Source organism: Scomber japonicus, chromosome 19 (genome assembly GCF_027409825.1).
Source record: "Scomber japonicus isolate fScoJap1 chromosome 19, fScoJap1.pri, whole genome shotgun sequence".
Lineage (NCBI taxonomy): Eukaryota > Metazoa > Chordata > Actinopteri > Scombriformes > Scombridae > Scomber > Scomber japonicus.
Window position 1 is genome coordinate 13695621 of NC_070596.1, and position 144179 is coordinate 13839799.

Genomic DNA, 144179 nt, shown 5'->3' on the forward strand with positions numbered 1-144179 from the left:
TGCATACCGAAACACAAGAATCTCAATTGAATGTATGCTGTAAAATGCAGCGAGGAATGCACAAACTTGTATAGCAACTAAACAACCATTAAACAAACGCATGGCTCAACACAGGAGGGCTAACTCAGCAGTTTACCTAGACCTGAAAGATAAGGAACACCACATCAAGGAAAACAACACATATTTTGGATAGGGATGACAGATGGTTTGAAAGTGGAATGAAGGAGACTTTCAACATCAGAGTAGAAAAAACATTCCTCAACAGAGAAGGTCTACGACACCACTTACACTACTGTCCTTTCACCCCTTCCCAGGAGACTTAACAGACATTCACATCTGGCCCCACGTGACAACTCAAATGACCCTAACAAGTGTCGTTACAACAACCAGGGGCACTAACAAACCAAGTGGTATCAATGACCTTGATAACAACCCAAGAAAGGTAAAACACCTGGGACACCCCACCATTCAGGTAGAACTGAAGATCAACAAAGTACAGTTGCCGTTGATTCAAACCTCCTTTATAACCATGATGTGGTTGACTGAGAATCTGCATGGGCATTACAAAGACAATTCATTAGATACGACACATCAGAAAGAGAGGAATTTATGAATGAGGATCTCTTGTCTCGTATGTGAATGTTTGCTGTGATCAACTCTTATGGCAGAGTAAGTCACGACCTTGCTGAGCTAGCTTGTTCTTAAATTCATTGGGGTTCATCACTTTCCAAAAGGAGGGTGTTGACGTTTGCAACTTTTTAGTCTCAGATTTAACATTCCACAGCTAACACTCCATGGGCACAAATGCTTTGAGAAAAGGCTTTAGACCATAATGTTTGTAATGAGAAAGCCCCTAGGCTTCTTTCTAATTCAATGTTTTTAAAACATGGCTCTTAATTGTATAGCTTTAGCAGTCATTCATACTGATTCAAGTAACACTTTAAAAGCATTATGCTTCAGGAACACCTGTAGTTGGTCAAAATGTTATGTTAAAAATTAAAGGATGCTTCGATTCATTGCATTACAAACTTGCAACATTTTACCCATGAAATCCAATGCTGAGATCCGAGGAAAACAGCAGCAAAGAGTGTAGTAGGATAAGTAACATTAGTGGTCATACAATCAGACAGGTTATAAAGAAGGAAAACCCAAACTTGTAATTTCAAACACCTTTCATTCTTTGCAGAGCCACCTCCAGGATCTAGTCTGCCCATCTCTACTTACTGTGGTTATGAACATACAGTTTTTCAGTGCAGTGGGTGAATGTAATTGACACATCAGGTTTGTTCACTTCTTTTACTTCAGACTAATTTATTTGAGGGAACTGGGATAAACTGGGGGTTTGTTTACAACCTGTCTGGTGGTCTGACTGCTTGTTTTGCTTGTTTGCTCGTTTTGCTTTGCTTTGCTAATTGTGAAGAGCATCTAGTGATGACATCTTGTCTCAGTGATTAAGTTGGTGAGTAAAATGATGATAATTGTAGGATTGACAGCAGGTACAATAAAACCCATCTTGGAAAAAAGCATAAGAGTTTGCACTGTTCATGTTGTATGTGCATGAAAATTTAACACACAATAATGAAACTGCCTGTTATTGGCCTCAATGAAACTGAGGCACAGAAGGTGAAGGACACACATAAATGGACAACAGCTTCTCTTCTGCTGCTGTTTCTCCTCCTCCTCCTTGTTCTCCTTCCCCGCATCACCTCCCTTGTACTCTTTGCAATGAGCTTTGGTTTTTTACAATCAGCTGACCAGTGGCTGTTGTGTGCGTGCGCCTGCGCCTGGAACATGTGCACTGGTGATACTGGTGTCTGTGCTGTAAACCATTTGTGCATGACCGTGATGTGTGAGCATGTCAGGGTGTAGCTGTGAGGGGAGCAGAGAGCGGTGCCGAGGGGGAGGGGAAGAGAGGCGGGTGGAATAAGGGAGGAACGGGTGGTGACTGTTTAACATGATCATTGAGCAGCCATATTCCCTTCCCCCAGTCTCCATCTATCCACTCCACTTCTCCTTTCTCCTCTTTATCTCTACCACAGCAGATCTATCATGATTCCCTCCTCCCAATAGTGCATTTTAAAAGTAATTAAGCTTGATATGTGAGTACACTTCAAATGCCCAGATAAAAAAAAAGAAGTGGATATGCTGCCTCTGTAATTGCATTTAGTCTTGACTATTCTTCCCTCCTCCTCTTCTTCATCCCTCTCTCCCTGTTTTATATGCGTTCTTCTCTCTACACCTTTCCTCATCTTTTTTCTTTGAAATTTTCTCTTCCATCCTACTCATCTCCTTGTCCTTCAACTCCCTCTCTCTCCTCCTCTTCTCCCTGCTGCTGTATGACTGAGAGGATGGTAGAGCATCAGCAGCAGCAAGCAGACAAGAAACACACAGTCACTCATAGTCACGCTCTGAAGGGGACTTGAGTGTGTGTGTGTGTGCAAGCAGGAGTATGACTGATCTCCCAGGGGGCCAAGGTTGTTCGAAGGGTCATTGAGAAAGTCGCCATGGGAACACAAGCCCCGCCTCATTTTTCATTGTTGTAGGTCCTCTAAAAACACAGTATGTACTGTAGTTGTGTGTGCATTTCTTTTCTTACTAGACCATAACACGCTTTTAATCTCACTTGTCATACCCCGAACTTGCTTTGGGTCATAGTTTCACTGATGTGATATGATAGGCTATGACAGGATATGATAGGGAGTTCTTAAAACCAGTCACTGTGAGGCTAAAATTAAAGACAGCGTAGGCATGACTGAAAATAACACCCCTGACATCATAGCTGAATTCACTGTAGCTCAATGAACATGCTGAGGAATCGCAGGTACCAATCTGACTAAGTGAGGAACCGACCCTTCTTTTATCACCTGGCTGGAGCTTTAATATAAGAGTAATTTCCTAAATAACATGCCGAGTTAGACACAGATTAAAAGAAAAAAATCTTAGAAAAGTGTTTGGCCACCACAGGCAGCCTGAACAGCTTTCAGGCTCCTTGGCATCAATTCCACAAGTCTCTTTAACTCTACTGGGGGAGGGATTCTTGCAAAAGATTTGGTGTTTTGATGATGGTGGCATAGACTGCTGTCTAATAAGTTACTCTGAAATCTCCCATAGCTGCTCGGTTGGGTTGTGATCTGGTAACTGTAAAAGTCATAGTATAATTCTCATACGTTTTTGTCTTTAACTTGTCTTCTAATTGCCTTGAGGGGCTGCAGGGAAATTTGATTTCAAACTTTTAAATGCACGAGGAACAGGTGAGGCATTTAGATAAATAACATTACTCAACACAAGAGAGGACATAATGGATGTAATAACCCCAAATCACTTCTGCTGATACACAAGCACAGTAGTGCATAATGATTATTATTCATTCTGGTTAGATTAAGCACAGTCACAGTGGAGGGATGCTATATTGGTTTGTGGTGATATTTTTAAAGCAGATATTTTACAATCTGGGCATTGTACTTTTAGCAGAAAACACATTAGAAAGTTTTCCTCAAGACCAAAATTTGCTAGAGAGGGGGTGCTTGCTTAAAAACTATTCCAAATCTCTTTTACGACATTAAAACTATGGAGGTAATTTTAAGAGTTAGTTGATATATAAAAACACGGTTTTAAGTATTTCTCTATATTCAACATAGGTTGTTAAAAATGCATCCTTTTCTAATACAAACACTATGAAAGCTGTGGTTTGATTTTCCTGGCTACACTCGTGACCACATTTCAGCTGGCTAGTTATTAGTTCATCCAGCACAGTGTTTCCAAAACACCCAGTAGGTGGTGGGCTGCATTCTGCGTGTTTCCTTGCCTAAAATATTGTGTCATTCGAACTGTATCTAGTCAAATGCTTTAGTGCATGGCCTTAAAGCTGCTTGTGATGCATTTCCACCCCTAAATATATCTGGAGTGAACTGTTTGGATGTGACCATGGCTAACAGTTGGTGACACTAGCTGTGGCTCACAAGCCATGCTGTTTTGTCAGCATGTGGCAAGCCGGCCAGCCAGCAAGTCTGTCATACAAAACACTGAACCTCTCCCTCGCCTTCACCCTCTCTCATCTATCCTTCTGCCTGTTTGTATAGCTGCATCTGTTCATTCAAACCCCACTAACCCACTAACTGTATCCGGACCATAGGTTAATTTACCTTCTAGAAACACAAACTGATGTATGTGCATTGTGTTGAATGGTGGGTATATAGAATATAATCAATTATACATGTTTGGGTAAAATGGGGAGAAGAAAACAGATGTATCCCACCCTTCTGCTGAAAGACAACAGTGGTTCTGTCCATGGTGCTGAAATGAGAAACTCCAGTAGGCTACTCATCTATCTATCTATCTATCTATCTATCCTTTTGTTTGCCACAGCATGCATGATTTAACAGGCATATGTATTTGTTTGGCTAAAATTAAAACCAACACAAGTATCCACCCTGAGGATGAGTTAACTTAAGTCAAACCTCAAAGGATGAAGTATTTCCAGGTACACTAAATTTCAGATTTTCAGGTCCTTACCTTCAGAGATAAGAGGAATTCAGTAGGTCACATGTAGGGGTAATGGTGGCTCCTTGGAGCTCAGGTCCCGACCTTTGCTGGCTTTTAGTGTGTGTCGACCTCAGTCACTGATTAATGAAAAAAAGTCCCAAATGTAAAGTAATCAGCTGTCGAAGAAGAGATGAAGCTTGACTCGAGCCAAAAATAAACCCCAATGGGCTCGATCTTAATTAAAAAACGCAAAATCGCCAATGCATCCTTTGCAAAATTAAAAAAGAAATTGCCCACGATAATGTTTTTTGCTTGTAGACTACTTTTCGCGACACATTCTTGTCATCGGCATGCAAAACATTATTTGTCCAAATATAGACTTGCAACTGAAAAACACTCCAAAGGCGACAAAAGATGATGATGTGACTTGCTGCGAGGATAATATCTCTGGAAGGGCTGTTTGGAGGAGCCACACACTTCCATCCACCGCTTGTCTTGAGTTGTTTGAACAGTAGAGACTGCTTAACCGACGCTGTCCGCAAAATAAAACACTCCTACGCAAATATCATCATCATCATCATCAGCCTCGGCAGCATGTGTGTTGGAGGAGGAGACAGGAGGGTAGAAAATCTCGACATCTCCATTTCAACAGCCAGTTTCCCACCGTCCGAGGAGGTCGAGGTCAGGTATTTGCTCGGCGGCCAATCGACGCGAGGCTTTTCGTTTCTCTCTCTCTATCAATCTATTTATCTATTCCCTCCCTCTCCTGTATGTTTGTCTCGTTGCATCCCATGTTTGGCGAAAAGCAAGCCGGCCAGTCGCTGCGGGGCTAAGTGTCTGCAGCTGGTTAATCCAAGAGAAAATATGCAACTGTTTTTTGATGCACGGTTGTTGGATCCTCGTATAATCGCTGATTCCTGCAGAGCGACGTCTGAATGGTGCACGGAGACGGAGTGAAATGCGTTTAAATCCAGAGGTGGCTCAATATTGCCTGCGGACCCAGAGAGTGAACGCAGCCAGGAATGTGCAGCCTGGGAGATGGCGCTTTAGTCACAGGCTCAGATTGGCTATGGGTGCTACAGGACGGGTGACAGGAGGGAGACAAAGCGCTGGATGAGGTCCTTTCTGACTTCTAAGCAGATGTCAGTCAGTTTCTTAATTGGCTAGAAGATGTTCACTACATTAAAAAACACATTTTGAGAAGTTTACAGTCAACACTGCTTATAACATGAGTTTTGTCAAGAGACCATCTTCACAAGCCAGGAGAAATGAGAAAAAGTGCAGGAGCAGTGGTGAAAGCAGTTGAAGAGAGGGAGTTTGTGTGTCCTCAGACAAACTCAAAAGCTGCAAGTATACTCCATCATCAGCCACCACCACACACCAGCCTGAACCTGACAGTCAACCTTCACTATGTCCTCCGTTTAGACTGAAAACCAGAAGATGCTGCAGCTTTTAAAAGAGGGATCCATTAAGCTTCCTTTTTGTAGTTAATCATACAAGCTGTATGCATTATGTGACAGCAAACTCTATAAAGATAATTAAAAAAATTACACCTGTCCTCTGTCCAAGGTTCAGCCAAGGTGGAAAAACAAAGTGGCCCTCTGTCTGGAACAAAATGTTCATTAAATCCCATTAGGAGAGACACCAATGTCCCTGGTGGATCATTTTTCTCTTTCTGTACCTCCTTCTGTCTCATGTCCTTTCACTCTATCTCCTACCTCCTGACTACAGAACACACAGGGGATCCATCCATGGATGTGGCATCCCAGTTCCTACTTGTTACCCTCTGTCCTGTGATCCTCTCTTTGTACCAGAGTACTCCCCTACTGTCACCCACTGAACCTGAACTGTTTTGTCACTCTTTTTCTTTCTCCAGCTCTCTCTCTTCTCTCCTCTCTTACTCTTCTCTCATCATCTCATCCTAATTATCCTATCCAACCATGCAACTGCTCGCCTGTCCCATTCAGATCAGACGAGGGGCAGTTTGAGGCAACATTAAGAGTAGCTGTTACAGTTTTTATTGCATTCATTATTCAAACATGCAGAAGTGGAGATTAGTGCACTCTGAGAGTGTGCAGTATTGAAATATTTATAGGAGAGAATGAGAAGGTTGTATTGTTTGTATCAGCGAATTCTGCATTCATTCATATTTTGTGTGTATAGACACCCTCTGTGTGTGTGTGTGTGTGTGTGTGTGTGTGTGTGTGTATTTATGTATATGCACTTGCAAGCAGGGTGAGATGTGTCACAGTGGTTAGGAGTCAGCTTATCTCATATTCACAGCTTTTCCTCTTTTTTGAAAGAAAATAAATTGAATATCTTATAATGTGCAATCATGATGTTTATTCCTAAATAAAGTCAAATGACAATAAATTAACTGAAGACATGTCATGTTTAAGTATTTCCTACATTATCATTGGTTGGTGTCTTCATCTCTGGACATATAAGGAAGCCTGCTTACTTTATATATTACATAGACTGTATGAACATAGTGATGTGTTACGTCACCCATTGGTTACATAGGTGCTGGTTTGAAACTCAGAGTTGCTTCTATGCCATCTTTTTCGTTTGGATCCAGGAACGCTATCTCAGACCAATGTGAACACTAGTTTACAGTGAACACTTGAGCTAATGTAACTACTTTAGCAAAACTGTGCAGGTGCAGGTGTCATAATCAAATAACATAACACTGACCTTATTGAAATATTGCAACAATAATCTGACTCAGCACAAGTCCCAGAGCTGGGAAGAACAGTCTACTATAAGTCTTCAAATTGTATTAATAATTGCACCTTCACTTATAGAAAAGCCCAAATTTCTGGAGAGAAGTTGAGGCTTTTTGAATAGGAGTCAAATGGACCCCAGGACCTTTTGGAGCCAGCATCTACTGGCTGTCACTTGCATTACATTTTAAGGTACTTGCGTATTGGCTTCAGTACGGTGGCCGAGACCCGCCATAGCTGCAAATAAAAGTAACGCTGCAAACAAAAACAAACGCTGCTGCAAATAAAAAGAAACGCTGCAAATAAAAAGACACACCGCAGCAAACAAAAAAAACCCGCTGCAAATAAAAACAAACGCCGCTCCAAATAAAAGAAACACCGCAGCAAACAAAAAAAACGCTGCAAATAAAAACAAACGCCGCTCCAAATAAAAGAAACACCGCAGCATATAATAAAAAAAAACGATGCAAATAAAAAAAAGACACAACGGAAGTGGATTACCGGGGACTGTTTTTGCCGAAACACCGGAAGAAGAAACAACAACAACAGGACTACGAAATGGAAAACGAACTAGAATGTAAGTGAAAATGGTAGTGTTTGAGGGTGACTTGTCTGTTTCAGCCAACATGGGGATGAGGATCGGAACTGCAGACACTTAAAACACGCTGTTCCGCCTACGGGACAGGTCGTAGGTTGGGAGGTAGCCACAAGTCCTTCTGAATGTTTTAAACACCAACCCTTAAACATATTTATTCATGCCGTACATTGTTAGAAAGCATAGGTTGCCCTGATTCATTCAAGACCACTCACGAATTATATTGGTTGCTCACAGCCGTAATAGTATTCAGCCACTCAGCTAAAGTAAAAACAGCTATAATCTCTACATACCTTCAAAGTCTTCCCTTTATCCACAACGATCATTTTATGACTCAGGAATTTCTTAATCCACTTCCGTTGTGTTTTTTTTTGTTTGCTGCAGTATTTCTTTTATTTGGATCGGTGTTTGTTTTTTTTGTTTGCTGCGGTATTTCTTTTATTTGGAGCGGCGTTTGTTTTTATTTGCAGCGTTTTTTTTGTTTGCTGCGGTGTGTCTTTTTATTTGCAGCGTTTCTTTTATATGCAGCAGCGTTTGTTTTTGTTTGCAGCGTTACTTTTATTTGCAGCTATGGCGGGTCACGGCCACCGTACTTCAGTCTCAAGCCATAACAGTTTACACTTGGTGCATACACACTGCACAAGGGGTGGGAGGTGGGGGTTGTGGAGTCAATCAACCAAGTTAAACCAGCCATTCCAGGCGTGTTTGAGATTTTATCAGAGCATTTTTCGTATTTTTTGTCCAACTTCGATGTAAATAAGGGGACAACAGTAACTGGAAACCAAGACAATTAATCTGAAACATTAATACAAGATGGGAAAGTTTTGGGGGCAATATCTGGATTGTTCTAGGCAGGATAATGTCAGATAGACCCCCAGGCTCTTTGCATAAACACACCCACACACACAGACATAATTACACACATGCACAAAGGGCCGTCACTCTCTCCCTAAATCTGTTCTTCTCCACCCATCCCCCATTCTATCCCTCTCTCTTTCCCTCCGGTGCGCTGCCGACTTTACGGCGTCTCGTCTTGTTTGTGTCTGCTGACACATCACTAGTGGCAGCAAAAAGATAAGTGTGCATGTAAAAGAAATGAGATGGCAGGGAGAGAATGAGAGGGGGCGATCAGCAGCAGCAACAGAGAGCAGCATGACATGGGAAAGACAGACTGAGGAAAGAGGTAGAAGTGTGATGGTGTAAAAGATGAAAAGAAACAATTATTGTGCAGACACAGAAAAGGAGAGATGGTTATTGAGCCTTGTGTGTAGGCCAGAGACATCAGAAGGACACACAAATCTCTGTTTGCCTCAGGGACTAACCGTCTTTATTACATTAACCAACACAATACCAGTCCGGGCCTTTCCATCCTGCTCTCTGTTTTCTGTACAGATCCAAAGCTTTCTCTATATATGAGCCTCTTCCGGAAGAAAGATTCGAATGGTTTGACGTCATGTACAAAATTTAATCCAACACATGCAGAATTTGCATTCACCCTAGAGCACATTTAATGATGAGCTTTCTCTGGAATTCAAGGGAACTTGAAATGTATTTAATTAGCCCTATAAAACAGGCCATGAAGAGAGATGTGACTAATGCACAAAAAAGTTGTCTTCCCTGTAAACTGTCCATCTATTCATGTCTTACTTTTCTCCATCCCTATTACTTTAAACACAATAAACACCTTGTCAGGTTCAGGGTCACACAGCAGCAATGTGACAGAAACTGATAAGTTTGCACAATCAAATGTCAGCTTTAAGCATCTGTTGTCTTATTCCTCTTTCAAGTTGCTGAAACCATCCCAGTCTGGTTTCAGCTGTCTCTTCTGTCTTAGGCACGATTCCTGTTTTAGCATTGATAGCTCAACCGTCAGCAAAACTTCCTGAAAAACAACTCAAGCATACAGCACACTTGCACATTCTAATAGAAAAGGTTAGTTGCAGCATAAAAGGTAAATATGAGATAACTTATGTACAATTATTCCATCACACCTTTTGAGCTGTTAACTCATAATAGTCTTCCTGTGTGCAGCCTCAGACAGAAGCTGACAGCTTCCTTTAAATAGCTTCTTTAAACTCATTTATATTTGAGTTTTTATGCTTGATGTCTTGAATATATTTAGGTGGCCAACATGTGCAATGGAAGGCCCAATAGTCTGCAGGATTTTAGTCCACCAAGGACTCCATTGACTGATTAGCACTTCCTCAAGTAGAGCAGAGGACCTCATCAGTGAATTGACTCGCTAAGGTTGGAATGAAAAGTGTTGGCTCTCCACAGCACCTGCTTCTGTTATACGTGATACATTTTTTTAGCAGTTTTATTTCACTAAATTTTAATTTTATTCCAGTATTTTATGTTCTGTCTGTGTATTTTAGTATCTGCTGTATGTAAAGCACTCTGTGACATTGATTATTCAAATAAACTTCACTGAAGAGATACACAAAAAATGTAGTATTAAGTAGAATTCATTCTGTCAACAATGCAAATACAAAAATTGGTTTTGTGCAGTTAAAACTACATACTGTAACCAGTTTGGTACAGGTTGCCAAGAGGACTGCACCCTGTTTGATGATGCAATGCTGAATGGTTCATGGTTGTTCTCCAACTGGTGGAAGGCAGGTTTTGCCCTCTTTAGTGGTGCTGCTAATATCAGAAATAACCTGTGTAAAACCTTAATGTGTGTTTTATTGTCTGCCATTTCTTAATGTAACATACACATTTTCTATGTCATTTTGTACTCTTGTTTGTCCTCACATTTGTAATTCATCATTTTTGTTAAGCTCTTTATTGCTATAAGTAAATGTTGTCTATATTTTTATGTTTGCAGAAGGTGGGGACTGGCTGAGGAGCACTGTTTAATTTCTCTTAAAAAATCTTTCCTGAATCCATTTTTTTGCTCTAACTCACCTGCTTCTCACCAAATACAACCATACAGATGGTCACAAGGGCACACACATTTCCACAGGGGCTTCACTAACCTTTTGAAGACAACTTGAAAGTGTCCGTCTTGCTTTTGAAACCCATAATTGACAGTTTGATTAGGTCTTTTGCAGCCTTAGGCGGGGGCTTAAGGAAAGGGAGTAATGCATTAATGCCTTGTTTACGCTTCCACAAGTGCTTGTTTCCCCCTAAACCTGCTATCAACCTGCTATCAAATACCCAAGACGCCAGGTGAGTTGCACACTATATGGAATACTTTGTCAGGAAATGTATGACATATGCTTGTTGAAGAAAAAAAGACAGAGATGGAGAGAGCAATAAAGTTTAGTTAGTCCAAGTCAATTGTCATTGATAATGTCCATGGCTGAATTTGGATCAATTAGAGGCTGGCAGATGTGCAGAATCATGGTTGACCCCAGGGCTTAAAGAATACAATCCAATTTCCCTCAACAAATGTAATACCATTAGGGTGGATAAAAACAGACAACTCACAAGGGTGGAGTCTCTTAAAAACCAGGGAGGGGGTATGAAACAGAGAGGGAGACAGAACAGTATCTCAGATGAAAGAGACAATATCCACAAGTACTTGGAATCAGAGAAACCTTAAGACTGGAAAGTTGATGATACGCAGGAGACAGTAAAACTTTTTTAGAAAATGAAGGGCCTGAGAGGATAGAAAACGCAGGAGGAAAAGAATAGACAACCTCACCTGACTGCTGAAAGGGAGATAGACAGTGACCAGCAAAGAGAGCCGAGCTGACAAGGCAAACAAAACCAGTGAGTGTTTGGAGAATTACATCTTGTAAAGAACTACAGCATTGTTACAACACAGGAGAAAAACTATCCTCACAACTTTTTTTGGACTGAATTTAAAATCAACTCTGACTGAGGAGATTGCGATTGACTGAAGGAGAAACAGATAAAAAGTAATCACCAAAACTAACAAACTCTAACAAACAAAATCTTTTTGGACTATGAGGATCTTTAATAAAAACCTTCGCCTTCAGGACGTCACCATCATGTACTTCACTGCCCTGGCCACCCTAATGGTCATCCTGGTGTCTTCGTACCAGGCGCCTTCCACTGCTGTTGAAGTGTCCAGCTTTACTTCAAACCCCTCCAGCCCTCTCCCACCTCTCCCCATGCCCTTCCGTGTGCCACTTGACCCACGTGGGGAGCTCCAACTGGCCTGGAACATCAGCTACGCCAACCAGGAGGTGTACATGGAGCTGAGGATTGCAAAGCTTAGGCATGGCGTGGTCCTGGGGATGTCTGACCGTGGGGAGCTAACCAACGCTGACCTGGTGGTGCTGTGGGACTCTGGAACCACGAGCTACTTTGGGGTAAGCAATAGGGAATGTATGTTATCTGATTGAGACAAGGCATTGCTTACTTATAAAAAGGTGAGAATACTAAGCAAGTTTCTGAAAATCAAACTATGTTTCTCTTCCTTGCTTCCGATTTTTCTCTTGTAAAATTCATAAACACATGGGAATTACATGAGAGTCCTTAAGGAGTGGAATTTCCCTCCTTCATGGTGTTGCTCATTTGTCCGTGGTCCCTGGGGTGTCAGATTGGTGTTTTTGAATGAGGAGCTGGTGGACAGCCTGGCTCATAATCAGACACAGTAGTCAGTAGTGATGTAATCGGCCCCTCATAATTGAGAATCACTCAAACTGCACTAATAACCAAAGTTCATATTGGGGGATAATTAGCAGATATAACCATATCAAAATTGAATTTGAGCCGAGAATTTGAGATGTAAAATAAGATGTAAAATGCCTAATTATCAATTTTTTTTGCCAAGCACAAGATTTTTTTCTATGAATTTTCCTGATATTCTTTTTTCCAAAAAAAATATTAATTTTGCTAGAAAAACTCAATTCACCTTCTACTTCATTTGTATGTATGTCCATTGTGGACAGAGTCAGGCCAGAATCTTTCTCTGAAATGTTTTTCTTATTTTTTAATATTTTCTAATTTTCTTCTTCTTTGTCCGTGATTGTTACATTATTAACATAAGAACCAAGACTTTAAAGGTTGTACATAGACTACATTGGATGTCAGACATATTTTTCATCCATCCATCCCAATTTATTTTAAAGTTTCCCAATTTGTTCTTTCCAATTAGTTCCATTATGACAGTAACATTAATGAAGTAAATCTACAATCTAGATCTTATTTCACATTAACTGGAATATGAAAGATGTGAATAATCTTAATGAATTTAGAAAGGTGATGTAACATTGTTACACAAGGGATTATTGTCATAGTTCTACCAGTGCCTCTTTTTCATCTTTCTTTTTTTTTGGGGGGGGGGGGTCTTATTCAGTAAAGACAAAACACAGGAAATCTCTGCAGTACATTTCTACTATGATTTGATCAGAGACCAGAGGGAGCATGAAGGACTCCAGAGGCCACTCTCCAGGCACAAAGATAGAGGCTACTGAATGTTTCAGGAGAAATGAGGGAACACATAGTTGTGTCTCATTAGTGCCAACACACTTATGTTGGTAGGCATGTGATGGTATTATCAGTGTGCCAATCCGCCATGAGGCATGGCTCATTAAGTTAGATCAGTAAGAATTAAATTACCTTTGAGAGTAATCCTCATAGACTACATATATTGTGATAATCTAATGATATTTTTGGATTTGGGTGTATGGATTTCAGTTTAATCCATTTTGGTGGTTCATAATAAAACTAAATGTGACTAAATTTAATGTAATTAGATGACAAAGTGTATGAACAAGCCAAAAATATTTTCTTTAACTTTTTTTTTTTTTTTTTTACCTCATTTCTGAATTCAGCTTTGTTTTCTTGATCATTTCTTTCCCCAAATCCCCTGGAAACTATGTGCCAGCGCTGGAAAATCAATTGCTGATAATGTAGCAATGATTATTAGTATTTTCTTGTTTAATTGATCTCCGCCCCACTATCCTGCCCTCTTCCTCCTCTTGTTCCATCTGTCTCTCATCCCTCAGGAGAAGTAAGAAAGAAGAAAGGTCACTGCTGAGTCACACTTCTCTCTGTCACACACACACACACACACATACTGTACACACACACACGCACACCTGGACCATGGGGAACTGCATTTTAAGATTTTGTCTCATTGAATCATATCATAGATATGTCTCTTTCCTTTCTTCAGTCAGTTTAAGGACTTGAGTCACATTTATTGGTTGTACAGTATTGGTAATACCAATTAGACAGAAAGTCAAGAAAGAGACTTTCTAGGGAGTCATCTATTTGACCGTTTCTGGACAGCTTCGGGAATTCACTAATGGACAAGGGGGGTACTCATGCCTCCCTTTGGAAAACACAACTCCAGCTCCAGACCTAAATGAGAAAATAAGTTGAAGGTTTTAAAGGTTAGTTTGACATAAAAAAAATGGTACATATGGGTATACGACAAAAATGTGACCTAATCCTTTAACCCAACATATTTTTTCACAATTTAGATTTGGCTAGACATTAAATATCAGAGATTTATCACTACACCACAAGCTCGTGTCAATATAACCCTCCCTAACTTGAACCTTAACATGAATATAACCACAACATTAACTTTACACATGAAGTCAATCTCCATCTCCATTTTAAGGCTGTGAAATTAAAAATGTTGGAATTACATAGCTGCAATATCGCCTTCTGCAAACTTTGTGGCTATTCTGTATACAAGACATGTAACACACAGAACACATACTCTATTTCCTTCATATTTTTAGATGCATATATATATATATATATATACTGTATATATTTTCAAAACTGTTGGTTTCAGAATCTTTGCGGTTTGTACTGAACAGTTATATAAGAGTGACAGAGATGGAGACAGAAATAAAGAGAGAGATCTTACATGCTATTCTGGACAGACATGAATGTGAGAAACATAACAGCAGCGGATAGACACAGCTGCTGCAAAGCCTCCTGGCAGAAAGGTAGAGTCTTGGTAGGGGAAGGTTTCACAACGCCGACAGTCGCAGTCTCGATTATTTCTTTTTATTAACTGTATTATAATCTACTGTGAAACATGTCTATGAAAGCAAGGTGTGGTGATAAAGTATGATATGTAACTGCGTAAAATTACGTTTCTGTCTAAATGGTGACATTTATTTGTCCAGTGACATTTTGACATTTGAGTTTTCTTCTCTGATGCAAACATTTTTTTAAACAAAATTTAGCAATCATGTTTACTTTTTGCTATAATTTTAAATGTTTAGCATCACACTTCATATATTATCCAACCTGGTTTGAAGAATATACAACTGCAGTGAGGTTTATTCCATAAAGATTGAATAATAATGTAATTAACTTGGTGATCCAGTTTTTGTCTATTTGGTGGTTTATTTATGTGATATATTATTATGTATCATATATTATTTGATATTTGATATTCAATGCTTAGATTTTGCACAGTTATTCTCTCTCTCTCTGTGTGTGTGTGTGTGTGTGTGTGTGTGTAATCCCCTTCAGGATGCATGGAGTGACAGTGAGGGTAGAGTCTCATCGGACAGACAAGAAGACTACGAGTTCATCAGAGCCACAAATAAGTCTGATGGGTTCTACCTGCTTTTCAAGAGACCATTCAGTACCTGTGATCCCAGAGACTACGTCATAGAGGTGTGTAAAGCCTTATTTTGTGTGTGTGTGTGTGTGTGTGTGTGTGTCTAAATGTCAGGGAGCCGAAAGTGGCTCTATTAATTTTTATAATACAATTTGTGAATATGAATATAAATTGCTTGTTTGTTTTTTCACTTGTTAACAGCAATGCAAGTGTATGCTATTGATCACTTCTCTGGTTGTTTCATGTTTACAGTGTGTACTACCTAGATACATTTGGTGTGTCCTTTTGCTTGATGTGGTGATTTTGGCATAGTTGTAACACTTAGTATTATGGAATTACATGATGTACATTGGTTAAAAAAAACAGTGACAAATTATTGTATCAGTTAAAATAGTGTGAGCTTGCCCTCTTCTGTCAGGAGTTTTTCTCCACATACATTCATGTTCATCCAACTGCTCTACCAGGGCACAAGGGAAAACACAATTGCATGCTCTGTATGTCGCATGTGGCCACCAGCCAAAATAAATATCTGTCAGTCTTGAACTGACTGAACTTGACAATTAACAGGTGGTGAGAGGAGGAACGAGACAACGTGAGACAGAGGGAGGCAGGGACAATGGTGTTTGAGTGGATGCATGCACAGTATTTCCAATTTATGAGTTAGTTTTTGAGTATGTGTGTGTGTGGGAAGGATAAACAGAGAGAGAGAGAGACACACACACACAAACACACACACACACACACCCACAAACAATATATATATACAGTATATAGAAATGAAACTGATTATGATGGTTTCAGGTGGACATAAAATAGGTAGACATAAACCATAACCCTGAAATGATAAGCACAATATCTTGTGGAGCAGTCAATATGATATAATGATTATGGTTTCCATGGTACCACGTTAGGCCTCTAAGTTGCAAACACAAAACCAATGCTCATCACTATGACAACATAATGAAGAGTTTTCTGTGTTTGCCTTAGTGGGCATTTCAGCCAAATAATAATCATGAGACTATTAATTTAAAATACACATGCCTGTTGTTCACATTCTGTAGTGAAGCCATCAAACATCCTTTCTTCTCTGATTGGTTTTGATTGATCAGGAGGGAACTGTGCACATCATCTATGGATTCTTGGATCAACCGCTCGCCTCATTAGAGCAGCTCAACCTGTCTCGGATCCACACAGGAGTGCAGAGGGTGCTGATGCTGCGCCCCGACACTCCGTCGCCAAGCCTGCCTCCAGATGTGCAGATGCTGGATGTAGTGGCGCCAAATGTCATCATCCCAAACCAAGAGACCACCTACTGGTGCTTCATCCAGAAGCTGCCCGAAAACATGCCGAAGAATCACATTGTTATGGTATAAATACCTCTAAAAATGGAAACACTTACACAGAGTTTATTTGCAAACAGCAGAGTGGGTGTTTCAGATGGAGGTCGTGCACAGGCAGCTATTATTGCTCCTTGTTTACCAGTCAGGCTACACAAAACAACAGCTGCATTGTCATAGTTAGAAATAAGAAACATAAATTATTGTTGAAAGAAAATGATCTGGTGTATATATGCCGATGTTTTTGTTTCCATACTTGTCTGAGGTAGAACTATTGTCACAGCTGTAAGCAATACAGACACATACAACTTTCTTTTTCCTCCCTCTCTGTTTCTGTCAGTATGAGTCAGTGATAACTCCAGGTAACGAGGCCATTGTGCACCACATAGAAGTGTTTGAATGCTCTCCGGAAGTCCGAAATGTTCCCGGGTACAGCGGCTCCTGTGATGACAAGATGAAACCGGGCAAGCTTAACTCCTGTCGCCATGTACTAGCTGCGTGGGCTATGGGCGCTGAGGTATGATGGGAAACAGACCCCTGAACACACATTCTCTTTTTTATTAATTTCACCCCAGTAAGGACTCTCCTCTGACGCGTGATTATTGAAAAAACAAAAAAACTGCATTGAACATATTCTCAAACTCCTGATTCATTCACCCACACAGTCAATTAAAAATAATTGACATATACTGTATATGCTAAAGTTTTTAATAAACATAACAGGTGTCTAATTGAAAGAGAAAGTTTGAATAAAGCTTGGTTTTGGTCCAGTTTTTGTACCTATTATAAGAGATAAACAGAAACTCCTACCAGAGTAACATCCAAGCCTAGAAATTCGAGCAGAAAACCTTGTAAAGATGATCCCACACACAGCACGAGTCTATTAAGAGCCTGAAGACAGTCTGTACGTGGGAAGCACACGCACATGCAAAAAAATTCACACACTCATTTACATGGACACTCAAATACAGTCACAGTAACACCATTGAAAAACATGTGAATGTATATATGTTTATAGCTCCATCATGGCTAATTCAGTTACTGCTATAGACTCCAAGGTTATGCAACTGTATTTTCTTCTGGTAATTTTGTGTTTGAGTTTTATACAATCTGGAAATGCATTTAATGAGTATTTTACAGACAGTAGTAGTAATGTAGTATGTAGTATTAGACTCCATGTGTATTTCTTTCTTCTCTCTTTATATTTAAAATTGATCAAATTGACAAAACCCACAGATAATTATCATCCAACTGTGAAGTCAGATCTATGAAACTAACTAACTAACTAACCTTTTTTAAAGTAGCTCGTTCTTAAAGATTTTCTGGCCTAAAAAACACTTTCATCCACCTCAGCAGCTGTTTTCGGCAAAGAACATCTCTGATACACTACCTGCCCAGCAAACACAAAGTTAACAACTAGCTCGCTTGTGATCATAATGGAGCATTTATCAGTTAGAGATCAAGAACCAGAAACTTTGCTTCAGGAGTTACCAGAGCGAAAAGGCCTCATATGTACTAGTCACATAACTAGTCAAACATAGGTCAGGATAGATTCATGGCTTTTTCAAGTCTGTTTTAGACAATTGTCTGTGCCCATATGAACATTGAAAGAGGTTTTGCTTGCTGTAATAATCCTTCTTGCTAAAAGTGGCCATTGAAGAATCCCCTCCAAATGAGCTTACTATGATAAATGATGAGGGAATAAATCCACAGTCCTCATTTTTTGCAAAAATGTATTAAAAAAGTTTATCTGTAGCTGCTTCAGCAGACCAAGTTAGTCAAATAAAGTGGATATCTTCCAACGTTACTGTCCTATTAGTATAAAATTCCCTCTTTTAGTTTCCCTGGGAGTGTTTCTTTTTTGAACTTCATTTAGCATTAGAAAGACTGTAACTCAGTTTGACTAATATGGGCGGCTGAAGCTTCATATTAACTTCAGATGAACTTTTAAATACATTTTTGCACATACGGAGAACTGCGTGTTCTGTCTCCATCATGACAGGATCTTTTAATGGCCTGTAAGAACAGGAGAATGATAACAGCAAGAAAAACACTTTAAATATTAATTTAGCATCTAACTATTGTTTGAAGACAGACTTGAAACTTTGTGAACCTATCCTTTAAGTCAGTGGAGAAACATACTACAACTACCAACCGGCTGGCTGACGAAGCAAGCAAGCCGCCGGCAGGTCACATAAAGCAAAGAGGACAAGGAGCGGTGAGCCTGTCACCATATTTCTCTGCTCTGCTCTCCACTGTATCCCAGCCAGCATGGCCCCTCTCTGATTGGATTATCTGCCAGCCAAACAAAACCAAGCAGGATGCCTTCTGTGAGCTGTGAAGACAAGATTAGGTGGGAAATATTCAGGGCTCTTTCATCACCTCTTAATAGTGTTGTTTAATTCTCCTCGACACCACATCAGAAGGGAAATGCTGCCTTGCAAAAAAAACACAAAAGAGAAAGAAAGGGAAGAGAGTCGGGAAGTTTGGAAGAGGATAAAAACAATAATGTACGACGCTGTCAGAAAGCGAGGAGAGAGGGCAGCAGCAGAAAAAGAAATTGTGTGTATGTGTGAGTGTGAGTGTCTGTGTGTGTGTGTGTGTGTGTGCGAGAGAGAGAAAGCTAGTCTCTAAGGATTTTAGTGTTATGACGTGAGAGCAAGATCAAATAAAAAAATCTTTCTTGCATTATAAACTATGTATCAGCAGACTTTGGCTTTGCTATTATAAGCAGTACAGTTCAGAATCCATGCAGTGAAAGAGCAAGAAAAAGAAAAAGCATACCTCTCAAGTTCACCCAGCCTCCCAGAGGGGGCATTTATGAGAATACAACCTTTCTCGGGGTAGAAGTGATCAATACAAATTTTTTGAGCAAGAGCAGAGATCCACAAAAGGCCTGAAAAACATCCGAAGACTCAAAACAAGTGACATATAGTAGATGTTCTTTGCATCTACAATGGTCTGTCCTGTATTACTATCATTCATTATAGTGTCAGTTAAAATCAGCATTTTTAAAAAAAAACAGGCGTCCCTTTCCTTTTGCTGGTAGTCTATCACAAGAGGTTACCTATTATTTATGCAATATGCCCCTAAAAGGTGAGTCTGTCATAGTGGTTCCTCAGATATCCCATTTTGACAAGGGATCACTTACTTGTCAAAGGATGGAGGATGGATTTGACAATGATTGGAGAGAAGTCTGAAACTGAATTTTAACATCCTGCTGTGCATGAAAAAAAACCTCTCATTTGGAGGTTTAAGACTTCAAATATGCCAAATATATGTCTTTCAACATTTAAGTGGTACATGTTTGCACAGGAATATAGATCTAAGTGACTTCTTTCTGTCATCCTTAAACAATGTCTGATTTGAATGGAATGTCAGAGTGGGAAAAAAATCTTCTTCCTCAACATTTTTTAAATGTATCATCACATTACTTAGCTAACCTTAAAGTCACAGTTTGTGATTATAGTAAGGTTCCTTCCACTAAAACAATAAGCTATATCTAAATGTCTCAGAATATAACAGTAAAAATAAGTTGTGCATATTGTTTAGATATTAAGACTTTGAAATATTAAGTGTCAGTTACTTCAAACCAGCTGTGCTCAAATAAAAAATGATGTGTCTGTATGTGTGTGTGTGTGTGTGTGTGTTTTCGTGCAGGCTTTTTACTATCCTCCTCATGCAGGGATGCCGATGGGTGGACCAGGTTCCTCAAGGTTCCTTCGTCTGGAGGTGCATTATCACAACCCTCTCCTTATATCTGGTACACGCACACACACACACACACACACACACACGCACACACACACACACACACACACACACACACACACACACACACACACACACACACACACACACACACACACACACACACACACACACACACACACACACACACACACACTTGCACACTTGAAGCTGAGCATACTAAATACATTCTGTCGTTTCCTTTCTCTTCTACACACACAAGCAGCAGAATTCTCTGTATTTCTCCCGCCAAGCCCCGGGCTTATCTTCAACAGAGTAATTCATTTAAAAAAAAAATCCAGATAAACCTTTTGATCTCACTATAGACTTTGCTTTCCTTATCCTGATATGACCTTACAATACACACGCGTACCTATTTTTAATTCTCTACACAGCCTTCTTGTTTTAATGTCGTTTTCTGTTACGTTTGTGTATATCATCTTATCTCTTCCTCAAAACTTTGCTGCAGTTGAAAATAGAACGAATGCTTTGGATCAACTTAAAATCCCTGACACTGAAAGTCAAACCCTAATAATAGCAACACTGGTGTGCTCAAGTGTTTTGGGGCATTTATTAGAGTTGACAGAAGAGAGTGGACAGGAAATAAGATTAGAGAGAAATGAGGGATGATATATGCAACATAGATCCCTCAATGGACTCAAACTGGGGACAATTAAACCCAAAAAAACCCATATCAGAAATATCACCAAAATCACCTCTTAGTAACTTATTATAGACAGTGTAGACTAATGTTTTGCCATTTGAATTGTATTTCTGTTTAATACACATTACACACTCACCACACACTGAATTTTTAGTGACATAATCTCTCTCCTGTTTGTAATTATTCACTCATGAATCTTACATTTGTTGAGATGAACAGTACCTGAAAAAAATGTATTATTCATTTATTCATGCATACTTCATATGTTTCGAGTATCAAGCATTTTAATATGATGTACTAGCAATCTGACAGTACGTTGAATACATTAATAATCCATGATATTCTTCATGCAGGCCGGCATGACTCATCGGGGATACGGTTGCACTACACCCCCAGTCTGAGGCACTACGATGCCGGGATCATGGAGCTGGGCCTGGTCTACACCCCTATCATGGCTATCCCACCCAAACAACACACCTTCTACCTCAACGGCTACTGCTCCTCCAAGTGTACCCAGACTGTATGTATTCACTAACCCCCCTATTTATTAAAGTATGAATGATTTTAACATCCAAATGACAAGAATGAAAACTATTTGGCCTGCTTCATGTTGTTTCAAGTTTTGGCCCCAAGAGCACAAAAATCTTTGGAGTTTGGTTTAAATTAAATCTCTCTCTTTGTCCATCTGTTTTTTTTCTAGGCTTTGCCTCCAGGAGGGATGTATATCTTTGCGTCCCAGCTGCACACCCACCTGGCGGGGCGCGGGGTAAAGACAGTGCTGGTGAGGGGAGGCAAAGAGCTGGAGGTGGTACAGGAGGACCAGCACTTCAGCACTCACTACCAGGTAAGCAACAGCAGGGCTCAGTTTACCCAGAGGGACTTGTTACAAAGATCTTTTCGTGTGTATTCAACCTCATGTTGTATAAGACTGAATCAGTGAATTAGTCTTCAACATCGCTCTAAGCCATGTGCCACAAGGACAAAGATTATCTTCAATAAATGAGGGAGAAATGGAGACTGAAGCAGGCTGTTGGCTGCTTCTGCTGCACCTTTTAAATTAAAAACTTGACATTTTAGTACAGTAGAGTCTTTTTACAATTTGTGTCTAACTGTGCTGCACATGACCCATATATAAATAAAGATAAGTGTAGAAAAATTAGGACAAGGTGTTTCAAATGATTTCTGTTTAAGTGAGTATAATATCCTTGTGATTTTTTAAAATAATCAGGCAAAGAGAGGCCCCTGTACAGTTTTGGTCCTCTAATATCAAAGTGTTATTCTTTATTTCTCTCATTATCGTCAAATCCCATGAACAGTCCCAAACCAACACTTTGTTCACCTCAAGCCCATCGCTTCACAATGAAGACATGAATCTATAAACACGTCTCACAAATGTCTCGTTTCATTCTTTAAAAATATTCAATAATTTCCCTAAACAACTGGGTTCTGTACCTTTAAGACAACATTACAGACATGGGAACAATTAGTCTATTTTGGGGAGGACTATTTTCAGTGGTTGATTAATACGCATGATGCTCTGGTGGGTATTTACACTAGCATGATTGTGAATGTGGGATTAACTGTAATAAACTACAGCGCCCAGGTTTATCATAATGAAGGATGACGTCAGTCAGTGCAACGCTGCTCACTGATGTTTTTAATAGTGCCTGAACAACAGAGAGGAATCAAGCTTTGGATACACAACAGCACTTTTATCATTTAATGCTGTTTTTTGTGTGAAATGGAGAATATCACCAACCTCCTTTACAGGTTCTTGTAGTAATAATTTTCATAACACATGCTTAACATTTTCATATGACCTTTTTACAAGTGCTGATGATAAAAATGGACAGCATATCTTACTATTTTTGATTGAACACCTGCATAGCCATGACCTGCATAGCCTGAACTCTTGTACAATCTTCTGACCCACTGGTATTCTATAGAAAGTCTTTGGCCCTCAATGATAAAGCCGTCTGATGAACTGAGGCATCATCGGGTATAGCACACTAAAGTCTCCATTCACAGGGCAACATCCAAAAGACTCACTGCACTTCAGCTCAACTCTCATTAGTCTCATCATCACAACTGACAAACAACAGCATTAACATTGTTGAGAGACAGCAGCTCACATCTGTTGTGTTTTATTTATGCGCAATATCCTTAGGTAGGTACACACACACACACACACACACACACACACACACACACACACACACACACACACACACACAGAGCAGAGAAGGACATCTGCTAGACTGCCTGATAAAAATCTCCAGCTGCTGTCAATGGCGGACTAGTCTGAGTGTACCTGTGTGGTGTTTTTTAAACCCTGCAGCCTCATTAGGCATATGAAGACTTTATCAGACCATTCTCTGCAAAGCTAATAAGCCTTTCACACAAAGTTAATAACTATGAAATCTGCCTCTAAGGAAAGCATCAAGAGCAACCAGTGTTTTTATCTGGCTGTGTTTGAAATAAACCTAGTGTGAACAATGTGTCCCACTATGTACAGAATTAAGATGCTAGACTAGAAACTAGCTACTTCATCATTGTTTTTCCAGAGCTGGAGGAATTTTATTCTGACCTGTGAAAAACTTAAAGTGTCGATGAACTGTAAATTGAGAAATCCTCACTCTCATCATATCACAAGAGCCTTGATTTTTTTTTGCTTTAATGTATTTGTTTTTGTGCTCTATCTTATAGACTATCCGCGTTCTGAGGAAAATGGTGAATGTTTTACCTGTAAGTACAAAGTTGATGACCATGCCTGCATTTGAAATGAATGAAGTCAATGACTAATTTAGCTTTCCAAAGTGCAGATATTACATTTAGATGAGAATGTGAATTTTTTTTATGTGCTATCTCAGCCAACTTCTTCTAAACTACAGTGCCAGGTGTGTTAAAGTATTCAATTACAGCACCTTGCTGCCATATAAATATTGCAAGACGCTTAAATGGAGTGAAAATAAGGACAGGCTGTAAAATCAGTGCTGTGATCAGAAATTCCCGGTGGTCCCTCCTGGAGACAGACCAGACAAAACCGCAGCAGCTGTGCTCAACAAAGCAACATGCTGTCTAACTGGCCACTAGCCTCTCCTAAATAATTAATTTTCTCTCAGTAACCTTGAATTATCTGTAGTACTCTTTGTCCAACGTTAAATAACAGCAAATTGATGGTGTGTTTGTGCTTGATCCTGCAGGGGGACGTCCTTATAACAAAGTGTACTTATAACACAGAAGACAGGACCAAGCCCACTGTGGTGAGCGGCACACTATTACCATAAAGTGCTCTTTTCACATTGCCAAAGTTCACATTGAGCGATCACAACAGAAAAACCTTGAGTACTCCTCTAATCGCTCTCCTTCCTCCATCTCTCTTTCTTTTAATCTCACCATATTTCCTTAACTCTCATAATCCTTCCCATCTCTCCCCCACACTTAATACCTTCATCTGCTCCTTGTGCTACAACTTTGTCTTCTTTGGCATCTTCCTCCAAATCCCTTTCTCTCCTAAGGGAGGTTTTGGCATCATGGAAGAGATGTGTGTTAATTACATTCACTACTACCCTCGGACTCAGCTGGAGCTCTGTAAGAGCCATGTCGACCCCGGATACCTGCAGAAATATTTCAGCTCCATTAACAGGTATGCACAAAACATATTTTTCTCTCCCTCCCTTCTAAAAAACATGTGTTCCTCTTGTCCTTCATTCCCTTTTTTCCATTTTGCATCTTCCTCTCAATCTCCTGTGACTAAGCAATTTTTGTTTCAGTATTCATCCCTCCCCGCTTTGTCTTTCACTCCCAGGAACCAGATTACTTTTTTAATGTTGAAAACCAGGAGCTTTGTCCTTTAAAGTGAAACTACAGTATGCTCTTCCAACACTGATTTTCATTGCTTTTTTTTTGTTCAATCTCTCTTGCCATTCTTTTCTCCATCTCTCTCTGCCTCCCTCTCCTTCTTTATAATTTTTTTTCTAATCGATTTCCCTTCAACATCTCCCTCTAAACTCTCCAGGTTCCAAGGAAATGACCAGTGCGTGTGTGGTGAGGTTGATGTAACGGAGCAGTACTCCCAGCTACAGTGGGACCCATACACTACAAAGGTGCTGGACACCCTTTATAATACATCCCCCTACTCCATGCACTGCAACCAGTCGACTGCAAGCCTCTTTCCTGTGAGTCCCAAATCTCTCTCTCGCTCTCTCTCTCACACACACACACACACACACACACACAGTCGTGCAAGTGCAAAGAAGGACAGCTGCACAACTAGGTAGAGTAGGCTACTAGATAACAAAGTGAAACAATCAGCAGCAACAAAACATGTAGGAGGGAAATCCAGATCAGGAAAAGAAAATAACTCACAAAGCATACTGCTGAATCTCTACATACAGTACATAAATACTAAAAATCAACAAACATGGGGGTCCTTATTGAAGCTAGATCTGACGCCACTAATGGTGTCACCACTAGGCGTGGGTCGGTATGAGATTCTGGCGGTATGATAACCATAAGAAAAAATATCACGGTTTCACGGTATGGCGGTATTGCCATTACAGCTCTAAAATGTTCCTAAAAGGAAGAAAAATAAAGACAGACATGTTCATTTAACCTGAATCTATAATGACAGTGTGAGGGGTCGTGATACTCTATGCTGCTGCAGCTGCACCACCTGAGGGATTTCTGACCCTAACCACTTTCTGTCTTTGACCAGACAAATAACAGCTCATACCTTAGGAACGGTATGACAGAAAATTTGGCGGTTTCGGTTATCATGGCTTTTCAAATCGCGGTATACCTTGAACACGGTTATCATCCCATGCCTAGTCACCACTGACAGGCAGTTTGAAGACTGTGACTACAACTACTATCGAGATATTTTGGAGGAAGTTCAAAGTAATGCAATAGTAGGTTTATAGTCAGTGCTGTGTTTCAGTCAGACCGGATTTGACATCCATATTCATTTCTAGCCCATGTCTGATTGAACTTCAGTATGGATGGGACATAATGTTGCTCATCAATGCCAGTTATCAGTCAAGATTTTTTTCGGCATAGACACCTTTATTCATCATATATTTTACATAACTTTATGAATTACTTTACTGTGGATTTCTTATCTCCTGCTTTTGGCCACACCACACCACACCTGACACATTTGGGTCTGACTACAGCTTGAGATGCAGATAATCAGCACCAATATCATAAGCAGAAAAGCTGATCATGAATCACAATAGCAAATTATTTATGAAGCATAAATAAAACTTCACAATGTAAACAAGGTTGTTGTGCAATTTGAGTGATATGTTAATGGTCAACCTGGCATAACAGTGGACTGAAATGAATCTTTCAACACAGACCAAGGCTGAGAAACAGGGCCTGGTAAACAGGGAGGGGAGCAGCCTTTTTTTAGTTTTACAGCTGTGGCCTACAGAAAAATGTACTAAAGGCCAAAACAATAAAAAGAAGTGTTCTCAAGTGTATTTTTTAAGATGTTGACTATGTTTGATTCACTGTTCAGTCACAATGGTGCAACTACTTCAATAAAACCTGCTGTCTACATATCAAGGACAGCACCAATTTTGTCCTTATTTGAAAGTTTTTTTTACAACCACACAACACATCAAATGTCAATAACATCATATATCTGTTTCTCCAGGGAGAGTGGGACAAACAGCCTGTACCTGAGGTGACGACCGTCCTCGAAAAACCTCATTACCCCTGTGAGGGAAGAGCGGGTCCCACCAGCCGGCCTGTTGAGCCCACAGTCTGAGCTTGAAAAACTGCATGCATAGTGCAGCCCAGAGAGAAGGCACCTAACCTGGGGAACACTGAAGTAGCTCCTGTGATTTGGCAGAATTAGCTCTGTGTGTTTGGGGATTGATGCTGGGCTTTCTGCCACCTGCTATATGTATATTCTTATGCAAATGCCCATTGTCTGTGTTATTAGTACACACAAGCTAGTAAAAGTCCTATTCATATGTCATGAAAGTAAAAGTGAATTAATAGGGAAAAAAAATATGCGTCACACATTGTTATTTGGTGGATGTTTTTAGTGTTTAATAAACAGTTCCATTATGAATAACTCATTCATAGGCAAAACAAGTTTTATAGCTTAACACTTTTATTTCAGTATCTCCTTGGCTACTGTACGTGTTCCTGTGTGTGTTTGCTTCATTTTTTGTGCGTTCAATTGAAAAAAAATAAAATAAAAAAGTCACAATAATGTCGACAGTTAAAAGAAAATGTATTATTGCTTCGGACAGAATAAATGAGCTTGACGTCTCAGTTTACAATTTGACTGGTCATCATACCCTTTCACTGGCAGTATATAGTAATAAATGCATTGTCCAAAGAAGCATTGTGAATTTGTGAGCATTGTTAAATACTTTTCACACTTACTCTCATCAAGAATTTAAGAAAAATGACATAAACTCTATTAGGAAAAAAAACCCTGTGGACACATTGTGTTAGGTGACAGTTATAGTGTGATAGTGTGTTACAAGTCTGCTTCACATTTCCTGTATAAATCTAGTTATTTAAGCTAGGCCTTCTGAGAATAACCATTTCAATGATTAATGACTTTTTTTTTTTTTTGGCAGAATCAATGAATCAGTCCACATTAGTAAACATGTTGTGCTGTACATGCAGCAACACACATCTGAGAGGCAAGTGGTTAAACATACAAATGCCTGCCTCTATTTGAAATCTTTCTGGCTGCTTTTCACATAGAGAATATATGATGAACTTTGCTTTCTGTTTGGATGGAAAGTAGATTTTATCACTGAATTGTATAAGTGCAAAAAAAACTTAATTTGGTAGTTAGTTTGCAGAAACTCATGTAAATAAAGAATTATCTAAATATCTTAAATTATTGTACATAGCTGCATCTGCACTGCATAACATGATTAGATGTTAAGGTGCTTAACTATTGATTCATCCTTTTGCTGTTTAAGTCAAGTTTAACTACAACAACAGAAAGTAAAATAAGACATTTTCAATCAAACGAACATGAATTATGAACACAGAAACCTGTAGCTAGAAAACATGTTAGCCCTTTTAGTTTTTACGTATATATACACACAAAGCAAATACACGAGTTAGCACCATTAAGTCTCAATGTACATACTCTGTAAATTCTCAAATTAAGGTTTGTCCCTAAGAAGCTGTAGGGACTATAGTGGACGACTTGGCATAATTCACATTTTCAATTTTCCACAGCATTGATTAGATGAGTTGTACGACGCTCACTATAGCGTTACACTGAGCTCATCTTTAGAACTGAAAGTGTTAATTAATGAGGCAAAGACGGTTCTTAATGTGTTATTGCTCAGCGTTTCCCAGAGATGCTTCTCAGTAAATGTGAAGCCATTACTGCTGGGAGGGCTTTATTGTGAAACAAAAAATACAAAATAAAATAAAATAAAATAAATTTCAAGTTTGATTCATCATCAAAACAAGAAATTGGAGCTGCTGAGCCCTTTTAGAGAACAATGTATCTGTTAAAAAAACAAACCTAAAAGCATGGAGATGGCACACAGCTGAGGAGGAAAGTGGGGGGACGGATGAGAAAACTAATGGGTTCTCTATCTGTAATGGCTGCTGATAACTGTTGTCTGTTTCTGTTTGATTTATCACCAAAACAAGAAATGAGAGCTCTTTAAGCCCTTTTAGAGAACAGTGCATCTGTTAAAAAACAACCCTAAGAGCATTGAAGTTGGAGCACAGCAGAGGGGGTATGTGGGGGGGGGCGGATCAGAAAACAAATGAGTTCTATCTGTAACGGCTGCTGATAACTGTGGTCTGTTTCTGTCATTCTTCTTCTACAGTGTTTTGTCCCCGGCTGGTAAACTGCGCCTCAGGGTATTTTTTTCCTCCTTTTCTCCCTAACTCTGACAAACACTTGCTACCACACTACCGAGTAAAACTCTGTTTTTAGTCATTATTATCAGCACAAACATCAGTCATTGTAATCTGACTCAAACTGCCTCAAGGGATAGGTTGTAGTCTGAGAACTCTTCTATTCTCACAGGACAGTGCTCATGGTTGCTGTCCTCATATCCTCATAGGATACATTTGAAATAAAATATCACAGCAATGGAATAGTATAAAAGACACTGCACTGTTAAGACACAATTAGAATTAACAGTCTGACTCTAATAATGGCCCGTTTCAAATAAAGGACACATGCAAATTAAATAAGCGTAGACTGAGTGCTGATAATTGGGCTAAAAAAAGAGCAAAATCTGCATGTTTTTCACATACAAAATCACCATCAAACCTATAATAATGAATGTTAGCTTAAAGTTCTTCACAAAAGCTGAATATAAGATAAATAGTGGTAATGCACTGTTTTCAGTGGAGGCCTGCAAAGCATATCACTTGAACAAATTGACTGAATTAGATATTAATACCTCATTCTGAATGACCTTGTTTTGATTATTGATGGACATGAACACATATTTGTTTCTAAACTGAAAATTAATCATATGCTGTTATTTGAGCCCTTATGATCAATCCTGTAAAGCTATGGGCTTATTAAAGTTATGTATGTTAGCTGGGTCACAACTGAATAGTTTTGGTTTATCCAGGTGAACTGGTTAAAATGATTATTGAAGATAATACGATGTTGACGTTACCTAACCTCTTGACAGTAATACTCACATGAGAGCATTCACAGGGATATACAGTTTATTTATCTCTCAACATGTTGCCGAGGACATGAAACACCTTCAACAGTAAAACATTCATACCAAATTCATCATATCAGCACCTCTCTGATATTTTTGATACAGATTTTCCACCATCCATAAAATTTTTAAAAGTGTACAAGTTCCTGTCCCATCAAATCACAGATATAATCTGAATAAAATGATCAATGTTTGAGACAGACAGGTAAAGACTAAAAAGTAAAATCAGTTGTTCACCAACCAGAAGTGTGTTTGTTTCAGTGTTTACACGAGTGTGGTCCAACTCAAGCATAGATGCCCTTGACGCGCTTATTCTCAGGGTCAAAGGGAGACTTGAGGTGCGCCTTGGCTTTGTACGTCACTCCCATCCTCTCCAGGGTAAACTCACCACTCTTTATGAAATCAGCACTCACCTGATGAAAGACAAGAGAGAGATGGAAATTGGTGGTGGTGGTGGGGGGGGGGGGATAAGAAGCATTGAAAAAAAAAACAGAGGAAGATAAGCAGGAAAAGGAGAGAGGGCAGGAAATTTAAGTTCAGGAAGATGAGGAGACAGTGGAGATTAAAGCAGAGACAGAAATTAGATGACCTATTGATCTCCACTCTATGTAAAAAAAAAAAAAAAAAAAGTGTTGGCTCATGGCACTCATACAGTATCTGACAGAAGAGAACAGTGCAGGAGTTATACAACGCTGAAAGCAGTTCATTCACTCATGAGTCAATGTCAGCTCCCTCGTAACCCAGAGAGCAAATTTTTTCCTGACTGACCCCCCTTACCCTCCCTTCCAGCTCTCCCACTCATCTGTCACTCTGTCGCTCTTTCCCTTTTTCACACACAGACACACACACACACACAGCTCGGTCTTTCCCATCACCACATAGTTTTAATTACCTCCATGTTGAAGGTTTTAGAGGGGAACAGCGCTGTGGTCAAAGGCTATCTAACTAACAGCCACATTCAGGGATAAAGCTGAATTCATTCCAGCTTGAAACGTTTGCAGCCTTATGACATTACAGCAAAGGCACATCAGCAATGATGCTGATTTTTAATGGCATGCTGCCACTATTACTACTTTCTATTAAGATACAAAATGTTAACAGGTTTCTAAAGTGAAATGTAGACTCTCGATCCCAAGTGTTAGTCAGATGTTCCTATTAAACTGACAACAACAATGAAACATCAGAGTTCTTTTTTTCATTTTAATTAAGAGAAATCTGATACCATTCATGAACAGCATCTAGTGCAGGCAGAGGTAGCATGTCAGATGTGCTCTGCTGTAATGAGATGATGTGCACAATCTCACTTATGCAGTTCACACTTTAGACTGCCTTTTTCATTTCCTTTCTAAAACATATGAAATGTTTTCACACTTACTCATCAAACACCACTGATGCTTGTACAGGGAAGTCTGACAGCCAATTAGATCAAGAGATATCGTTTTTAATAGAGTACTCCACTGTACTAATATTTGACTGTAAAAAGTATAGATATATATAAAAAGGAGGAAAGGAAGAAAAAGAAATAACGAGATCAAGCATACAGACTGGGAATTCACATTGCTGGATTCAGCCTGGTGTCTCTGTGTGTGTGTATGAGTGTGTCACTGTGCACAAGTCTGCATTTGTGTGTGTGTGCATCTCCACACTGAAGTGCTTAACAAAGCCAAGGGTCAATCGGCTTTTTGTCGCTGGTCACAACTCGGGGATGGAAATTAAACAGATTGAACACACACACGCAAATGCAAGGGCAAACATGCGAACACACACACACACGCGCACACACACACACACACGCACGCACGCACGCACGCACGCACGCACGCACGCACGCACACACACACACACACACACACACACACACACACACACACACACACACACACACACACACACACACACACACACACACACACACACACACACACACACACACGACTGTGTCTAACTGTAACCTTTACCCTAAACTGAACCTATACCCAATTATAACCTTCACTCTAAAACTGAGTCTGGAGCCTCAAACAGCCTTTTGAATGTGTCAGACAGTGAGGAGTGGACAGGCCAAAATGTCCCCACTTTCCTAAAATGTCCTCACTTCTGAGGAATAAAACTGAAATTGGTTCTCACAATGATAGCCATACATGTATGCACACACACACTTTGCCTTTGAACACTCAACTTTTTCGATTCTTCTCTCTGATGTTCCATCTGTGTTTGTATGTGAGTGTCTGTATTTTCAAGTGTCTTTTGTTCACATACATATACAAACACAAAAGAACACAGACACAAAAAACTGTATGCAGGCCAAAAAAACCTGTTATTCAGTGTACAGTGAGCCCCTATCTAATATAATTTTCTATTATTGAGTCCCAAATTTATACAAAAAAAAAATATCAATAAGCAGTTGTGTGATCTTTTTACTTGCTTGCCAATTGTTTCAATATGTTTTTGTAATGCAAATGCAAGAATCTGCCTTTTCCGGTCTTGTTTTCAATATACTGACACACATTTCTACTCAGTGCCTGCAAACATGGGAGAAAAGTAGTGATTATCTCACCCTGCTAGTAAAAGATGCTGTGATTTAAAAAAAAAAAAAAAAAAAAAAGGCTGAATATGAGTTAAAATATCAAAATAACAAGTAACAGCTCAGAAAACAAAACTGAACTTATGAATCATAGTAAAGTAAGAATTAATATTACTATTACATTTTATGGTGTGTGTGTTTGTGTGGGGGGGGTATATGTAAGCATGTGTTTGTTTAAAGCTCTTACCACTCCTCCATCAGGGTTGCGGATATATCCATAACCAATAGTTTTGTCGATGAAGAAGCCATAGTCAGAGCGCCGTAGGTGACCAACAGGAACGCCATTACGGAAGACAGCCTCCAGACCAAACATTGGTTCTTTCCTAGAAGAGCAAAGAGAAAAATAAAGCTTAAATGTATTCACACACAAATACACACACACCACACACGCCCGGTTTCTTCAACAAAATCACAAACATCAACTATTCCAGTTCAAGTTAGACTTAAATTAGTGTCAAAAGGTTTATGCCAACAATCTCTTTCACATGAAGAGAGGAATGCTTTCAGGATGTCATGTTGCTTTTGTCAGGTCCACTTACATCTTCAAACTCTTCAGGAACCAAGAAAAAAAACATGGATTTTTAGTTAGACTATTATTTTTGAGCGTACAGAACTAGTTTGATAAATGTACGGTTTGTAGAATTTCCTCAACTCATTTGAGGATGTAAGGCTCCAGCTGTAGATTAAACATTAATAACCACCAAAGAGTTGTGAGATTTTCACTTCACAGCACTGAAACGTTGGAATCACATCTTAGAGTCTCAATAAAGTAAAATACTTTAAACCTTAAAAAAATCTAATAGAAAAAGACAGAAATGAGGAACGTATTCACTAATAAACTCTAGAATGTAATATTCCAACAGTGAAATTTGGAAATATTCATTAAACTCTTCACAGTTTATCTGGCTCTCAGACATACATACAAACATATATTGATCTTTTTTCATCAGTTTTACAATTTCTCACTGCACTTTTGCTAAATGCATAAATCTCATGCTCATGCAATGCTCATTTTCTGAACATTTTGTGCATTTCATTAATTTCCTTCTGACAAACACATAATGTCACAACAGAAGCTTTACTGACTCATCTATGGTGAAGCAGACGATTCGCCTCCTCAGACCCTCCTCCTTCTGTTTCTCCAGCCTATCCCGGCCCTGGAATGGGATTGAACTCTTCAGTTTGCAGGTGAAACCTAGTCCTGCCTCTAAGGGTGTGTCATCTGGGCGAAGGTCGGCATGCCAATGCCTGTACCCTGATGAAGAGGAGAGGAGACAGTGCTGACTATGAGAGGTGACACAAAAGGAATGCAAACATGAACAAAAAACATGTTTTCTGTTTATTAGTGGCACATTTTGGGCCGATTAGACGGATCCAAGACTAGACTGTTTCTCAAAGAATATTTTCACAGATTCTTGTCTTTGGTCTGGGGCAAGTTTTAATCTCTGCCTGAGAAACAGAACCCTTATGTATAGTATAATAAGCTGATTCAACCTTCAAGCATTGCAGTACAGAATTCTTTTCAAAGCTACAGCTTAGTGCAAAGTTAAATAAGAACTTGTTACATGTATTTGGATCAAACTTATCATACTTTATAAATGTGCATAAACATGTGATTAGGATAATCCAATAATTCACCTTGACTGGCTCTTATACAGATGTTACACTTAATTGTTTTATTTTCTTTCTAAACTTCAGTAAAACTGTCATGTGAGGAGATTGAAAGTTACCTTTCTCTATGCTGAGTGAGTCGATGGCCCTATAGCCTGAATTGATAATGCCGTGTTTTGCACCAGCGGCCATGACAGCATGGTAGACAGGAAGGCAAGAGTCTTTGGGAATGTGCAACTCCCAGCCGAGCTCTCCAACAAATGACAGACGCATAGCTCGCACCTGGAGGAGAAAAGGAGAGAGGGGAGGCTTAGAGAGATGGAGAGAGGCACGTAGAGGACCAAGCTGCCATTTCCTCTGTTTGTGCACAGTCACACACAAACACCAACACTTCATTTTCAAGGGCCGGATCTACTTGTCATGCATTTTAATACTAACAGCAATTTCCGTGTGCTTCTGTTGTGCAGAGAGAGAGAGAGAGTGGGGATGGCAGGAAGAGAGATAGAGCAAAAACCCAGAAAGCAGAATGAGAATAGAATAGATACAAAGATGAGATAAGGTGCACAAAGAGGGAAACAGGGAAAATGTAATCTCCTTTCAGAAATGAATGTTGTGTCCAAAAAGCTTTAAGTCTTCAAAGAGATTAAAAAACACTGCTGGGGTTTAAAAAGGTGGACATGATGGAAGGAGAGTAAGGAGGGAGTGAAGGGACAGAGAAAAGAGAAATAGGTAGAGGCAGGACCTGAGAGGACAGACTGAGATGAAATGTACAAGAGTGAAGAATAATAATATAATAGCAAAAAAAGGCTTACTGATATTATAAAAAAGACATAAGGAATCCAAGAAAAAACTGACAAGCAAATTATTACTCTTTATAATTTTTTGATGGTTGGTCCTGATAACATTTTACTCATGACCTCCATTGCCAGTGTGCAAAGGAGAGCAAGCCTTCTACAGCTTTCCATAAAACCTCAATTTAACAGATATTATCTCAAAAACTAGTTTTTCTGACCAAAACTAAAACACAGAATGTAGTCCCTGTAGGTGTTGTAGGACAATCGTAGGCAACCTATGGAAACTGCCTGCATGTACTGTGTAGCTTTATTACTGCAATTTGTAATTTTGCAGGCATGAACCATGTTCTTTATTCATTTAAAGCTGTAGGAGGCCCATGCTCTTTGCCCCAATTGATGTTTTTCTTATTCTTTCAAAGTGAATTTACCCAAATCTCTGCAGCAGAGGTGGTGAGTAAAATGTTATCATGTGACCAATAGTCATACTGGAATGTCTCTTAAAAATGTTTAAAATGCAAAAAAAGTACAAGTGAGTGAAGAGGGAACGCTGAAGAGAAAAGGAGAATGAACGCAAGTGAGAACATGTGGAAGGGAGTGAAAAATGAGGAGAGAAAGCTCTCTCCAACAGTTTTCCCAGTAGGTGCTGTGGCAGCCGGGCCATCTGGCCAGCCAAGGTTCTCCCTGCACCCATATGTACCATGAAACTCTGAGGAGAGCAAAGTGCATGTATGCCTGCACATATTCACAACACACACTCCACCAGACACACAAATAACCAACTTAAACACACGCAAACACCTGCATGCTTCATGCACACGGTCACTCATACATTTACCAGGCAAGCATCAAACACGTAACACAAGCGCACATGAGAACAGAAATGCATATAAACATGAATTCATACAACCTAACAGGCATGCCAGCACATTCGCTTCTTCTCGCATCTGGCAACTTAGAAAAATAGAGGGAGACGGAGAGAGAGAGAGAGAGACAATCTAATGAGCTATGAGGGGAGCAGAGGGCAGAGAGAGAGCTCTGTTCTCGCAGCAGTGCAGCCATTAAAATGTCACACAGACAAGGCCAGTTACCAGCTGGAACACAGCACAAGCAACACACACAAACACACACACGCATATGCACAAGCACTCCTGCCGAGCAGTGAGAAGATGCTGTCTGCAATCACTGGTGCGTTGCATAATTCATGCAAGAGCAACAAAGACGGAACAAGTGTGTGTGGACATATGTGTCGCTGCATGTGCCTGTTCAACATGCTCTTTTGATCTGAGGCCGGACTCAGCGTAGAGGTCATCTCCAGAGCCACAGGCAGCATACATTGCAGCATTATTGTTTGAAAAGGGAATGAAATATACAGCCAAGTATAAATATATGATTTTCCCAGTGCTTGTAAACAACACACTATAAACTTTCTTTTCAGTAGTGAGCTGCTAGACCTCAGGAGCAGAAGTAGAAAAAGATAGGAGGAAAAAAGAGGTGGAGAAAAACAAAAAATGTGGACAGACTTGACATCTAAGTAAGTCACTAGGATGCCTTGAGACATGCCATCTGTCTCTCTCTCTCTCTCTCACACACACACACACACACACACACACACACACACACACACACACACACAGAGTGAACAGTCTCTTTGAAATAATAAACCAGTTTTATTTGCATATAAGTATTGATGGCATTTTTTATTTAAATTGCACTGACGGGGTTATTTTTAAGCTGATAAATGTACCACATCCAATTACTGCAGAAATTAGAAAAGGTGCCAAACGTGTTTGTGTGTGTGTATTTTGTGTTCTCACCTGATGCCCTGCTGCATTGACAACTTTGTGGGAAGAGAAAGGGAAAGCTTCATTGCTTAGGTCTGTGTCGAGCACCTCTTGAAGTATCTCTCGACTGAAAAAACACATGATAATCATAACCTGTAGCAGTCAGTCAATACTGTATATTTTACATTTGCATCTGTGGAACATACTTAAATATGTACATTCATTTGTTTACTAACAAAATAGATAATATCAGAATTATCAGAAAATGTGCCATATTTCTTAGATACAAATATTTTTCATGTGGTAATTAGTTATTAAACTCAAGAGAAGAAGGCAACACACACCACTTGCTTAGCCTCTTTGTGATGCAGTGAATCAAATTCCAAATTCCAAATTCCAAAGACAAAAAAAAAATCAATTCCCACACACATTCATCACCAGTCAAGATTTAGGTCAAGGACCTTTCTTAAGAATTCTTTCTCTTTCTTAAGATCTTTCTGTATTGAGAAATTCCCTGTGACCAAAACATTGACTATTTTTCTAATGAATCAAATGCAGAGGTGAGTTTTTTCTTCTTTGGAATTAGTTACTAACTATAACACTCAATCCCTTGAAAACTACAGCAGCACAAGTGATGAGCTTTATAGAGATGTACTGTCTCTCCTTCTCCCACAAACTCGCACACACACAAAAAAAATCAATATTACATAAGGATGAGTCAACAGAAAAAAAGGACTATGTTTAGCTTACTTTGCTACTTGTACACTTGTATGTTTGTGAGTGGGCAGGTAGAGAATACAATGCATGAGGCCGATCCTGGAAGATATTTTTGCAACAGAGTGGCAAGAAGCCAGGGTTGGAGATATTTGAGGAGGGGTTTGCATTATGTGTGTGTGTATGTTTGTGCATCTGTGTAGGTTTCTTTTTTTTTCTCTTTCTAAAAATGCAATTGATGTGGATGTAGTTGGTTGTGTGTATTCTTGCATATGTGTGCAGGCATGCATGTGTGTACTAGTATGACACACAGACAGATATTTTCTCTAGGCTGTCTTCCAATTTCTATCCTCCCTTAAGCAATGCTTTGTTCACTGAACTCAAGAGCCCAAGAGCAAGGCCAATTAGCTATATATAATCAGTGAATGGCTCTATTTATGTGTGTGTGTGCTGTGTGGGGGGGTCTTGCAACCGCCAATTTGTTTCTCTGATTTGCCACTTAGCTGTGGCTCTCAGCTGTGGATCAGAGGGTGCTTACACAAACACACATGGCTGTCTTACAGGATATCACATAATTTTATATATTATAAAATTCATAATTACAAAGCAGACCGAGCTCTGTTTTCTCCCTTTGGAAGGCAATGCCAAGCTTTTTGACAGAGAACCTGTAAATTCAGTGACTCCTCTCTCTACAGAATTTGAATGTGACATCTTCGGGAGGGAAAACAGGCAAAAACACATTTTCATTTCCAGAAACGGTGTAATTTTCTCTCTCCTTGAGCTTTAAAGAGACCAGTTTGCTTCGTAATAAAACAAAACCCAAACACTTGAGGTGTGAATGATCGCAATTCTTCATATACGTTACAAACAATAAAGAGAATCATGAGTTTACTGTGATGAGAGGGAGGCAACGCAGACACCAACCTTGTTTATAGGTTTGATACACAAACACACACACACACACACAAACACACAGACGGAAATGTCCACAAATTCAAAAACAGACAGGCACTCACTGCTGAGCGCACTTTGGATGCTCGAGAAAACTTAATAAGCCTCATAATGCCACATTCTATTGTGTGTGTGTATCTATAATGAAACACATACACACTCACAGAGAGATACAGTATAATGGGCTACTGCTGCCAGTGACGCACTGAGTTTCTGCTTTGACGTAAGCAATAACAGCAAGGAATAGAAAATTTTGAAAAAGGGAAGGCGACACTGAGAATAGGCGATTGAGCATAAAAGGGAGAAGCGAGGAGAGGAGAGTCAAAACAAGCCAGATAAGATCTACAGAGACGAGAAGACAGAGAGAAAAGAAACTTGGGAGAATGTAAGCTGAGAAAAACCTCAAGGAGAAGAAATCGAAACAGCCCACACAGAGAACAGAGTGGCCTAACCCTGCTGCCGGTAGAACAAAGATGGAGGGGTAGCGAGGTGGGGATGAGAGGAGGTGAGAAGGGGAAGAAAAGACAGAAAAGGAGTTCAGAGAATGAGATCAGTCAGAGGTAAAGGTGGACCGACTTGCTCTTTCAGTGAAGAACAAAGGGAAACTGTGGGAAGCCAGAAGAACGTGATGGGCTTGAACTAACTCCTGTGTCCGAATGTGCAGGACCGTTTTCACCTGTGCAGTACACGATTTCTCATCCTTATGTGAAGAAATCAATGGGTGACCGTAGAAAAAAAAAAAAGAATACTGTGACATTTTCAGCTTAGTTAACTTGAGTGTTAACTTCAATTATAGCAATTTTCTGTAACATACAAAATATATTAACTTTCTCTTTCAGTTAAGAAAAAGGTCATAACCCTGGAAAAAAGGGAGGAAAGAAGTATTAAAAAAAGAAAGAAAAATAAGGACGACATTAATAGGAAATGGAAATGGAAATAGGATAATATCAGTCAATGTATTTTTAATTCAGTGAGAAGTTGTCCCGACATAATTTGGAGGAAGTTCAGGACATAATAAAAGCTGTAAGAGCAAGATCTTTTTGAGAGCTTGAAGCAAATCACGCATGAACCCTGTGTTTGACCAAGTCATTTTGGCAGAGAGCAGGCTTATCCCTGGTATAAACCACTGCATGGCATAAACTGTAATATTTCATGAGAGCCAGTATATATATTTTGCATTGTATTTCAGTTCTGAGATTCCAAAGAGAATAGTTCACTGTTGAAAGGCCTCGCATTTAACACCAGTTATACTGCTATAATATACCAGTATTAGGAAAGACCATAGTTGATAGACAGGCCAAGACGTTCATTCAGAATCAAGTCACACTCTGGTCATTCAGGCTTGGATCCAGTCTCCATGAGGCTTCATGTTTTTAAATGAACACACTATACAGGTGCTTCTACAGTTCAGGTCATGCTAAGTAAAGCTTTTTTAAATCCCTGGACCTCAAGGTGTAAATTGTTGTTGAGATAGAAACCAATGTGATTATCACTCACTCTTTGCAGGGTTTATAGCCTCATGAAACAAACAATGACTGTATTCAATTGTAGCATTAACCTTGAATGTACCTTTATTCTGCTGTTTTTAGTCCACCTTCATCCCTGTGTTCACCACTTTTGTCTTTGGCAAACTCTCGGGAATAGGCACTTAACCTACTATCCTCTTATCAATCAAACTGCTAATTTTTCCCCACCTATTGTGGCAGAATGTAAATCATAACCTGTGTGTCCTCAGATCATTGAGTTGACTTTTTTCTCCTCTGCTTATTGCCTTACTCCCATCTTTTGTCCTTTCTCACCTTCATATAAATCATGACAATGTCCCAAATAATCCATAACCACCCCCCCCACCCCCCGCCTTCCTCTTTATTTTATTTTCTCACCTCTTGGGTCCCTGGATGCTAATCATCCCCATATCCTCAGAGTGGTCTGTTAGGTGGCAGTGGAAACCTTGGTCCTGAAGAGTTGTTCTAATGTGGTTCCAGTTGTGTTCTGCTACACCGCCTCCAATGGCCAGGTAGTACGCGTCGCCTGGGACCAAGAAGAAGAAGACGGGAAAGAAAAAAAAGACAGTGAGGCCAGAGAGTAACAAACAGAAACAGATGAAACTGATCCAAACAGACAAAGTACAGACATTAGTACCAATATCAAATAATAAAATGACAGAGGTTAAGTTTAAATTTATCCTCTGTTTGTTTTAAAAGTATTTTTTGAAATGATGTTTCTACAAGCAAGTAGTCAGATAAAGGCCTGACTCTCTTTGCAATAGAGGTAAATAAAAGCACTTTAACATAGCAGCATTACATTACTGTTTTGACTCAAGACGGCATTTTTGTAATGAATGAATTTGTCTACTGATCCATCTGTACCCTGCTGTGTTATTAATCAGCCGCAAGATGATGTTACAGAGATGTCAACAAACTGACACTGCAGTTATGTACACCCTTGACACCCTTGTTCTTTTCTTCTTCTTTTTTTAAAGGCATTACTATTTAACAAAAATCTCATTGTGCAAATATTTTGTCAAAGTACCAGTAATCATTCTTACAATTAATGTCACATCATATCAATAGAGATATTTGGTATTTGTTTCTGTTCATGTTGCCCAGTCCTAATAGAAAGGGATGCAAAATGACTGAATGCACAGCAGTAACAGAAGCATACAGTAGAACAACAAGAGTGATTGAAGGATAGATTTCTAAAGATAGAATGACATATATTGAATTACAAAGCAGAGCACTGTAATGAATGACACAAAATGATAGGACCACACAACAGAATAACAACAGGTACAAGAATAAAAAGCTAAATATTACAGGCGTGCAGTATTGATAGAACGAGTGGGAGACAGAGAAATAAATAGAGTAGAGGAAGACAACAATACATCTTAAATAAGAAAGATACAACAGAATGACAAACATATCCAGCAACAGATAAAATATAACAGTTAATATGACAAAACACTACAGATGCAAAGATAAAGAGAGGAACAGAATTATAGATAACATAAAACAAGTGAGAGGGAGCAATAGATAAAATGAAACAGGAGACAGATATGACCGAATGATTAAAACAACACACACACACACACGCACACGCGCACACACACACACACACACACACACTTCATCACCATTAGACTCCGGTGCCAGGGGAAGGTTGGCAGCACCAGACTCCAGCCTGCTCACTGTCAGGTCAGCTTCCGCACCTCCGTTCTTATTCAGCATGCAGGTATACACTGTGGACCCTGAAAAAACACACATACACAATTAATTTTCACGGCATACTTTGCAGGCTTTTTAAAGTGTGCAGCCTTGTGGAACCAAGCCAACTTAAATCTCTATTAAAAAAACGTACCTAAATCTGAGGTCAGTCTAGTTCATAACTGAGTCTTTGTGAGTAATTCAGTTTGTAAGCATATGTGTGACTGTGTGTGTCTGTGTGTGTGTGTGTGTGTGTTTGTGTGCTTTTCTAGCTTCATACATTATGTGAATAAGAAAGCCTTTCTGATTTACTCAAGTGCACTTACACTTACTGTAAGTTTACAACTATGTTGTTTATGGGCAATCTCTGCCTCCAATGAATTCACTCACACTGACAACATGTGAACCTCTTCTTTTGTGAAGTAGTTACCAAGGAAACGACTGGAATATGAACCCTATTAAAACTATAATGATTGCTGAGAAGATCACTAAGAGAGATATTCAAAATGAGAACATCATCAAAATAAGTTCATATGTAATTACATGAGACATGAAATCATAACATGTCCGTCATTTATTAGCCAAAGGAGCTGAAGGTTGCAGTGGCATGTTATGTGACTGTCCCTCAGTCATCTCTCATTTGAAAGAATGATTGATGTTACAGTTTAACTGGCATTACAGAAAACAGTGTGTGAATGTGTTAGTCAGCCTGCTGGGACATTAATAATTCTCTGAGCCAAGTGTGACCTCTGTAATTAAATTGAGGACCGGGAGCAAGGGTGGTAGACAAGACACAGAGAGAGAGAGAGAGCATGATGATGCGTCATCTGCCAGGTTGCAAAGGAAAAGCTTTTGAGAGGCTACCTCCGTAGGTGGGGTTAGACCTCGTTGCCATAATGAGGGAGGATAGGAGAGTGTAAGCAGTGGTTGGTACAAAAGATCAGTTAACAGGCAATAGAACATTAAATATTGCATTTGCAGGTAGTACGGTATGTTTTTAACTCTAGCTATGCCAGCTCCAAGTATAAGGATTCTCCAGGGAATGAAACATAATCGATGTTATTAGTCTTTGGAGATGTTTCTGTACAAACTACCATACCCAAAAATTCTTTATGTGTTTTTAATAGTTTTTGGACAATAGTTTATGGCACAGAGCAAAGCATCCTGATATCTCTGTGTTGTAACTCAGTTACTTTTTGGGACATGTAATGAGTAACTATAATTAATTACTTTTTCAAAGTAACGTGCCCAACACTGTATATAACTGTTTTTGCAATCTGAGAGTTTATCTTTAATGTGGAGTTTTCCTTTAAATACCCCACTGTGTAAACTTTTCATGGGATTATATTTCAAATGATTCAGACAGCATGACTCTTTATTGGTCCAAAATGAGACAATGAGTCTCTTTACAGGATGCATATTGTTGCCAACACACACAGTGTATCTCCTTCAGCATCTTAAAACAGACTGGAAGAAGTAGAAATGTGATGAAAGTAAAGGAAGGAATATCAAGGGCATTTGGAGCTCTGCCCAATTTCACATCTGTACACACCTGTCACTGCAGAAAGAAGGCATAGCTGTCATAGATTTGCTGATTTAGAAATGTTATAAAAAAACTGGCAATGAAAACGCCCTTGTCACCATTTTCAACAGCACCTGTGAGAGACAATATTCTATCCTTTCAAATGGGTATTTTGGGCTTTTGTGGACTGTTTTTCTTCTGTGCTGGCATCTTGTTAAGTGCCTCTATCCATGTATCTGTCCTGTTCACTCTGTCAATGTTTTCCATCTGTCTGGATCTGTGCATTTGTGTGTGTGTGTGTGCATGCAGTCATACTGACCTGGCTTCTTGTTGACATCAGCAGTAAACAGCCAATCAGCCGCCTTCTTGGCATCTGGTCCAGTGAGATAGAACTTTCCAAAGTAGGACATGTCAAACACAGCTACACCGTGTCTACATGAGAGGCACTCACTCTTAATCTGCATATAGAAAAAGCACAACACACACATTTAATGAGCACAGACCCCAGCATTAAATAAAAATCTCTCTTCCGGTAACACCGAACAGTCAAAAATGACATTTCTAAGATGACTGCATATCTATGGAGCCGGATCCTCGAAAGCAGCATTCATCACGGTCGTTAAAGACCGTGTAAAGTGAATTCAGACATTTTCTTCTAAACACATTAAATAGGTCATAAATGTATTTCTAAAAAAGGTGTAAAAAGCATTTCAACCATTTGGATTTGAAGGAAGGATTTAGGGGGCGGGTCTGAAAATAAATAAACCCGCCTCTGCTGCTGTAGAGGTATAAATACATTCAGCCCACACTACTACTATTATAATCTACCGTTAGCCAGTTAGCTGAGTTAGCTGCCGAGTTAGCCGCTGGGCTAGCAGCTGAGTTAGCAGCAGAAAGATCCCAGAAGTAGCGTCCATGTTTCTGGTAGAGGTGGTGACTTTGATTGACAGGTGACACTTGGTAGGGGGCGGGGTTTCAGCGAACTCGGCGGGCACTCCCACAGCGTTTGGTGGCAGAGAAAGAGGCTGATTTTTACACAACTTTGAAGACTAATTTCATATATTTGGCAATTTTTTTAATCATTCAAATTTTTTCAGGGTGGTTAACAACACATTTCTCTATGGTATGTCAAACTCAGAACACATGTATTTTACATGGACTTTAAATGATCAGAAATCTAATAGAGATGTTTTGACATTAAGGTTGGTCATAGCCTGAGCAGCTGAGGTACTTTGCTCTTCCTAAAACCCATTTTTGCACCATAAAACTGACTATCATTACTGTCTGTTGTTGTTTCCCATGAGCACACATGTTCTCTTTCATCATAAAAGCCTTCAGAAAGTGTTCATACTCATCTGGTCACCCTCAGTTTCTTTGATCTGTAGTTTTCTGATAAAAGTTGCATCCAATGTAATAACATTGTTCAACTAAATAATGCTAATTGTCACACAAACTTTTACACTTTGGATCTTACCACGTCATGATGTGGAGGGAAGCCAAAAGTGTATTCTTTGCCCAGCAGCTCGTTGTATTTGTAGTGTACATTCTTCTTAATGTCGTAGGCCCCATAGTAGTCATAGTCTTTAACCTTTGAAGTAACACAGACAAACAAATTGTTAGAGGATAATTAATTATTGTTTCCCAAGTTCAGAAAATGAAACAGCACTGGGTCAGATACTGTGTGAGTGTTGTCCGTTAGTAGCAGTCAGTCCCATATCCAGCAAGCCTGGTGGAAAAATCCAATCTTAATGGTTTTTCCAAATGCCTTTTATCAATATATGGATATAAATAAATCATTGCCATGCACGTGCTTGTATGTAGAGAAAAGCTGCCATTATACTTTCCATATCTGCAAGTATGCGAGGGTCCACGTGACATAAATTTGGTCGGGGGGTGTACGCCTAGGCTCTTGTGGACATCTATACGTGCTTCCAATTTGTTGTGACTGTGCAGCCACTACGGTACTGTCAAAAGACACCAATCTAAAGTGTGTGTGTGGATCCTCCAAACAGACTCCAGAATATAGTATAAGCAGAACTACTAGACGTTTATACAATGCATAGTAGTGTCCGCAGCTGGGAGTATTAGTAAGTAGTCTGCTTGGGAGTATATTTGTAATTAAGTGTGTGTGTCTCACAGGAGCGGGTCCATCTTTGTTGAACCAGCCAGGTCTCTCCCAGCCATGCCTCTCCTGGAACACACAGCCCTGCTCCGTCAACACCTGAAACAAACAATCACACACACAAACAAACAATTGTTAATATAATAATGATTAATGAAGGTTTAAACTTTGACAATATGTCACAAAGAGAAATAAATTAACTTGCCTACATATTTTTAAAAACTATCTAACCTTGGAGGAATTCATGAGAAGTCAAGTTTAAATCCTATTTTAGAATGATATTGTTATAAATATAGTACACTTGTTAATTATGGAATCATGAAAAGTGTTGAAATAACATATTTCCCCCGCTCGTCTTCCTACTTGTTAAAATTGACAGTCGCCCAGTTGGTAGGTATGTTCTGCTATGCTCTCCTCCTAGCAGGCAGCTAGGAGGAGAGCGAGGTCTTGCCAAAACTTCCCACACTAGGCTATATTTACCATCTGTGCTACCGAGGTGGAGAAAACGTGTGAGCAGCAGTGTCAGAGATGGCCTGTTTGTGCTCTGAAATAATCTCGTACTGCTTCCTAAAAGTAGACGGTCTCATTATTTGCGCAGTGACTGCTTCTTTGGCTGACCAAACCCCTCAAGTACCACTCAACCACAATGCATGTCCTCGTGATTAGAAGCAAGAGCCAGTATCGTGAACAAACGCTCATTTAAAAACTAAATAATTAGACTCTTTCAACGCTTTTTCTTCTCCGCTCTGCCACCCTTACACTACGTCTACACTGCTCTCCAACAATAGCTAGTTGCTAGGTGATGGCCCTTGATGATGATTAGCAGGGTTGGATCAACCCAGTCTCGCAGGAATTGTGCTCTCCAGTCTACCTGAGAGTAGCTATTTGTGTATTTTCAGTGCTCTATACTGTCTGGCTTATAATCTGGTACCATAATTATACGAACATAACATGATTATGTTATCATGCACATTAAGGTCTTTTGTGCTGGCTGGAGAAAGTTGTGATGAAAGCAGGAATTTAGTATTTTAATTTCAATAATAACAATGGATTACATTTATTTTGCGCTATTTCTTGATACCCAAAAGGGGGGAAACTCACCTCAACCACCACCAATGTGTAGCACTCACCTGGGTGCATGGCAGCCATTTTGCACCACAACACTCACAACACATCAGTTTAAGATGGAGAAGGAGGGAATCATTACCTGCTTTTCACAATTCACAATGTATCTTTTTTTGCCCTTATTAAGACAAAGATTATACTCCTAATAAGCTGTTTATATGGCTAATAAAACTGAATATTCCACTAATATTACTGTTTAAATGCAGCCAAGCATTCTTCGATTATCATAAAAGTACACAAAACATTGAACAAAAAACTGTTTATGCATACAAACAGTTTAAGAGGCACTTCAGGAAACTGGTTAATTATTCATGGAAGGTGTCAAAGGAACTTAATAAAATAAGTCCCACAAAAGCAGTACATGAGTAATAAAACCCATTGACGACACTGCTGATGCAATTTGTGTGACAGTAGTCCGTTTAAGAAAAAGAATAAAATAAAATGCCTACATGCATGAACAGCGGTAGAAAATTGCAACAGTTAAAAAGTAAATGAAGTCTGGAACAGGAAAGCAAGGCTAAGTGGCTCATTAATGCATAAAATATGGCAGCAACACACATTAATATTTTGTGTCGGGGCTCAGGAGAAGCTGAAAGACATCGGAGACTAGACTACCGAAGCTAAGTGTATCATTTATAGTTATGTTGGCAGGGATTGCATTGATAAATGGAGCTGACGGAGATAAGCTCCACTGCTAACTGCCTTTCTTCCTAAGCCTGAATCAGCTATTTGGCTCTAGGTTTGACTGGAGAAGACAGGTAGAAACAAAACAGGAATGGCTGAAGAAGAGAAGAGCAAAAATCAGATAGGTAAAGGAGAAAAGGAGTGAGTCAGACAGTTCTGAATCTCTTGTCATACAACCTCAAAAATTAAGGAAAGTGATCACAAATGATCGGTTAGGTTATATGGAAGCAGATACTCCTATGACTTAGAGAGGTGAACTGCTTCCATCTGTGTTAGCAAACCTCGTCAATGCAGAATGATTCCCATTCAGCTACAGTATGAAAAAGACAAAAGGGTATACATCTATCTTAAGTCTGAATGACACACAATGCCCATGCTTTTTTTACAGAGAGTAAAAGCCCTGCTTACCTAACTGAAAGAGTTTTAGTATAGCCAAGGTTGTGCTTACAGTTCATCAGACACAGGTGAAATGTACAGTATATGAATATGGTCCCATAACAAGGTATTCTTTTATTTTACTGATCACTTTATAATATGATACAGACAGACTATATACTGGGTTTATGTGTATATTCAGGATGGACAACACCCCTTAATATGATCCAAGTAATCCGCAAGGGTTTTTGTTGTTAATTTGTCCATCCATGATCTTCCTGATGCAAAGAAACTGATTCATATGTTGCAGTTTTTCTCGTCTGTACTATTGCAATTCTCTTTTAAGCGGATTACCAAGAAGAAATTACTGAATAGACTTCAGCTTATACAAACCACAACTATAGTCTTAACAAAAACAAGTAAAAGGAAGCACATCTCAACATTATTTGCATGTTTATACTGGCCCCCTGTATCTTGTAGAAGTCATTTAAAAATTCAATTACTGATTTACAAGTCTGTGAATGTTTTAGCACCTTCATATTCTGTCCACTGTCTCTCCCTCTATATTCCTAGCTACTGCCTTAGGTCATCGGACACTACAGTACTAAATATGTAAATGGGCTGCATTTATATACTTGTCCTCTGATGGCAGAGGCTGCCATACAAGGTGTCAACCTGCACATCAGGAGGAGTTTCTAATTATTTGCACACACACACACACACACACACACACCGCTGGCACAGTCTTCAGAGGCAGTTTGGGTTCATTATCTTGCCCAAAGACATTTGACATGCAGACTGGAGGAGCTGGGGATCGAAACTACTGGTCTTAGTAGACAAACTACTCTACCTCCTTAAGCCACAGCCTGCCACAAATGTTTCATCAGTAAAGACAAAGACAGAGATGCAGCGTTTTCTTATTATAGGTCAAAACTGTGGAAGATCTGCCCTTAAATATATACCATCCAACAACTTTTAATTCTTGCTTTTAAGTAGTCTGTATTCTTGTTGCTTACTGAGCATTACTCAACGTTCAGTCATTTCTTTTAATCTTATCTGAGATTTCAAATTCCTATTATACTGTTTTACTATTCCTTCTTTTTCCTATAATGCTCTTTGTTTGCTTCCATCTAATTTATTTATTTGACTATTTAAATGTGTCTGTTTTAAAATTTGTTTTTTTTAACCAATTTCATGTCACACACTTTGAGCTACATTGTATTCATGTAAAAGAATGTATGAATTATAATACAATAGAATAGTTATTATTATGTGTGCTTTTACTGTTTTTCCAGTTGACCAATATTTCCTTACAAATATGAAACAATATTATAAGATGTTTTAAATTGCATTCTTGTTTTATAGAATTGTAAGTGAAATCCACAAATACAGAAGCAAAAAAAAAAAAAAAAAAAGATCTCTTTGTCAATTATACCTGTGCAGCCCCCACATAAATGAGTCAAACCACAGCTGAAAGCGATCTGTCTAACTCACAGCAGAAACACAGCTTGTTAGGCATGTTTCCTTGAACTCTTCATGAAACATCCAGTTTAACTGTCTGCACTGGAGATCAAACAGCTCATTTACCTGATGGAAAGGGTCCTTCCTCATGTTTCGGCTGGCCAGCGGCTCATCAAAGGGGAACACCACAGAGTAGTTTTTAGCGTACGACTCATGGCTCCTCTCTCTGATCCAGCGTTGGTTGTCTGTCAGTGAGTTATGGAAGCGCCTGAGACAGGAGGGAGAAGAATTCAAAAGATTATCACTCATTAAAAGTCACAATCACTTAGACTCCATTAAAAGTTTGTTATTCTGGTTCCAAATGCTCAAATCAGATTACTAAAAAAATGGTATTTTGCTTTGTGGAGTGGATTCAACCTAATAGTGATATAGCTGCAATTGCCTATTATATGGACAAGATCTATGTGAATAGATGTACCTGATGTCGTATCCGTACATATCCTTTTCAGGGCGTCCATGTATGATCCAGTGTGCCAGCTCTCTACCACAGCCACCTCCCAGCATCATACCTGGCAAAAACACAACACACACACACATAATCACACACACACATAAAAAAAGCAAAGATGACACAGTCACTCTCTCTAAAAACTAGGGACCAAGTCCGAAACCTTGACGTGTTGATAGACTCAGATTTGACCTTTAGCAGTCATATCAAATCAGTCACCAAAACAGCCTTCTATCAGCTTAAGAACATATCCAGAGTGAAGGGTTTTATGTCTCAAACAGACCAGGAGAAGTTGATTCATGCTTTCATCTCCAGTAGACTCGACTACTGTAACGGTCTTCTGACTGGACTCCTACAAAAAAGCATTAAACAGCTGCAGCTCATTCAGAACGCTGCAGCTCCAGTTTTAACCAGAACAAAGAGATCAGAGGACATTACTCCAGTTCTAAAGTCTTTACACTGGCTCCCAGTCAGCTATAGAATAGATTTTAAAGTTCTGCTACTGGTCAACAAATCACTGAATGGTTTAGGTCCAGAATACATGAATGACATGTTAGTAGAATATAAACCCAGTAGAGCTCTGAGATCTACTGACTCAGGTCAGATAGTTGAGCCCAGAGTTCAAACTAAACATGGTGAAGCAGCTTTTAGCTGTTATGCTGCACACAACTGGAACAAACTACCAGCAGAACTGAAATCAGCCCCAACTGTGAACATTATTAAATACAGGTTAAAAACACTTCTCTTCTCCTGTGCTTCTCTTAAACTTTAAATTTTAATCTTTCATTTGCACTCTATGTCACTTTAATGATTTTAAAGCAAATCATTATTTTATGCTGCAACCATATATTTGATGCTCTATTCCAATAATTTGTTTCTCTCTCTTTCTATTTTATTTTTTTATTATTAGTTTTTACTATTATTGGGTTTTATTTTTATTTCTCAAATTGCATGTTTTTATGTTTTTTGTTTCCAATTCTTACCGTTAAATGTTTTATGTAAAGCATATTGAGTTGCCATTGTGTATGAAATGTTCTATATAAATAAAACTGCCTTGCCTTCCGGAAAACACATCAATTACTGCTGAAACAATTAGTCAATAAATCAAATAAACAGCTGACACAAAATCAATAAGCAACTACTTTAATAATTGATGAATCCCTTCAGGCATTGACTAATCCGAAACGCCAAACATCTGCTAGATTCTTAAAGATGAGATTTGAGTTTGAAGTTGAACATCTTTGGATTTTGGGCTGCAACCAACAATTAACTTTATTATTAATAAGTCTGTTTTTGATTAATCATTTAAAATCAATAAAATGTTCTATAAAATATAGAAAATGTTCCTACAGGCAGCAGTAATTATGACTAGACGTACAACATAAGAAACAAATAATCTCTAACACGTTTCTCACTATTTTCTGACAAGTGATTATAAATATTTATCATAACTGCCAAATAAATCAATTTAGAGCACGGATTTGGTTTGTTGCAGAATACATTGTTTTGAACCCTTTTTCACTGAATACTACACAATCTGAACCAAAAATAGTACTCTCCCCTTCTCTTGTGACTGTGTGTAGCAGAACTAATTCATTTGGAGAAGACAAGAGCAGGTTCACAGTTCAACACAACAATTTTGTCCTCTGCTACAGTCACTATATGTCATATGACATATTTGACCCTAGCTCAGAGCTGCCCCTAAGCTACCTCATCAGATGAACCCAACCGCTGCAGTGTTCGGTTAATTTCGTCCCAATAAACTCACGAACACTGGCAGTTCAATATTTTGGCCATCCAGCCCCAAAACTGCTGGGTTAATGAGCTGCTCCCTTTTAGCAACCCCCTTCCTGTGTTGTGTTGCTGGTAATTTGCATACACCGTGTGTGAGTGTGTGTGTTGTGTGCACACACTCAGCATCAATATGCAGCAGCATGACCAGGGTGTCCTTGCATCCCTCCTTCATCCCTCTATCTCCATCTCTCATCACTTCACTCATCCACAGGCACTGTCACTTCGGGCCAAGCCTGGGTGGACGGTTGAATGGATGGATGGATGGACGGATGGATAGATGGGAGCAGGGGTGGAGAGATTGAGGGAGGACAGTGGGAGGGGAATGATAGAGTTCTCCCAAGACGCTGTGGGGACAACCAGCAGGGCGAGGTGGCACTGATAAATGTCACCCGAGATAACAACACTGATGTGTGAGTGCGTATTTGCGTGTGAACCCTCATGCTCGTGCTTCCACTCGTCTTGTCATTCCTCCTCTCTGCCTTTGCGCTTCCCCTCTCCTTCCGTGCTATCAGTGTCTTGCTCTATTATTGTTCGTTTATGCCGCTCAAACGTTTGGTCCTTCCTGTGTCATTATCTATACTCTTCTGCGTTGCTCTCAGATTCTCTTTAGATATTTATTCTCTCTCTTCAGACAGTCCTTGCGATGCCATTAGCGACTCAAAGATGCTTTTAAAGAGAGAAAATGTACATAGGTCCCCTGTATTAACCCTTCACACCATCTAGATGCCATAATAGCCCAGTTAGTGGGTTGATTTGCAAGTCAAAAGACATTTAGGTTATAACAGTGATAGATTTAAAATAAAACGTTTTTTTAAAGGAAAAGTTCAACAAAACACAAAATGTGCTTGCCAGTCTAATGTCTGTGTGTAATATATATATATATATATATATATATATATATACACACACACACACACACACACACACACACACACACACACACACACATTCTCGGGCCACCCTGCAGTATTTAAATAGGATGTATTTTACCATGACCACCTGTCCTACCTATCCCTGTTCACTCTATAAAACCCATCATCTCAATTTGACACAATACTGCCAACTATAAAGGGCCCAAACATATATAACTTGGTTATAGTTCTCATGAACAGAAATTCATTTTCAACTACATAACGGAAAGATATCAAAATGGCTCTATTTAAAAAAACGATCACAATCTTTTTCTTACAGACATCTGGCTGGGCACAGATGTACCTGCCACACTGACTGAGCCCTATTCATCCAGCTACTGTTCCTATTCACCCAGAGGGAGAGAGGGTGGAAGGACAGGGATATGGAATAGGCACATTTCATGCCTTTGAATATATTGCTACTTTTTAAACTCTCTGGCTCACTTCCTTGGGGTGACAGTACATAGATCTTTGAATTCTCAGTCCTATCAGTACTATCTGTCATTCACACAAGCTATGATACCTGCATTTTGATTGGTGAGTTTAACATACATGTTGATAATTTGGCAGATACCTGAGAAAAAGTTTTAGAGTTGTTGGAAGGTATAGCGGTTAAACAGCATGTGAACATACTGACTCACAAACATGGAAACACCTTTAAGTTAATTATATTATACATCCAAAACATTCAAGATATCATCAATATATCCTCTGTGACTGATCTGGCCCTGACCACCACTGTATGCTTTGATCATTCTCTGCCAAGTACCAGAGAAATGATTGTATTTTATGCTCAGAGCTGATGAAATAGTCTTCACGGGATCAGAAAGGAGCTGGAAATAGTCATATTCTCAAACCTAAAGTAAAAATGATTGATTTATGTTGTATTTCACAATTTTATTTATTAGTTATTTGTATTGATTGTAGTCATTTGTATTATCTTAATTACCCATCTTTTATTGTTGTCTTATTCAATTCACCTTTTTTATGCTTTTTATTGCTTTGGTATGCATTCGTCTCTAAATCTAAACTAACTGCATTTTATTACATTTTACATGACTCACCAACAAGCAGCTTATCTTTATGACAGGTCCATTCAAATGAAACAATGGTTTTATGATTTATGAGTCAATAACCATGTTTTTCCAATGCAGTCATAACATTGGAAAATCCAGTCCAGTTGGGTTTGTGCCACTGATATGAAAGGCAGCCAGAATCTACCTGTTGCCTATGGTTTGTTGTGTATTACTTTATTGCTCTGCGCTCTGCTGATATGTAGTATCATATTCAGACCAACTCATTGACCCAATCATATGGCAGACACTGGATGAGACAAAGTTTAGGAAATCAGCTGTGTGCTGCTCTTCATAAGAGGTGGGGAACTTAACAAAATGAACTTAACCAACTCATCCTTGAAGCTTCTTGTCTTAGAAAACCAAAACAAACAGATTGCGAAACACTTGTGAAAAGCCATGAATCTCATCTTTGTGTAGCTTACGGTTCACACAGATGTTAATCTTCTCATCTCTATGAAGTGCAGAGGGGCAGTGCACAGCTGCTTTCTTAAGCTTTTCTAAGCTTTTAAATGAGAGGCATCCTGGACTGAGGGAGACAATCAACCTAATGTAAGCATAATATATGATATATTACTCTCAAAGCAAATTATGCCATTCCAAAATATTATTAAGTATTATTTTTATGTTTAAAAAAAATCTTTACTTAGTTCTCAAACTTTTTCTAAAAGAGATCCTAATTTCTTGCCTTTAACCTACATTTCAAAGGCTTTCAAACTACACAGCTTCTCTTTAGAGTTACTGTCACCATCCTTTTGTGAGGTACTGACTGATGCATACCGGGAAGATCAATTGGAGACACTCTGATCCAGTAAGCTAGCCATTACAATTTGGCCCCCTGTCAAAGTTGCTCAGATCCTTACACTTGTTCATTTTTCCTGCTTCCCTACACATAAACGTCAAGAACTGATTGTTCACTTGCTGCCTAATATATCCCACCTCTTGACAGATACATCTTTAATGAGATGATCGATGCTTTTCACTTTGCCTGTCAGTGATTTTATTGTTTTTGCCTGATTGATGTAAAGGGCTCATTACAAGGTAACGAAAACACAACAGTTCTTATCTTCATGGGATTAAGCATTAATGAAAACATACTTATGAATATTACTGTCCATTACTGCAAGATGCCACTAAATTCTACACACTACACCTTTAAATATGGGCAATTTTATATGCTGTATAATGTGATCAAAAGACTCCATAAGCCATAATACCTAAGAGGTTTCTCATTATTGTGATTATGGCCAAAAGGTGTTGCAGCTAGTGAAATGGTGCAGTAGTAAGAAGCAATTAAAAAACCATAACCACAATAAATAAATGCACTTAAAAGTAAGAGTTCATTAGGATGTTTTGACATTAATAAAAAAGTAAGTTAAGGTCGCCTGGCAACAAATACAACTTGGGCAAACAGAGTTTCTGATTGCTTGGCAACCAAAATGAACTCCAGCAAGTAAAAACGAAAAAATCTTACAGAGCACTCAATGATAGATTTTTTAAATTAGAATCTGTCGACTTTGACCATGTGGCTCCTGAATTATCCCCTTTGCCTTGCCCTGCCTTGAGCCAGATAAGCTGTGTGAGTTCATGTGTGCTTTTGTTTTGTGTGATGGAGTGAAATGGGCAAAGACTTTTTCCCTTGCCAGTATGACATAGAGGCACGCGAAGAACGAATGAGAGATATGCTGTAGAGAAAAGGGAACAAAGAATGACATGAGGAAATATGGACATCCTCAAGCTCCTTCTTTAATAAAAGCTAGTGAGGATGTTTGCTTTGTGTGTGTCAGGCAGGTGGAAGATATTACGATCCACTCTCGCTCTGTATGGTCAGAGGCAAATCCTTTTTTAGAAATATCAGTGATGTCGTGCACATTTCAATCAGCTTTGTCCCAGTCTGGTACATAAAAACTTATATTAAATTACTTAGACTTGCAGAACATTAAAAATAAGGGTTGCAGCATTATTTTCTTCCTTGATTAATTTTTGATCATCATGGCCCATGGTGATATCTGACGAGCAACCCAAAACTCAAAGATATCTAGTTTCTGTTGATCCACTGCTAGTTTCTGCATAATTTAAAAACATTAAGAAATGCAGTTTTAATTAATAAGGAATTAATCAATATACATGAGTAATCAAAACCTCAGGTACAGGAACATATGAGCCCTCTGTTGAGCTGACAATGGATAACAGGATATAAATACAGTGGGGAGAACAAGTATTTGATACACTGCCGATTTTGCCAGTTTTCCCAATTACAAAGCATATAGAAGTCTGTAATGTTTATCATAGGTATTCTTCAACTGTGAGAGACAGAATCTAAAACAACAATCCAGAAAATCACATTGTATGATTTCTAAATAATTAATTTACATTAATATTTGATACACTGCAAAATCGTCAGTGTATCAAATACTTGTTCTCCCCACTGTATATCACTACCAGACTGATGGACAGAAAAGAGCAAGGGCAGAATTGTATACTGTACAGCAAGGACGAATCAGCAATTTGCAAAAACTAGGTTACATCATCTAACTACAACATCTCTTGGCATACACTTCCCAAGAAAAACAAAAAACAGATATACAAGGAACACATGTGTATAATGTCAGGGGGGTTGAAAACGTTTTAGACGTCCAACTCTCAGCATCTACCCAAGCTCCTGTCAGAACTCTAGAGCTTGACCCTGTAGTCCTCTGCTCTTTTGCCCAAAAAAATAAGCTTTCTCTCAACTGTCTGTTAACGCTGATGGCAATGACTTTACCCTTTACGCCCCGTCTCTCTCTGTTTTTCAGGCTGCTGAGATACTCACACACCCCCCCCCCCCATCTAATGTCAGAGGTATGATCATCTGTAGTGAGGTAATGGAGTGACTTGGGTTGATGTTTATGTGTTTGTATGAGCATGTGTGTGTATGTATGTATGTTCTCCATGGACTTAGTGAGGAATCAAAACACTCCATTATTCATTTGTGCCTTGAAAATGTCCACAGAGATGGCAAAGTCGAGGAAAAACACTCTAGCCATTTCTTCCAGCTTCTTTTCCTCTTTATTTTGCTGTGTGCATCCTTTTGAAGGTTCCTATGACCTTTCTAGCTCTATCAATTCATAGTTTCCTCAAGGGAAAATCTCTATACCGTGAAGTACTTGAAACCACACAACTGGGAATGATTTGTACCATTTGTTTTAGGTAATCCGACTGGAGATGTGTTTACGCTCTCTGTCATCCACGAGTGCTTTTGAGAGGATACATTTAAAAACATAAAACCTTATGTGAATATAGATAGATGGGGCCACAGCCAACATTAATCTCCCCTTTTATTCATTCTTCCATTTTTCCATCCTTGCAGCACTTACCGGCACTGTTGAAGCCGCAACCCAAGAAGAAACCTCTGACCTCTGGGGCTTCTCCCATCAGCGGCTTATGGTCTGCTGTGAATGATTCTGAGGACAGATAGCCAGACAGGCGGTGAGATTTTATGGAGAGCAATGGCAGCGAATGTAAGATACACAAACTTGCTTCATGCCTAGAGGTTTTTCCTATAATACTTTTATATGGGGTAAAAGACGTTTTATTTTATTTATAACCAATTGTGTTGGCCGTTTATATTTTATGCTGTCAGATTAGCTGTCTTCTTTTATAAGAGGTAATGTATTTCAGGCTTCCTGTTTAAATAAGTAGTCTTGTTTTCTATTTCCTTGTCATATAGAAACAGTTTGTTTAAAGACAACTATGATGGAGCTTTGCTGAATCACAAAGCTAATGTAATGAGCATTTAAGTAATTAGTAAAGTGGTGCAATTATTTTTTTTGTCTCTATCGAGCAATTGATTACATATTTCAAGTAACTTGACCAACCTTAAAGTAAGATGGATTTATTCATTGTATCTGTGAAAGTACACCATGCTGTAAAAAGCTATTTGGGAAAAGCTCCGTACAATTCTTTTTTCTGTGGTGATTCATAAAGTATTCATATTAATCTAATTTAGACCACCTGACACACTAATGAAAGCCCTGTGCAGCTAAATATGTTTGCATCTTCAGTGAACCAAGAGCTAAGACCTGAGCCTGAAAGAGACAGAGATCCAAAGTGAAGTGCTTCACTAACTGGGGCTAAAAATACACACGTGGCCTCTCTATCATACGCCTGTGAATCTTTGGACAAGTGAAGATGTTCATTAACCATATTCAATTGCCAGCTGAATAAGCCAAAGGAAAATTGTCTAACCTTTACCTTTGACTAATCCTACCTTAATATTAAACTAACCTTTTGAATTCAGGGACCTATCAATAGTCAATGCTCAGTGTGGTGTACTCACCAGTATCATATAAAAACATCTGTTGTTATCTGACTTTCTGTCTCTATAAATCTCTATTAATGTCTCTCACTCTGCTTTTATGTTTATACTCTGCTGTTTCTTTTGGTCACTCTCAGATTTCTTGGGTCATTCGTCTGTGTCTGTGTGTGTAAATATACAGTATGTTTTAGCTCTCACTTGTTTCAGTTCACAAAATCACTCTTACGTCTCCAAACAGCTGCTTTACACTAAAACAATGAAAATTTAAATTTTATACTGTAACTCTTCATGCTGCATAATCACAGCTCGCTTAGCTTCCGTAGCAACGTGCTATTGCCTGGACAGGAAGTCAGACTTGATATAATCAAACTCATCTATAAACATGACACACAGCCTGCTAGTTTAAGTATTCATGAGTGAGTGTGATATGGGAACGGTGAATAAGATATTTCACAGAAGGATACATTTCACTTTTAAATTAGAATGTGTCCAATTTAAGATGTGTCACGAGAGTTGCTTGTTCCCTGCTGTAATGCACAATGTGATGGGGAAATTTGCAAGAAGAGCTTGCAGGATTTTCACTAAAACTGGAGGCATCGCTGTGTGTGTGTGTGTGTGTGTGTGTGTGTGTGTGTGTGTGTGTGTATTTACCTGGTCCACAGACAGTGGACTTGATGCCAGTCTGCTCTAGAGCAGGAACTCTGTTGATTGCACCCTCAATATGTTGCATGAAAACATCCCAGTCCAGGTCAAACAAGCTGAAGGCAAACTTATCAGAGACCTGGAAAATATAACATACACAAAAACATCAGAGATACATCATTCCCGTTTTGTTGTATCTTAAAAGCAGCACTGTATGTGAGAACTAGTTGTTTTTCTACAACTATAAAAGCACAAGTGTATCACTGTTACATATGGCTGCTGTGGTGGGAAGTATAAAGATTATTGTTCTTAGTTTTAAAGAATAACTCCCAGACCTGTTTGAACCCTTTTTCACAGGAATTTTATGTTCCCGTTCATCTAAAAACTATGTTTCTTACAAGAACACGTCAATATTTGTGACCTGGTTCTTCTTCACAAAAAGCACATTTTTCTATTAAAGAATTAGTGGAACAAGTGGTTACATGTAGCATGTAGTCAATATCAATGTTTCATGCAAATTCTTGTATTTTCAATGTTTCTCTCCAGGTTTGTATTCAAAATAGCCTGAAAATAATAATCCCAAGTGTTTTGTTTATATTAACCGTAAAATTAATCTACACCACTGACGAGAACATTGTGACATAAGTCCAAGTTACTGCACGTGACTACTGAGCGTGTCTGTGCACACTGCAGCCACAACACAATCCTGTAACATCTGTCGAATTGACCCTTTGTCACCACAGAATCAACATCTGTCAAATCAGACCTTTCCTCTCAGTTCATTTGCTCCCATCTGGACATCTGCCACTCCCTCCTTGTCAAGTGGGCCAAAAATGCGGCCGTTAGCTCGTACAACTCATGCAGGTCAAACTGCCTCGCCTTAAAATTCTCCCCTCCTACACTAATCTGGCTGACTCAAGGCACTCAAACTGAAAATCTCAATGCCGTGGCCTAGTCCAGCAACACCAGCTTGTGTTCTGTGCAGCAATTTTATCCGTCACACATTTCTTCCCTATATCCTGGCACTGATGTGGTCGTCGCTCCAATTAAACTTGACTCATCTCCATCCTGGCTCCTCCATAGTAAAATGAAATTCACACTTCCCAGAAAAGCAGTCCCAAAAGTGATGAGGGCATACTTAAAAGAGTTCCTATGGCTTTACAATTGGCGTCAGTGACAACACTTTCAGTTGTGATTAAGAATTGAATTTTACAGGAACGTGTAAGTTGACAGTTGCTGCTTTCATGTCCCCAAAGTGTTTTGTATTATTGCAGAGCACGAGAACACTCATTTGGAGCATCGGAGAAGCTGTGCTTTTTGTCCTAGACACCACTTCTCTCAATCCCTCCCAAAGCCATCAATCCTGCCCATCTTCACTCAGTAGGCATCCTCTATTCTCTCCCTGCTAATTCTTCGTTCTGTATCTCTTCTTTCTTTTCTCCATCCGCTTCAAGACATCAAAGCAACGCTCAGCTGCAGAACAAGAACAAAAGAAGCTGCTTCTGCACAAAGAAAATCCTCTAAAATGTAAAACCACAAAGGAGTGTGTGTGGACAGGCAGGCAGCCAGATGGAAACAGAAAGTTAGGGACTCAGTTTGACAAATAGGTAATCAATGTCCTTCAAAAACATAATCTCTGAAACCTTTTAAAAGGAAGAGATTAAATGTTTCTTACTTACCTTTTTTTTTTTTTTTTTTTTTTACATTTTGGGCCTCAATAACTTTTACTTAAGACTTTTCTTTGGTTTCATTTCCACATTTTCTATTTGAATGTATTTCATAGCAGTTCAGTGGTTTTTGATATGGCTCATTATTAAACATGAACAGGCTGAATAGGTGGTAATCTTAGCTTGTGAATGATACGGGTCCAGGATTAAATTATATTGTTAGAGAGCAGATTTAAGGAATACATGAATAAATCACACAGGAATGCATGGGGAGAGAAGAGTGATAAGCGTAGGGTGCTGAGACAAGAAAAAAAGAGCAGAGAGGGAGGAAGAGGATTGTCACCTAACCTGCCAAACTGGCTCTGAGAGAATGTATACATCCATCAGGACCAAGACCACCTTTCAAATTAGAAGCTTTTAAATCAATATCAATCTCCAAAGCTGACCACCCATTTAAAGTCTCTGAATGAAAGAAGTGCCTGTATAATTCCTTTTTACAGTTTTAGTCTTTAATAGTACACCAATAAAAACACTATAATCAATAGTGGAGCAAAAAATATAAAAGGTGAGTGGGTGGTACTAAAAGAGCAGTTATGGGGTAATTAAAATAAAATAGGTTTATCATCAATGGAGCATGTATTATGGTATTCAATCTGTCTATTAGAAAGGAAATAGCTCGTGTGTAGCCAATAAGATGCTTGCATTTCAGCAAACAATACTTTATGAGGATGTTTCTCTATGAAAACATCATATCACAAAATAAACCAAACTTTTCAAATCTATCAGTGCTTATCATTATCTTTATGCTGTGAAGGAACTTTACATTCTAAAATTCAACACAGCAACCAGGAAAAATCTGATCGAAGAACAAGTATACAAGATTTAAAGGTATACTATGCAGTATTTGTCTGTGGGTGTTTGTAAACACACAGTTTTAAAAGTAGGCCCCTCCTCCCCAGCTTGACACCAAAGCGAGATAGAGAAAGAGAGCAGCAGAAGTTCAGCTAGAGAGTGAATGAAAAGAACAAGTTACGCTAGAAAGAACAAAGCCTGAATCATATAAATAAAATATTATTTTATGTTTGTTTCGCGGCGGTCATGTTATAAAGTAGAGCTTCCTGTCTGCAGTGCCTTCTCTGCTCTGCATGTGTATATCTTAGCCCCACCCTCAGTCAGACACAGAGACCTGCAGCTCTTTATACATCCATGACACAGACACAGAGAGCAGAGCAGAGGAGAGAGACAGAGACAGCGATGTAACATGGTCACTATGCTATGAGTCCTGACCTCACACCCTGTTCACTGTTACTGGCTGAAGGCTACAACACCCACTGGCCAAAGGTTGATACCCAGAAGTGTCCTGAACACAGCAAACAGGGTCTATGAAGTTCCTTTAATACACTGCAGTGATGATTGAAAGGAATTTCTTTTGAATTAGTCTTTACACTGTTTTTTAAAAAGGAAAATCCTGCATAGTATACCTTCCAGCATTTTATGGCAACTTTCAGTTTTTAAGTTCAGTATAAGTTTTTAATACTAAATACTGGTTTAATGCAGGTGGTCGGAACTAAAAAAGTGAATTGAGTGAATTTGATACCTGACCACACCTAAGAACTAAAAAGTGACGGATTCCATTAGACCCTGCTGTAAGTGGGGAAAAAACAACTCATTAATTTATTTTATATATCTCTACAGTATACTATGTGTTGCATGACTTCCAATGTTGCTTGGACAGTATGAAAGTCATGCAAAGAAAAGCAGAGAAAGATGCACTAAAATTAATTGAGTCAGCCCACCTAAAGTTATTTGAAAGTGTTGTAACACACACACACACACACACCTACACACAAGTCAAGTTATGAATATGACCTCCAAGCTAATACATCAGCAAGCAATGAAGACAAGTGAAAGAAAAACAAATTAAATAAGAGATGAGGTCAAAATGACAAAGAGAATGAGAAGTATATAAACAAGATAAAAGTTTATTAAGATACCTGATCGGAGTATTTGATTTTATGTGGAACAAGGCAGACATTACGTCATGCTGCTCAGTCAGGCACATGGATAGTTAATGCACAAGATTTCAAAGACTCACAGTTACATTATGAGAGAGATGGTGAATCTTTCAAGTAATATTCAAGTTTACCTCATCCCAGAAGACAGGGTTTTGCTCATAGCCACCCACAGACAGGGCGTCACCTTGGAGGCGCAGGTAAACTGATGCATCATGGTCCCTTACATTTGGCATGTTCTGCAAATAATGATCAAAACATGCATTAGTCAAGACACAGCAGGAACAAAAAGGTGGGCAGATTCAGCCTCACACAGGAGACAGAAGAAGATTAACTGAGTTTATGAAAAGTTTTCATTTTCTTTTTTCAATTAATTATATGGCCTTTTAACTTTCAAGACACTTTACACAGAGGCATATGTACAGAACAGGGCAATACAGGACTTAATAACCATACAAATCTCCACAGCACCAGTGGCACATACCATGACATACCTTAACAAACCATAGATGATTTCATGGTATGTCAGTAGCTTCCATACCTTACATGAAAAAACACTTTCAAACCACAGCAAAAGACAACAATCATCCTCTTGTGTCATGGTAAATACTCTAGCAGAAGTGTCTGATGAATAGTTACAATTCCGGTATGTTGTGTCATTTGTATTCATCCTGAGTGCTTTCATTCCAAAGTCAATTGGCTCACTGGATACAAAACCAAAATACCAGTGAACAAGCTGACATTTGGAAAACAGCTCATTACATATAATAAAAGCCAAACTGTTCTTTTCTTCTCTCTTCTGTGCAGTACAGTACAGTCAAGCAACTTATTCCATGTAATCAATACGGAGCATTACACTCTGCGTCCTTCTCATACTCACACAGATAAAAAACATATAGAAAACATCATCAGCAAGTCTGGTATGTTCTTAATTCAAAGCTACCATAGCCTGCTGGGACAAAAACACATATCTTTTCCCTCGTAGAAAAGTGGTCAGCATAACATGTTTGACCTGACAAGTTGCACACCCTAGTGGGAACAGATTTCCTGATGTGTGAGTGTGTCATTTTGTGTGTGGGCTGATGTGTGTGTACATGATGCAGCAGTAATGCTGGTTAAGCTGTTCTTAAACTACATAACACAGAGCAGGTCTGACAGCCTGGCTAAAACCACCGGCCTCTAGAGGATGAGCAGAGTTATACATGTGCACACAAACTAAATCTAACATACATATAATCAAAAATCACAGTGTACAAAAGACATGTCAGGCATGTGTTATGTATTCATCCAGGGGCCTCTCTGAACCCCCAAAGACACATATGATCAAGATGTGTGGATACAAAACAAAATAACCTGCATTTCTCTCATATACTAACAGCCACACGTCATGCTAATGCACAGTAAGCAAACTGAACCCTTACAAGGTGAAATATAAATGGTCACAGTGCCCCCTGTTGGTCATATAGACTTAATACAGACAGATGAAGGGATTTCTGCCTTCATGGGGAATACAATGAACCTTAAAAATTGTGTTTAAGTTATCTATAATTCTTCTAACATTTTTGCATGTTTTTGTTGTAAACATCATGCTGCTTTCTCTAATCATAAAAATAACACCCAATAACATTAATGCCAGGCCTAGGCAGCCATATTAAAATTATACTACAAGCTCTTGAATGATAGTGCAAGAATACAAATACAGAAATAATGAGATGAAAGTGTACTTTCAAAGTTATACAGACATTTAAGGTTACAGAAAATGTGAGAAAAACACTCATTGTGTTTTAACAATAAATTAAGAGTTATAACAACTGAATCAAACACAGCAATAAGGAACATAAATACCTTAAAATATGTTTGGGATAATATGATTCAAAAGACATAAATTAAGATACAGGTGTGTTTACAGAGGGAATTCTGTGTCCCTCACATAGTTTGACTTTATCTGCATAAGCAGACAATCAGAAATGGTTATTCCCAAAGAGAAGAATATCAATCAGTTCTGGCAGATCTTTATGATGACATCTTTATGTTGCATTCCTTGAATCCCGCATACTAATTTCTAGACAGCCTTTGAGTTCTTCTGTGTTACAGTGACTATCATTGTTCAGAAAACTATTTTCAAAGTACACCATGTCTTGGTAATCCCTGGAAAAATGAATAACAATAATGGCAGGATGCACCATCTCCCTACTAGCCTTTACCATGGTGGTAGCAAAACACCTTACAGCAGTCTGGACAATGACTGCCTCCCATCGACACCTATGGATGGCATGATCACTCTGACCTCAACCATCACATGTACTAAGTGACTCCTGGGAAAACTTAATTCCAACATAACATGGGCATAAATGAAGTTTGAGTCACTTAAGCAAGTTAAGCAAGTCTAGGATCATTTCCATTATCAAAGGCTCAAAGACCAGAGATTCCACATACCAAGAGCTTAAGGTAGTAGTACAATGTAAGCTTTAAAAATTCAGACCAGAGGCCACAATATCAGCTGCAGCTCCTACGGCAGGCAGAAAGTGGAACCCATCCAAGGCAGTGCAGAAGGCGAAATCCGCTCTCGGGCATAAAGATATTGTGGTCTGAGTGAAGCACGGAAGAGGCGATTTTAAAATAATGAAGTAGAATTATGTGTCTTACAGGCAAAACGGGGCCAATGGACAAGATGGAAAAACCTTGAACACCAGAACCTTGTTTAAGAAGGATTTTGGGGAACCAGTGGCTTAGGGAAGACCCATCATGTCCCCTCTGTTGACAAAGGACAGACCCCATAAACACAACCCACTTGATGTTCTGTTACTATGTGCGCCTATCAGTGAACGCCTGATAACCCCAGTGAAATATTTGCCCTCTACCCTGACTCCAGTACTGACTGATGAAAACTTAAGAAAAAAAAAGTCCCATGAGTTCAACTGAAACAATAAGCAGTCATATTTGATCTTCTGGTGCCTTATGTTTACATCGGTACAATAATTTACAGACACAGATTTGATGTAAATTTCCTTTGAGGAAATAATCCTTCAAAAATCAATAAGCAGGAAAAATTTGAGAATCATGTTTGCCATTAGCCAGCATACTATCGCGCCTACCGAATGGTGAATCTATTGTTGCTTAAGTCTTGCCTTTTTAATAAAAGGTCTTGAAGCACAATTTAGCTGTTAAAATATGACAGATAGTGATCCTACCTGTATGCCTTCAATTCTTTCTGTCACCACGTAGGCATGGTGCATTGCAATGAGAGGCACCTTTACTCCAGCCATTTCCCCGAGTTTAGTGGCCCACACACCTACAGGTAACACACAGAGACAAAAATGTCATAAACACGCCACATTTACTTCTGGATATTTGCCTTTTGGGCAGTGACACCTGGAAAATGTATCAAAGTATCTATGGTAAAAGTCAAATGCAGCTTTTTTATTTAAATGTGCTCATAGAAAAGGCACCAACTCAAGGCCTGCATGAATAATATGTAAATGATTGATTAAAATGAATAATCAATGTTACTTGAACATTGATTAACTTGAATTGGCAGGGAGATCTGTTGCATCTAACCAAACATTAAAATCTCCTTAATCGAGGTTGCACAGCACTGGTGAACTTGCATGTCTTTTTTTTTTTATGTATTTGGGATGATGAGTTAGCTGATCTTAACTGAGTCTGACCTGCACAGTTCACCACACAAGGTGTCTCGATGGTCCCATGGGGGGTCTCAACTGCCTTCACCCTCTTGACCCCGAGGTCATCTGTCCGCACTTGAATACCAGTCACAGGGCAGTTCTCAATCACCTGGTGTTAAGAGGACAGTATGAGTTTTGTAATTAACAGTTTAGAGAAATTTTACACTATATGTTCAGCTCCACCCTGCATGCAATCTGCAAATAGTGCACTTAAACTACACTAAGACTAGGTAAGAATTAAATAACTAAGGATACCTGCAAATTGATTTCCTGATCTAATAACTCAGCAGATAAACCAAAGAAGACCTGTTGCTAACTGTCATTTGAGGGCTACTAAGGAAAGATGACTGATTTGTATTTACTTTTTTTAGGTTAGTATATTTCTCTCATAGCCTGAGCTGAAATTGCTCTCCAGAAACTGTGCACTCTTAGTTGCCATGGTGATAAAACTGTCAGTAGCTATATAGAGGCCAAAAAGTCAGTAGCCTGAATCCAACTTTTGAATAAAACACACTATGACAGCACGGATCAAGTGTGGTGTTATCTATTTAATTTACTAACTGCAATTCAAGCACTCGTCCGTTTGAAACAGCAATTAATGAATAGCTGTAGACAAGGTTATGACACAGCTATCTAGACTGTATTTTCTTGTTCAGATAAGGTGCTATTTTTGCACTGTACTGTTGGAGTAACAGAGAGATAAGAAGGGGATCTTTGTCCGAATCTGCATAACAAGTAGGATTCTTTAAAAACACTAGAGGAAAATGGAAGAATTTTGGTACGTCATAATGAGTGATTTGCGGTGTGAGTGGTATTTATTATATCTGGATGATTCACATAATGTTCAGTCCACAGAAAAGTATGCAAAACTGAAATTTAAAATCACATGCACATGACTGTAAAGGCTTATAATTGCAGTTGTATTGTAGTTGAAGTAGATGGCTTACTTAACTCAACTACTGCTCTAAAAATCTGCTGTTCTAAAAATACAAAGAATAACTGATGTGTTAGATGTGTGATGTGTGTGCATGTGCTGTAATATATGATGCATATCCATGAATTGAAAACACAATGGTGTATACTGCAGATAAGTATACACATTACCGTGGCTCCCCTGGCAGAGGCAGCTCTACTCAGGGTGGTACAGGTGCCTGCTGGGTCCATGGTGCCGTCTTTTGGTACATACAGAGTTCCATACAGATCGTCAACATTCATCAGTGGATACAAGTCTTTAGTCTCCGCAGGTGACAGGACATGGGACTCGATACCATAAACTTTACCCAGCTAGAAATGAGGGGAGATGATATGTTTTAGTCGTTATGGTCTTTTATGATCTTGCCTGAGAAAGACGCATCAAAATCTGTCAGGATTTTGCATCAGATCCATATTGAAATACATGTATTTGTCTTTTCGGACAACAACATCATAATAAATCAATGTCACAAAGGAAATGTATTATTGTTCTGCTCAGCGAGAGCTTTGATTTCAAATTGTGAAACTTAACCATTCCTGCTACACTTGTTATATCAGAGGGCATTAATCACAACATCAAGACTTGTCGACGTTTATTTCTAATAAAAAATGAAAGAAAAAATATTTTTAATCCAGATAATTTTAAACAATCTAAAAAATGGAAGCCATAGTAATTGTCTCAAACAGGACATTTTCAGTGAACTTTGAACTCCAAACACATTTAGATAAACAAAGCTTTTCATGCCACCTCTTCATGTTGTGCAGTGAATGACTCATTTGCAGTTTAATGTACTGAGAAGCCATTGCAATAGTTTAAAATCAGTTTGTTTTCTACGACAGAGTATTAGGGCCAGTCAAAAAAAAAAAAAGTCCAGCACAAGAAAAAAAAACAGGCAAAGAATAAAAAAAGAAAAAGTCCAGCAAAAGAAAGAAAAAAAGCCAGGCAAAAAAAAAAGAAAAGAAGAGAATGAAATTGATATGATACATTTATCAGTTATGAATACATTTGCACCACTTCAGAAAATCACCTTCACACTCTAGCTGCTATGAGTCAGTCACTCTACTAACTAGGTTTGATCCTGTGGTACTGTTTTCTTGTGCCAAACTTTTTTCTTTTTTTTTTCTTTTTTTTTGCCTGGCCCTAATATTCAGACAAAGTTAGGTGCATTTTTTTTTTAACTCCTGAGATGTGAAAGTCTCTTGTTCTGATAACAGGTGATAACAGTATTATTCATGAGCCATTACTCGTTGGTAGCTCCCAACTGACAATAACATTAAAATGTACAAAAGTTACATGTAGAAATCAGGTTAGGTAGCAGTGCAGTTGTTGTACATGTACATGCACTGTATCATCCTGATAGCTGCATTTACACATGCATTTTTGTGACGCAATTACAACATAATTAATACTTCCTTTCTCTCTCTTTTTGATATTTTGATGTTAGCATTCACCACCTGCTTTGTGGTGGACCTGTTGCTATGGATACAATTTTAAAGTTATAATGACTAATGACTGAATCGTATGCCAGTTAATTACAAATTACAATAGTTCCAAATAAATGTAGGAGTTGTATGTAGCAGTCATTTATATCAGCGTTTGACATTAGCAAATGTTGTCCAATTTAATATATTTACCAAACGAATGCATATGTCTTTTCCAAAACCTGACAATCTTGTTTCTTACCGACATAAGGCGCTTGTATTCGTCCAGTCTTTGCTTGTTGGAGGCAATGAAGAGTCCTCCATTCTGGATCCAACCTGTGTGGAGCCCTGTCTCCTCTTCCAGGTCTTTGCTAATCACATTCCTGGTGTGGGCCAAGAGCTCAACTTCAACATCGCTGGGACGAAGCTGCCACAGCAGGCCTGGTGAAAACACATGTATATATATTAGGTCATGCACAAAAATATTTAAAAATTAAAGACTTGAAGTACAGGTTCTTTAGGGGTGAATGGTATAAGGTGTATAATATTGGGTTTGGTAGAAATGCTGTACGTGGCCACACACACACACACACACACACACCTTACACCTGTCCATAAACTGAATAGTTCATTACCTGCTGTATGCCAGGTGGTGCCAGCAGTCAGTCTGTCTCTCTCCAGCAGAACTACGTTGGTCATCCCCATTTTGGCCAGGTGGTAGACGGTCTGACAGCCCAGACTGCCTCCTCCAATCACCACTGCATCCACTGACCTGAGGCAGGAGGCAGATAACCAGAGGTGAGCTGAGAAAATAACTTTGAAAACTGGGTAAAAGCAATGCCACTTCAAACACGAGCATGTGACACAGTTGACTGAATGGAACCAACCAAAATTTACTTTTTGTGAATGAATAAAATAATAATTCATAATAATATTATTCCAAATTGATGTTTGTCTAATAAAAAGACAAAAAAAAAATTCAGACTGTTCCAGACCTGAGTAATGCACTGAGCATCTACAATCTTGTCTTTAGGTCATCATGATTATTTTTACACTGTCAGCTGCTCCATTATCACTCTTCTATTGATAAATCAGCTTACATATTAATCAGCTGTACTGATGCAACAATTCAAATAAATGCTGACCTCAAATTGCAAAAGATAACCCACATTTCCACAGAAGATCACTCCATCCATTCACCCATGTGTTGAGTGAGCTCACCTGGGTAAAGGTTTAGTCGGCCCAGATGAGGCTCCATCGTCCTGTTTGAGTGTCTTCTCATAAGGGACACTTTTTTCAGTGGTATGCTCTGAGCTGTAGGACCGGGCACTTGTCCGGCATAGGGGAGAGAGAGGAGGCCGCACCGCAGACACCACCCGACGAACTGCACTCCCTAGGAAGGCCATTCCCCCTGTGGAAGACACAAACGGAAAGAGTGAATCTCTAGATGTGCATTGAAGAGTGCAGAATATTCACATAACTAGTTTCAAAATCATTCACAAAAACATGACACATGCTTGTAAACGCTGTATGACATATTCATAGTAATTCAATATTCCAATCCAAGCTTTGTACCACTACACAAAACTGAATGTCTTCTCCATCTCATGGTAGAAAAAGTTCAAAGTAAATATTGTGAAACAGTCTGGTGGTTTTAGATGTTATTAAAACGTCAAGTCAGCAATCACCTGCTCTGTGTCCCAAATTTCAACACCAAAGGTTGCAAGTCAGCAGATGGCACAAAAAATACAAGAGCCAGTGAAAACAGAACTCCTCTACAGAGGACCAAGGTCCATGTTGTCACATTATCACCTAAAAAGACATCAATGCATCAATGAATTTGATGTTTGCAGGCTGGAATCATGTCCTGACATGGGGCATCTGCCCCAGCTTCAATTACTCTTTACATTACAAGAAGCAGCATTCATCAGCTGATGTCAAGTCTAATAAAAGACAAACATTAGGTTGCTTACTTCACATAACTGGTATTACTATGACATGCTGAACTGACCCTGGATAACCTCCACTGGACTTTCAACCGTCTGAAACAGCTGTTCATTCACCATTTGACTTGGCTTGGCTACTTCACACGTATACAACCTCCAATAGTTTGAACAGGGAGTTGGAGGATATGAAAATAAGTAGCAGATCAAGTGTGTAGAAACGAGTGCTCATGTGCAGCAGTGTTGCAGCAACATCTCCCGCCAGCTGCCTCCAGCGCATACGTTTTACTGACGTGAGCAACACCCATGTCACTTTATTGCATTTCAGGAAGAATAAGTGCGAGAATGTGTATGACAGAGCAAGCACACTGAGCGGGCGACACACATCAGAGCCTAAAAGCTACAGTCCAAAAATACCAAACCCATCCTGCGCAGCTGCAAGCACTAACGTGGCAGAAAACTCTGCATGTGATCTCTCACACCAACCAGATTAGAACTAAACCGGCATGCTACACTAACTTCAGGTCCGGTTCCTCATGCATACTTACAGTCGGTTCCGGTTGTTTGCGAAGCCGCTCGATGACGCGAAATGTGAGGATGCGGAAATCAATGTTTGCAAGAAAACTGTGTGAATCTTGGGAAAAATAGTCCCAATAGTTGTGTAAGTCAGAGAAGCGGCTTCAAAGTATGTCCCGGGAGTTGCAGGGAGTGCAGTTCTTGCTTTTACCTCAGTGCGACCAAGAGCACTGGTAGTATGCTCAGACATAAAAAGCAGCAGAGGGCGGGCAATTTGGGAGCCAGTAGTAGTAGTAGTAGCTGTAGGTGGTTAAATAAGGTCACTTCATATTGGTCACATGAAACACAAAATGTCAAATCCTGGACAGGTCAGTGTGCTTGATTGATCAAACCATACATACAAACCATGAATAGAAACCAAAGGCTACATGAAGGAAAAATAACTTTCTAAAAATGTCTAAAATCATATATTATGCATCTGGTAAAGGTAAAAAAAAACACCATCAAAAACACTCTCTCTCTCTCTCTCTCTCTCTCTCTCTCTCTCTCTCTCTCTCTCTCTCTCTCTCTCTCTCTCTCTCTCTGTATGTTACAGGGCATAAGGGGAGCAGCTGGAGTTTAAAGTCCTCCAGGTCCAGAGATCAAATAGAGCAGAAGTAGAGCATCAGATAAGCATAAAGCATTATGTATGTTATGCCTTCATGTGTGTGATAACAGTAACAGTAACACAACATTATGAAACCTTATACTCTGTGTTGCCCTGAGCCATTTCTGGTCACTCCCACTGCCAAGTGGACCCCATGAGTCCCCACCTCCAAGCCAGCAGCCAATAAGGTGCTGAGTTTATGTTTCCTCCTGTGGCAGGAGGATCTCTCCAGTTCATACAGCTTTGAGCAGGACAGAGGCTGAATCCAGGAGCTACAGCCAGTCTCTCTATTTCACGTCCATGCTTGTGTCACACTCTATGTCTGAAATTGATCAAATGGTCCACAACAAGATGTGAATTCTGTTGTCTTCTTTTAATGACTAGCATATAGAGTATTCAGATAGGCGTTTAAATGTGACCTATCTGATGTTCCATGTTTCAGTAATTAGATCATGTAAACTGGATAGAATACTGCATGTGCAAGCTGAAGTATGCTTAATGTGTCATGCACCTACTCCAATACAAAAAATGTATCAAGTGTTTTTGTACAGAGAGAGAATAAGACAAATACAGATTATATCAAACTGAGTCAACAGGCATGATCTGTCTACTAAACTGGAGGAAATTACCATAAATGATGGTTTATGTAAAATTCTGTCCAGACACAAGAAATATTTGTGAATAACAAAACTGTTTTTCCTTGTATAATCTGGGAATATAGTGTTGATTCTTACCTTTGCACTTGACGTGTGAAGCCAACCAAACAGGTAAACACCTCATCGCACGTCATGACTTCACACTAAAACAGGACAGACAGCCTGTCACATCACACATAAACTTGCATTGCAAAGGTTTTTAGAGCCCATCATTTTTTACAGTGACTGTCATTAATTAAATGATGATTATACTGATTGATTAGAGTCAGCAAAATTTAAAAAATCTGCAACTATGTTTTGAAAAATTATTAACTCCAGAAAATTCTACTCTGCTTAGTCCAGTTTGTTATGTATGAAGATATGATTCCCTCTTGTGGTGGATTTTTGTAAGTACAACATCTGATAGTACTTGTTCAACTTATATTTAAATACTTCTCTTTCCACAGAATGTAACAAAAAATGCATCATCACATTCAGACAATGACATGTAAAAACTAATTTTTATTAACATTTTAAAAGATTGCTTTACAGTTGTCCAAACATCCAATTTCATAACATTTGATTAAAATGAATCACACTGAGAAAGGCAGAAAAGCCATTGCACTTTGCACTTTGATTACATGCTGTACATCATGTTGTGTGACTCCTCTGTCAACCACATCAATCAAAACTCAAAAAATAAATTAAGACATATGCAGGAAAAGCAACACTAATAGGAACAGATAAAAAAAAATGAATGCATGAAACCAGATTAAGTGAAATGTTAAGTGTAGTATAACACAAGGGACGCCAGAATTAAAACACCAGTTACTTGCATTGCATTCCTAGATTGATAAGGATCCCAGTGATGTTACAGAAGGTTATTAAGGGCTATGTTTTAACATGGCTTAAAAAGACTACAACTGCTACAACATGTGTGAAACAGTTTATATTGCTTGGGCTCCATCCAAACAAATTATGGAAAGTATCTCTGCTCTCTCTCAGGCAAGGCTAAACAACAGATGAACCGATGCAACCCTCTTACACAACCCATTCACACTTCACACATCTGTTGATTTCATACAAACGGCTGAAGTACCCACAAAATGAGTTTACTTATTTGAGCTGAGCATGTCTAAAATACTCACCATTGACTTGTAAAATCATTGTGCAGTGTCAAAAATATGCACCTGAAACAACATGCTGGCAATCTTTTTGTAATTATTGATAAACTATTTAAACATACATTTCCAGAATAATGAGATTTTCCATTAGAGTAATGCCTTATATACTGTAGGTATACTCCTTGCTCTTTGGTAGGTAAGGCTACACTTATTGTAGCTATATGTTTTATTTCAATAACTAAACAATGCCATTTTGCTGTCTCAAAAATCAAGAAGTGAATGAGTAAAACGAGTTGGTGAGAGTCCTGGTAGTAAATTAAGACACAGCCTGAAGATATAAAATAGTTTAATGAGCCCATGTTGTGATGTTTGTCTATTAATGACTTCATTTTATAGAAGCTTAAATCCCTCAAATGCAAACATTGTGTGTGTAAGTGTTAGTTCCACTAACAAAACACTTCCTGAATTTAATCTGGTGCCACTGAAACAGTCGTATACTGTCAATAGAAACCATGAGGTACGTCTGCTTTAGAACAGTTCATGTAAGAAAGGGAAATACTAATGAGTCCACTTTTTTGTACAATTGCATCACTCTCCAGTTGTGAAGAAATATATGCATGAAAGGACGAATGTATACACTTAAAGGCTGTAATACGCTTTTTAAACATGCAATCATAGGAAACACACACACCATCACAAATACACATTCAACCAGAAATGCTCTTGACATCAGCCATACATACCGTATAAACTCTCAGAATATTTCAAAATGTCAGCATAAAATTTTAAAAAAGAATCTAAAAAAAGGTGGATTGTTCTTGAGAAAAATCTGTTGTTGTGCGAGTTCAAACATCTGAAATGCTAAGACATCTGTACAAGTAGTAAAACACCCAGCATGTCTTTACAGAAAGTCTCAATGAATGCTGGCACTCATATAGCCCCCCTCCCACCCCCCAAAATCTTAGCACCACTATCATCCTGTGCAATATGCTTGCTAACATTCCTAAGACAAAAGTCCAGTTTAGATGGCACTAAGTATGACAGTGGGAGACACAGAGTGGACTGAAATAAAGTATGAGCACACTTTTTCCTCTCAGCATCTGTCTCTCTGACCTTGTGGCCTTTTGACCTGCAGGTTCTCTGTAGCCATGTCTGCACCGCACTAAAGTTCATCCTTGTAAGCAGCTGACAGGATCTCCGGTGGCGGGGCAGCACCTTTCAGGGTCTTGTGGGATCCCCTCCAATCGGTGCGTACCGAGTCATCGTCCCACAGAGTCGACGTTTCCGTGTCGCTTACCCACTGGGCATCACCAGCGTAGTGACACGGCTGGACCAGGAGGGGGCGAGTACTGTAGGCTTGTAAGTTTCTGTTGGGGAAATGGGACTTGTAGTCCTCACTGCAGAGAGAGAACAGACAATATAGATTATACAGATTTCAGGCTTTAAAACGTTTAGTATGTCACAATGAAAGAATGTACTTGTTATAAAATGATGTAAAACTGCATCAAGGAGGAAATGTAGACTTTAGTTGTATATATGATCAAATTTAGTGTTAATCAATAATTTCTGTAATATTTTGGGCCAAACTTCGAATACACTGACTTGACAAGAGATGGAGCCAGAGGCTGCATTTAAAGATAGTCATGTCACTCTAATGGCAAGAGCAGGACTAATGTTTGCTGTGCATTCTTAGCAGACTAGTCAAGCATATCGAATTAGAATCGCAGAGGTAAGAGAGAGAGCGTGAACAGAGAAAGTGGGCTGGCTGTAAGCCAGTTTTCCACACATGACAGAGCACACAGATATTGCCAAGCCGTCTGGTTTACAGGCCCTTCAGGCCAAGTTGTATTTCATCTTAAACACTCAGCGACTCATATGTGTCTGGTTTACTCCACTGGATCATCACTATGGTATGATAAGAAAAGTTGTCTAGTTGGGGTTGAACTCAGGCAGGGTCAGCATTGCAGACAGATGCAACCAATGCACATCATGCCAGCAAACTGACAATAATTACAATCTACAGTGTTAGAGTGGTCATGAGATAGAGGAGACATTAGTGGAGGAAGACAGAGAAGAAGAAGAAGTAAAAAAGCAATATGCATTTCTGGACACTTGGAAATAATCAACTGTTGCTATTTTGAGCTGTTAGCAGCTCTGTGAGGCTGTATGAAGGTACATGGCACTTTGAGCTATGTTTACATGCCAGTATGCTCACAATGACAATGTTAACATGCTAATATTTAGCTGGTATGGTATGTGCCATTATCACTTTCTCAGTTTAACGTTTGTTAATTAGCACTAAACATAACCAAAATATTGGACAAATTCAAATGTTCTGGTGAAATGAAAGGTTGAAAAAATGAAAAGTTAAAGGATCACCAAAGTTATTACAACATCTATTTCTGCACTAAATTTCATATCAATCCATCCAAGTCCTGTCAAGACATCTAATCCAAAACCAAGATGTGAACCTCTTAGTGGAATAGAAGGAAAATCAAGGGATACAACATCTTGTGCCAATCCACATGGAAGAGATACTTCACTGGATAAGTAAAAACTCTGACTTGCTGGTGGCACTATAGGAAAGGTCAAGGTTATTGGGATTCATCCTCTGGGGACCATGAATGTCTTTACAAAATGTTATGCCAATCCAGACATTTCACTGGGACTGACTGACCAACATTGCAGAAACATCAAAAAGCTATTCTGACACGAACACATGAATCACCTCTGGCTGTTCATCTGGAAACCACACTGTGCCAAAAAAAACAGTAATCCACATTGCCCAAGATCCAGACAACTAATCTCAATTTCTAGCTATGTTAAAAGAGATGCTACCATGAAATCTGTACATCATAAAAAGAAAAATACACAGAAAGATTCAGAATCTCTTTTGAAATGCATTCTAATTCAACTTGACAATTGCTACATATATCAAATCAATCACCAAAACAGCCTTCTATCAGCTTAAGAACATATCCAGAGTGAAGGGTTTTATGTCTCAAACAGACCAGGAGAAGTTGATTCATGCTTTCATCTCGAGTAGACTCGACTACTGTGACGGTCTTCTGACTGGACTCCCCAAAAAAAGCATTAAACAGCTGCAGCTCATTCAGAACGCTGCAGCTCGAGTTTTAACCAGAACAAAGAGATCAGAGCACATTACTCCAGTTCTAAAGTCTTTACACTGGCTCCCAGTCAGCTATACAATAGATTTTAAAGTTCTGCTACTGGTCTATCACTGAATGGTTTAGGTCCAGAATACATGAATGACATGTTAGTAGAATATAAACCCAGTAGAGCTCTGAGATCTACTGACTCAGGTCAGATAGTTGAGCCCAGAGTTCAAACTAAACATGGTGAAGCAGCTTTTACACAACTGGAACAAACTACCAACAGACTTAAATCAGCACCAAATGTGAATATTTTTAAATCCAGATTAAAAATATTTCTCTTTTCATGTGTTTATGATTTAGCTCTTCTAAATCACTTTACAATTTTAATCTTTCATTTGCACTGTATGTCGTTTTGATGATTTTAATGCAAATCATTATTTTATGCTGCACTCTCATATTTTATGCTCTATTTTAGTCTAGTTTTTTTTCTTTTCTTTCACTCTTTGGGGTTTTTTTTGTTGTATGTTTTAATGTCTCCATTTTTTACTTTTTAATTGTATGTTTTTATGCTTCCAATTCTTACTGTCAAATGTTTGTTTTTTAAGTAAAGCACATTGAGTTGCCCCTGAGTATGAAATGCACTATATAAATAAAGCTGCCTTGCCTTACACATTGAAAACAGGAATAAAAATGGAGGCCAAAGCAGACCTGAATATTCTCTAAGAGACCACACTAAAACCACACTTCACTATAGTTCTTCAATCTACAAACAAACCTAGACTAAATATATTATATGTGTCCATGCTCAGTCAACCTAGAGGAATCCTCTTAACCACAGTTATAAGGTCAGTTTCAGTTTTATAGGTCTAGCAAAGGAAAAGAATTCGGTGCTTACAGAGGGAGAGAACTGCAGTGCAAGATCAGTTTAACAATCACATATGATAAAAAGTAAAAAGTAAGGTTTTACACATAGTATTAACACTAATGAAAACAATCAAGAAATGTATGATAAGGTGTGTGCAGAATGGTTGCAAGTGAGCATGCTTTGACCACGTACTTGGGATGTTTGTCATACATGATGGGTAGGAATTCATCGACAGGCAGCATCTTGGAAAGTGGCTCAGCATTGAGCAGTTTTTGGGCTCCCTGCAAGGATATGGCGTAGGACAGAGTCCAATAGGAGTAGTCGGCCATTACCAAGTTACGAACGTTCTCCACTGGCTCCTCTTTAGTAGGGTTCACCTGCTTTCTGCCAAAGTATCTGTAGCAACATAAAGTCAGAAGAAGAAGAAGTAAGCCCAGTGTGCTGAAATCTGTTGCACTTTTGCTGTTCTTTGATGTTGGCAATCATTTCAAAGATTCTTTTTTGTCACATTTGTTCTGCATATGTGTCTAAACATTTCCAGAGACCTATGGCAATCACAAATCACACAAAAGAAGCCAGTACATTTCCCTTTTCCCTACTGGGTGCATAGTTTCAAAATGCTTTTATCATGTTTCTGATCCACTCAGTATGATTTCAAATCATTTGTTTCTATGTCCTGTAAAACAAGAATCACAGAAATCCTGACCCATAAATACACACATCTGAATTGCTTACATAATGTCCCAGTCCAGCTCCACCTGCTCCACCTCCTCCATCAGTCTGAGGACTCGTCGTTTGAAGTTGGCCTGGAAACGGACATCGTCTTCAAAGACCAGTGCTTTATCCATCTGCATATCCACCATCTGAAGAGAAGAATGAAGAACATTTGTATACACTAGAAACCTGAAGAAATCAGTAGAGTTTGGTTCTGACAGCTGGTTCAGTTTTGGATCTATTCTCTCCTCTCTCTATATATACTAGCGATGATAAATGTACAAACTCTCCATCTAACTATTTATATTAATATAAATAACTATAGCGTTCTAGTTCTCATTTGTTAATAACTTTTGTTGTTTAAAATTAGAAGTAATAAAAAAGTTGTATCATTTTACCTCCTTCCAGATGTAGAAGTGGCTGAGGAAGCAGCCCACCTCTCCTTTGGTCAGTGTGCGTCCAGAGAACGGGTCATAGTAGCCTGGTAGCAGGTCCACGCCCAGGAACTTGATGTCACTGCTGTTCAGTGCACTGCACACACACACACACACACACACACACACACACCAAAATATATTTCACATGCTACATTGCCACCAATATATTTCCGGATTTCCACAGTCATCCTCAATGCACACTGTTGCCTGTGCCCACTTTTCCCAAAACTATCATGGAAAACATCACAAAGAAATGTGCTCTATTATGTGAAAAATGTAATTCTAGCTTCAGGTTTATGGCTAAATGTTGCAAATGAGATTCCTATTATGTTTTTTTTTTTAATATATTCCAAATAAGGAAATCCCCTGGTTTTGCACATATTGTATGGTTTACTTGAAGCCATTTCTTTTCTCTTAGTCATTGAAAATGCAATAATACTTTAACAAGACCATGCACTAAAAACATGAACAATGAACTGAATGAAGCAATCATTACATCTCTTAGGACAATAAACTATAAAAGTAGACCGAGGAAGAGGGAGGAGACAAGAGTAAAAACTAATAAGGCACTGACAATGACTTAAAACTCAGGATGAGCAACACACACTAAGATTTTTCAACCTTGAACAGACTGTGAATGGTCATAGCGATTGGCTTGTTGCCCCATTATGGGTCTATTGTTTTCTAGCTATCAGAAATAAAATAAGATATTATCCAACTAACATTATTTAGAATTTGCTTAAAATATCAGGATACTATTGATTACCATTAATTGAACTAAACCATGAGGTGATGTAACAGTACATTGCAATAATTGTTACTTTTCTTTTCCTCCCAGCAACCACCCTAAAATCTACATTTCATCTCAGTATCTGTTATTTCTCACTTGTTCTTATGGTATTCAGTCTCTCCATACTCACTTCCCATCCACAGCATCTACCACCTTGACATCAATCTCCAGCTCATTCAGAGAGTACAACATCCTGTCTCTACGGTCAAGGCGCCGCCGTAGATTAATCAGAAAGATCTGAGGAGACAAGGACAAACTGTTTTTTTACCCTGTTAACTGCATGTCATAACTGCCATGTATATTCTTAATGCCCATATTTGACCTCTGCAAATATGTCTACTGAATGCTCTGTGCTCATCCAGAGAAAAACTTTGCCATAAGGATGTGCTTGATACTCTAAATTGTGAAAACAGCCAATAAAGAATTTCTCCATGCTCTCATTACATAACCTATTGTGTGAGTTTAAACATCTTAATTAAAAGCTGATGTTCAGAGAGGCATAACTCCAGGATTTTGTTTATTACCATGCCAAAGAATCAGGGTTCATAAAAACAAGAGAGATGCATTATAACAATCACTGAAGACTTAAAAATCACAAAGTTAGGACACACTGTTTTTTTTTGTTTTTTTTTTTACAGATGCTGAGGTTACAATGTTGTTTGAAAAGAAATGATATTAATACTGTGTCTCCTAAACTTACAACATCCCTACCAGAAAAACAAAAGTTTGTCTTACCTCATCAAAGCCCATGAGGTCTCTCTGTTTGGTGGACAAGTGGACGTAACGAGAGGGGTGCATGGGAGGACCATCAACTGTTTGACAAAGAGGAGACACAGGCAAAATTAAGTTCAACCAACACAGCATGAAGTCATGGAATCAAAGTTTAACAAATGAGTGAACAAATACTGACCTTGTTTTAACTCTCTGTCAGTGTTTATCTTTATATAAATGTGTGTTAAATAGAGAATACAATCTGTTCATACTCAAGGACTCCAGATGGACATGGACAAAGTTGAGACGATCATCTTCCAAGGTGTGTTGAGGTTTGGCTGGGATGTTCAGGTAGCCATAGCGTTCCTTGTTAGACAGGTACATCTGTATCTCTGAATAGCATCAAGGTTTAATCAGTCAATAAATGAATGAATAAATTAGACATTGTTATGTAACATCTTGGTATTTTTTAGGGTTGCACTCACGTCTGACTCATCCCCAATCCTAGAACCACACATGGCAATTGTACCTGTCTTTAAAGTGTATGTGATTCCAAAAACATAATCACAAACAAGCGCTAACGAACCTGCAGCCCGGCAGGAGAAGGCAAACACAATAATGTCGTCATAGGGCCAGGAGTACTCCTGATGAGGAGGGTAGAAGGCCAGTTTCTTCATGCCCTCCTTCCTTAAATCCAGCAGCATGGTGGAGTGGACCATGGGCACAGGGAAGCAGCCAAGCCTTTGACGATGGCGGGTGGGGAAATACTCAGCTGTTCGACGATAATATCCCTGAGAGTGATTGATTAGGATATACAAAAAATATGTCAGGACAAAATAGATGTGGACTGCAGGTGAAAATGAGCTCTGGTGCAGTACATCAAATGGTAACACTTAGGTTGAATATTATACATATCAAAAGGCGTCATGGTGAAAAAGTATGGTTACTTTAAACTTTTAGTAACTCATCAGGATGCAAAGGCATACAATTAGGAAGTCACATCTAAAAGAATATCCATAGGTGGTTGTTTGTGCAATTACCAAATGCATGTGATTGAGGTGCTGCTCTCTGTTAGCAGTGCACTTTCCCCCTGCAAGTGTTTAGTGGCTCGTTCAACAAGCGAAAGCACAGGACAAAATGTGTGCTAGTAAGTTAGATTAGAGGAGACTTTAGCTACTGTAGGTTGTTGTTCAGAGTCTGTGACTCTTGTGTGGTAAAGCTGGATGTTATTGCTTTATGTTATGCTTTATTCAAGATTTATTCAAGATTTGCTGCTACAAAATGAGGATTCCAGCTATGTAAGATGATGGTGGAACAATATTTAAACAAAATAATGTAAAACTAGGTGCAAAATCAAGAAATCAAATCATTTAAAATGTAAATTTCTCCTTTTTAGTCTCTATTTTTCCCTTAAAGGAGAACACAAGACAAGTGATTTACAGAGCAGATATGTGTGCTGTAGTAGACAAAAACAAGGTTTAATTTCAGTTGGAGTTTCACACAGTTTTTCTCAAGTGTTTCCTGTCGATAGAATCCAAAATGGTGCTCACCTGCGGAGTTATACCACACCAGTAGTTGGAGTATGCTCCTGGAGAGTCTAACATGGGAGCAATGACTGACTTGTTTTCTGCTATCAGCAGGTTGAGGGTGTCTGAGTTGGTGATGATATTGTCTGTGTCTGCAAACTGAAATGGAGACACAGAGAGACAAAGAGGGGGAAATATGGAAGGGGAGAAATATGGGAGAGTGATTGTCATGCCAGATTGCGTGTGTCTTTTATCACTGGAACAATCATTGCCAAAACTTTCTTGGGAGGAATAACAGCAGCAAGAGAAGAAACAATCTTTTGTTAGATAAAGGAAGGGAGGAGTGATATGAATCGTTCACTGCTGTCACAACAGATTATTTTCAGGTGTACCAGGATATAGTCGGCCCAGCGTTTCCTGGCGAAGTTGAGTGCCGCCTGCTTCAGCTTCATCACATACTCGTACCTGGTGTTGGGCCAATGCTTAGGACCCATCTCTCCTGCATATGACCTAAGACATACAGAAACAATGTATTATAATAGAGATATAGATTTCAGATATATATTGTTCTTATTTGCCATTTCTCATAATTAACAACTCATTGAATTTGGCTGAACGGTTCCTATACCAAAATATCTTTCCTAAATAAATGATAAAGAACTCTCAGAACTCTCAAATGCTTTTCCATGCAGACTTTCAAAACAAAAAATGAAATGCAAAAATACAAAGAAATCTTTTAGGATGTGGGTGAATCTATTTTTGGGGGTAATTATACACGTGGGGAAAGCAGTATGTATGCACAGCTTAGCTAATGCTATACATACAAGAGTTGGACATTCAGGGAAAAGGACACAAAGAACCATATTCTTCACTTGCACAAACTTTTTTTTTAACGTTTTCTCAGATAGAATAGTGTATCAGTTATAATGCATGTACATTTGCACTAAGATATGCAACAATAGCACAATATGGTAGCATGTGAATTTAACAAAAAAAACATTAGAAAGAATAAGGAGGAATTTCTGTTTGATGGAGCAAAAGGTGTATAAAAGGATGTATGGAATAGAGCTAGATTGATAGCTGAAGAAGTTCAGTGACTGCAAGACTTGAGTCAGACAGTGTGTGTCTGATAAGCACAAATAACTTTCACTAATGGGCCTCAGCTTACACAGATGTCTACAAAGAGTAACACGCACGAACAAGAAGAGACGTGCTGCATCATTCCTGATTATGTGAAGTGAATATCACGGTTATCTTGCACCATGACTTATAGAAGAACTACAAACTTAGAGTTCAATGTATTCTAACTTACGTGGGTTGGTCCATCGGTCTCCACTCGACATAATGGTAAAATTTCTGCATAACAGTAAGCCACTCCTTCAGCACAGCTGTGCTGTTGTCCAAGTTGTGGTCTGTGGCAGCCCTGAGTAGCACAGAGAAAGCAAGTTGTAAAATAAATGCACTAAACTGATGATGTGCCTGAGTAAAATATTTCAAATGCTGGTTTGGTGGGAGTAAAAATTGGACACATTTCTCAGTGAGCTTTGAAAGCCAATATGGACACTACTCTGAAGAGCATCACTAGATTGGAAAATTCAAGGTTAGTGACATGTTTTACAGAGTGAAACCTGTTAGATCAGGATGTTACACTAGCTCCTTCATGGTGACTATTTGTAACTAATGGACTGTTTCAAATACACCACTTTTGTATTATGTGTAGCTTTTACCACCAGTTATTTTTCTTCCACTTAGCTTAATATCTTCCACTTAGCTTGAAATTACCATACATACCCTGAGATTTTAAATTTGCCAACCAATAGATATTCTGCAATGCAACTTACTCCACTGTATTTGTTCCTTTAACATCCCTGGGTGTATTAAACAATTTTAGGTAAAGTTGTAAAATAATATGCATGGCTGTTATATTGCAACACCAGATTTCTACATGATTTTTGTATCAATGAGATGAATACTTTTGTTTTTGCATTAAACTACATACTGTATACTCTATATAGTTTTATCCATCCCTAGTGGAAAGAGTAGTGTTATATCCTGCACACACTCCTGCTCTGAGCACACCACCTACAATACCATTACCACCTAAATACAAGTTAAAACACATGTTTTTGCTGTCTATATAAACACTGTAATAATGTTATAAGCTGAATGATGTGTAATGTTAGGCCACCCAGCAACTATTAATATTTCTTCTGAGATGCAGCTTCATGTAGATTAGATTTACAAGTCAAATAAACTTTCAATGAGATCATAGTCTGTATGACACATAAATTACACCGCAGAACAACACAGAAATATGCAGCTGGTAAAACAATCAGAGGTGAATTTGGGAGTATTAGCCCTCACCCTACCAACATAATTAACATACAAGAACTACAGACTGCGGTCCCAGGTTACCCCAAAAATAAACTACTGTAAAAAACACAGATTATTGTTATTTTAGGGTTAGAGTTAACCCTTTTCCAGTACAATGCTTGGGAGAGAAAAATTGAGGGTTGTGGACAGAGTTCAAGAGGAAATATGTCTGCAGCATGCGTGTCTGTCTTATTCAAAATGACTGACAGTGTACCTCTACCCTCACTGACAGTGTGTGAAACTTTAAATCAGGACCCATGGCAAACACGATCTCAATAAATAGTTTCATCTATTCAAACAGCATAGGTGGAATTGGGTGATTTAAAATGGATTGATTGAACAGAAACAATGACATCAATTCATTATAGGAACAAATTGATACCTGTGATATATGATAAAAGGTAAACCTCTATGGTCTGATGGGACCCCAGTCGGTAGGGTTAAAGTTAATCATTAGTGTTAGACATGTTTTCTTAAAATGATTCCTTAGAAAGCCCAACAAACTACAGAACATCAAATGCCATGCAATCCACAGAAGAAAATGAATGCTGCTGAGTGAGAGGCAGCCTGGAGTGTGAAAGGCACAGAGGGGATAGGGGAGGGGTAGGACGCTGTTGCTTTCTCCAACTCATTTAAATGCCATTGACCTTTTGGACGGCTGCTATAATAGAATAAAGAGCCCTGTACAAATAGCCTGGCAGTGCATGCAGTCCACAGTGTCCACGCAGGGAAACCCACCACACAGAGATGCGGTCTTTGGGGTAGTTGAGTCTCTCCAGAGCTCCAAGGTAGTACGGCAGGGAGTGCTCGGTGTTTCTGGCTATGATAGCGATAACCACGGTGGGAGGCTGCATTTTCGACTCCTCCGGATACTTCTCCTCTGCAAAGTAGCACCCTGCCTGGAAAAGCGAGGCCCCCAAAACTAGAAAGTGGAGTAACATGGTGGAGGCTGATGGAGGCTTCAGCGCAGCACGTAGCCGCCGTAGAACTTATTACGCGTCAGCAGTCCAAGAAAAACTCCCAAATTTTCAACCCCTCCTCTCTCTCCCGAACAAGCCGGCTCGCTTTTTCCAGTGACAAATCCACATAGAGAGAGAGAGAGAGAGAGAGAGAGAGAGAGAGAGAGAGAGAGAGAGAGAGAGAGAGAGAGAGTTAAATTACAACTTCCGCCTTTCGAGGCCTGTGGAACAAGGAGGGTCTGCCAACGTTATCCAACGATGGAGGCGTGATTTGGCCAAGTTCTCCTTAAATCTCTGCGGACAATGATGACATGCCCTCAGTATGCAAGTGGGCAAGCTGTGGTGTTTATCAGCTTATCCAACCTATCAATCTATTCAGTCAACAAACTCCTTCAGGAATTAAAATAAAAGTCTCCTCAGAGTAATTAATTTTAATTAGTATATCACAAGGAATGCTGAGAAACGTGTAACATGGGTTAAAAGTAGAGTTCAGCTCTTCTCTTTAAAAGTCAGCAGATAAAAGTATGAAGGCTGCAGTGTAGGTGTTTACATCTTATATAAATACCAAGTATGTGTATTTGATGTTATGTAGACCTGGTGAAATGCAATTTATAAACGAGATCATGGATAGATGGTGTAGTAATTATAAGAGATGCAGTGTGCATCAGTGACGTGTTCATAGCAGCAATGTCACAGATTCGCCAGCAGAGGGAGTCTTTGAGCCAAGAGAAGATACAAAAGCAATGATGATGTGTTTTTTATTGGTTACTAATGGTGGTTAATGCTAAAAAGGTGGTCATGCCACCTACATTTACACAAAAACTGTATTTGAGTATAACTTTGCAGTTACTTGTACTTTCTTTGAGTTTTTCATGTTGTGCTTCTACATAATTCTAATCCTACATTTTCAGGGATATAATGTTCTTGACTCTGCAGCAATCATTACTTGCATCTTTGCAGAGAACTGTGCCAGTTTACTAACACAAATATACAATCAACTCATAAACTAGTCTATCTGTAGATTTAATTACACATTAGTATGCAGTGTGAAGCATATCAAATAAAGTCCACGTTTAACAGCTGTAACATTATCCTCATAATAAGATACCAATCCATTTTTGTATTAAATGTATACCAGTACACTTTGCTGATAATACTGACTTTTACCAAAGTAAACCTTTAAATGCATTACTTTTATATGTAACTGAGTATTGCAACTTTTAATGAATGGTTGGTCTCCTATCACTGTTATTGCCTGAAATGTCAAAACTTGCACTGAGCTCTCACAGAAACAACACAGTATTTTTTGTATCTGCGGCTACAAGGAGCTCAATGGTATGATACATTTAACAAAGTCAAGGTTACAAGTAGGAGACACTTTGTAAAAGTATCTGAAATGATTCAGCATCATGGGCTCTAAAACAGTGAAGGTGGGTTTAGTGGTTGCATGTTTAGTGGCTTTAATGCCAAATGGGCAGGAAGGTGTCATGACTGCAACAGTATCCTGTAGGAAAGGTTAAGTAATGTGTTTAAAGCAGTGAAACACATGAGGCTTGACCAGGAAGGCAAAGAATTCATAATGATCAATGGGCCCGGTGTTCATCCTGATATTCAAGACCATGAACCAGTTCATTGTTAAGAAAGAGCAAAGACAACAGAGATTGGATGTAAAAGAGTCATGTATTGGGTGCATGTATTTAGGAATCAGAAAAGAGACATGCAGAAGCTGAGCAAAGGATGCAAGAGCATGTAGATACAGCAGCTTTAGGCTTGAAGAGTGGCGTGAGGCATCAGAGCATCACAAACACTGAAAGTTAATATCTTTTCTTTCAAAGTTGCAAACAGAGGATTAAAACAGGGGGGGGGGGGATTGTGTGGTGGAATTTATTGATGGAACCAGGACAACAAATTCAAAGAAGCACAAAAAGTAAATTCACATACCAATCCATGCAAGACACAGCAAATATTATTGTTAGACTCACCAAGGATTAAGAATGTGTCATGCAGAGAATTAGACGGTAAACACAGTGAATAACAAAACTCAAGCAGTCTTTACCTCCGAAACACCAACCAGAAATTCTTGGCTGATGGAAGTGCAGTGTTGGCTCCCATTAGTCTCTTAAAATGAATACTTTTATGCCTCTTTCCATTCAGTTATTCTTATTTACTCATCTCCCCTGGTGGTATCATATAACTTTTATGATACCATCAGAGGAGATGAGTATGCACTTGGGTTTATGTCATTGTGCAATCTTATTTAGTGTAAGTTGTTTTAAGTTAAGTACTGTTTGTTTTGTCTTGTCTGTAGGCAGTAGTGGCTGTGAAAGAGGATTATCTGAAATGAACAAAATTATAACCCCACCACGGACATGACTACAAATCATCAAGGTCTCAGTATTGATGTTCATTTCTTTGGTTGGACCTCCTTTGGACCAGTGGGATCCAGAAAGAATATGTAAGAAATGAGCGTTTAAAAGGTCAGCTGATCAAATAGAAGAAAACAAGTTCTCAGTACAAGTCAATTTCGGAGTTATTTTGAGGTGAGTCTTTTTTTACTTGCTGCACCGCTACACAGTATATAATGTACTTTTTCACCATCACTCCCCATTTCCCATTGTGTTCCTCAGGATGGTGGATGAACACAAATGTTCAGTTCAGGTTTTGCTGCAGGAGAGAACCTTGAACCTCTTCAATGACCCCAATCCATTATTGATTATTTTCAGGTTTTTTATCTAGTGGATTACATCTAGGGCTTCAGCTAATGATTATTGTCATTATCAAATGAATATGTTGATTATTACCTTGATGAATCAATTAGTCATTTGGTCTATAAAATGTAAGAAAATGGTGAAAATGTCAATACCATCAATGTAACTTAAAATGTCTTGTTTTGTCCCAAACAACAATACACAACCCAAATATATTCAGTTTACAATCATAGAGGCTGGAACTGGAGAATAACTTACTCAAAATGATCAATCAGTTATCAAAACAGTTAGCAGTTAGTTATTAATTCTGTCATTACCAATCAATTAATCATCTAATTGTTAATATAAAATAATTTTATCTTGTACATAAAATAATAGCCCAGTCTATACTAATTTTATAATGCACAATCACCCTTTATATGATAAATGGCATAACTTAACTTGAAACAAGAATCTAAATGATTGATTCAATGTTAAATTTATCATGTTCAAAGAACTTACATGTTCACCAGTCCACACTCATACACACATAATGTATGCACATGCACGCAGTCATGTCCTTAGAAAAATATGAGGTCAGAAGAATGCTTTTCTGAGAATTACAAATAGACATTTGAGCAGCTTGAGAAAACATTCAAATACAAAAATAAAAAAATAATAGATGATTTTTCCAAAAGATGTGATGACACTAAAGATGAATGATTCACTGAACGTTTGGTGTGGTGCATTTTCAGCAGAGAACTGAGGAGGGTTCAATTTTAATCTTTAGTCAGAATGTGAGTAAATCATACAAGAATGATGCAAATGTTTTAATTTCAATCAGTTCAATGCTCAAGTGAAAATTCAAGATCAGAGGTTGACAGTTCAGAAGCTGTGAAAAGTGCAAAAAGGAGCGATGGGAGCAGGAGAAAGAGAATGATGGAAAGAGTAGGGGGCCTGGTGTGGGGAGGGGCTTTGGATGGAGAGAAATGAGCAGAGGTTTGGATGTGGGTGGAAAATAATAAGAAAAGTGGTATATAATGAATTTTGACTCTTTTGGCGGGTTCTGGGAATGAGGAGAGGCAGTCAAGGCTGACAATACTGGAGTTGGGTTAGAGGGGTCGTTTGTGTGGACAGGTCAGGGGTTGAGGGTCAAATCTCTCCTATTCATGACACCCCAAGTGTCGCCACACTCACACGCAAACTCACACTCTCAGTGCACACACATACGCATGTCAGGGGCACTTTCCCAGCGCTGGTGGCTGCAGCAGATCTGGGAGAGTTCAACCTCGGGTGCACTAACTTTTCACTGCGAGGTCAAGGGTGGAGATGGTGTTTGTGTGTGGGGGTGTGTGAATGAGAGGCAGAGGGTGATGGAAAGAAAGAGAGAGGATGGAAGAAGAAGAAAGAACAACAAAAAAGAAATTCTTTATTGTTTTGAACAGATTGCAGGAAAGAGCCTGAAAGAGAGAAAGTAGATCAACTGCAGCTATTTAGGTTTGTATACTTGACTCAATTGTCCAGTCTTAAAGGAACAGTTCACAAAAACATATTTTCTCATTTACCTATACAGCTGTATCTACACATTCAGATAGTTCCATTTTACTTGTTTAGATATCTAAGACTGCAATCAATGATTATTTTTTTTCATTTTTGACTAATCAGCAGAATATTTTTTCAATTCATAATTTGGTCTAAAAAATGTTGAAAAATAATGGAAAAAATGGCATTCAAAATTCTTAGATATCACAGAAGTGATATGTGACCTAGAGCCTAAAATACTGTCAAATATAAGCTGAAGCATCAGATGTGTAACATTTTTTACTTGAAAAATGACTGAAATGATGAATTTATTATCAAAATAGTTGCTGATTAATTTTCTATCAACTAATCTATCAATCAGCTTATCGTTGCAGCTCTACAGATATCAAATGCTAAGATTTCAGAGGCATCTTGAAGATTTCTTCTGCCAACACAATATAACGAAGGTGACGAGAATTTTGTCTGTGGTGCTCACAGCACTGATGAATGGAACATGTTCCACTTTAAATTATCCACATGCCATCCTCTGATAAAATAGTCCCTCTGAAAACTGTTAAAATTGCGCTCTGTGGTTGATAATGAATGACAAGGACACTGTTTTTGGAAAGGCAGGTTGCTTTTGAGTTTTTTTAAATGTAATATTTAATTGCTGGGAGCACAAAAAATGAAATTCTATTCACCTCCATTATACTGGAGAGCCAGTGGAAATCTCAGACTCAAATATCTCAGAATTCTTGCAAATGAAACCAAAACCTTTAGCATGTTTAGTAGGGGGGGGGCCTACCAGGGGCCCACAGTAGTCCACTCTGAGCCACTAATTCATCAATCTTCTCTTTTCATCTTTCCTTTGCCACATCAGAACACTGGTTTAGCATGAGAGAGTGAGCGCCTCCAGGTTAGGATGTGTCAGAGTGAAAGTGTTTCTGTCTTTGTGTTTGTGTGTTGGGACCGGGGCTAGTAGGCAGCAGAGAGTCGTGACATTCTCACAAGCTTCCGGGACCTTTATTGCTGTGGCAATAATCAATAGCGTTCCCACAGAGACGTCTTTTGGCTGGGCGGGTCAATACCTGTCACTCAGGGTCTGAGCCATGGCACATACCCTCTTACTCAGCAGCTACAGCAGGCTCACTCTGTCTGCTCCCCTCCTCCCATGTCATCTAATGCATCTCAGGAGTGTAATGTTTGCACAATTTAATGTGTTGTGTTTAATGTAAACCATATCCAACTGAGTGTATGTATCAGTTTTTTTCTTTGCACAGAGCGTGTGGTTGGGCATATGGGAAAATTTCTAGTATGACTGCAACTAATGATGGATTCATCTTCAGGTATTGTTCCTGATTAATCGGTGTATCAAAAGCAGTGTACAGTAAACATGTTTGAGAAGCAACTGGAGATTTTTTTTTTCATGAGAAATTACTCAACTATTTCCTGATTAGCTAAATCATTATCGATTAATTGTCTCTTGTCTATCATTTAATCCACTAATTAACTCCAGTTTTTGGTTAATTAATTATAATAATAATTCACAGTAAAATGATTTATTATATAATCATCTGTTGGCTTATAAAATTCCAAAGCCACCTGAGCTAAAGAAACTGTTTCAAAACTAATTTTACAAATTGTAAGTTTCACAGCAGCTTTTTAAAAACCCAAAGGAAATCCATCCTTTTTTAAAAACTCTAATGTAGCTGATATGTGGGAAACTCAATATTTTTCATTTTTACCTGACAGCGACTATATATATAGGCTGTTTGTTACTGAGCAGAAAATGCTATTTTTGTCATAAATTTCCCAGAGTTTTAGAAGTGCATATTTTCATCATTCAAATATCTTTCCCCACTATTTAGTTGCAATGAGAAATAAATGTATTTTTTTCATGTATGATTTTGCAGAAAGACAAAGAATTCCTCTATTAGCTTATTAATGTTTAACTAATACAACAGCACATATTCTATATAAATGGAAGTGACAAGTCAATATTTGCCTTTGTATTTGCAATAATTGAATTATAATCCTAAATACTCACAGATATCATGTTTCTGGTCACAACAGACAGTGTGAAGATAAGATGTTGTGGAGCAGCAGCAGTATAGATAAACCAACTGTCAGGTTTAACCCATGGCCAATACTGCTGTTTGACTCAAGCACTTAAATAGAATTGCTCAGTAAAAAAAAAAGACCTCCATGTACATCAAGTCCAGTCTTTACACAACACCACTCAGTCAGCACAAAGACACTGATGCTCAGACTGGATGCTCTGCAGTAATGAGATTATGAGGTCAGTGATACAGGTGTGATTGCATTATGTGTTCTCATGAATATTAAATAGATCATCATCATCATCATCAAAAGATTTATTCTTTTTGAGTCCTAAAAAAAAAAGTTCACTCTTAATGTTGTCAAATAAAATCATTGTCCAGTGAACTGATTTCACAGTGGATGATGATGGCTGTTACAACAGTCTGATGTAAAAAGATTTTCAAACAGAGGAAATCTCCTCATAATGAGATGTTCATCATCTTCCTTGATACTGCTACAGTTTAAAGTGATTTTAGAAAATAGCTTTGTTAAATCTTGGAATATGGCTGGATGACAACCTATCTTTCCATACTCATATTGACAACCTTGTAAAGAAACTAAAACTCTAACTATTTCCATTTTAAGAAATCAAGAAATGCTGCAAGACCAAATCTTTTTCAGTCCACATTTTTAACTGTATTAGATTATGGTGACACCCTGCTCAGGATTAACACAGTCAGAATAATTCCTTTATCGAACACTGACACAAGAGCTCATCACTGTAATTTATACATGTTAATCTGGTGGAACTCACATAAAAATACAGAGAGAGGTTCATTTTTAAAGCCATCATGGGTAAACTTCCTGTTACCTTCATGAAATCCTTACAGCTATCAGACTGTATTATCTACATGGATGATCATCAGTATGTCTGCTCAGAACTTGGTGAAACTGCGTTTTCATGTTATGTACCCTGGGTATGGAAACATTTAACTTCATCTGGAAAGGCTGCCTTCATAAAAGGCATTCAAGCATCACATAAAAAAAATTTCTGAGGGGAATGCCATTGTTTTAAGTTTCTCACATCCTGTTTTGTTGTGTTGGAGGTAATTGTTGTAAATTAATGACACCTATCGTACCAGCATGGTAAAAGAGATAATGTCTCTGAAGATACTATCCTGGTTAAATACAAGCCAAATAAAAAATTTTAAAAAATAACAAGATGGGTTGCAACCTGCTGAGTTATCTTAAGGAGAAGAAATTCTCATCTTTGTCACACACTTAATGTTGATTGAATTAGTGAAATTTTAGTCACATGCACATTAGCTTTTGCAAAATCTCATTTATTCATTGGTGGATTTGGGATTTCGTATCTTTTAATTATGCAAACACTGATATTTGTAAACCATGATCTCTACAAAGTAATGGTGAGATTATTGTAGACTTCTCTGCTTCTCATCCTCTCCGTTACTCCCTGGATGACGCTGTCCGTCGCCTCGTTGCCAAGCAACAGCGCAGCCACTGTCAAAGAATTCTGGGGGATGTTTAGGCTGCGGCATGCTTGGGGGGAAGGTGTGTGTGTGGTGGCAGAGGAGAAAGAGGAGGGTGAGTAGTGTGTATTGGTCAGAGTAGAGTAGCAGGACAAACTCAGTTGTGCATTTATGAGTTTTCTTTTAATCTTTTAATCTCAGCCATTACGCCACTTAGTGATACTTTAAGATTTATTTTACAATCCAACCTTTCATCAGTGTACAAAGTGTTCAATTATTCTAACACAAAAAAAACTTGCTCATCACACTCAAATAAATGTATGTTTCAATAGTTTTTTCATGACTCCAGCAACATGTGAAGCAATCTCATGTCTGTTTCAAAAGATAGTAAAATAACTGCTTATATGAGATTTTGGCAATAAGTGCTTGTTTTCTGAATCTCATTCTCCTCAAAAATATGTGAGTCATAAGAGATGGGATACAGTAGTTTGGCAACATGAGTGCAAAAAGTGAAATAAGAAGTTGCGTGGCACAGAATGAAAAACTAGAAATGTCTAGAAATGTCGTGGTTCATGACTTTTTTTGGTATATGTCTGTAATTGGTTTACTGCATTTCCTGGCTGTCTCCTGTAATGCACCTACATGTTCATCATATTTCCTGCCTGTCTCCAACATTGCTTCACTAAATATTGCAAGCAGCCGGTACAGATGAACAGAGTTTTCATGCTTCCAGGATAAAGTTAGTGTAGGTCTTTTCAGAGAATACAGCAGGTAGATACAAAGATGGAGGGCTTACTGAGTCTGTTCAAAAACACCAATTTACCTCTTTTTCATTTGACTCTACACCCTGCTTGTATATCCTCTATAAACTGCCTTAACACACTTCCCACTAAACATAGCTGAAATGACATTGCCTGCATTGCCTCCCTCTCTCTCTCTCTCTAACCTCTCTACTCTGCTCTCCATCCTCTATAGCCGTGCCCTAGCAGCAGGGAGGAGATGCCTTCACCAAAGGAGGTTTATTTTAAGGATTCCCCTGCTCCCTTTGTCCTCTCTCTCTCCTTTCCATCTCTCGACGGGATGGTTTCATAGCCCACCCCGTCGACTGGGCCTCCCTCTCCCCTGCCAGGCCTTTTAGCCAGCGGGTTAAACATTGATTTGTGAATGGAGGGAAGCACAGTGGCCCCTGCGTGGAGTGCAGCAGTCCCCTACTGTTTCTGTGTGTACACACACACACCCCTACTATACACCACCAAGACTAACAGCCAACATGAAAGCTACTGAGCTAAAAGGCCTTAATTCAACAACTGTGGATGGTCGATAGTGTTTCAGTTTTCTTTGTGTGTGTGATGCTATTTAGCCTTTAATAGTTGGATTCTTTTTTTTAATTGCAATTTTTACTTTTAGCATAAATCAAACTTAATAAACATGAATTAAGATGAACAACTGAAGTAAAAACATTTTGAGGGAATACACATGCCAGGAAATGTTTTAATACTATTAAGTGTTCTCTGACTGAAAACTACTTGAAGATGTTTCACATCTAAAAACCAAAAACATTTGTAGTACTAGAATAAATCCCACAGATCATGTTCATCATTGTAGAGCTGTCAGCAGCTTTTTGCCACAGATCATTAGATCAAAGAACATCATTCTGCAGCAGATGGCTGTGTGGTCTTTACAATACATGTTTAATGTAGCTACAAGGTGAAAAACAACATTTGCACTTTGCTGATGTTTCATGGCAGAAACTGAAAGTGGCATCCTTTAAATCTATAACCCTGAGGACCCTAAGTGAAGGATGTCAAGGTGAGAGTGAAAGTGGAACCTCTTGACTTATTGGGTTTCCCGCCTCTGGAAGAGGCAGGGCATGAAAAGACAGAGAGAGGGAGAGGGAGAGAGGAGTGGAGATGGAGGGGTTTGCTTTTCACCACTCAAAAAAGAGCAATGAATGAGTGACTGGTTGAATGAATGAGAGGCGGGCTGGGGCTGAGAGGGGCTCTGGCCCTGTGGATCAGCAGAGGTTAACTCGGCTTCTTCAGAGAGATGAAAAGGGGGAAAAACGGATAGAGCTTTAAAGAGGAGGACCCCCTGCGCCCGGGGCGGGATCAGTCAGGATGATTTATTAGAGAGAGAGAGTGAGAGAGAGAGTGGGAGTGGGAGAGAGAGAGAGAGGGTGGCGTTTGTAAGCATCACAAAGCTGCAGCGCAAACGCAGCATTCAAAAGTGCTGATATGCACGACATGAGGATGGGCTGGATTCAAATCTGTGAGAGGAAAGAAGAGCCCCAACACGTCTTACCTCCCGAACTGTACCCACATTTTGAAGCATTTAACGCTTTTACGCGTGAACAATAAAGCGTGCCATCGCTCTTGATAGGATATTATCACTGTGTCTAAAATACAGTTATAGGAGAAGAAAAGCTGTTTAATTAGGCTCAGAATTCTTGCCCCTTTTTTGTCTTTTAAATACTGAAACTGATCCCATTTGTCAGTGTCCATGATTTAAACAGGTGCGGGTTTTTACGCATTTTAAGATAAATAAAAGGACAGCTGCACGCGTGCAACATAAGAGTTTATAATAGGACATGTGCAATGCATTGCTTAGTCTATGCAAAAGACACTCTTCTTGACTTTTTATTGACCTCTTATTGCATCTTTTTTTTGTATGAAATGGTCTATATAAATAGAGTTGTATTCTTATTATGAAACAAGCAGGCCTCTGTCACCCCATCAATCGTCTGTCACATGAGAATCATATAATTCACTCATTTTCTGTCACTCTGAACAACACTTGCCACAGAGGCCTACAGTAGGCTGCCCTCTCTACTGCAGAATGGCTGCACATGGCGCTGAAGGAACCGCTTTATGTCCAAGTGCCTGGTTACAGCGTTGCACTAGTTTGCTCACACAAGAGAGAGGGCACAAGAGAAACACTAAACGTCATGCAGTGCGGTCAGAGAGTAAACAGTGTCGGGATTGTAATCTCTTTTTGGGTAGAAAATAGGGCTGTTGTGTCTTTAAGAGGGGCTGCTGGTTCCTCATCGCAGCTGCTGGCGTGTGTGTGTGTGTGTGTGTGTGTGTATGTGTATGTGTGTGTGCGCGCGTGTGTGTGTGTGACATAGAGGACAGCCGAGATTCATTACTTAAGCAGTACAATGGACATTTATCACCCCGTGGTGTTATTCAAATTCAGTACCAAGCGAGGACCTTCTCCACTCCTCTCTCCGCCTTGCGTCGTGGCCGCAGCGTTTATTGTTGGAGCAGCGTAAGAAAAAGCCAGGAGGGCACAGAGACATGCATCCAGTCAGTCAGTCAGTCCGTGAGACCCGAAGAGGAAGGATGGAAACGAGGAGCTTCTGTCCGGAGCGTAAAGAAGCCCGCTGCTCTCCTTCTCCCTCATCCTCTTCTCTTTTTTTTTTGGTCACCATCCGACGCTGCTCGCTGGGGGGCTTTTGGACGGAGCAGAGAAATCCGAGAGAACGCACGTCGTGGGAACTGAACCAAGGACGCACCAACGGGATCTAAGGGGTCTCCTTTTTCTTTTTTTGCTTCTTCTTTTTTTTTTTTTTTTTTTTAAACATTTTCGGTTTCATCACCTGCTATAGAACACCAGAGGACAGAACATTAACGCTCAAGCTGTTTTATTTTTTCTTCAAATAGGAGAGGATTTTTTTTTCTTTTTTTAAATAAAATTAAATGTCGTGTGGGAAAGCCATTGTGCATCTTGAGCCACTTCAATCCTTCCCCTAAATAGATGATGACACTACACAGGTGCAGAAATGGCGAAACGCTTACCTTGGCATATCGGACTTTAAAATGAAAGAAAAAAAAAGTCCTGTTGAGGTGTTTGATTCTATCTTTACCAGGTGTTTAAAAAAAAACACTTGCAACGTATGCGACTCTGTGGTGAACCAAAGGAGATGACATTTTACTTAAAGATGCGGTGGCCATTCAGCCATCTTAAGGGCCCACAGATATGGACTGACTTGGGGTTAACTTTACAACTAGCAACCAGTGTAACGGAGAGACAGAAAAAAGTAGGACCTATAGGCTGAATGTATTTCAGAACGCTTTCCAACAGCATTAGAAAAAGTCAGAAAGTGATGGTGGCTGCAACAATGGCTTCTCAGCATCAAACAATTGAGAAGAACAGATGGGCTTTCTTCTATAATGTGATGATGATCAGTCCAGCAAAGGGGGCTGACATGTAATAAAGGGATGTGTTCAAGGATTTGGGATGTACTACTTTGGGGGGGGGGGGGGGGTGGGGGGGATGGAGAGTTGCACATCAAGCAATATTTGAATGTATAAATGTATAGAGGTTTAGATTCATGCTGCAGCTCAGTGTAAAGAATGCATATGTATTTCTTTTTCAAAAGGAAGAGGCGATGCCGAGCAGTGAGGATGTCCAAAATAACGCACAGTACTGCAACTCCCTATCTTGTAGAGAGAGAGAGGGAGAAAGAGAGAGGGAGAAAGAGAGAGAGAGAGAGAGAGAGAGAGAGAGAGAGAGAGAGAGAGAGAGAGAAAGAAAACAGTTGTTGGTTTCAGACGCACAGTCAATAGCTACTGTCAAAGGGCATTTAGGCAGTCGTAGCAGGTGCACCCATGGGCCCATACAATAACAGCCCTCGTGCACAGTTGTCATTTACATACTAAAATGCTTCATTTTCTTTCTCCTAATTTTAGAGGATACACAGAGTCTTTAGCGACTGATTGTCCAAACGCAATTCTTGAGTAAACTCCAATTCAACCCCAAGAATTGTGTATGGACATCTGTTGCTGCAGACTCACATTCATCACTGCTGCCACATGAAGAATGTAGGCCTCCTAACACCACAAAGAAGGTTATTTAGGGGAGGCCTTTTTATAAGTCTCGTTTTTTGTTTGTAACTGTCTCATTTTCAGGTAAGACACACAAATCACAAATTTGCATGTTATGGAAAGAGAGAGTGAAAGGAAAAAAAAAAAAGACGCGCGGCCCGGCCAATAATAAAGTGGAGGAAACCTTCTTGTGCCTCATGCTATGTGTTTTTCGGGGTGTTCGGTCGAGGTTGGCCCGATTGGTATTTACACTTTGTCGAAGATCTAATCAAGGCTGTTTGTTTTAAATGGCAAATATCGACTAGAAGCGTCAATGTATTGACTGTGTTTGGCAAATAGTGGAGAAGCAGTGAGCTGGGTGCTCGCAGAGAGGCCTGCATGCAGCACACATGCACGCTGTGCAGGAGATGAGCTCAAAACTGGACCATATCACTACATGCATGAAGCAATGAGCGAGGACTAGAAATACTAACGAACGAGGCAGATTCAATTGGAGAGAAAAAAAAGTTTTCGTTAAAAGCTGCACGTGGCTGTAAAATAGTATCATAAATAATTCCTTCTGATTTATTAATATATATAAAGAGCCTATTTAGAGCCTAATAAGGCAGACCCAGAGAGCAGCCTGGGCTATTAAGCACAGATACACGAGTTAAAAACAATTATTAAAACGCATTTAGTGCTTCTAAAGCAGAACAAAAAGGCGGTTTACTAAGTGTAAGGAAGGTTTAAATACAGAAAGGAAAAGCAAACAGCACAGCATAGGCCTGGTGATTGATGCTGCCAAATCTCTGGAGCCAAACAGCATCACGTGGGATGCTTTTTAGCCCATTAGGTGGTTTTATGTTTTTACTTTATTCATTGTTTTTGCTTCAAATATTTCTAATTACTCCTTTTTTTTGTAATGGTAAAATCTTTAACATTTCAACTAACATTACACATATTAACAATTAAGGAATGTATACAAAATATTTTTCCTCTTGAATTTATTTTCTTAGCTAAAATATATTTGTAATTCTTATTATTGTTTTATTCTCAATTTATAGCTGTATGTATTAATTTATAGCAGCACACACACACACAGCCAACGTGTGTGCTGTTGTTGAACACTGAGGGCTAACCTTTTTCTATGCAGGGGATCAGTGCACCATGTTTGCTCTATGTGCAGAAATGCTGCTATGTCCAATTCACTGGGTTTCTTTTATAGAGGGATTGTTTTTTTAATTCTATCTTCTTTTCTTTCTTTTTTATACCCTTTTACAGAATATTTAAAGCATCCAGTTACAACCACGATATGAATTATTTGAATATTTGGAGCCTGCCCTGCACACGTGCATGATTTGTACACCCCCCCCCCCCCCCCCTCCCTGCATGTTCCCCCAAAACAATTGGGTAACAGAAATGTGTTTCCCATAGAGAGCTATTCTTTAATACTAATCAGCAGGTTGCAGTTTAGTGATGAGGTTGTAGTATTTTGATGGAGGAGATAGATTGATGCTAAAATACCTCTTATTATTTTTAATTAATTTTCTCCTGCACATATGCACATAAAAATATACCATACATTCCGTTTTCAGTCATTTAGTGCAAAGTGAGTTATTTAGTCTAGTCTTGTGTTAACATACCGAAAACATGCCTTAAGCGTCAGTAGTGGATCCAGGAAAGTGTGTAGGCCTCTGGATGCAATGTAGGAAACACGATGGAGAGCAAATCTGGCAACAGTTGATTTTACCACACACACACACAAAAAAGAAATGTGTCACTGTATTTGGTAAATAATCTCAGAGTACATGAATAATAATAATAATACACTAAAAGCTTACAATTGCGGTGTAGTCAATAATAATGTGAGTTTTTGCCAACACAATTGAAAAACTAACGGGTCATTTATAACCTATAGTTTTCTTTACTTCAGGCGTTCATGAAGGGACACTCAGTTTTGGTCTTTTTAAAATAAATTAAAAAAAATATATAAATTGGCTGCATAATAGCCTATAGAAAAACTAAACAAAAATCAATATTAGGTTATTCTTAAAACCACATTTATTCCTATAGGCCTAAATCTGTTTATTTCCAATGGATATTGTTTACTTTATGACAGGCTGGAGGTCACAGACACTTGTTATACACCCTAGTGTAACCTGGACTGTTCATACAGATACGTGTGTGTGTCTGTGTGTGTGTGAGTGTGTGTGTGTGTGATCTCACAGTGAGGCCAGGTCAGCTCTCCCATCAGCAGGTCCTGTTGAGCAGTCAGTCAGTCAGTGTGCAGGAATCAAGAGGAAAACCTCGAGTAGAAGTGAGTAGGCTACATAAAGGCTACACTAGGCTATTAGTACATTGCAATGGAAACTACAAGGAAGCTCTAATTTATAGCACACGAATGATTTGAAAATGTAGTAGGCCTAAATAGTAGCATGCTATAACAGAAGAGAAAAATAAAAACGTTTTAGCCCTACAGATTATAAACTTTCAAATGCACATCACTTCCAAATCTTTTGTTAGTTAATATTTGGTCCTATGGTTTTACCTGCATGATGCACAGGCAAAAAGAAAGTTATAGTGTCTTTCTCTCTGTTATAAAACACTGTGTGTCGTAGGTCTGTACTGACAGACACAGTGCTACATTTTCTCCTCTATAAACCCCTCGCAGCGTCATTAGCATTTCCTTTCTACCAACCATTATCTGCCGGTTTCCCGTTGCAAATCGGACTCTACAACCGAGAAAAGGTTTTAGGTCGCCCCGGGCACACAGGGGAGGGCAACCCGGAGGCTAGACCCCGACCTCCCGCAGTGGTCCTGTAGCCCCCCCCCCCCCCACCCCCGGCAGCAAATACACACACACATGCTGCACCCCCCCTTATGAATATTCCAGCTGAGCGGGGGTAGGATGTGATATGGATCCTTGCAGACAAAATTAGTTTTATGGTGACGTGTCGAAACAGATCCGACACTTTCTGGTAAATACACATAAACCCTCAATGTATATTTGTAATTTGTGAAACTATAAAATGTATTATTGGGATCGGGGGGGCAGTGGGAATTATAACAATGGCTAAAGTTTGCACATTTATCAGCAGTAGAAACACAAAAAAATATTTATTGAAAAAAAAAATCATAAATGAAAGAAAAGAGCACATGAGAATGATTTACTCTTTAATTTTTTATGCTTTTAATTTAAATATTCCACGACTGTATTTATGACTGAAAATAGTCACATAAAAAGGTAGGGAATACACATTGTTCAAATATTTTGAATTGTTTTTTTATGTACTAAGTGTAATAGCAGAAATGATAATTTTGTAATTATAATGATTATTTTTGCAAACGCTTTTAAAAAACGGCACTCAATTTAGAAAAAGTTTTTAATCTTTTAATAAAAATAAAAGAAACAATTAGAAGAATAAAATAATGAAAAAAATGGGCCATTTAGGAGCATAAAAAAGATAATTATGTTGCTCTAGACATGACAGTTTCTTTATTTTTTTTTAATTTCTGTTCTAGTGAGCTTCACTTTGCACCTCAGGATAAGGTCACACTGTCTTTTACAGCTACGCTGGAAGAGAGGTTACAGGGAGATGAGGGTTCACACCATAACTGTACATTTTTACAGTCACTGCTGTAAATTGACCAGTACAACCAGAGCTTGATATGACTGCCCCTTGGACCTGTGCAGTTTGGGAACTAAACAAAAAAAAAGGATTGGTAGTGGTGGTATTTACGCCAAAGTCAAAATTCCAGTCCCACTTTTTCTACATATTTCCTGGTAACCATCTTTGTATCCCCACTTATTCCTGCACCATCATCAATCACCTCAGTCGTCACAGTGCAGGCTGACAGTCCCACAGCATCCAGTGGGGTGATGTTTTGTTGAGATGTTTAGGGGGAAAAGAGTGAAGAGAGCAGAAGATGTGGAGGCAAGAAGGCTGAGTCTGTGACAGGCATGTCAAAGATAGGTTTGTATTTTCTATCCTCCATGAAGAGTAGAAATAAACACAACGTTGTCTTGGTCTTGTAGTTGATAGTCAAGTTCCCCCTGAGGACAATAACATAAAAAATATTCAACATTTCTCCCATTAAATCAAGAGAAAAAACATCTGTGTTTACCAATACAAATATGTGCATTACTGCTATGTTCCCGTCGGGGTGTGATCAATGACAAACTCTTCATTTCATTTACATCCTGTGATTGAATCAACTGATTCAAATTGAAGCATTCAGACGTGTGTGCATGTAAATATGTGTACAGATATGATACCCTGAGGACAAACTTGTTTTGCAGCTGCTTCCACGTTATATGACATATTAACCGACTGAGAAAATGAACATGAATGTACAAGTTAACACCGTACCCTTCACACTCACACAAACACTCTTCCTCTTCTTAATTTAAACATCCACACAAGCATTTTATGAGGACGTATGCGTGCAAGATGAAGACATAAAGTCTGCAGCATGCATCGAAAGAGCTGCGGATAAAAAATAATGCATGTTTCTACACACACACACACACACACACACACACACACACACACACACACACACACACATACATACTCTCTCCCTCTCTCTCTCTCTCTCTCTCTCTCTCTCTCTCTCTCCATCTGACAGTAAACATGGCTCCCATAGCTCACCATTAGCTCCCAGTCTGCATCATTGATAAGCACCAGAATCCCAGGTCTCCTGTGGGAAAACACACCGTTTTCAGTGGCAGACACATTTTCCAAAGGTAACACAGGCCCCAACACACACACACACACACACACGCATGAAAAAGATGCCTTTACAGATCATCCATTCAAACACACATTTTATATAGATTCAGGAAAAAAGCTATCTCTATCCAAGATTCAGAAATAAAATAGAAAAAATACTTTTCAGTTTGATTAACATTTCAACAATAAGTTAAAGAAATGCTGCTTTTTTAATGTAAGAGAAATAGGAGCATTAAATCTACATTTTGTGTGTGAGATTTATATTTTTTCTTTTTTCTACAAATGTTTAATAATTTCTACATATACATAAAAATATACACATTTAATTTTTACTAATTATTACTAATTGCAGTGTACTTTAACTTCTTGGGGTGGTGGATTGGGACAAAGATAAATTAATGTAGTTTGTTTAAAGAAACATAAGTGATGAATACACCTGAAAATCACTTCATTATTTTGTGTGTGGTTTTTACTGAAATCTTTAGTCAAATAATATATTTCTTAACATTTATTTTAAAAAATGTAGTTGAGAGAAATTTTAAATCAAATCTGGCATTTACATGTTCATAATGTAAATGTAATAATATACATGAATATTAAAAAAAGAACAGTATTACATTTCAGAACATACACAGCATATTCTTATCCAGCAGTGTAAAGTGACTGCACGTGTGTGTTATGTCAATGTTACTGCCCATACTGGATCATAAACAAGGACTCTGAGGTTATTTTCATTACTACTAATGTTATTTACATTTAAACTGTAATTTCTGCAAATATATAGCACTTACCACACACAATTTTCAAACTGTTTTCAGGCAAACAAAGACTGAAACTAACTGATTTTCTTATATGAGACATAAGAGGCTGGTGTGAGAGTACACAGGGTACAGAGTTTGCGGGTAAAAACAAACTGTCACTGAAAATTAATGGGAGCCCAAAAATAAAATACGTACAAGCTTTAAAAAAAAAAAAAAAAAAGCCCACCAACCCCCAAAAGAGGATAATGGGGATGATGGGGGAGGGTAACAGCAGGCACCTATGGGTGGAGTCTTCTTAACAGATGTTTGTGTTTATTATTTTATTTTCTGAAAGCCAAAGAGCAATTTAGGTAATGTTGATGGTGAGATAAGAATACGTTCAAAACAGATAGAGGTCTCATACTGTTCAAATGAGCTTCAATCCACCTTGTAGATGCTCTATGACGTCAATGAGAAAGGGCAGTGTGAGAGGAACCTGGACGTGCAAACATGTGCCTGCACACAGCGTGCATGCATACACACACACACATAGAAAACCGGGCTGTGTTGAGAAACGAACAAAAGAATACAAAAAAGGGCAAGGCTTGTAAACTAATAGCACACAGTGACCTTAGATCTTTTCACGAGATTATGACGAAACACCTTGATGATGGTTTGCTCAAAAAACAGGCTAACATAAAGTACACACAAACACACACACACATCTAATCTATAAGGTTTATAGGTAACCCAGCTTTTTCTTCATTCATTGGTTGGGTGATGCTATAAATAGTCCTGCACAAAGGCAGCTGTAAAAGTCAGCCAGTGCTATAAGGCTGCTATGAGCCCTGGACCCACACACACACACATTTACACATGTACACCCACACACTTGCACACAGGTAATCATCTTACTGAAACCTATAACCTCCAGGCTACAATGTGTTTTTCCCCAGCATTTCAGCAGTTTTAAACTGAAGGAGAAAAGATTCAAAAACCTCCCTAACTCATAGTTTACTTCACTTTCATTTTCACTTTCACATTTTAAACAAACTGAAAGCTGCTCTTACTCGGGAATTTTTAAATGTCACATGTGGCATAGTTTTTTGTACTGTGTATTTGCAATGTGATATACAACATAGCCTTCAAGGTTATATTTTTGCCCACAGATCAAGTGTGTGTCAAGTGCACACACACACACACACACTCACACAGAGTCTCCCTGGACAAAGAGCTCGGGCCGTTCCTTCAGCAGGTTCCGTTGGATCCAGACCAGCAGCTGCTTCATGTCCCCTAGAAAACACACACACACACACACACACACACACACACACACACAGAGGCAGACAACAGAGGTCACAGGTCAGGGGTGAAGGGTCAAGGTGCACGGTTCCAGCCTCCTGGTCGATGTGACGCGACAGAAGCACCAGGCGGGACAAGGCTGTGTATATGTGTGTGTGTGTGTGTCTGTGTGTCTGTGTGCATGTATATGTATGAGTTTATGTGTGTGTGTTGGGTGTGGGGAGGGGGGGACGACGACAGTGCAAAGGGGGGAGGGTTGACTGATGTCAATGGCCAAGAGCGACTTTGTTCACCTTGGCTATAGAGAAATAAAAGTGTGTATGAAATTTAAGGGATGGGAGAAAAAAAAACCCATAGAAAAGCTGCAGCAGCTGTGACAATATTCAACACTCATCTACCATGGATTTGTTTTGAAAAGAAAGAAAAAATTGATCCAGACATTTTCAAAACAGCATCTACACCTTAAGAAAATCTATTATTTTTCTTTTTTCAGCCACATTCAGGTGATATTTCTCAGTTCAGGGTTAATAAAAAAAAGAGCTGCAAAATTCAATTTCAGAATAATAATTTTCTTTGTTAGAGTCAAACACTAAATGCTTCTCGCCTGAGCGTGAATATCAGCGATGCTTGAATTTTCTATGAGTCTGACCTCTTGAACAATCAGATTGACCTTGTCTCAACAATAGGTTGAGCCTCACTCAGACCGACTGACAGCCACAAAGGCAACGACAATGAGAGTTTTTAGGATAAATCCCCACTAAACAGCTAATAATGAATATATTATAGTTGTGGCTATCATTGACATTAAGATTCAAGGTGATGTAAATGCCTTTGAGTGTTTTTTGGGCGTGTGTGTGTGTTAGTGCTTGCTGTGCTTGTTTGTTTATAAATATTTGAAAAGAGTGTGATAAATGGACAAAAACACACAAAAATACATGTGCACGCGACAAAAATCGAATATTTCCCTGTGAATATTTCCTGGTTGTGCGGCGTGGGTGCATGATCACAGCTGTCTGCTTAATGTAGCCCAACGGCTCGTGATGACACTTGAGAGCAGCACTACAATTGCACGCACGCACACACACACACACACACACACACACACACACACACATATACCATCAAAATGAACAGTATCAGCCTCCATGAACAATTTAATCAGGAATGAAAGAGCAGAAGAGATGAGGGATGGAAATGCAAAAGGAGGAATAGAGTAAATAAACAGAGGAGAAGAAGAACAAATACACTTCAGGAGATCAAGAGGAAAGAGAGCAGCAGCAGCAGCAGCAGCAGCGGCAGCGGCAGATGGAGGAGATATGAGGGGTAAGAGCACGACGGTGAGTCATCTCAAGCCAGGTGTAAAGAGAGCGGTGGAGCCATAGCAGGTAGGCGTCGAACCACACACAGGGATTCAAGAGTTCAGCTGTATCAAAGGCAGCACGAATGTCACATTAACACAGTATGCACAGACTGCTATGTTTACATGAAATATATTCAGGAAAAAAAAACAATACATGTTGAAAATCACATGAACAACTACTCATTTGATTCTGAATGTAGGCTTAAATATATTTGGTATTTCTATCTAAAATTACAACACCTCTTCTTTTTGTGGGGTTTAAATCCCAAAAATGGGTCAACGCATTTGACAACAATGTGTTTATTTTTGTTTCATTTTCTGTTAAAGTATCAATTTATTCCTCCATTAAAACAAATGTCAATGACAGTGTTCCCATCCTATACGTGGCATAAACGTGTTTACCAAACATGAAAATATAAACACCCAGATGATCACATTAAATAAAATAGATAGTCAAAAAAACATTCTCAAGGCACCTGCTTCACTGTGGCTATAAGGGTGACAGGCTGTGTGGATGATATGCGATGTTTAAGGTGTGATGTGAGTGAGGGAGTGTGTGTGTGTGTGTGTGTGTGTGTGTGTGTGTGTGTGTGTGTGTGTGTGTGGCCAGTGAAAATGGTGTTCAGGTTAATTGCGGTGGTGTCGGGCAGCTCAGTAGTTTTCTATGGTTCCAGGCCTCCATAAAAAAAAAAAAAAAAAAAGGACAACTACCTCCCCTTGCAACACGCACAGAGTGAGGCAGTGAATATTGACCTGCACCTCTGCGAGGCTAAAAACAGAACTAATCACTACACCAGTCATAACTCCTTTTGTGGTGACTCCTTTCTTTGCTCTCTCTCTCTGTCTTTGACTATTGGTATTTTTCTCCACCATTACCCCCTCATTTGCTCTTTCATCCTCTCACCCATTTACTTTTTCCATTTGTTTACACACACACACACACACACACACACACACCCTTATTCCCTCATAAAACCTGCTCTCCTCCCCTCCTTCTCTATACATTTTTTACCTTGTCTTTTATCTTCCCCACTCCACACACACACACACACACACACACACACACACACACACACACACACACACACACACACACACACACACACACACACACACACACACACACACACACACACACACACACACACACACACACACACGAAAACTATGTTAAAAGTTGCACACAACTCAATACACAGGTCTAATAATTCAAACTTTAATTAATTTAGCTGCTTTTTAAAAAGGAAAACAAGTCATCAGGCCCTTTTCATGGCTTCCTTGTTAAAAGGTTACACAGAGGACTACACATTTAAATCATCTATAGTCTAAACCAAAAAGACTTTGGCTTTTAAATGAACTGTGCTGTGTAAAAAAGATGAGACAGTGGAAGGAAATGAGGAGTTGGAAAGGTAAAAGCGAAGAACAAGGACATGTTGAGACTGAGAGGTGATGAAAGAAAATGAGCGAACAAATGGACAAGAGAGAGGGGAAAATGCGTCACAGGCTCCTAATGCATCTTGGGATGGCTGCGTCGCGTGGGTGGAAAGGAGACATGGAGGGGAGGGAAAAGGCGCCATTTTGACGCAGATTCAAAACCGTTCCCGCTTCTCTTTTGTGCATGCACTTTTCCCCCTTTCTTGTCCTTTTGCTTTTCTGTCTTCGTGTGATTATGACGGTCATGTGAAGGGGGGGGGGGGGGGGGGGGGGCTATCCATCTTTGTGCTGATGTGTGGCGCAAAAACTATGTGATCCATACACCACGGGTTTTGTTGTGTATGAGTGTATATATGAGGGAGAGTGAGAGAGAGAGAGAGACAGAGAGACAGAGAGAGAGAGAGAGAGAGAGAGAGAGAGAGAGAGAGAGAGAGAGAGAGAGAGAGAGAGACGAGAGACACAAGAGAGGGAGAGTGTGGGGGTGGGGTCTTTCAGTCGAGGGTCATCAATCACCGACTGGGGTCAAAGAGAAATACGAAGGATTCAGAACCAATTATATCTGCCTTCACTGCCCCCCCCTCCAACCCCATGTACTCACACATACACACACACACACACACTTGTGTAAGGTGAAATTTGTTCGGAGCAACATTTTCAGGATCAGCAAACCTGCCAGACACACAACCAGCCCAGACTTAAAGATCAAAATACACACAGGCATTCAGGACATTTTTGGTCAAAATTATTTTGTGGCGTCAAAATAATGTGTACTATACGGCAAACATTGGGGTTTGCTATCTATGTCTCACACACACACACATACACACACACACATACACACACACACACACGCACACGCACACGCGCGCACACACACACACACACACACGCACACACACACACACGCACGCGCACACACACGCACGCGCACACGCACACACACACACACACACACACACACACACACATGCACACACACACGCACACACACACACACACACACACACACACAGGTTGGCTGTTGCAGCAAGGTCATATCTTCCTGACATTCCTTGTTCTGGTCAACTTTTGTCTTTTTGTTGTCGTGGTAACATCAGCGCCGTGGTTGAGCACCCTTTGTTTAGTCAAATACCAAAGACACATATTTCTCTCTCGTTGTCTCTCTCCATAAAAAACATTATTTATTATTAAACCATTATTTTAACTTCAAGGAAACTGCCATTCACAGTCAAACTTTTCCTCTACCAAAAATACCTCCTCTTTTTTTTTGTCCTCTCAATGACCCGGGTCCGGAGCTGGATTTAGGAAATAAAATCAAGGTTTCTCCTTGGCTCCAACAAGCAGAGTTAGTGACCTGGATTGGAGGGAGACTGACTCCCTCTGTTAAAATCAAATGAAATCAATTTGGATCCTGACATGAAAAGCTTTTATGAATTGAAAATTAAGTATGCGCTTGTCAAGTCGGACAAAATGATCCTAGTTAAAAAAATTAATGAGAGCTGTTACCCCAACAGCTTTCTTGCAACCCCCAGATGCAAAATAAACTTCCCCTTTACCCTCCATAATTTCATCATTGCTTTATGGAGCAGTATATGTATTTCCATAAAATACTGTTGTACCAGTGTTATAATGACTAAAATGCATTCAGCTGATACAACCACTAAGTACAAATAAGGTCTATCACAAGTCACAAACTGCACGCTCCCTCCTTCAATCCTCATGCTACCATATCATACATATTTCATTTCCAGAGGTCCAATAAAGATGTAAAATGTGTGGCTATTATGATATTTTTGGCATGTATACTTTAAATCACCGACAATCATTTCAAAAACTTTTCTGTAGTAATTACAACACACAAGGTCTTGCCAATTCAAAAGTCTCAGTGACAGGTGTGTATAATAAAGGAATCCTGCAGACTGTCTGTCACTATTGATCAGATCAAATTCAACCCAATGAACAGCCAAAGTGCTGTTAATAAAGTGAGCGCAAGTGACTGATAGAGTGCAGGATTCTTTGGTTTAGGTTTTCATAAAAACACTACAGACAGTAAATGGTGAATGGACTGCATTTGTATATCACATTTCTAGTCTTATGACCACTTTAAGTGCTTTGACACTACAAGCAACGTTTACACACACATTCATGCACTGATGGCAGGCTGCCATACAATGTTGCCTGCTCATCAGGAACAATCAAAACTTTGGACATTTATTCACTGCATATGCATATTTCAACACATTTGTAATTTAATCTTAGAACATTATGACTACATTATACCAAAAGGTCGCAAACCTGATCTGTAAGCATATCATAAATTCTCAAAACCTCATATCTTGTTTTACTTTTGTCAATTTATGATCACACCACATGATAATGCAATTAAAACATGGATATATTTGAAAAGTCTGCAAAAATGGTGTGTTGATGTGCTGGTGGACAGAGCGTGGGTTAATCACATTACATTAACAAGTAGTCCTGATAAACAAGTCAAAACTGGCAGGCAAATAATATTCAAACATGTATGTACATATACCACATAACGCCAGTCTGTGTGATTTGTAAAAAATGGACTAAAGCTTGCAGAAACTTTAGTTCTTAAAAAAAAAAAGAAAAAAAAAGAAAAACACTCATCAAGACCTTTTCTCATCAATGGGTTTCCTGAAATGAAACTATCTGGTATTCTGTCACTACATGTGTATTAATTACACTGTGAACAAAACGTTTACTTTGAAGACAGAAAATCACTGTTTCTTTTTTCCTAAGATGAACCACTGGAATGCATTAAGGCTCCAATTATAACACAGAAACAGGTGACAGGTGATACTCACAAGGTTCGGTTTGGCTTGGAAGAGTGACATGATGTTCCTTCACACCATTAAAAAGCAGCTCTGCTCCTCCTCTGGACAAACAATAAAAACATAAAAGTCAGATACATAAATTGTGTGTTTTTGTGGCATTTATAGTCACTTGTGAGGGATCATAATCAGTCCATCATTAAAACTGGCAGCCCACTATGCCAGTCTAATTAACTTCTTCCACTAAAAACATAACTTCCAGGATTAAGTATATAAAACCTATTTTCCCCCAGATTCCATCATTCTGTGTGTGTGGCAGTTTGTCCAGACACAGAGACAGGTTTTGTGTATTATGTGAACATTAGTGAGGAAGCTGTGGGTCTTGAAAGAAATCATTAAGACATACTAGCAGGAGGTTCAGGCTCACAGTTACTCAGGAGACCAATAGAAGACTACTGCAAGACAACTGCTACACCACACAAGCCAAGTCTCAAGTATTCATAAGCAAGTCAAACTGCAGGTTTGTCAGGTCTCAGAATGTTGACCACTACAATGACACTTACTGACATGGTGTTTGAATATTTTCCATCTGAATCTGTTTTAATTGTGTCAGCTGACCCAAAGTCCTTTCAGTGCTGAGTCCTAATATTATTAAAAATTAAATACTCAAATGGTAGAGCTAACAACAGACAACATGCACTGTCAGATCAACCATCAGAGTATTTTTGCCATATATTTATACTGTATCAGGGGTCTATATTTTATCACTACTTATATAAAGTTATTATGAGCAATGTTGTAAATCACAACAGGGTAGTTGTTGTACTCATATATATATATATATATATATATATATATATATATATATATATATTTATTTTTTTTTAATTTACTAGATCAGCAAAAAAACTGATATGTCTGCCTGGTTATTTTATCCATTCACAAAACTGCAGGTTATTTACAATAAAATGCTGTGTATATTCATACAGTGATATCTGATTACATATACAATGATAGAGGAATTGTCTCTGTTCACCTCCAAGTCTGAGATAATCCCACTTTAAAATTATTTACAGGACTTCCATTTTTAATTTATTTGACTGAAGACCATAATCACAATAATAACAAAACAATAGCACACAGCATAACTAAAGTAGTAAACGTGAAGAACCTTCTCCAAAATGGTACCCAACTTTTAGCTTGTCTGACTGTAATAACACAATTCATTTAAACATATATGGGCAGTTTAAATAATACTTTGGCAAGTAGCTAATTTTCACTATAAATCATTATGCCTGCATTCTTACATTCAAACAAAATATAATACTCGTTCCCCAGACGGTTGTCATTGTTTCTAACCAGCCCTTTATGTCTTTATTATATATTTATGTGACCTCAGCACAGCATGTCATTCAGTAGAGAAGATAGGCATCAGCTGCACTGCCAGTTTATAGCCTATGGTTTGTTTTCCACACAACAGACATTGCGAGAGGTGAATGCGCTTTGTTAAACACAATTTAACACAGCAGTTAGCGCTGAGTATGCATGTTGAGTGACTAAGTATTTCAAGCTGATTTGGGTCAAACTGAAGGCTGCTCATTTCATTCAGCAGCAAGCACCAAGTTTACTGCTGAGAGTCATCAGTTAACACGGTCACTCGTTAAAGCATAACACCGGTCGAGGCTCAGTCTGTCTAAATGTTGGGTAAAAGCGCTGGTTTGGACCTGGGGAAACATTTTATAGCTCTGCACAGAGACAGTAAACATGAATGAAACCATGGAAACAAATTAATTTCACTGATAAGGTAAAAAAAACAACAAAAAAACAACGTTTGTTTACTCCGAAATGTTGAACTGCGCACTGAGACAGTTTCACTGATTCGATATCTCATTTAAGTAAACCAATGTTAACAGTACAAAACTAAGCAGCTACAGCTGTAATGCAGCGTTACTTTCACATAACTACCGGGTCAGGACATGTAAAGAGCCACAATAAACTATCAGTTATAAATTCGCCTACCCAAACTCCAGTTGAATCGCTACGGAAGCTGCCATATTGTCGGCATGTGCAGGAAGTAGTAGTGGCGAGAGCAGGAAGTGACGTACGTAATGATACAGTTTTTTTTCTTTCTTTTTTTCTTTTGTGGTGCGTGTGTGAAGCAAGAGGACATTTGATACTACTAATTTGATAAAAACAAACAAACAAACAAACAAACAACTAATTAAGGATTTATGCATTCATTTTTAATCACATTGTTTTTTTCCTCCCAGACTTTCATTCCATGTTTTTGAACTTGAACTAGTAGCCTTTTTTGCATTTTTGGAATTCTGACTTCTGGATGTCTGTTCTTTAGTTGTGCTTTTGTGAAGGGGTCAGTATTAAAAATAAAAAAAAAAAAAAAAATCTGAAAATCAGCTTTTTGTCCTACATCCCTGTTTTTGAAATGTAGTGAGTTATACAAAAATATAATTTTAAAGACAGAATTGAATTTTTGTTTCTGTTTTGATCGACTACTCTGCTCTTATGGACGTTTTAGACTGGGTTTAAAGAGTACCTGATGTCCTTCAAAGTAAAAACCTGCCTTATGATGGTGCCCAACTTATAACCGGACTATCTTTGTGAAACATTATATTGGAAAGTCATTCATTTATGGCAATGGTTGATGGGGGATCCTGGGACAAAATCTTATCAAATGTGTGTCTGTGGTCTAATTTGTGTCAGTTTAGGATCCTTGATGTGAAAAAGTTTGAGAACCACAGGCTTGTATCTCTCTCTCTCACACTCCACTCTGGATGTGCATGTTGGCATATTTGCATTGTGTATGTCAGTGTGCAGAGGCATGACATGAGTGTGTGAATGCACATCTGTCTCGCTCAGTCTCTCTCTCGCCTTGCATACATCCTCAATCACACGGGTGACACTTCCAGTCCCAGTATACAGGGCAAAGACGATGAGGTGGGGGTGCAGAGGGGTCGGTCAGAGGTTTGAATTGCAAATACGCTGCCTTCTGTTGGCGTCCAAGCCTTAGCAGGCCCTTCCCTTCTTCATTCATGTGTTAATGAGGAGTCAGTGCAGGGGCAGATAGACAGCTCGACCAGGGGCCTTGCGGGGGTGAGGGAAGTGTGAGGCGTGGGTAAGGAGGCAGGCGGGAAAACAAGGGAGTCCCGTGATGGTGCAGGCATCATTGGAAGTTTCGAAAAATAATGAAGACATGATGAGCACCGTTGCAGCCTCTCCTACCAGCTGGGATGAGATGATTCTTAACAAATGAAAACAGTTACTGTGTAAGGTCGGAGGGAGACAAAGAGGCAGAGGATGGGGTATGAGTGCATTAGGATCGTAAATTTCATGGTTATAGAGGAGGTTATCCAGGAATGATCACACTATCACAGGGTCTCAAATACAGTTTATAGACACTTCTATTGTACTCTGATTAATTTCTTGTGCTGTCTTCATCTCATTATGAACTGAACAAAAATACCCTTTATGTTTCTTGAGTGTGAGCAATGTGTTTTACTGGTGTAAATAAAAAAGAAATTTTACAACAGGATGATACTTTAGTATTTAAAAGATAGCGTGAAATGTATTGAATTTAATGGTGTGTTTGTAAAATGATTCAAATGATGCACAAGAGCAACAATTTGAATACACAATATCGTTGTAAAGGATCTGTCCTCATCTTCCAATCCCAGTATCTACATACTATTTAATTTACAAACCCAAAATGTATTCACTGCGTATTGCATTCGCCTAATATATTTTTATTACATTTATTCCGTGAAGGAGTAATTGCTATCTGAACTATAACACAACAGAGCTTGATGCAATGTTTAAATCCCACCCAGAGTGGCCTAAAAACAGATACATTCCCCTGCCTTGCCATCATGTATGTTTAGTTTGTAGTGATTTTTCATATTTCTTTATATAAGGGCATCTCTGCCACAATCAAACATAACTACAACCCTAAATCCAATGAAACCAAGAATCAGCAGAGGCAATTTTGAATATCTTCCTGTAGATGGATGTCAAAAGTCAATGCTAGGCTGCCAGGCACCAGCTATAGAGCAGCCCGGGTCACACATGATCAGATGACAATGACCAACACAATGGATTAGCTATAAAAGGGCTGGGGGAAGAGATTAGGGGTGAATTGATGACGGTTGGTTGGCTGACTGCAGGCTGGCAGGCCTGGGAGATCTTGGGTCTGTTTCAATAAAGGACATAAAGAGCTGAAATTAACATGTTCCATGATACCAAGCAGAGAGAATCCTCTTAGAGATTACATCCATAACATGTTACGCCTATGGAACTGTATGGGAAGGGGAGACAAAGAGCAGAGCGAATGATAATTTTCTGTTGCAGCAGATTATGGGGCATCCTTTTCTGTTCTATTGTGTTCTGGTTTGTTCTGTTTTGTTCTATTCAGTTCTACACCATCGCATTAATAATTCCTTCACTCTCTGTTTTTTGGAGGAAATATTTCACCTGGAATTAACTTGCCCCCCCTCAATATAACCGCTGCCAGGCCGAACTATACTGCCTCCTTCATGAAGGGGGTAAGCAGCACGAGCAACAGCAGTACTCTTGAAACATCTGTGTTGTTGTGGCACACATACACACACACACATGTTGACAAAAATCCATGTTGACACTCAAACACGCAAATGCACTCATACAAGCACACATATGGCTGTACAGACACACACACACACACACACACACACACACACACACACACACACACACACACACACACACACTCCATCTGTCTTTGTCTCCCTCCTGCTGCCATCACCATGGGTCTGTCTGCACAACAATGTGTGATGCTTCGAACACGCATGCTCAGTGCAGGTCATACTGTGCATTTTCAGTGAAACAGAGATAGCCTACCCACTGCTAGATTTGAATGAAAAAAAAAACTCTTATCAGAGTAGCTTAAGAGCTCAGAAGGGTGCATGGTCAAAAACACTAGTGGACTAACAAGGATTTTCTTTCTACCTGAGGAGGAACTGTTTAAACTCAGGAGGTGCTGCACTGCCAGCCACACACTGCACCAGGAACCTGGATGAGCTTGACAGTGGTTGGCTAGATGAGGCACCATGAATACATACTGGTCCCATACAATGATGGGACCAGTTTAGGTGGTAAATGCTGCCCCCTATTGGCATAAAATGTACATTACATTAAAATGGTTCCATCAGGACAATGTTCTTGTACTTGTTCACTTGAACTGTGTGCACAGGGACTACAGCAAGGATATTTATCATCATCTTCACCTTTTTGCCAATAGGAGATATAAAGAGATAAATCCCTTGTGTGTGTACAGAGCTTAAATGTTAAATCTGACAATTATTACCAACAAATCCCATTAAAGGATCAAACCAACAACACTTATTCCACACCTACTAACTTCCCCAGGCTGTTGTGTGGCATGCCACCCTATAAACCCATTTGTTCCTACTGAAGATGTTGTGTTTTAAAATGGGATCACATGTTTATCTTTTAATTGAAAAAAAGCTAAATAATTTCCTAAAACAGCTGGGCACTGTAGCTTTTAGCAAACATCACTCAGACAGAAGTAGAAAGTGGTTTTGTTGGGGACCATTTTCAGCTGCGGATTAGTGATCTTGTGAGTACTGATGTCAGGGAATATATGCAGTGCATGTGGGATCAAGTCAAACTTAATGTACAGTAGCCATGTTCATTTTAAATAAGTAGTCTGTCACAGAGTGTAATAGTGTGTCTCACTGATGTGTTTTTGGGCAACAATGGAAGTCTAAGGAACAAAGGAATAAGCCATATTAGGCTTAAGCTACACAGGCAACACTTAATGGTTGGTCTAAGTCTTTCATGGGATTTGCTACCAGACTTTCCCTTTCAGGTTGAATCTAATTACTTCTGTGAAGTTATGGACCGCATTCTGTTGCATTATACAGTCAGACACTCAAACTTGTTGACACAAGCAATCATTTTATTTGAAAAAAGTGAATTGCTATGTACAGTACGTAAAAAATCATGAGATCAGTCCTAAATCACACCTTTTTGCTTTTCAAGTTCATCTCATACAGCCCTGTTACACACAACAGGAGAATCCACACTCTGTCAGAGCATTCCTGTACAGCATTCAAAAGAGAACTAATAAAAACATATTACATCATCATCATCATCATCATCACCTTTTCCACCATCAGCGTTATCAGATAACAAACCTAAACCAGTAGGCGTCCTCTTGGTCTCAAAACACACATGTATAACAGGAAGCTGTTATGTTGTATTACAATTAATGATTCCGTTGTTTTTTCCCCCTTTTTTGTTGTTTGCTGAATAAAGATCGCCCCCTGTTGGACCACATGGGGAACTGGCACATGGGTCTCCACTTAATGAATTCTGATCTGTACAGCTTATCCCATGTAGGGTTCAGACTTGAAAACGGGACGATAAAACACAAGCATTCATTTAAGGATCTCAGATATGCAACTCTAGGGTAGAAGGATATCTTTAGACTTATTTCTGTTTGGTTGATATGTGATATGACTTTCATTCATATATAGATGATCAGTTTGGTTAAGAGAGGATTAGGAAGAACAAAGGGTAGGCATTTGTTTTAAAAGTAGCTAATGCAGAAAACTGACCGAAGGTTTTGTAAAACATTCTGAATGGGTTGCTCAGGGGTGTCAGCCCTTGGTTGAAATGATTGCATAGCTCTGAGAGTTGGCTCCTGCGCTCTCAGGGCCAAATCCTGTAAATACAGCAAAGATTTAACACTGAACAGACAACCAAAATGTAATCCCAAATGCAGTAAAAAAAATCTATCACAATCTTTTTTATCTCTATTATTGAAACAAAAATGCAAAGCATAGAATTAAAAGACATTCTTTGTTGCAGAGTTGTGGTTTAGATTCAGTTTAGGAGACTTCATTCTGATTTTCGAACAGAAAAAAAAGAAAGATGACAAATGAATTTATCAGTTTATCCACAGAAATGAAAGATTAATACTTCACATCTATGTCTTTCTCAAATTTGACACATCTTCATATTAGTAAGTAATATTTCCCAGTTGTTGTTACATAAAATCAACAATTTTGATTTGTTTTGTTTTAGCAGGATAGTCTCTTGAGTTCAGGATTGGCATCTAATGTCATGCATCAATATCACTAAATGTCTGCACCTTTACTTCTTGTGTCCCTTTTGCAGAGAAAACATTTAAGTTTGCTGAAGCTGACAGTCATACCAAAGCATACTCAGAAATGTTGATACACTTAAGTGAAACATTGCTTTAACTTTATTTAAAAGAAACTACATCCCATTTTTTCAGTTTAATGTAACACTGTCATTAACGACATTTTGTGCACAAGACACACAATATCAAATGTATTAGTGGAACATAGCTACAACAGAGGGTTGCTTAACGTTTTTAACAACTCACAAAACCCTCTGATTGAAGCTGCATTACTTCAGCAAATGTTTCATTTCTGATACATTTATTAATGCATGCCTGATACATTTTTAATGGGATTCAATGGAACTGCTTGAAACATATTTAATGAGGTTTTATGAACACGGTCCCTTCAGAATGAGCACTGACAGATTCTTGTTAGTTTGGTGAAGCAACATCCATAATGTTTTGATATCTTTTGATCATGACAAATAAATAAGACAAAAAAAACCTGCCATGAACCATTAACGACATACAAAAAAGAAGGAATGTAAACATACATATACACACATACACACACACACACACACAGACGCTCACTCATACAGACAAAACATTGAAATATGAGCTGAGTAAGTTATTGTTGTCATTTCTGCTACAGTGTGTGACAGCAGTAGCTTGAAACAAGAGTCTGTGATTTATTGGAGCAAAGCCAAACTCTGCAGCTTTGTTTGACCCTCTGGGCACACCGTACACATGTTACTGGTTGTACCAAGCAGAGGAACTGGTCATCCATATCTCCAGCCTCTTTTCCCACTTCTTCTCTCTGTTGCCATTTAAATATTTTAGCACTAAGTGAGGAAGTCCACAGGGAGGAACAGAAGGAACTCTGTGCCTTATTTGGAGTCCACAGTGAGTGCAACAATTGCTCTAAGTGAGACTCTCACTTCCGTATTCCTATTGCTCACTTCAGATGCTCTTTTAGCTGCCTCTTCAGTCACTCACCCTCCTTGCTGTCTCTTCCACATCATCCGCTGCGATGCAAAATAAGACCATACCAGTATGAGTGGTAAGTGCAGATGGGGGTGTTTTGGCAATGGTCGGTGTTGTGGCGGGTGCTATAGCTCACTGTGGCGCACAGGAGGCTCGAGCTTGTGTGATAGGGCGGTGAGGACCTTGTCGAACTTCTCGTAACGCTCAGATTGGCTACCCTCAGAGCCGCGGCTGCCCCACAGGAGACGCATCTGAAACTCTGTCTGGAAAATGTCGCGTATTTCTGCTCGCTCCTGGAATCCTGAAATAATTAAAAAGGAAAATAGAAACATTAATACTGAACAGATTGCTGATTTATTTAAAAAATTAATTAATTAACTAAAAACAAAAAGCAATGTTATTATTTTCTGTTTGTTTTTAAAATTTACATTTAAAACTGTGTGGAAAAAATGTGATGTGAAATTGTTTTAATTTCTATTACAAAAACATTTCATTGATGATCTGAACAATAATATCTTACAGTTTTACATGTAAGTAATTTCAACCAACGTGACATTTACATAACATTAGAAGGGTTAAGAAAAGCTACATATTCATACTGTTATTAGCCAAATAGTACTAAAAAACTACCATCAGTCTGTTGCTCAGGATGATAAAATAAACCACAATGTGTATTACTACTAACCTACTATAACCCTATAAGTGCACTTTTTATATAAAAAAAAACTTCAGCTGAAAGGAGCAGGCTGAGGTCAGGCTGATCAATAAGCAGATACAACAGAAAACGAAGATGTGAACTAATAGCTATTGACAGACTGTTCAATAAAGCAGTAATGACTTCAAACTAAAAACCAATGGGGAGGTATTAAGGATCAATACAATGAACACAGAATCCACACACACACACACACACACACACACACACACACACATATATATATTAATTAGTGAAGTTTGTGACACTGAACATGCATTATTAGTAGCAGTCAAATGTGTGTGTGTTACATTTTTGAGATGTAACACACAACTGGCTGTGGTGAGAAAATGGCCTGAAGAAACTGACCATTTGTTTCTGTTTCGTGAGTTTTAACCAAAGTGTTCTGTTGAGGCTTGGTGAGAACATTTGATGTTTTTTCTCCAAACCACACTTTTAAAATCTGTATTTGGCCTTACCCTGCAGTTTGGTCTCAACATTGGTTCTGTAGATTCCCCCGTGATGTGCAATGGTACGAGCTCCTTCGAGGTGGTACATGACCACATCCACTCCCATTTCTGCACTCTCCCAGGGCTCCAAACCCTCCCCGAGATTCACTCCCCGCTCCAGTAAGGACAGCACAGGAATGATGTGGGGGAAGGAGGTGTTGGAGAGGACACTAGACTCTGTAAGACAGTTGAGCGGTGTAAATATAAAATCACAAAGTCATAAAACAAATACCCACGAGTTTCCATGTAGACTAGGACCTCACCTTTTCCATCATTCACATTCTTCATGAAAGGTTTAAGTTTCTTCTCATACAGAATAGCGCCCTCTGTATGTCTCTGGCGTAATGTCACCCACGTCTGCTCCAGGCGAGAAATCTGAAGTAATGCAACAAAAATGATAAGAATTCATTTGATGCATTGGAGAAAGAAAATTATAGAAACCTTTTTTTGTGCTAATATGGCAAATCCAGTTTCTCTCTTTTCTTTTCTTTTACCTGTGGCAGCTCCAGTGCTCTCATCACAGCAGCAAAGCCAAACATGTTGCCCAGGTTGCTTTTCAACTCCGCTGCTAATTGGATGGTCTTATGGAGCAGGGCCGCTCTCTCTTCGGTACTTCCTGTGCAGCCAAGCAGGTCCACTGCCATCATGATAGACATGGTGTAAAACCTGAGGAAAGAGAGAGGAAGGCACAATTAAAGATAACAGAGAAGCACAGGAACAGGGAAGCAGTGAAGCCTATTTTGAAAGCCAACCTGGAAATTCACATTGCGGCTTATTATAGTGTATAATATGAAAGATGTCATCTGATAGAGCCCTCAGAAATGGATGAAATACATATTATTTTGCAATAATTTTACACAACGTTTATTGGGAGACTTAAAGTTAAAGAAGAAAGTCACAGAAAGTTGTAAAGCACAGTTTGATATGTCACAGTTTCACAGTTTTTATCCAATTTTCTTCAAGTGACATGCTTTTACTTTGAAATATTTATCATATTGTGTGCATATGGAAGCAGACAAATAACATGAGATGATGACTAGAGACAAAGTAATGAAGAATGACGAGAATTAGATTAGAAAAGAGAAGGAAGAATAGAATATAGGAGCAGAGATAATAGCTGGATTAGTTTAAGAGTTACTGCATAAAGAAAGACAGTGTTTGTACCTCTCCAGCAGGTCAAGTCTCAGCTGGTGTCCATGTGGTAATGTCAGCAACTCCAACCCTGAGGACACTCCCATCATCCTTTGCATATCTGAGGTTACGCCCAATATTCTAGCAACCTGCCAAAGTGTACAAAAAAGAAGATGAGTTGGATTTGTGCTGAGTTTTATTATTTTTAGTGAATGAATGTTTGCCTAGTGTCAGCGTGTGTGAATGCTAATTTACAATATTGTAATAATTGTAATATGTTTGTATGCTTGCATGGGATTGCATTATGCTCATGTACAGGTATGCATGTGTGTGTGTGTGTGTGTGTGTGTGTGTGTGTGTGTGAGAGTGTGTGTTTGCATGTACCGTGCAGTCCACCATGGTGATGTGTTTAGCTGCGGTCCTTGCATCCACCTCAGCCAGCAGCTCTTTGACTCTCTTCAGCACGAACATCTCCAGAGGCTTATTCTCAGTGGGCAAAAGGCAAGACTCGAACCTGTACAGGAACAATTACATCACATGAGCAAATACTGAACCGGGACAGTACATGAGCACCTGCAAGCATAACAACAAGTTTTATCATTTGAATGTCTTGTCTTACCACAAACTGCACAATGTCATTTGTGAGATTTCTTGTTCGTTATCTGCCGACACATACATTGATACTAATACATGTGTTACAGGCTGATAATATCAGTCATGCTTATCTTTCAGTCAAACTACAACTATACTGCCACCATATCAGCTATTACATGGGATGAGATGTGCCATAAGCTAAAACAAACAAACATAACAAACAACATAAATCTGATATCTATGACACAAGCAAGCCTCACTACCTAATGACTGACTATGTTGATGTGTGCACAATCAATAGTTTAATCACTTCCAACCCCCTGCCATCTATCGGTAAGACTGCTGGACCTGGTTGGTTTGTTGCACAGAACCATTCAACTGTTTGGAAAAAGGCAGGCACTTAAAAAAAAAAACCTGGCAGGTGATTGGATGAGCCATCTGTCTATCACTGTCCATCACAGTTTACCTGAAAATCCTCATAAGACGCTGATTGGTCTGAGTCATTGGTGGTTTGGACAGAAATATATAACTTGTAGCCTGACAAGATGGATTTTCATGTGACCTCAAAAATCCAGATGATTAGGAAAGTAATGACACATCAGCAAACTAAACCAAATACACTCAGCACTCATCAGTACAAATATTATTGATATTGCACATGATTAAAGTTGCTTTCTTTTCAACCAGCCAGTCACTGACTCAAACTGATAATTGTGTCTCAATCATATGTAGCCATTATTGCCTTAACTGCCCTTTTCCCCATCAGTGTTAACACTCATTTTAAATAATCCCCCAGCATCAAAATTTCATACGGGCACTCAGATGCCCAAAGCTGCTGCCTGCTCCCTCTCTGCTGCCAGCTCAGTATACCTAAGCATTTCCTTACAAGCTTCATCTCCTGTGTCCTCCCATGGCACCATAAATCCAATAAAACACAGTATCTGCAGTGTCTCTGGCCACAGCTCAAAGTCTGGCCTCAGGCTGTTTCCCACAGGATTATCAGCTGTTTACTAAAGTCTATTTTTCAGTCTCTGCTCACTCATACCTGTACTGCTGTGCTTTACTCACATATTTTTGCCCTCTATTACAAAATGTCAGCAGGTGTGTTGACCTTTGAACATACCAATTATATATCCTAATATAATATGCTAGAGGGTTGTGGGCAACAGTCAAGATCCACAGGTACATACTTAGTGGCACAGTAGCACTACTCATTTGGTCTGCCAGCACTGTTTACTACTCACTGCAGAGATAGGTTTCTTTCTCTTTCTTTACACTTTCTCAGTTCATTAACAAACCCTGCTGTGCTTGATGATCAGCATCAGACCACCATGCTGCTTCCTCCTGCTTATATATTTGCTGTACACATGTTCTCTAAGCAGTTGCCTTATGCCAAACCTTAAGTCTTACAAATCCTTGTTACAGATTCATCTGCTGTAGTAATGATCACTAACAGTCTTTGATGAACCATTCTCTTTAGCTCTCTTTAAACTACAGTGATCTTGGTCAGCAATTTTGTGGAAGTCCATTCAACTGACTCAGCTGAAAGACTAGTCATCAAATAAACTTGACATACAACAACGGTTGCCTAAACCCATAAGTTTGGCTATACTTCTCCACCTTCCCTTCTTGCAATACACATGACATTTCCATATATGGTATGTACAGCACATTCAGCCTTGGTAAATAGCCAATGAAAACCAGTCATTTTTCACTCAAGGGAGGAATGATTCATGCAGAACTGACCTCCACTTTGGATGCAAATAGAAAAAATGTCTTAACTGTATAATTTGCAGATTAAGTCTGTGTTGCACAAAATGAAAGCTGGCAATTCAAACAACACCCACAACATATTAAAAATGGTCAAATGTCAGCTGTTATGCCCTCAATGCCTGTAACATACTCCCAAATTAGCTCCTTTTCTTTTTCGTCATACAAACTATTCCATAGTGAATAAAAGGAGAAGTTGATTATTTTCAACACCATTTAGGTTTGGAGGTCTGATCTGTGTGTGTTTGTTTCTATCTTGTACCTGGATGGCCTGAAGGAGGACGATGTCTCCACCTGTGGAGCGCTGAACATCCCCTCTCCTTCCTCCCTTGCTCCCTCCACTCTCCCTTCTTCCACTCGCAATCGTTCCACGTAGCTTTTAGTCGGGGGTTTGGGGGGCCCGGCGGGGCAAGGTCTGAGGTCACAGTAGCTCCCTGCTGTTTCCGAGGAATGCGATTGGTAGCTTTGATGATGGGCGGGTGAGGAGTGTGCTGAATGAGAGGTATGCGCGGGATGCTCCGGAGGGTTGTTACTGGCGGAGGGGCTGAGCTGAGGGTCGCTGGAACGACGCATCGCTGGTGAGGGTGGGACAACAGCCAGGGCCCTCCCTCCTGAGTGCGCTCTCTGCCTGGTGACTTAAAACAGAAGAGTGTTAAAATCTGTATGTATTTATGTTTTATTAATGTGACTGAGTCTGTGTATCTCTGGCACTTACTGGCACTATATGCAGGAGATAGAGGGGTTTCTCCAACAGGTGACAAGGGGCAACGATACTCCTGAATCTGGTCCATGCTCATTGCACAGTTCCGCATTGCGTCTTTATGGTGGTGAATGGTTGAAGGGCTGCAAAAACAGTATATTAAGGAAGTTAAAAATCATTCAGTATGGATTAAAGCTGTCAAGGTAGCAAGGGAAACCTTACAATGATGTTATTAGTTTCAGAGGACAGGAATGGTGTGGTTAAGGGTGTAAATGCTAATTTCACAGTGAGAGAAGAGGTGAGACATTTTAGTTGGTGTGACCATAAACACGTGTTTTTATTTGTGTCATTTAAAAACTTAAACCATGTTTAGGATTTAAAAGCAAGAGCAGAAAATGTAGTACAGTGTACAAAAAAATCCTCAAGCTTTTTAAGCTGCATAATCACTATTTTTAGCACATTAACAATGGGAACAAACATGCCCAGATATATATTTTTCCCCACACATCTTTTTAAAGTTGGTTTTGTCCCATGCTTCAAAAGCTTGCTAAACTCCTTTTGGTACTCCCTATGAGAATTTATTTCAACTGTACGCAACATATTTGTCTGCTCCTTCTTTCTAGATTCATATTTCAAGCAGCCTCGTCCTGTTTGAAACTTGAATGATCCTGAATCAAACTTGAGTGCAGAAGTGGGCAAGTGAACGAGTCATTTTGCAACTTCACTCTGAGGGTACTACCAGGTTCATTGCTAGGGGAGGTACTAATGGTGTCTGTGAAGTGAGGGGACTGCAGGAATGTGGGAGGTGAGTGCACCAGTTTTAGTGCTCAAAAACAACACTAATGTCACACACACACAACCTGCATTTTGGCACAGGTTCCGGCTCTGGTTCTGGTGGTGCCACCGGTGTCTCAACTGGACTGGGGCTGTCTGAGTCACTGATCATGTATGTAACAAAGAGCAATGATAAAATGAAATATGATGAAAACTGCAAAAAAATATTGTTAGGTTGCTTCTCAGACTTTGTGTTTATAGGACAGAACAGCATCTGTGCCACTTAAAAACACTCCTCTCCTTCCTGTCTTAGCTCACCTGTGAGGTATCATCTTCTCTGTCGTCAGCCCGTCAGTCATTGTGACACTCCTTCTCTTGATGTACGCTCCCCTCTGATTGGATGGTGAATAGGCAGAGCCTTGCTTGCTGTTGGCCAGGGCGAAAGTGGCCTCAAGGTAGCGCAGGGGCAAAGTCCTGCTAACTGGACAGTAGATGTGGACACCGCTGGATTGGGAGACAGGTTTGCGCTGGCCCACGTAAAACCGTACAAGCTCCTGCACCGAGTCGAAACTGTCAGCCTCCAACACATACTGCACCTGTGGGTGAGGAAATATTGGAAATTAATAAAACATCTCGCACAATAAACTCAGTAAAGAGAAGGACCATCATAGTGTTTGTGTTCTCACCTTTACAAAAACAACAACAACAAAAAAAATCTCTCTAGGTTACACTACAGCTTTTGGAACCATAGTGGTTTCAGATTTCTCTGAGTGGAGAGCACAAAGTGCTGCTGCTCCCCTTTAATCCTATTAATTGTCCAGTGCTTAAAACCATTTACACAAAGTAGAACTATCTAATAACTACTTTACACCCGTAATATAATGAAACAGAAATCAACAACGAGCAGGGAGGGAATTGAGCTTTAGAGGCAGAGAGAGAAACAAGAGAGGCACAGCTGGTCAATGAGGCACACCTGTGACAAATTAGTCTGCATGTGTAACCATCCTCATCCTCAGGGGCAACCAGAGAAAAATAGGCCTTTCTCATGGAGCACTTGCCAAACACTTGGATGACTAATAATATTAAAAATGCTTTCCATTTAAGTGTGGTGCTGATCCAAAGTGGCCCTGTTTACACCTGGCATTAACACACACCCTGAACAAAAGTGGACAGCTGACACGCACTGCCGTTCACACCTGTCTCTATTATGCATCTGAATCTGACCATTTGTGTCCAGATTTCGTTACTGCCTATGACACTTCTGCTATAAAGTCAAAGGGCCCCACACACAGCTATCACATTGGACAAGTGCCAGATTTGTTTTTGGTGTGAGCTAAATCGCTAATAAAAATATTTCAAGACCTAATATACATGCATGGGCTATTCCAACTGTTCACATTACTCTAATCATGTACATCTATACACTTCTTCATTTTTTAACTGCTTACATGTCTTTACCAAAATGATTATGTGTTTTCCTGTAATGTCCTTGCTGATGCATCAGGAGGCATTAGCGTTTACACTACAAAAGATATGTGGTCAAATGTGGCCTAGACCACCTCAGCAAGTGATTTGAGGAACTTGATCACAATGCGTGTTGGTGGTCGTTAACGCTGTTCACTTGGGATCTGATCACCCGAGAGGCATGATGTTAATGCCAGGTGTAAACAGAGCCAGAGAGACAGGGAGAGGAGGCTATGGGCTACTGTAGTCGAGACTCAATTGACCCTTTCCCCAGTTGGTATTTTAAGAGGTCAAAAATAGGTGTGACTAATAATATTTATGATGGCAGGGTACTCCAACACCAGGTCTTACTGAGGTATGGTGGCTGGTTTGTTTGATCTATATGCAGTAATAGAGAGGACAGACAACAACAGCAGGAAACTATTCTTCAGTGTCCTTTCTGCTTATCAAATATAAAGTAAAGGGAAAGCACCACATGGTTGAAGTTAAAGATGACTAGAAGAATAAGATCAGAGGAGAGCAAATATAGCAACAAAGTAAAAGGAATCACATGCAAGCATATCAAACAACAGTTAAGACTTGACGATTGCTGAAACAAACAGCAGAGTACGTACCTTGGTCTCGTTGGCTTTGACCAGGACTTTGCTGACCTTGAAGTGTTGCACCTCATTATCCCAACGACAGGTCAGCACGTAGTCGCCCACACTGGTCAGGGAGTCCCGCACCAGGAAATCTCCATTACGCACAACCAGAGTCTCTGACACCTAGACAGAGAAAAAAATGGTTTATAATGGTTTTAATTTGTAAAAGGAGACAAAAAGGCTCTGATCCCAAAGAGCTGGAAGCATGTTTGGCTCACTGCGCTACATTATTTGTCTGAACATTATGTTTCTGATAATCTGACTGTTGTATAATTGAATTTAGAGAATCATGATTATTTATAACAATGCCTCAGGACATTTTGTGTTGCTGAACAAACACAACTATCTCTTTCACTGCCAAACTGCCTCTGCTATGCACAGTTTAAATTGGCAGTGGTAGATACATTGCCAGTGACAATGGTCAGGATGACTTTCTAAGGATGACATTTTATTGACTTCAGCACTAATGTAAAATTGAAACTTATTTTGAACATATTGACAAGAAAATAATCTCTCATCCATGGTCAATAGAACAGCTTCAGGCTATACATCTTGCTGATACCAAACACTGCCAATGCGTCTCTGGTTTCTGCAGCTTTGTGAGACGAGATCACAGGTATTGATCTGGCAGCCATGTAGTAAAAGAGAAACATATTTCAAACTGAGCGGTATTCCTTTTGAAAGTGCCTGAGTACTGATGAAGGATGAAGGTGTGAAGCTTTAAATGTGCTCAAACATCCGGAGCACCACAGTACAAGGCAAACGGTGTCACACACCAGCAGGAGGCAGTATACACACAGATCAAAAGCTCAAACCGAGCATGGGATCCTCTTATATCATCATCGTCATTTCTAAACATAATTCTATTTAAGTGAGTTTTTGTAGCTGTGTTTATCTGATTCTTCACTGCATCTGAGAATATCATGTTTTACACTGACAGACTAGTACAAAACAAATGACTGAAAGGAAAGTCACATGTGCTCCATGTGCTCATGACCTTTGCGCATACTGGAAGTCTTAATTTTAAAAGGAACCAGAACAGAAGAGAAGGAAAAAAGCAAGCAGGAAGGAAGGATAGGATTTAGGAAAGCTAATGTACAGTACCCACCCACAGGGTGTGTGTGTGTGAGATTTAGTCACTAAGTATTGTTTTGGTAACCAGGGGGCTCAGGGTTTCCCCAAGTTTACACTAGGGCAAATCCATGAATAAATGAATACGTTATGTAAATTAAAAGAGGAAAGACTCACAGATGGCTGATTTGAATTTGTGTGTGTGTGTGTGAGTGAGAGAGAGAGACAGAGAACAGAGGTTGATCAAGAGACAGAGGCTGTGCTCTTCACATGTGCATGCAGTGTGTGTGTGTGTGTGTGTGTGTGTGTGTGTGTGTGTGTGTGGGTTGTTGTTGTCATGTGTCTCTGTATATCTGTGTCTTGGTCACCAGCTGTGAAACTCAATTGTGTGCATCAGCAACACACGCAGCTGTCTGTTTGGCACAGTTTCCTCTTTCTGAGCGCTAAAGCAATTTCTACTGAGCTGTGACAGATGATGGGATTCATTAATCAGTGTCATTCTGTGTGTAAAGCATTTAAACTGTGCTTTCAAAGCCAGAGACTTTGGCAAAAGTAATTGCTCAGCTAATACAACTGCTTGACAAACACATCAACCCACACAGAAAAACTGTTTTTGGTACTTTTATCTCATTTAATTCTGGCTTTTTAAAAGATTGACATGAGTTGTGGGGAATTGAAATGCAAACTACAGTGACAATATGTCTTTTTATGAATGTTCATTCATATTTTACTTCACTTCTACAGGGATTTGAGAGACTGTGACACAAAAAGTTGAACTTCAAGCTTTTAATTCATATTTTAGTGGTGTTCTTGATAAGTAACCAGGCTAGAAAACTGATCTGAACACTGTTGACACTGAGTAGTAAAGAATGAAATGTTGGGTGTGGTTGAATATTGTACTTCAGCTGGTTAGCTGAAATACATTAGACTTAATTTAATCTAAATACAACTAAAAGTGTTATAATTATTTTGTTTTTAAAATTAGACATTTATTGTTTATCTATGAAATGAAAAAAAGTTAAAAATGCCCATCACAGCTTCTCTCAAATTGCTTGTTTTGTCCAATACCCCAAAGATACTCAATTTAAAATGACATAATACAAAAAAAAAAAATCAGGAAATTCTCACATTTGACAAGATGAAAACGATCAAATATTTGGCATTAATGCGTGATAAATAACAACTAATAGATTGTTATAATTTTAGGCAACTCATTTTCTAACAATCTACAATTGACTATTTTACATTTTTATTTTATTTTTACATTTTTTATTTCTATCAGCGTTTGTTTGGGACATTCTTTTTATGTACTTGCCTGCATAGGACTGTCTGAATTTGTGTTTTTCCCAGTGCATGTGCTAAAACACATTATAAACAGGATGTGCGTCAACTTAAGGTTTTATTGCCTTGGAAATTTTGTGTGTACCCATCCGGTCTCAAGTGCCCATTCAGGGCTCCCAATGTCATGACAGAGGAAACACCATGTATGCTAATGTGCATGTATAGATTGCACTGTGTACTTTTATAGTGTGTGTATGTGTGTGTGTGTGTGTGTGTGTGTGTGTACCTCTCTGGGTATGTGTCCATGGTACCAGCCATGGCTCCTGATGTCAGCACAGCTCAGTTTCAGCTCTTCCTCCAGCTCCTTACGAAGTTTCTCGGGGGGAGACTCCAGCAGGTACTTCTCCTTGGAGAACTGCATGAAACAAACACAGAAAAAGAAAATACAAGACATGAGTGGAGGGAAGTTTACACAAGGGACTCATAATCACATGTAGATCGGGCAGTGTTTGCCCATGGATATGGACAACACCAGATGCATGGTTTATATATCTTTTTTTTATTTATACAGTTAAATCCCTTGGAGATTAAGCTTTCCAGGGTGCTTTGAATACAGAAACACAATTATAACAACAAAATGTAGACTTAAAGGATAGGTCTGTCTTCTACATATGGGCATGTGAATATTGTTTAGCCTAACTTGAAAAAGTCAGGGTGTGGATATTTGTTGCAGATTACACCCATCTTTCTCTCTCTCTCTCTCTCTCTCTGTCTTCCCTTGTTTCCTGCCATCTCTGTACTGCTGCTATCTAATTAATACACAAAATATCTAAAAAGAATATATGAATGTTCATACAAGTAAGCAGACATGCGTAAAAATGCACACCTGTGTTACAGAAGGCAACACTGCAGGGAAGCATCACTACTGTGTGCTGCCATCCACACAAACACGCACACACTCGTGCACTCGCTTGCACAAGAAACAATCCAATCGACCCTGACCTGATTACTGAGAAGGAGGAATCATCATAAGTAAGCTCTTATTGTTATGATGTACTGTGGAGACCTAGCTTTAGTTTTTGAGTGTGGTCACTCAGCACGGCTGGCTTGTAATAATGCCAAATACAGACTCCCTCTACACACACACACACACACACACACACACAAATGGATCACATTTTTCAAAGCTTCATATTTCTGTTTGCACAAAGAACAACACACAGGGGAAATTTAGGTTGTACAACATGACAATAAACTCAACATTTTCATTGTTATTTATCTACAAATACTTTTCAGTTGTGTGTGATTGAGACAATAAAAACGGCACGAGAGATACTGACATCCGGATGGGTTGAATCCACAATCGAATTCAGGGAGGTAAGACAAAAATTTGTACAATAAATTAAAATGCTTGGTTTGTAGTGTATCTGCAAGTATGTGTTCAAGTATCGGATGTACTGATGAGCTACTTGCGTGGGTAAGGAAAAAAAAAAGAAGAAATCCCACATGGAGATCTACATGTTATGGGAAGACACCATAGCAGCCGATGATTGTGGAAAGATTGAGTTCAGATAGTTGATCTTGGATGAGGTAAACAGAGGACACACACAAACACAAATACGCACAAAACACAGAAATCCACACAGGAATAAACAGTAAGAGGAAATCATCTCAACTCTGCCAATATGAAGAGAAATGAGACTGGAGACCAAAATAAGCAGTAAACAGACTTGTCACTAAGGCTGGCCTGTCGTTCCTCCTAATATTTTCTTTCAATCTCTCTCTCTCTCTCTATCTCTGTCTCTCTCTCTCTCTTTATCTCTGGCTCAGTGTTTTTCTCCTACTTTTCTCTCAGTCACAATCTTCTCCCTCATGCCCACAGTTCATCCCTCACGAAATCCCAAAGTTTCAGTAAGGTGTCGCTGAATGTGCGTGGCAAGAGGGACACTGTGTGTGAACCAGAATAGGAAACTGTGATGATCTGTGTGAGCTGAGTGTGTTTCTGCCTGCCTGCATGCATATGTGTGTGTGTGTGTGTGTGTGTGTGTGTGTGTGTGTGTGTGTGTGTGTGTGATATGAGGAGACTACAAGAGGCAAACAATCGATCTTATCATCTCCAGGTCACTGCAAGATGAAATTATTAACTTCCTCTCCTCTCTGCTCTCCCCTTCTCTTTTGCTCCTCTTCTCCAATCCTCAGGGGAAAACGGAGGAATATCGCCATGGAGGTTCACTCTACCAGATTAGATTTGAGGTGTGAGAGAGTGTGTGTGTGTGTGTGTTGTGTGTGAAGGGGAGAGGAGGCCAATAAAAGAGCAGAGGGGTCAAGTGTGCAGTTATTGCTTTTCCTTGTCTCTGTGGAAACCCAGGAGACGCCTGCCACTGAACTGATGCTCAACAATGAACTTGGTGTGTATATGTGTGTGTGTGTGAGTGTGAGTGGGTGCATGTGTGTGTATATATATGAAGGGTTACGGGGCAAATTGAAATGTCAGTGGGGCTCTATTTATGATACGGTTCATGGAATAGGCTGACATCAGTGGGGACACACTGACAGAGAGACCAAAATATGGACAGACAATAAAGAAGCTGTGGACTTTAAAAACAAGACAAGGACGGACAATGACAGGGGAAACATCAGCGTTATTATTACACTCTGACATATGAGGGTATAGAAAGTGTGTGAGATTAAACACAGCAAAGGTGAAGATATTTGAAAATCAGTAAAAATGTGACTGGTGACAAAGGGTGAAGACGCAAAGGCACTGGGTACAATAGGAAACCTATACAAAGATGATAATATGATATTACTGGTATTGTTACAATGACTAGGTGTATGACATTCTTATACCCCCACTACACTGAGTCCTTGGTTACCATAGCAACATCAGCAAAGAAGAGTATAGCCTTCTGTCTTTCATCACACACAGCAGAAACTCTACTTTCTGGGTACTAGTCACACTTCTACATGTATGGTAATTATGCTACAACTATTAGGCCTACCTATACCATTACTATTACATTTACTTAGACGCAAATCTCAGAATATAAAGACGTGATTATATTTCACATAAAACTACATACAGAATATGAGTTAGTCATACAGAGTAGCAAGGAGCCTCAAATCAAACCACGGAGACCTAAAGATACACTCTATGAATCAGACAGAGAAACAGCAGAAACAGACGTAGAAACAGACAGACTTAACAGCCAGCACACATGAAGACATGACGGCAGCCATCCAGGAAGGCACACAGGCAGACAGACAGACAGCAGAAACTCATTAATGTCGACAGAGAGGCTGACACGCGGGAAGACAGGTAGCCCATTAGCAGATGAGAGAGTTTAGGCAATTTAGCAGCTAATGCAGGACTTTGGTTCCCCAGGGGGACAAAGAGAGGAAAAGTGATTGGTGTGTTGGTGTGTGTGTGTGTGTGTGTGTGTGTGTGTGTGAGTGTGTGCACATGCAGGATATGTGCATTCATCCATGTGGGTGTGTGTATACTTCATAGGAAGCTGTATTAATGGATGGGGCTCTATTTTTGGTGAAAGCTGAGCTGGATGGAAAGTAACACCAGGTTACAGAAGATAAAAGCAGGCTTAGATATATTCATTATAATGGTGAGTATAGAGTATACTTAGAGTCACGGAACAGGCTACAAGGGTACGTGTGAATGTGAGTTATATATACCAACAAAGTCATCTATCACCTAATTTACACCATTGCACTTGAGCCCCTTTTTCCTCACAGCGGGCCAATTAGACGGTTTCGTCTCATGACATCACCACACCCCCTCTGTAAGTGAAGATCTGAGTGAAGTGAATTGCCACTACTATCCATTAAAATCAGTAAGAGAGGAAACGGACCACCTAAAAGGAAAATAAATGAAAGGGATGATAATGGGGAGACATTCTAAATATATGCACATATTTATACATATATTATACACACACACACTTTTTTTAGCATGCTGTCTACTGGGTGTGTGTGTGTGTGTGTGTTTTCCTCCAGTTCTTGGTTTTGTTTTGTTGTCTGTTGCTTGAATTGGTTATTTCTGTGTTTATTACTTCAACCAGTTTGCATAATTGCTGTTTTATTCTCAGAGCAAGTGTGCAAGATTTGATTACACAAACAGTATGACTAGTCACCGCTGTGAGATTCGACTGAAAGTAACCACTTTCTAACTAAAATAACTGCTTGTGGAAGTGTAAAATATACAGGTATTTACAACCCACAACACAGTGGGGTAGAGCGTTAACTCTGGCACGTATCTGCATCTTGTTGTTTGTGGTTGAACTAGTTCTTTTGCTAATTCGTGTGGAAAGAGCACAAAGCCAAGTACCTCAAGTAATTTAAGGGGATGTGACTAAAAACAAACAACTCCATGAGTGATGGCGTGAATGAGAAATGAAATGGAAGATAATTGCTGACAAGTATGAAAACCCGCTGGGGTAAAAATAGTCTCTTTACCAGCATGGATGCAAAGCAAAGAGAAAATAAATAGAGAAATACTCCAGCTCACCAACAAAAGAGAGGAATGCATTCCAAACAGACCGCAGCACTTAGATCTAAGGCTCATGTCAGAATGCACCTTCTTTTCTTTTTCAGTTAGCTAGCCTCTAACCCCGTTGTCATGGTAACGCCTTAAGTGGTGGTGGCAGTGGGGGAGGAACAGGGTTTGGTTTTGGGCGGGGGAGATCCCAACTCTTGGTCATGTGCAAAGAAGCACGCATGCATACAATGGTCAGAGGTCCAATTTCTGAAGGACCTCACTATCCCTTGATCTGCTCTCTCTTTCTCATCCTCTCTCTGCTTCTACTTCCTCTCTATTTCACCTCTCTTTTGAGGAGATATAGACCAGGATTACTGAATGAAGACCCTTGAATCTTCCTATCTATATTACACACCCACACCCACACCCACACACATGTACACATTGACAGGGTTTTCTGCATACATACATGGCCAGTATCACACCTCTCCAGACTGTTGTAATCCCTCTGTGCCCTCTAGCCTGATTTCCACTCTTATATTCTCACTGGTTCTCACGGGTATAATGGTGTTTAAGACACATGTAAAATGATATGAGCATCAGAGGGAGCACTGGTAATATTAGACCTTTTATATTTTCCCTTTATGTTTTCTGAGCAAGGTGAGAGTGGCATTGAATCAAAGCTAATGAAACCGCTTTTGCAATGATGCAATAAAGAAAGCTCAGCGGTACATTTGACACGTCATATTCTTTCTTGATAGACAGTACGGAGGGAATAAAGCCTACAATAAGTAATGGTTTGCAATATGTTTGTACCACATTATCTACAGTGTAAATTGTTCTGATATTATATACACACACAAAAAGTTTCACACAGTAGCGTTTAATAACCCAGCTGCTCCATATTACAAAGAAATCTGAAAAGTAGTGCTTAATAGCCTGACCTTTTTGTTGGAGAAACAGCCTTTTCTAGATTTCTACTGATTCATTTTACATGACAGTCAGAGATCAGCAATAAACGTTTCATAAATCAACACATTGTGAAGCAGGATTGCAACTAATGTTTTCTTAATTAATCAGTAAAATGTCCAGAAATAGAAAAAACATTCTGTTATAAGTTCTTAAATCTCAAAGTTCATTCATTTCATCCCAAATTCATTTGGTTTATTATCACATATGACACTATAAGCTTTAAATTATAGCATAGTTAAAAATTAAAGTTGCAGGACAATAAAACTAAATATAACCCCCCCACACCCCCCATCCTCCCACTCCAGAAATAATCAACTTAGCCTTTTTCTTAACAGTGCATCATCAGCTTGGTACAGTAGTCACACTTGGTATTTATTAGCCGTTGTTTCCGGCCTTTGATGCTGCTTTTAATATAAAACTGCAAGCTTGAAAACTGCAGCAGTGTGTCCATCCTTTACTGGAGTAACTCTGCTCTCTTGTAAGAGGAAGAACACCATTAGGAATTATTATGCCTCTTTCATTGATTAGCACTCTCTGCATGAGGAGAAGATGCAGACTTTATGACTTAACATGCACTGCTTAACATGATCTCATGAGAAACAAATGCAAGAGTAAAATGAATAAAAATGAAATGTAGCTGATTCATATGCTAAGGAATGGAGAGAAATGAGAAATGCAGAACTGGACTTTTGGGTCAAAACTGGTTCAAGTTGAAAATGAAAGATCAAAAACAGATGCTGGAATAAAAAGTAATGTATGCTTTGCAGTATTGATTCTACTGTGTTTCATGTATCAGTATGCCCAAGTATTTGTTATAAATGGGATAAACCAGGCACTCAAAAAACCAACAACAACACACAGATAAAAATAACAGTGCTTATGTCTCATATGATCAGACAGTATCAGCTAGCCACTTCAGAAAGAGAGAGAGCAACGACTGGTAGAAAGAGAGACGGAGAGGATATGAGACTGATAACTGTGACCTTCTACTGTCGTCAAGAATGAGTGTCTCCTACACACACACACACACACACACACACACACACACAAACACACACAGGGCATTCACCCCTTGAGGCAGCTGGATGCAGCTATATATCTCACTACAGAAGTACACATACACACACAGACACAGACACACGCACACACATACATACATACAGGGTACTAATGTGAGCTGTCAGTCAGTATGGTGTCACAGAAGAGACCCCCTGGATTGAGTGACAGCTGGTGGACAGGATATGACATACAACTACTCTCCCACTGAGACTGCAGGAAGACAGTGCAGCTCTCAAAATTACACTCTCCTTCTGCTGTGCATTTCAGCTTTCTGCTGTCACTCTGCCTTTCTACTTCTTTCCCATTTTTCCTGGGGTTTTTTCTTCCCTTCTTTAAAGCCCTTCTCTTTCGGTTAACTAAATATATATATATATATTAACTAAAAACCTTTGCATACAGAGACCACAAATCCACATTTAAACTTAAATATCTAAACCACTGTGAGAGTAAAAACATCTGCAAATGCACCCAAAACATCTGTATATAATCGTCCTTTACATGACAGCACTGTGTGAGCCGCAACTACTGTACATCTCAGTATCATCATCAAGTCATACCAGGTTAAACCAAGAGCTCATTCTCCTGGTTTAAGGGCACATTTCAAGATCTTATTTTGGCTCTACTGGAATATCTATCTGTCTTAGTCATCTTATACTAGCCCTTTCTGCAACCGCTCAGTTCAGCCTCTGTCTGAAACAGGCCGTTTTAGCGCCTGTCTCTTTAAGCACCCCCTTCTGAGGTCCCCATTATGTTCTGATTGGCCAGCTCCCAAAAGCGGTTTTGGAGCTTTTTCCTCCTTATTTGCTCAAAATGGAAACTTTTCAAATACAGCTGTACATATTTGAGCTGACATATGCAAGTGGGCAATGTGAACAACACATGAAACAACCTAAACAGAGGCTACAGAGCAGATGTCCGTTTGTGGGCATGTGCGACAAGTTGACATCATCATGAGGAGGAAGTTGGGGTAGCATTGCAAACAAAACGTTCAGAGCACGCTGAACACTCGTAGAGAATATTTTTAGATACGTTCACCTCATCATCTCATGTTTTGGAACTTCTACCAAGTTTAACATAGAAATCCGACGTCATGACTGTATAAGAATAACAGTCACAAAAAGCACATGTCCCCTTTATGATAATATGGCTGGAACATGTAAGACCTGTAAGACATTTTATTTTTAACAACTCATCAACTCATCAATGTTAACACGTAAAATCTTATAACGGATTTGAATGAAAGTCACAATGAAATCAAAAAGGTTGTAAAAAATAACTGTTCCTTTAACATATTAGTGCAAGTGTCTGCCTTCCTCTCAATGGACCTAACCCTTTTCTTTCTCTCTGTGCCTATCTTACTCTGCCATTCATATTTGAATGTATCTTCCTCTGTGATTCACTTCCTTTCCTGCTTTTCGTTACTTTCAAAGAGCTAAAGCATTTCCTCTCTCTATTTCTCTATCAACCTGGTAAACAACATCAATCAGCACATTGATGAGAAGACCATTACTGAGAGTCTGTCTGTGTGTATTAGTGTTCATGTGATCGTGCCAAAAGATATATGCTGACAATCAGCTGCCTAAAGGGCTGAATGTCCTCTGTGTGTTTGTGTGTGTGACTGTGTGAGAGTGGTTTTGTGTACTTTTATGTATGTAACCACAACACTGACACTCCTGTGAATTGAATTGTATCTTTCTTTTCTGGCTCATTTATCTCAGTCTTTTATAATCTGTTGTGTAGGGAGTGTTTGCACATGACAGCGGTGTCGGCAGCAATGAGAGGGAAAACAGAAAAAAAAGTGAGCTAGACATCACAGAAACGTACGCAAAATAGATAAAAACCTTTTTTTTTAAAAATCCTCACAAACATGAACAAACAGGGAACGCATACACACACAGATATAAATACACATGGCACACACACACACACACACTCACACACACAGAGGAGCAGAGATTTTAATGATGTTTGACTGTTAAATGCGACTCCTCACTGCACGTCTCTCCCTCGCCTCCTAACCCAGGGTTTCTCTGCTAAACAGGCCTATAGGCTACTGTCTCTACCCCCCCCCCCCTCACACACACACACACACACACACACACACACACACACACACACAAAATCAGAAGAGTAAAGGGAGTAAACATCCCTTTACCCAAAGCATCTGTACAGACCAAAAAATCGACAAACAGGTACACAAGAATAGCACATGTAGAAAGACTATAAGACACGTGTACACACACTGTTAGGAATAAGTGTGTGCACAGCTTGAGATGGAGATGACAGCCCTCCATTTTTCTAAAGGTACTGATAACATGTTCAGTTATTAAAGAAACAGCCTGGAGTGTTGATGCCACCCGCAGTACGATACAGATCCTGATTAGAGATTACACAGATTCAATTAGACGTTTCTCTGGATGAAATTAGATAGCTTGCTTCAACCTAATTCAATCCAAATTAGATTAATATTTCTTCTAATGACACAGCAATCTAGGCGCACACATTGCGCTGCAGCAATTGGATACACATATAAATGTAAGACAAACACATGCAGAGTTCTATTGCAGGGTGTAGAGGGATGACTCTTTGGGATCAAATCTTATCTAAAGTGGAGAGACAGTTTATGTGCTTTTTTAATTTGTATCTAATGTAAAAATTAAAAAAAAGAAAAGACCACATGGAAATTAAAAAAAGTTTTTCAAGCAGGGCTGATTTAATTATGATGGATTAATGAGGAAATGTAGCAATTAAATGTCATGAAAGGTGGATGAAAACAGATTGCAAAAATAAATGTTGACATGGCGGCAGAGGTGGGGGGGAAACAACTGGCTTGAGTACTGAAGGGGTGGGGGCTTGAATTGCTTGAATAGTGCCCCACCCCTGATATCTACTTATTTATCACAGACTGGTATATGTCAAGTTTAGTCAGAAAAATAATGAAACATGAAATGTTTGGATGTGTTGATTGTGCTAGAAAGCACAATAATGTCACTTTTTGTCCAATAGCACCACCCTAACACACATACACACGCACACACACAGAGACACAGATTCAAATGTTAAAGCGATGGTTCGGCGTAATTTCGACCTAGCGTCATATGCTTGGTTTTCACTGGACAGCAAAAATCGACATATTGCTGCCACTAGGTTACTCCTTCGGGAAATCCCCCCCATTGAAAACGGTCTCTTCAAAAACTTCACTTAGCAATAGCTAACAGAAACATTATATAATTATATAACATTTTGTCAACAATGATTGCTTTGAAAAAAACAAGTGACAGAGAAACCCAAGTAATACTGACCACAGAGAGACTTCACAAACACAAGATGCCAGCCACCACATGTAAAATAAGACATGCACACATTCACATCACTACCTTACTGTCAACTCAGCAATGCCACACCTATAGATGCTGTTGCTATGGTAACCCCATACTCTGCATGCCCCAGCTGGTGTTTCCCTGAGGAAGAAATGCATGTGTGTGTGTGTGTGTGTGTGTGTGTGTCTGACAGAGAGAGGTTAATGTGCCCCATGTGTGCTTTGCTCCATCATGTGCAGTGGGGTGCAATGAAGAGGAAAACATGGCTGGTTGAGAGCAGTTATCATGGTATCCCATTGTGTGTATGATTATGTTAGTGTGTGATCTTTTTCCTATAGTCTGGCTATAAGATGATTCTGATTTAATTTCACTGACAGTAGACAAAAGTGTAAATAAGGATAAAACACCACCGAACCCTTTGGATTAACTCCACTGCCATGAATTTACTACCAAAATTTGAACTCCATCCAAATTCATTATAATCTGTTAGTACAACCACAACAATAGCTGAAAATAAAGTCAGGAAGCCACATCAGCCCACTCAATCACACTGGAAATGCTTTTTTTTTTTTTTTGCTATTTTCTTACTTAACTGTACCATTGCTCCACACAGGATACACACAGAGAATGATTTCAAATCTATGACATCATAGCTCATTCACCTGGCAGTATGCTGCATAGTGTAGATTGCTTTCCATGTTAAATGAAGTAACCAGAGGTGCACTGTGTCTGATAAGGGGGACTAAAAATGAAAATGTCATGATCTAATCAACAGCTTGATGTGAGCAGACATTTAAAGGGGACATATCTTCCCACCAAACTGATGGGGAAGCTCATTTACAAATACCTACAAACAGCTGTCTGTTCCACAGCTTTTGTTGCTACAGTTGTTCCATGGACTGTTCGCCTTGTCCACTTACTTATTTCAGATCAGGTTTCGACTACATGTACATGAGAATTAGTACATGTAGGGGGAACTGAGGGGCTGCATAAAGGGATAGTAGAGGATAGGGATCGATAACTGTAAATTATACAAAGATATTCCAGTAGAGCCTCTAAATATTATACATACCTGGAAATGCGGATTAAACGCCACCTTTTCAGAGTTCTCATATTCAAAATTGAAATCTGCCCAAACATAACTTTAATAAGGTTATAGATCAATTTATTTGCCATCTTTTTTGTGGGGACATTTTGGCCAATAATACATTTTCTACCAGCCAAAAACTAAACCACAGAGGGCAATTCAAACCCTGGTAGAGGCCCAGACATCTGCCCTCATTAACAGCCAATGTCCATGGGGTACTCAAAGGACATTTATTAATGATGATCATACATTGTGCATGTGTGTGTATCTGGTAGGGGGCCTGCCATTGTGTTTTTGTTTAAAAAGCTGCTCACAGTTAAATAAGTTTGGTCACTCGTCATGTCAAAATAAAGACACTATCGCATGTGCACCCTTCATTACTACTACAGTACTGCAGAATTCTCACAATACAGAATAATATTTTGTCATTGAAGATGTTTATTAACCCTGACTGGAGCACCGTGCTGTCCTATCTCCTCCTGACTGGCCAAAGCTCAGAGTTATCAGAGAGAATCGAGGCTTTGCTGTTCAATCACTGCATTTCCGCCCTGCTTTTCTGTGCTTCTCATACCTCACTTCTCCCTCTGCGCTGCAATTTATAGACAGCTCAAACATACACACACACATATGACTCATCATAAGGCTTCCATTTACTTCACTGCTTTATTTTCCCAACACTTTTCATCAGGTTTGATTCTTCCCCCTCCCACCATCTGTGAGACAAACACTGCAGCCTTTTCTCTTGACATGTTGTGCTGTTTATTTGAATATTTATCTTCCTTTGTACTTGTCTTGTTCTTTGTTTCCTGGTGCGTCTCCTCATTGTGTGACACATCTATCTGTTTATGAGGTAGAGGTGGGAAAGATTGAGATAACCAAATGAGGGGACTGAGATGTCGTTCTCATGTCTTAACAGAGGGAGGGTTATTGTATTGTATTGTATTCTGATACAATAACTAATTATTAGTTAAAAACTTAATCCAAGTAACACAATATTAAAGTAATGTAACTTGATTAGTTTCTGTTACTTTTTGATTACCTCAATATTGAATATGCAAATGAAGACAAGATAAAAGACGACTTTTATGAAAGAAGAATGTAACGTTAGAACAGAAAATGGGGGAACCCATTTTTCTTAAGCATCAAAAGTGTATCCTCTCTTCAGTGTATTTTTTAAAGAAAAAGTTGCTTTTCAAACCAGGCAGTAATCTATAGACCAACAAAGAAAGTGCACAACACATGATGTACATTAAAGAGAGCATTCTTAGGGAAAGCCTGTGAGGAAACAACGCTTGGCCTGCTGGCATATAACGCAGCGGGGGAAGACCCCCTGCTGGTTATTCGTGCCTACTCTATGAGAGCTTTTTCCTCCTCCACAACTCTTCTCATAGGAATGGCAGACATATGTGCAGCAGCATCAAGGGCTTCACCGTATCCTTTCATTTGGTTCTATCTGTTGATATGCCTGAGTTTTCTTTAACTCATTAAATATTGAGCATGTTCAGCGACCACTGACATACTGTCAGCTCTGGGCACGTTATGCACACACAGTCATCTCGATGGAGAGCCGTTATGTGCGCTACAAGCTGTCATATACTCAAGCTCTCTTTTAACTTATTTGTACGAGTCTTTAGGACTGCCACAGTGCTTATCGACCATCCCTGTCTGCTCTCCCAACATAAGTTCACTGTGTGTGAAGTGTGTCTACATGCACCCGCTGTGCGCACCTGTGTGCGCCATGTGGTATCATCCTCTACTCACACCATCATGGACCATATATTTGGCCCTCTCGTTACTGCGCTGCTTATGTGTTGGACTTTTACAGTTCATGGTTGTATATTATTCTTTATTTTAAGCTATTTTTAAACTGTAATGCTGTTAATAATCCTATTTTTTTCTAAATGTAACAGTCACTTGTTTATGTCCTGTTACCTTTTTTTAGTATCCAAATTACGTAATGCTGCTCCATGTATTCCGTTACTCCCCAAGCCTGTCTCTTAATTATCTTTATTATCCTGCCAACTCCCTCCATTGCCTTTTCTTTTCCTCCTCCTCCTCAATTGATTTATTCCTCCACTCAGATGTATCCTTAATCTTTTTTAGATTTAGTTTAATCATCTCAGTCTCCCCTTCCATCTCTCCACTGCCAGTTCATCTCTCACTCACATCTCTCATCCCGCTGCTCTAACCTGCCATCTCTCAACCACATTTCATCTCTGCGCACTTTCTCTCGCCAATATACTCAGCCTGTCGGCACGGGTGTGTAGTTGTTTGTGTGTCGATATCGAACAGCAGATACATCACCTTGTTCCATCAACAAACACAGAGAGACAGAAGCAAGAAGAGAAAAGCAATGCGTTACAGGATGGAGGAGAGAGAGGAGATGGTGTTTGTTACATTTCTATATATACATGTTCCCATTTTTTGGTCAGTCTGCCCAATTCATAAAACATCATTTTTTCATCATTTAATGATTTGTTCCTATTTTTCTGACTCTTATGTTAAAATCTCTATTTGGTTTAGTTTTCTCTAACTTTACCACCATTTAGCTCAAAGTAAGGCATACTGTCTTTTTGTCTTGGATTAAAACTGGAGCTATTAATGTCTATGGCAACCTGGATCAACTAGGACAGCCAAAAGACAATCTGGGTAGTTTATTCACTCAGCAGGAAACATAAATCTAATCTTTTAGTTTGGCAGCTCAGAAAAGAGCTTGTGACTGGTGGAGCTGAATGTCAGAAAACTGGAAGCATCATCTTGTCCAAAATAACAAACACCTTTGACCGGCTTTGTCTCATTTTTTCTTCAGATGGATGGGACACAACCACACACACACACATGCACACACACACACACACACACAATTACCCCTAAGGCCTGTGCCACTCGCTGTCATCCTCTCTTCTCTGAGATGAACCTTTAATGGCTAATTTGTGGGCTTTTTGGGGTAAAAGGTCAACACACTGATACACTGATGTATGGAAGGTCTAAGGACTCATCAATACTGGCCTTCCCCTGTTAACACACACACACACACACACACAAACACACACACACACATCTAGCTCCAGACGTGTGCATGAATTTAAACATATATTGCAACCAATCAGACGCACTTTAACACACCCAGCCACCCCACCACACACCCATTCCTATTTGTCATTTAACAGCAAGGCAGTACCATTACCATCCATACTAGTATCATCTATCTTGACATTGACAGGTGTGTAGAGGAAACCACAAACCCACAATGCATTTCTCCCTTGCAGTTAAACAGGAAAGGGACCTAAAGGGAGGAAGCAGCAGATGAAGGACAGTGGGGGGTTGGTAAAGAGGGAAATAGAAAAAATAACGTCCCATTGAATTATGATTTCAAATGCTATAGAAGGCTACTTACATGCCCACTAACACCTTCTTATATCTGATGGAGGTTCATTGTTTCAGTAATAAAATAACATTGCAGAAAGAGGCATATTATATTATTTTATTTCTATATATACACAGACACTTTTATACTATTTTGATACTACCTTAATTACCTCTACTTCAACAAAAAACAGTGACCTAAGCTACCGTCTTGTTACCATGGATACACACATATGGTGACACAGCATCTAATTAATTAATCAATGACTGACAGAGGGGATTAATCAGCCTTGCTGCCTGACACACTGCCAAAAAACAAGATGCAAATACAAACATCAACACTCGCAGACAAACACCGCCACAGCTCTGGATGCTCTTTTGAAAGTATTACATGAATGCAATTACACTGAAATTGTGCATATTAATAATGTTTATGATGTAAATTCTGCATGACCTATTCTGGTGTTATGGGATTAGGCTCAACCTTAGTTTTAAACAAAATTCTGTGGGATCAAATCAGGATTCACTGATCTCACTATGTCAGAGCATAAGGAAGTGATAAGTCCTGATACAAACACACTGTGGTCACATTACTTATATCAGGTCAGTGCCCATGGAGCGGCGTAACTGTTGATGTTCCTGATGAACATTTCAAAAAACTTTTGAATTCTCTGGATCTTCCATGTTTCCAGACATTCATATTCTGTTCATATTCTGACTCCTCACATACCACTTATAAGTAGTCTGTGTACCAAACTTTTGAACCACAAATTAAAAAAAAAAAAAAAAAAAAAAGATTGATTGATCCTGTGATTAATCCTTAATTACACTTTCAGAGGGCAGAGTTGTGTTCTGTGAGTTCTTCAGATTTCAATGAATGTACTAGAGTGCAACAACATTTTTTGATTTCTCAATTTTGGAATAAATATTACCTGTAAAACCTTCTTCCTTCGATTTCTTGTCAAAAGGTAGATGAGAAGATCATCTAACTTATGCCCAAAACATTGTAACAGAAGTCAGGTTATCTTTTAAATCTATCAGACTAGGAAACAGTTGACCAACATAGACATTTCTAGAAATTATAATTGTATATAAGAATATTTTACAATCTCTTCAAATGCAAAAACCCCAAGTGCCCTGTCATGAAAATCCATGACGCAAACACTCCTTTTAGATGGAAGGTCACAGAAGGGAAATGTGTCATAGGCAAGTTTATCTGTTCGGTCACAATGACATCCGACTCCTTGCTGTGTCAGTACACACTCACTCACACACGCACACACACACACAAATTCTGCCTAGTCACAGTACAAACAATGACCTATCGACTGGCCTTGGAACTTGACACACAAACACACGGCACAGGAAGAGATGATGATGATGCAGCTGGAGGTGCTACTGTAGAGGGCACAAATAAAAAAAAGAGGTGCAATAGGTAAACAAACAAGGATAAAGGACAGGCAAGATGAAAGCAAAAAGGATGAGAGGAACAAGAGGGAAAGAGAGAAAAAGAGGCCAAAAAGTTACAGAGGGTAAAAGATAGGAGGAAAAAGAGAGAAACGAGGAAAACAACATAGAAAAGGGAGTGGTGACTGTACATGATGAGATGGAAATGAGGAACAGTTTGATCCCATAGGAAGACCACAGATGCATATCAATCAGTTTTATCTCCCTATTACCAGCGTGAGCACACATACGCACACTCTTCCTCATCACCCCTAATCATGCAGACCGGCAGAAAGAAGCACGCCCTAGAGCTGTGATGCCATTGGCCAGCAATGATGTCATCCCGTCCTGGAGGTACAGCAGCGAGCTGTACAATTGGCTGGCTGAGGCAGACAGTGGGAGAGCGCAGCTGAGGTATCAGTTCCATTCATACAGAGGCAGCAATGGAGTGAGTGGTGTGTGTGTGTGTATGACCACTCCCCACTGAGGCGTACAGGCAGAGCCATTAGGGCCGTGCCCATCATTCAGAGACACAGACAGTACCTGCTGGGATACTCCCTAATGGACACTCTCTGTCACACACACACACACACACACACAAACACGCGCACACACGCACACACACACACACGCACACACACACACACACACACACACACACACAGTGGAATTTCACTCATGCTTGCACAAATGCACACTATCAAATATGCAAGTAATCAAGCATGCACACACACACTT

At 39.2% G+C, this 144179-nt stretch overlaps 5 protein-coding genes across 7 annotated transcripts; 1 reads left to right on the top strand and 4 right to left on the bottom strand.

Moving 5' to 3' along the window:
* The first annotated feature begins 11714 nt into the window (after positions 1-11714).
* dbh (dopamine beta-hydroxylase (dopamine beta-monooxygenase)) lies at positions 11715-27819 on the top strand. The gene is made up of 12 exons (XM_053340207.1): positions 11715-12083; positions 15220-15366; positions 16420-16677; positions 16988-17164; positions 20308-20410; positions 21415-21581; positions 21762-21905; positions 23768-23806; positions 24265-24324; positions 24580-24707; positions 25080-25239; positions 26721-27819. Exons 1-12 carry the CDS (start codon positions 11715-11717, stop codon positions 26832-26834), a joined length of 1866 nt encoding a protein of 621 aa, XP_053196182.1. The 3' UTR covers positions 26835-27819.
* Positions 20040-70245, bottom strand: sardh (sarcosine dehydrogenase). Of its 3 annotated transcripts, XM_053340206.1 has the most exons (23): positions 70148-70245; positions 68878-69067; positions 68292-68428; positions 67919-68097; positions 66367-66546; positions 65248-65371; positions 64771-64871; positions 61714-61818; positions 57910-58039; positions 56318-56404; positions 49154-49244; positions 48802-48943; positions 45046-45129; positions 44383-44496; positions 43228-43366; positions 41317-41430; positions 40067-40214; positions 36552-36645; positions 34063-34225; positions 33419-33587; positions 32520-32655; positions 29993-30164; positions 20040-20407 (listed from the first exon to the last, which is right to left on the bottom strand). In XM_053340206.1, the coding sequence occupies exons 2-22, from the start codon at positions 69060-69062 to the stop codon at positions 30036-30038; spliced, it is 2751 nt and encodes a 916-aa protein (XP_053196181.1). In that variant the 5' UTR covers positions 69063-69067; positions 70148-70245; the 3' UTR covers positions 20040-20407; positions 29993-30035. The 3 variants fall into 3 exon arrangements, with proteins under 3 accessions (XP_053196181.1, XP_053196179.1, XP_053196180.1); XM_053340204.1 differs by lacking the exon at positions 20040-20407 and having other exon boundaries at positions 27829-30164; XM_053340205.1 differs by lacking the exons at positions 20040-20407; positions 70148-70245 and adding an exon at positions 69345-69421 and having other exon boundaries at positions 27829-30164.
* Positions 70246-73626: 3381 nt separating this feature from the next.
* On the bottom strand, positions 73627-83993 carry cercam (cerebral endothelial cell adhesion molecule). The gene is made up of 12 exons (XM_053340212.1): positions 83791-83993; positions 81992-82102; positions 81072-81189; positions 80704-80838; positions 79740-79944; positions 79426-79545; positions 79178-79254; positions 78573-78679; positions 77614-77746; positions 77237-77364; positions 76694-76897; positions 73627-73917 (listed from the first exon to the last, which is right to left on the bottom strand). The coding sequence occupies exons 1-12, from the start codon at positions 83991-83993 to the stop codon at positions 73683-73685; spliced, it is 1776 nt and encodes a 591-aa protein (XP_053196187.1). The 3' UTR covers positions 73627-73682.
* A 15868-nt stretch (positions 83994-99861) lies between these two features.
* On the bottom strand, positions 99862-110981 carry urm1 (ubiquitin related modifier 1). Its single transcript, XM_053340210.1, has 5 exons — positions 110941-110981; positions 108955-109025; positions 103239-103320; positions 101207-101255; positions 99862-100608 (listed from the first exon to the last, which is right to left on the bottom strand). Exons 1-5 carry the CDS (start codon positions 110973-110975, stop codon positions 100540-100542), a joined length of 306 nt encoding a protein of 101 aa, XP_053196185.1. The 5' UTR covers positions 110976-110981; the 3' UTR covers positions 99862-100539.
* Positions 110982-117032: 6051 nt separating this feature from the next.
* Positions 117033-128120, bottom strand: LOC128380404 (SH2 domain-containing protein 3C-like). The gene is made up of 11 exons (XM_053340213.1): positions 127986-128120; positions 125321-125470; positions 123561-123838; positions 122484-122611; positions 122031-122403; positions 119789-119918; positions 119438-119553; positions 118768-118939; positions 118537-118648; positions 118244-118450; positions 117033-117371 (listed from the first exon to the last, which is right to left on the bottom strand). The coding sequence occupies exons 1-11, from the start codon at positions 128118-128120 to the stop codon at positions 117196-117198; spliced, it is 1977 nt and encodes a 658-aa protein (XP_053196188.1). The 3' UTR covers positions 117033-117195.
* Between the last annotated feature and the right edge of the window lie 16059 nt (positions 128121-144179).

Coding starts and splice junctions, on each gene's coding strand:
- dbh (XM_053340207.1), top strand. CDS start 11,715: ATGAGGATCTTTAATAAAAACCTTCGCCTTCAGGACGTCACCATCATG. Junction 12,084..15,219: donor GAACCACGAGCTACTTTGGG/GTAAGCAATAGG, acceptor AATCCCCTTCAG/GATGCATGGAGTGACAGTGA. Junction 25,240..26,720: donor CGACTGCAAGCCTCTTTCCT/GTGAGTCCCAAA, acceptor CTGTTTCTCCAG/GGAGAGTGGGACAAACAGCC.
- sardh (XM_053340206.1), bottom strand. CDS start 69,062: ATGGCCTTCCTAGGGAGTGCAGTTCGTCGGGTGGTGTCTGCGGTGCGG. Junction 64,872..65,247: donor TTGTGTGGTGAACTGTGCAG/GTCAGACTCAGT, acceptor TGTTACCTGTAG/GTGTGTGGGCCACTAAACTC. Junction 34,226..36,551: donor TCAATGCAGCAGGGCATCAG/GTGAGAACACAA, acceptor TTTCTCCTCCAG/GTGCGAGCTATGCGTCTGTC.
- cercam (XM_053340212.1), bottom strand. CDS start 83,993: ATGTTACTCCACTTTCTAGTTTTGGGGGCCTCGCTTTTCCAGGCAGGG. Junction 80,839..81,071: donor GCTGGGCCGACTATATCCTG/GTACACCTGAAA, acceptor TCTCCATTTCAG/TTTGCAGACACAGACAATAT. Junction 78,680..79,177: donor ACCTCATGGGCTTTGATGAG/GTAAGACAAACT, acceptor TTGTCTCCTCAG/ATCTTTCTGATTAATCTACG.
- urm1 (XM_053340210.1), bottom strand. CDS start 110,975: ATGGCAGCTTCCGTAGCGATTCAACTGGAGTTTGG. Junction 109,026..110,940: donor GCGATTCAACTGGAGTTTGG/GTAGGCGAATTT, acceptor TTGTTTGTCCAG/AGGAGGAGCAGAGCTGCTTT. Junction 101,256..103,238: donor TTTGTCCAGGGAGACTCTGT/GTGAGTGTGTGT, acceptor GTTTTCCCACAG/GAGACCTGGGATTCTGGTGC.
- LOC128380404 (XM_053340213.1), bottom strand. CDS start 128,120: ATGCAGTTCTCCAAGGAGAAGTACCTGCTGGAGTCTCCCCCCGAGAAA. Junction 119,919..122,030: donor TCCTCCTTCAGGCCATCCAG/GTACAAGATAGA, acceptor GTTCCTGTACAG/GTTCGAGTCTTGCCTTTTGC. Junction 118,451..118,536: donor GAATGTGAATGATGGAAAAG/GTGAGGTCCTAG, acceptor ACTGTCTTACAG/AGTCTAGTGTCCTCTCCAAC.